The sequence below is a fragment of the Theropithecus gelada genome, chromosome 4 (genome assembly GCF_003255815.1).
Source record: "Theropithecus gelada isolate Dixy chromosome 4, Tgel_1.0, whole genome shotgun sequence".
In the NCBI taxonomy this organism is placed as follows: domain Eukaryota; kingdom Metazoa; phylum Chordata; class Mammalia; order Primates; family Cercopithecidae; genus Theropithecus; species Theropithecus gelada.
This window is the reverse complement of record NC_037671.1, coordinates 52,057,541-52,201,719: the sequence shown is the minus strand read 5'-3', so window position 1 is coordinate 52,201,719 and position 144,179 is coordinate 52,057,541. Positions and strand designations below refer to the sequence as shown.

General features: G+C 36.1%; 2 protein-coding genes across 3 annotated transcripts; both read left to right on the top strand.

Annotated features, from left to right (window-relative positions):
• The first annotated feature begins 47,710 nt into the window (after window positions 1-47,710).
• CRISP1 (cysteine rich secretory protein 1) lies at window positions 47,711-94,255 on the top strand. 2 transcript variants are annotated; one of them, XM_025383695.1, is made up of 8 exons: window positions 47,711-47,817; window positions 65,184-65,254; window positions 70,468-70,596; window positions 74,100-74,190; window positions 81,939-82,087; window positions 87,594-87,691; window positions 90,083-90,171; window positions 93,172-94,014. In XM_025383695.1, exons 2-8 carry the CDS (start codon window positions 65,186-65,188, stop codon window positions 93,297-93,299), a joined length of 753 nt encoding a protein of 250 aa, XP_025239480.1. In that variant the 5' UTR covers window positions 47,711-47,817; window positions 65,184-65,185; the 3' UTR covers window positions 93,300-94,014. The 2 variants fall into 2 exon arrangements, with proteins under 2 accessions (XP_025239480.1, XP_025239481.1); XM_025383696.1 differs by lacking the exon at window positions 90,083-90,171 and having other exon boundaries at window positions 93,172-94,255.
• Window positions 94,256-133,638: 39,383 nt separating this feature from the next.
• Window positions 133,639-135,323, top strand: PGK2 (phosphoglycerate kinase 2). Its single transcript, XM_025383072.1, has one exon. It carries the CDS (start codon window positions 133,787-133,789, stop codon window positions 135,038-135,040), a length of 1,254 nt encoding a protein of 417 aa, XP_025238857.1. The 5' UTR covers window positions 133,639-133,786; the 3' UTR covers window positions 135,041-135,323.
• Window positions 135,324-144,179: the final 8,856 nt, after the last annotated feature.

Here is a 144,179-nt window from a genome sequence, read left to right as displayed (position 1 = left end):
TTTTCTTTTCTTTTCTTTTCCTTTCTTTCTCTCTCTCTCCTTCCTTCCTTTCTTCTTTCCTTTCATCCTTTCTTTTCTAATAAATATTCCTTTGTAAACACAGGATAAATGAAAAAAAAGCAACAGGTATTATTACTCAGAGCTGTCAGAAGCCCAGGTTTCAGTATAATCAATTTTTCTCAATTATGAATTTCATACTGAATATTTTAAAAACATAAATTTAACGTGGAAATAAGATGAGGGAAAGACATTATAGTAAATCTCGAAGTGAATGTGCCAAATTGTTTAATTTGGAGATTTTTAAAATAAGTTTGTCCCCTGTGTTGTTAAAAGTTATATATACAACTTGTTTAGGCAAGGAGCCTTCATATCTCTATGGCATCTTCTATGTGTTGCTTAAAAAATAGGTATGACATTTTCCTCTATAGTCCCCCAGTCAATTACACTGTGACTGACAGTTACATTTAAAGACGGTCACATATTTCTTTCTTGAGAGTCTTGTTTCAAGGAACCACCACATAATTTTAATACAATTTAATCAGAAAGGGGCTATCTGGGTTGACTTCATTATGCATTCACACATTCAATCACACCAACATCACTTTTCAAATACCATCTCTTACAAATGGATGCTGTTAACTTTCTCAACAGTAAAGGCAGGCATGTGATTTCTACCCATCGGTGGTGACTTAATAAATCACCCAACATATTACAGTTTCACGCCAAGTTAGCACCTTCATCAGGGAATGAAATTAGCAGAGCAAATCCTGGCTAATTGTGAAAGATGCTAATTACCCACTCGCCCTGTAAAATAAGGCATGAGTGATGTGTGGTGAGCCCTACACAAAGTCATGAACACTTGGAAAAGCAACACTTAAATAAACCTTAAAACTGCTTATGCAGAGAGAAATGAAGACCAGACAGAGAGCAAAAATATACAGCCAGTAAAGGGGGGAATAAAAGTGCAGGAATTTTTTTTTAATCTCATTTTAGAACTGTAGCAAGACTAGTGAAGGCATGGATGACTCCAGGGATTCATTATGGAGACTTTACTTCTGGGTCTCCAATGCAAAGCCCCATCTGATCATTACTGGGAACAAGTTCTCACTGGGTAATAGCTCTTCACAGCTGGACACGGGATAGCTATAAAAGAAGTGACCTCCATTCAGTTAATCCTAGGGTCCACCTCACAGACTGGCAGTAATTAGCTCCCCTGCTGGTGGTCTCTGCTAAGACTCTAGGAGCCAAACAGGTCACAGAGTGAATCCTGAGCAGGCATTTCAGAGGCTGCCAGTTCCCTTCTGATCTTGCCTGGGATGAGCTGGTGGAAGTGTGATGGGATTTAGCCCTGTCACTGTCATTCTGGTACCCAGTCTTTGGATTGGACACTGTTCTCCCTGAACTTGTCAATTTGTCACCTTTCAGCAGCATGATGCTCGTGTTAAGAGGGGAGGCATGTCCTTTTCTAATAATGTTGCTTAGGTGTGTGTTTAAAAACAAAAAAAATGAAAACTGTACTACAACATGTACTATCTTCCTCTGTTTCTAACTCCTCTGAAGATCTGAGCAATCGCTTAAGACTTCAGTACTACCCAAATCCAACCAAGTAAGCAAAACCTACACTCCTGTCAGTCTCTTAAGACTCACACGGTAAATTTGCTTATGAAAGGAAATTATCACTTTACATTCAATTAAAATGTCCCTGATTAATGGCTTGTGAAAGCCACTAATGAAATTATACCATTTACAATTGCAAAGGTAACCCTGAGAGACTTAGTGTGTGGTTAATTTGTGTAATGATGCAAAGGTGATAAATAATTAAATCCCTAGAGAAGCAATATGGGGATTCCTCAGAAGATGAATTCAGTGACATAGTTTGTATCAATATCAACAGGAAAGGAAAGGAAAGGAGAGGAGAGGAGAGGATAGAATAGGAGAGGAGATGGGAGGGGAGGGGAGGGGGAGAGGGTGGGGGGAGGAGGAGGGAGGGAAAGGGGAAGGGGAAGGGAAAAGGAAAGGAGGAGAAAGGGAAGGGGAAGGGAAAAGGGAAGGGGAAGGGAAAGGGAAAGGGAAGGTAAGGGATAGAGAGAGAAAGGAAAAAGGAAAAGAGGGAAAGAAAGGAAGGAGAAAAAGGAAAAAAGAAAGGACAAATTGAATATTCAACAACTTTGGAATAATCTCTCTTAACAGAAAACAATAATTTTAATAATGAAAATGTGTTTGTACCATCACTTATAGAAATTCTGTATAATCTGCTTAACCACAGAAAAAATAAAGTAGAAAACTTGTTTTTAGGTGTTTGTAAAAATTTTCTTAATAATAAATAACAATAAATTAATGAAAAGTTAAAGGTGTCTGCTCACTTCATTTCATGACTATTGTTCCCTGAATGGTTTAAATGTTGTCATTTATTCTTTACTGAGGTCAGTTGCTTCAACACAAATTTCAAGCCTCAACATCTCGCCATCAGAGAAGGAACACCATGCAGAAACTCCAACAAAAAAATGTTTCACATAGACAATAACCTCATCCATTGTTTGTATAAAAATTAACCATTTGAGCCACTTAACACACAAATAGGCTGGGAGCGATGACTCATGCCTGTAATCCCAGCACTTTGGGCGGCCGACTCGGGCAGATCACGAGGTCAAGAGATCGGTACCATCCTGGTCAACATGGTGAAACCCCGTCTCTACTAAAAAGTACAAAACTTAGCCAGGCATGGTGGCACATGCCTGTAGTCCCAGACATTCAGGAGGCAGAGGCAGGAGAATAGCTTGAAACTGGGAGGCAGAGGTTGCAGTGAGCCAAGATCGTGCCACTGCACTCCAGCCTGGTGACAGAGTGAGACACCATCTAAAAAAATAAACATAAGTAAAAATAAACACACAAATAAACGTTACGACTCACTCTATGTTTGGTCTTTATTAACAACCTGTACCTTTGAAAATAAATAATAATAATAAGCTAAAAGCTTTTAAATGGTAACCCTTTTCAAAAAAAGAAAAAAGTTTTCTCTACGTATCTCAACATTCAAGACATACTCAACACAAAGTGAACATTCCAGGAAAAATGAACTTTCTCTCTATAATGTCCTGCATTTTACAAACTGTGTCATGCCGTCAATACTTCCCTGTGCTACAAGCATCATCTCCCCACATTTTCCACTTGTTAAAATTCTCCTACTCCTTGAAACCTATACTATGAAGTAGATTCTGATTTTCCACCAGCCCCTATCACTCTTGATGAAGTAACCTAGATTTACTCTGAACTTCAAGAGAATTAGCCACTTTTATATTTTAACCAAATTTTCATTGTTTCTCTGTTTCTTCACCTCCTTCTAAAGATTCTTACCGTGGAAGTTTAAACTCTGTCAACACTCCTGCAACACTTCACAAATAGTGGGTACTAAAAATTGTAGAATAAACATATGCCTATGCCCTGTGAATTTCTTCAGAGTAAGCTTATGCCAAAAAATCATTCAAATATTTAAACAGACATTATTACCTGTTGAATGTAGAAAGAAACCCAGTTGGAACAATAGAACTTGGAGAGTCAGGATTATGGAATCATGGACACTGGGACAAGATGGCAGTTTGTTCGTCAATTACAGTAACTTCATTTTGTAAATGGAAAAAGGAGGTTCAGAGAAAGGTGAAACAAACAAAATTATACAGATGGGCAAATGGCAAACCAAGGACTTGAACCCGAGTGTTTACATTTAATTCAAAATCCTTTGGCTGCCTCAAATGAAAAAGTATTTATACGCCATGAGATACATACTTAGATTTGCAGGAAAGGTGAAAATCTATATTACTAAAAATCAAGCACTGACTAAACAAACATAGGGACATTAAGACTTAATGTGACACAGAGATAGGAATTAAGAATATACATAAATAATGCGAGAGGAAGTAGGCTGTGGTCCAAATGAGTTGATATTTGGAAAGTCCTGAAAGAGTTCTTGGAAGAAAGCATCAACAATTTTGTTTTGATTCCTTACATCAGAGAGAAATTGTGTTGAATCATGGATGGGCAGTCACTAGAAAAGAAGATATGTAGGTAGGTAAGGGTGAGGGTGCCAAAAATCATGAATTCCAAGAGTTAAATAATAAAACCATTGGCACCCAAAGTGTGTTTCCATGAAAAATCTGTTGATCAAGCTGGATTGTAAAATTCCTGGTAATGGGGATATTTGCTTTATATTCTTCAAATGCCTCCAGAACACAGTAAGTTTTTAGGAAATTATTATTAATATGTGATTAAACCCATCAGAAGGGTAAGGATTAAAAATATTTTATCCAGAAAATCCTTTTTTTAAAAAAATCAACAGTTTTAATATGTCTTAAAGTTTTAAAACAATGTAAAAAAAAAAAAACCCACACAACCTTTTCAAATGGTGGAGGGTGTGCTGAACTGTGGGTGTGCCACATTGCCAATTATTCCCCTCAGTATGCCAAATAGTATCCTCAGTAACCCAGAGGGCTGGTATGTGCATGAATTTATACTTTCACAGCATGTAGACCTGTCATTTTTCCCAGATTGAAAAAAAAAAAATCTGCCTGGGTCATGTTAGGGGGTCTCACAGGTATTGCAACAGCATTAAAGTTGCTTTGATGTTTTAAAAAAATATATTTTCAGAACCTTATTTAATGTCATGATTTGTTTGCCTTCTAAAATATGTTGTTATGAACATGCAAGCAAACAGTAGCAAATATTATCTAAACTACAAACTTCATAAGAAAGCCAAATTGCAAAATATATCCATGCAGTGCCATACAAAAGATATCATATAAAGATTAAGGATGTCAGTTATAATTGGTGATAATGTTGTAATTGATTGATTACTGATTAATTATTTATAATGTTCTTGTTGCTGAAATACCTGCCTTGACAGAATATTATACATGTTAACAAAACAGATTGTGCCAGATTTGGTTCTTGCCTTACGAATTCTTACATGTTTGTTTGTTTGTTTGTTTTTAATTTACTGTAAAAACTGAATACTTACATAATTTCCAAAGTTATCTGACTTTATATTTTCTTTGGGTAGCTCTAGAAAAAAGCTTAGTGGTAGAATTGAAAATATAATTTGGGGAATTAGGTAGAAGGGTGAATCTGTTCTCAACTTCTCATTAACCATAATTATTATTAGACATAAATATAGCTGTAGAAAGAAAGCATTTAGTCTGCCATTCATAGCTGTAACCTTCGGCCTGCCTCTGATCTCCGTCTATCTTACACAAACTGGGAATGCTTTGTATTTGGTTCTCAGAAGATAATAAAATGGCTATTTGTAGATCTACTTGTGATTTCCTGTTCTGACAAGAACCAGAGCAGCAGCAGTGGTGTCCTTCTCACCGTCAGTATCCCTGTCAGGGAAAGAAGGGTGCCAGCAGGGAGCAGTCTGCTCAGGCCTCTCTTGGCACCAGCAATCCTGGTGCTGACAGCTTCTTGGCTCACTGAACATTTTCAACACTCACCACACAGTCCAGACCCTGAGGGCCTAAATGGGCTGCACCTACATTTTTCTTCTGATTTAGCATTAAGTAATGTGTGCATAAAATAATTTAACAAATGTTCTATAACCATTTAAGCTACTACAATAAATATACTCTGATATAAAAATAACGTTTCGACAGTTATCTGACAGATAACTTTTTTCCCCAGAAATACAGCCTAGGTGGAGGAGCAGTGGCGCGGTAGATATGGCAAATCCTGCAGGTAACTTTAAATGATCACACTTAGGCAGATCATGTCTTAGATTAAAATTCATGTCTATTTCAAGCACATGGATACTCAAGTCTTAGTTATTAGACACATAGGTACATGGAAAATGTACTTGACTTTGAAATGAATACTTGAGAAATAGGCTACTGTTTTTCCTCTCAGCTTTGGTCTTCACAAGGCAGCTTATAACAATGAAGGCCCTTAAAAGCATTCATAGGTTAAGGGCTATTAGTCTGGGTCAGAAAAAAGGTTGTTTAACTCAGTAAGCCTGGACACATAATCTTAATGCTTTGCTTTTTCTGCCAGGAAGATTCAGGGCTTTATTGAGGGAGATTCAAATACCGAGTTGTTTAGTGGATAAATAACCTTGTGAAATCTCAGGCTCCTAACACAATGCAATCACCATCGTCCATTCAGTCTTGAAGGAGCTAATGACTCCTTCTTCATGTGAGGACTAATGCTCTTGGGTGACTATATACATTTTGTTCCAAGATCAATAATGTGCTGGTTCTCTGTATCTAACAGTTATTGATACATATCCAACTGATTCTGTTTCATAGCCTTCTATTTATTTTGGAATGCTAGTTGTATTTTTGAGAACTTTATTCAGTCTTATTTTAATTCCTTTTTAGCATATTCTTTTATTTATGTTATGTCAAGAGCGATCTCTTGTTGGGATGTTTCCATGAAATTAATGTTTCTTACTGCAACCATATTTTTTGGAAGAAATTTCTTGGCCAGCTGATTGTTTTCTCTTCATGCTCACTTCTCCATCTTTGTTTGGTCTGTGCTTGCTTTTCTAGGACCCCCAGGTTTCTCAGGTGAGAACCAGTTCTTATATGTCTGGTTCTGTATTGTGCTAAGAAAATATAACCAATACATTTTCAGAGTCAGTGTGTAGCTTGCCCCAGGCTCTGGTTGAGGGGTTGTCATGGCCCTTCCCTGACACTCCTGGGATATTGCTCACTACAGGCAACAGATCCTAGTCAGAGTCAAAGCGGTTTCCACTTTCCATTTGCAAAGAGGTGCTCTGCTTCCTGACAGTGGGTGGGGCACTGTTACAATTGCTTTCTCTGGGAGTGGAGCTTGAAGATGACATTTCCAGGAGTCATTTCCAGGAGTGAAGCCCTATAGACTTGCCTCTTCATGTGGCTACATTGTTTTCATTCCATTTCTTCTCCCCAGATGAATTTAACCTGTTTCTGGGCATAAGCATGTTTGTATAAGTATGTACTAATAATGTTTTGTCTGTCATGCTGTGTAGTTTGAGTATGGGGATACAGTGTGAACTAATTTTAACATATTTACCTTTCAAAAGCATTTTTAAAAACCTATGTTTATGTAATCTTGAACAGCTTCACAATAAGCTATGTCTTATACAAAGTCTAAACAAAAGAAGAAATACAGACTATATTAGCTCCCAACACACACACGCGCACACACACACACTCACACAAAGTATTTATTTGAGCATGAGATTTCTACTTCCAAATGGGAAGAGAATATGAAGTTAATTTTTAAGATCAGTAATAATATTTTAGAATTGAGAGAAAAAGAAAAAGAGCATGCTCACAGTTTAAGGGACTCTGAGACTTTAATATGTAATTCATGGGGGTATAATTTATCAACAAAAATCATGCTCAGACTGCTACCAATTAAGTACAATTAACCTCATCCTGTAAAATATCTTACTCTACAAAATCTATTACTCCATAAAATCACTTGCTCTGTAAAAATATTTTAATGCAATATCAATTAATATTTGACACAAAAGTTAAAATTTTTAAAAAATATAACATTTCATTAAAATATTTTATGGCCCAAATACAAAAATAAGCTTAAATTAGTAACATTAATATTCAGAATAAGCAGTAGTATGTACCATATTACTTGCTGGTTTATTCAGCTTAAAATTCTAGAAGCCAAATGAGGAAATAGACGTGCTATTCAGTAATAGGTAGAATAATTTTGTCCTCCATTGGAAATAATCCATTTCTTTTAATGATTTGCAAGTTAATCTTCTTAATGCTAGTGATATTATGTAAGCCTAAATATCCTTGTGGCCAGATTCTCAGCATTCTCTTCTAGTACTCTCAGCCACCAGATCTTCACCTCTCCCTCTTCTCTCTCTCCTTAAATTTTTGTGTTCTACTCTTAATAACTCTTTGGAAATGTGTGAGTAACTTAAAGATATGCACTTAGGTTTTCTGTTTGTTCATATGACATCTACCTTCATTCCACATGTATAAAGTACTGTCTTGCCAAGACTGACTCTAGCAGAAAATGTCAAAGAGATTTTATGTGTCAATATTTCATCTAGTCTTTTTTTGAGGCCTCCTTTTTCTCCTTTGAGACATTTTCTCAAAGCAGAGTAGTCTTCAATTGCCAAGAAAATGCTACTATTGTTCCCAATTCTTTCCAATTTCCTATTCACTCTCAATTGTCTTTGTCTGGTTATTTAACATTAAAACACATTTTTATAAAGGGGAGTTGTGTCAAGTTTTCCAGTTCTATCTTTCTTAAAAGCACTTTCTTCTTATATAAAATACCAAGACATTAACATATCCACATTTAGTTTAATCTCCTGGCTTTAACTATCCTAAAATTTTGTGTATCAGTAACACTGGTTCCTGCCCCAGGCTGAAGAGTAAAGTTGGGATGCTAAGAATAAAACAGATCTTTGAGTTGACAACAGTAGCATTTTGTTGGCTATTGAAGGCTACTCTACTTTGAGTGGATGTCTCAAAGGAGAAATAAGAGAATCAAAAGTTGAATTAAATTCACTTCCAATTGTATTACAAGATTATATGTTCTTATAATTATTGATCGTTCTCAAACAGCACTTGTAATAAATATTTTCCGTCCCCCAAATCCTTACTAATTCATTATCCTGCCATTTCTCTCCCTTTTAGTTTCTGAAAGAAGTAAGTTAAAATTGCATGCAAATGTGTCACCACAGTAACCAAATTTCAAATACTCTTTTGGGAAATAATGTGACTTGATGAATACACTAATAGTAAAAACCCAAATCAAAGAACAATAAGAGCTTTCTGTAAAATCAAATACACAAAATGATGTAAAATTACGATGTTCATGTAGTCAGTGTGGGCACTCTTAAAACCTGTTGAGAGATTCAATATCTTAAGTATTAAAGTGTTTTATAAACTACACAGCAAAACAGTATATAACAAAAGGGTAAATTTTGTTAGGTGAAACAAATTTAACATGCTTGCAGTAAACACAATTAACCTTCTGATATACTTTGGATGTGTGTCCCTTCCAGATCTCATATTGAAATGTGAGCCCCAGTGTTGAAAGTGAGGTCTAGTGGGAGGTGTTTGAATCATGGAGGTGGGTTCTTCATGAATGGCTTGGTGACCTCCCCACGGTAATGAGTGAGTTCCAGCTCTATTTGTTCTCCTGAGCTGGCTGTTTAAAGAAGCCTGGTACCTCCTTCTCTCTCTTCTCACTCTCTCCCCATGTGACTTGCCTGCTCTCCCTTAGCCTTCCACCATGAGTAAAAGTTTCCTGAGGCCTCACCAGAAATGAGCAGATTGGTACCATGGTTGTACAGCCTGCACAACCTAATAATTTATTAAATTACCCAGACTCAGGTATTCCTTTACAGCAATGCAAAACAGAATAATACACCATGCATCTCCAATGTTATGTATTTTAATTTATGTGTTTTATTCAGTCCCTTACTTATTAACTGAAATAAGTAATTTGATGTCTATCAAAATACTGGTGTCTAGACTGAAAAATGTTTAGTATTGAGGAAAAAAAGTCCACAAGATTACTGTTATGCAGTAGAAAGATCGTGAGCAGAGAATTAAAAAAAAAAAAAAAAAAAAACAACACTGGGTTTGAATCCTACCTCAAGAATTTCGTGACTATGTGGTCTTGGGTAAGTATTTAAACTTTTTTTCCTTGCGAAATGAACTCACTGCAGAGTTGTTTTAAGAGTAAAGTCAAAGTTACCAGTTGAGTATTTGGCATCAGAAGATACACAATGATAGATCATATCATATTCCTTATTATTGCCATATAAATTATTTCAAGAGTGTATGCTATTTCTCTATTCCTTTAATCAAAGCTCACATACTGAAATATTCTGAATATATACTTTGCTCGCGAAACATTTTGCAAAGCTGTTACATATTCAAGACAAGAGAGTAAAGCCTTTAAACTGTAGGAATATTTATAAAGGCAGTCTTTAACCTAAATGTAAACTAGTGAGTCTCCACTTTACCACCTAAGTTCAGAAATGATACACATATTTTTAGAATCACCTAAAATAAAGAGTAAAATGCATATTAGAAAGTTAGTAACTAGGAAAATCTCTCTGAACATACAGAGAAAAGCTTAGTTGATGAAGCAAAAAATGAAAAGTCATATAATTTTTTGTTACAGCTTTATTAAAAATAGATATGCAATATCATTAGAGGACTGACTCCTTATTAAATAGGAGTTGATAAGTTTCAATCCTTTTACAATTTTGAAGCCACTATCTATGAGGAGCAAAAATTTGATGTTTTAAAATGGTAAATTAATTCATTTTGCATACATAAAAAATCGTATTTAAGGAAAAGTATTTTAGAATTAGTTTCTCTAAAATAGGTGGGCTTCCTATAACAAACCCTACTTATATGTCTATAAGTAGAAAATAATTAGAAACAAATTCTGGGTTAACGGTCATGATAATAGCATAGATCTCCACAGGCATAAAAGAACCATGACAAATCACAAGTTTAATATCCTTCTGTCTAGAATAAACTTCACCTTCTCTAAGTTCTATAGCTCCTCTTTGACTATAAATCCTCTGAAGAGGCAGTTTACACATAACACAGGTGTTAAATACAGTCTAGTCCTTTGGGTATTTACCTTTAGCATTAGATATGCTCATTAGCCTAAGAAGAGAACAGAAGCTTTGGCTGCATATGTGTTAGTGAGAAGAAAGGATTTTCAGGAGGGTATTCTAGCCAGAGTCAAGGTTTATATGCCTTGGCTTCTATTACTCTAAGGACTGCCAAATCTAGTGGGGAATATGACCTGCCACCGTGTCATCACCTCACATCTGCTAGATGCTGACAATAACCCATTTTGGGGCTAAGTATCCTGACAAATAGCACTTTCTCATGATTTATTTTTGGCATATCTTCAAGTATTCATGAACACTGCCAGGAAAATATCAGTTGTTCCTATAGGAATTCTTAGAATGGAAATTAATTATTTCCTTACTTACGGTTGTTATGTACTGACAGAAGGTAATGAAGCAGAAAAATTCACAGGCAAAATAAGCTCTTACTGATGGAATATTTGTAAAATGTTAATCATGACTTCATAGTGTACTGTTAGACAAGAAACAATCAGAAGAATTACAACCTAAATAAGAGGCAACAGAAAAAAAGTTCTTGCATAAACTTTGTGTTATATAGAAAGATTATAATTAACATTAATAAAAAGTGACTGCTTTGTTATTCTTTATTTAGACTTGGTATAAAAAAGTAAAATCTGTTGGCATTTTGCTAATCATGAATTGTCATGTGCCTAAAACTTAGATCTCAAGAGAAAAAGAGGCAGACACTTCTAACTTTAATTTGGCCAGTTCAGTTGTTCAAATTTTTAAATCAGAAATATAATATTTCACTGCATTATGTGAAAAATAGAGTAATTTATAGTAAGCTATACAAATTAAAACATTTAAATTTGAGAATTCCTTTTTTACAAAAATATGTGATTTGAGGACCATTTAGAAAGATAGATTTTTTGTAAAAACCTTAAGTAGACTTTGAAAGTTTGAATTACATAGCTAAAGTATCTAAAAAGTTAGGTGGAATTTCCTTCCTCAACTTAAAACCTCAATAATTATACTTTGATTTGAGGCACAGTTAGGATTTACATTATGACAATTCTTTTTGGAAATCAAACATCATAATTTTGTGGCTATATATTGTTGAGTGACAGTAGAGCTCACTAAATATTCCATCTGCATTCCCATACCTTGCAACTCACTTCCCTGTCATTAATGGAACCACTGAACATCTCCAACCATAAAACTATGAGCAAGTATGATATGACTTACTTCCGGGTCTACAAATAAAAATAAACTGGTAAGCAACAATATAGCAGTTTCTCCCAAAGCCATAGTGATTTAAGAGCCCGCATATTCCAAGTGATGAATCTAAATTATTGCCTTAGTCACTTTATGTGTATATGTTTCATTTAACACTCACAGCTATCCTGTGAGGTAATGTTATAATATGTATTTTGTCAGGTAGAAAACTAAGGATGAAGTTGGTTAAGTCACTTGCATGATGGACATAGTGGTTAAGGAGTTATATATATATATCTCCAGAGATCAGAGAGAAAACCATTCAAGTCTTATCTCTACTACCACTTATTCTTATGTGATCTTGGTCTGGTTATTTAATTTCCTAAAGTCTCAAACCCTTCAACAGAAAAATGAGAAGTGTTATAGTACTTCCTAGTAGAATTATAGTGAAAATTAAGTGATAAAACACATGTTGAGCTCTTTGCATATGTTGAATACTCAATACTGGAAAGCTGTTGTTCTTCTATCATCATAAACCCTTAATCTTTAACATTTTTTAATGATTAGGTCAGGAGATATGGAACATCAGTTTTAAGATGGGATATTTTCACATTACAGAGAATCAGGTGCAAACAAGCTGGTCTGCATGTTGTAAAGATACTAGTTTCTTACATGAATAGCATTATTTCCTCTATGGTTCATTTTTTAAAATGTGGCCAATATATATTACCACTCTTATACTAAAATTAAAGCATCACAGAACTAGAAGTTTTGAGTTTCATGGTAAATTATTTAGAAAATGTTTAATTTCTATCCACTTGTCAGTTTTAAGCTGAACACATTTTAAGGCAGGGAGATAGAGGCGTGAAAGGAGTTCCAATGTTAAGATTCCTTAAATTTCAAGGTGTCTTTGAACAATATTTGTCCCTAAGAATTAAAGGAATGATAAAGATAATCTTTCAAAAATGATTATCTAAAACTGCAATTGCCTGAGTAAATCTTTCAATGTTGTTTTAAAAATCTCCTCAAAAATAAGGTTCAGATTCTTTAGCATATGAACATTTTGATTTGCTCTCTCTTTTTAGGCCCACCCCATCCTGTTCTAGTTTGAGTTCCGTTAAACTATATTCAGTTTCCCAAACTATCCATATTCACTTTTTCCCTGGTCATTACACTTGCTGGCCTATGATAAAAATGTCCCATTGCATACCTGGGAATTACTGTTTCCCAAGACAGGAATACATTCCGATTAAGAACAGTCATTTTCAGGGACAAGGAGAGGAATCGTTTGGAAGATGAACCTTCCTACTCTGTAGAAAGAGGCCCAGCAGAGACAAGCAGATCTGAGAGACTGAGAATGAGAAAGAGCAATAACATTTGAGCATCTGCATCTAGTCACATACGAAGTCAAAATAATCTCATATGACTTCCTATACACATAAGTTTAAAAAAATGATTTATTTTGACTTATTTTCATTTGTAGCTATACTTATCCATACAGATTTTACATTTTTGTCAACATTTCCCTAAATATCCTTAAGGTGGAAACTAAATTTAGTGTGCATAAAATTCCCTGAAGAGGCTTGTTAATGATAGATTTATGGCTTTATTCCTAGAATTTCTGATTTAACAGTTTTGAGAAAGAACTCAGGAATTTTTAATTTTCAGCCAATACCCTTTTGTCTCTTATGCATCTGAAGGCTTTTATGCCATAAGAAAAATCAGTTAGAAGGATTAAGAAATGATATATGTTGGTAGTGCTTAAAAATCATCAACAATAATGCCTTATGCAAATATTAGGGCTCCTTCTTATACCTGCAAGTATACACACAATAAATAACATTTTCTTTGCTTAGTCAGATTACTGAAAAGATGAAATCAATGACTGTATTCTTATAGAAGTATCAGCCTACTCAATAATCACTGGAGTCTTTCCTCAACACTTGATACCAGTGCATGCTAACAAATGATCATTGAAATTAAGGGCCTCATATTGTACGAGGTTCAGGACAGCTGTTCCAGAATCTTCTAACATGAACTTATAATACTTCTCGCTGCTGATGGCTGCCGTGGCCTATGCCATTGCACCATCTGCTCAGCTCTCACTCACCAGCAGCTGCTATTCTTGCTTTGGCACCATCTGCCTGGCTATCTCTTCATCCCATCTGTACTACTCATTGGCACTGCTAAAATTACAACACATTTCACCCTCTATTCCTAAACAGAGGAATTCCTGAGTCATTTCTCCTTTTAGATTTAGGGAAGCCCTTTGTGGAAAATCTATAGGACTCACTTAAAAAAATCTCTTTTCTCTCACTATTAAAAATTTCACACTATTAATGATTTTTTTTAATCTATGGGGAACTCTTGTCTTGATTGACATAATAGAACTACAGAGCTTCATAAATGCAATTATAATGATACTTGGTGTTTTGATAATGTATCTCCTTTAAAAAATTTTTAGTATATATTTTAAAATAGGACAAACTTTTAGAGATTTTAGCAATTTACATGTATAAACCAATCTGGTGACTGTAAGTTTGTCACATATTTGATCAACAAACAAGTATGAGGAAAATATTCATACTATCAATGAAAAATACATTTGAAAGATGTAAATTTATAACCCAGCTTGGGAAATAGAAATGAATATGAGTGATGGAAATATAAGACCTAGAATGACTGATCAAAAGTCTTTATTTAGAAGAGTTAAACCTTCTCCCCACTACCCTTCTTCGGTGACTTCCTTTACTTACACAGGCAGAAGACTCCTCCTCTGAAGAACTTAGGAAAGTTATAAGTTGAAGAAACTAAACAAGAAGAGCTTTGAAACTGGAAACCAAAAACGAAGCAGAGGGCAATGAAAATTTGCAAGGAACAAATGATAGCTTATTACATGCGGAATCAGAATTTTCAGTTCTAACCTTCCACTCTGCTCCTATAATACCAGTAGCCAGGTCTTTAACTCTTTGCTAATTTAAATTAAAGAATTTTTTCCTGGTTGGGGGTAAGGGGCTCCAAATTTTGACATTTGAAGTGCTCAAAAATTTTTTCAAAAAAAAAAAAACAGAAAAACATGATTTTTATATAAATATAACGTGAACTTGTCAAAAGTGTCAAATGAAAAACAAATCCAGGTTTAGTATAGACATTTATTTGAAAGGAGTATTGCATAGGAAGGAAAGGGGCTATTGCAATCAGAGAGAGAGAGATACCAGAACTAAGTCTGAACTAAATTATGCAGGAGAAGGAGGCTGAAGGTTTTTAAAGACTGGGGTGAGCTGGTGGAAAAATATTAAAAACTTTTAGAGTGCAGTCATAGGGCATCTGTGTTTGCTAATTGGCTTTATCCAAAGGAAAAATAAATTTCTCATATCTTTATGACAGGAGGCAGTTTTACAACTTGGAGCAAGGTACCTACCAGAGTTAAATTCCAACCCTTCACAGAAACTGCAAGATAGGGTTACCATCTCCTTTGAAATAATTAAAAACAATTCTGGTAAGACAGGGAATTTTTTTCAATGTAGGAAAATTTCATAGAAAGTTAAGAATAATATTTCATATTGAAAGAGAAGAAATCAGTCAATAAAACAAAGGCATAAGCCCATCAGAAATGAGCAAACTTTGTAAAAATGTTAACATGTGTTATGCTTCTATTCAGACTCAGCTAAGATAGAATTGTCTTTCTTTATATGTTCATTGCTATATTTGTTTTCATATTCTAGAAGAAGCTGATATGTTGAGATAAAATTATTCTATATCTCTTTGGGAAGAAAGGGCACACACACATATTTCTGTCACTATTGCTCATCATATCGACTGCACTAGCAATATTAACTATTAGCTTTTAAAGAGAATGATCTACCTTACATAGTACATAAAAAACATGGCAGGTAGAAAATGAGAATTGATTCATACAAATATTTTAAAATATTAACTATGTGCATGTAATTGTCAATGTTGAATTTTATCTGAGTCCTATGTTCCTAGAAAGCAGCAAAAACAAAGAAGTTCCCCACCCTTGTGATAATATGTTTCATTGCAAAGAACTGTTATACTGTCACGTATTTCGAAGTAAAATACTTCTGCCTCCTTGTTCATGACGTTCATACACTTGTGGATTACCCCCTTGTTTGCCAGCTTCTATTAAACCGCAGATTCTTCTTTTTCTCTGGGATATTTCTCATTAGTTAGCATCCCTATGACAGTAAAGTAAATAAGATCATCTCCCGAATTGTCCAGTGCATTTTGCCTTTTAAATAGCACAACTTTCTGCAGGCATGCATATTCTTTTATAATAACGTATTAATAAATTATGGAGGTGAGAAAACATATTATAGTCATAGGTAAATGTCAAAGCTTTCTTGTTTATAAACTCATAGACAAACAAGTACATAGAGAGCTTGTATTATACCTTCAGCTCTACAACTTCAACTACAGATTACAAATAAATACACGCAAAAAATTCACACATTTCTTCCCAGAGGCATGAAATTATTAATATATTTGAGTTCAAAAATAGACAAATATATGAAAAATATTAACAAACTAAATTCTTCATCATCTCTCATGGGTGACAGAACACATTTCTGTCATCCATCAGCCATAGTCATGAAATGATCAGATGATAAAGCCAAAGTCTTCCTAGTTACTGTTACTAATGGAGAATAATTTAGTGGTTGTTAATGGACAAAAACAAAAACACAAAATCAAAAAAGAAGATGAAAAATTTTAGAATAAAAGAGAGTCACCTAAGCTAAATTTCTGTTGTCACTTGGAATCTCATTGGGAACCAAAAAAAGACATCCCTGGGTTTAGGGAACCTCATTGGGAACCAAAAAAAGACATCCCTGGGTAAAGCATCATGTTAGATACCTTCTTTATCAATACGATTTACCTGTTAGAGCCAGGTAAACTGTATTGATGTACAGCTTATACAAAATGTAAGTTACATTGATGTTTGATTAATCTACAGTGAACTTTACTGGTTTATAAGATCTGTCCTCATGTGCTTCCAATGAATGTCTATAGTGCCTCACTCCTAAAAATGAGCTGATAGCCGAGGATCCGCAAATATTTTAGCATCAAGACAAAAGGTACCAAAGTCAGCGAACAGGTAGAAGTATTGTACAATAAGCAGAGGTAGCTCAATTTACATCATTTTAAGAGAGAAAAACGACTACATGTTGTTAGTTAAATATGCTCATTATATTATCACTCCTGTCAGAAATAGCTATTACATGATTTACTCAGCAAACACACATGCTGATGTTCCAAATAAGGTTTAAGAGGTAAAAAGGCAAATGAATACAAAAAAGATAGGCAGAAGCATATTCTGAGGAAAATTATCTGCTAACCGATAACATGAAATATATATAAAAACTATGAAGAACCACTGGAGGATTCTATGTAGGAGAAAATAACGTATAAAGTGCTTTCACAAATATTGGCATTGCTGAAACATAACATCATAGATTTACTTGAGGATTTTCTAATGTTCATCCTAACTTTTTAAAAAACAAAATGCTTAAAATAAGCTACATATGATTTACTTCTAGTTCCTTCTTTTTTAGAAGTTAAAGTTCTTTATACTACATCCTAGAATTTCGAGGTCTAAATTACTGATTCTATGTAATCCATATTGGGGAAGTAGAAAAGAATATGCCTATGATAGCCCCAGTCTGGTGGTTATCCTATCTGACTGTACATCTACAGGAAAAGAATCATTTTCCCACCGACTGTTCAGAAGTTATCCGTTCATCCACTTGTTTTGTGCAATAGGAATGTACAAAGTTCATGCATTACTTGGCAGAGGCTTAGGAAATTTTGTTTATTTTCACATTTTTAAAATTAGCACTTTCAAATTTATCTGTTTGTTATTTTTTCTAATTCTCTAAGTGACCTGTGTCTTCCTCTTGTCATCTTTCCTTTCAATGTTTCCTCCATTTGTTATCCATTACTCCTTGAAAATAGATTCTGGATCCCTTGTCTTTCTTGTTTATTTTGTTCCAGCCTCCTCTGTTTGTGAAGTAGAAAGGATGACTTTCTCTACCCAAAATGTTGCTGTCTCTGAAGTGAGGAGGACTGAACTTGGCTCCCATAGAAAATGGTGCCATTTTAAAATTTAAATGAGCCCATTGTTGTGTGGGGAGAGTTACATTCTTGAGTTCACTTTAGTCTCATTTCTCTTTTGTCTCTTGAAAATAGATGTGTCATAACATCTGACCTAAAGTACGAAAAATAATGAGGAACTGAAAAGGTAAAGAGACAGTAAGGGAGTAGTATAAAAGAAAACTTATACATAATACTTGTTAAAAAATGACAAGGAAAACTTTGTTCAATACTATCATAGTAAGGGTTAAGATTATATTGCAATAGGAAAGACAGATTGACTCAAGTCCATTGAAACAAAAGCCTGGAGGATTTTAAAACACTGGAGCCAGTTATTGGAAAAGTACTGGAGGACATTGAGGGTGCTTGGTCCATGTGATTAGCTTATTTCTGTTTACTGATTGTTAGGTGAAGTGAAGCTTCTACTCTCCCACAGAGTTTAAAAGACAGTCTCCAGGTTCTATATGATTACGATTCAAAGCAATAGTTCCAAAGTTCTTGAGAAAGATGTTCCTGGGTTATATAAGGTTTACATCTCAAAGAGCCACAGAAAAAATTTACAAGTGCCAGTTTCCCAAGTAAATGCTCTAAGAAGAGGTAAGTCAGAAGCCTATAGTCAGAAAGAATCCTGTCTAAAGTGCAGGCAAACTGAGGGAAATACTAAGGCAGTCAATAGCATTCAAAGAAATGAATACTTAAAATCTTGTGCCCCAATGTGCTGTAATAATAAAAGAAGTGGTCTCCATTTTTGCATCCTCACTTTTCATTTCCTTTTCCCTTCCTTTAACATATCTTTACTGTACAACTTTTGTTTGTTAAGTACTTTGTTTGAGAACCACGAAGTACACTCATATTAAAAAGGAACGCAAACTTTCAATAGCAGTGGGAATTAAGCAATAGAAATTAAGACTTTTGGTCAGATCTATCAAATGCCAGGATGAATTTTTGCTAAACAATATTCAAGTGAAAAATTGATCCAGAATGGTACATACATGGGCAGAAATAGGGTTATTGGAGAAACTAGCAATAATTTCTCCCGTGTAATCATATTCCTTTTACTAAAAAATTGTAAGAAAGGGGGTACCTTTTCTTACATTTATGCACCAATTCTTGTGCATAAATGCGGTTTTCTAGGATGAGCAAACCATAGTGGGCCCTTGAACAATAACGGGAATTGGAGGCACCAACCCCTTGTGCAATAAAAAATCCATGCATAAGTTTAGCTCCCTCAAAACTGAACTTCTTATAACCTATAATTGACTGAAAGTCATACCAATAACATTAACAGTCAACTAAATGTTTTATATTATATGTATTTTTCATTGTATTCTTACACTAAAGTAAGCTAGGAGAAAGAAAATTTTATTTTTAAAAATCATAAGAAAGAAAATGTATTTGCTATTCATTAAGTGGGAGTGGATCATCCTAAAAGCCTTCATCCTGTTTGTCTTCACTTTGAATGGCCTGAGAAGGAGGAGTAACAGGATGTGTTGGTATTTCGGTCTCAACAATGTCAGAGGCAAAAGAAAATTCACATGTAAGTGAACCCACACAGTTAAAATCTATGTTCTTCAAGGGTCAACTGTAATAACCCTTCATTAGTATCTCATTTTTTAAATTAATGGTAGGACCTCCATTACTTTGTTTTAATTGGGAGCCCCTATATTTAGGGTTTATTACTTGAAGAACAAAAAAAAAATGGCAAGCTATTAGTATTTTTTGCTTTGTTTTCTGTTATTCACAATAAACTAATCAGGCTATTTGATATTTTTAGATATTTGATCTGTCAAGAACAGTAGAGTCCTTAGAGTATCCAAATTCCATTTAATAAAGGAATAACAAGCACACACATAATAATTAGATATTATTCATATTATTCTGCCATTTAGTTGCTTTCACAAGCATGATAATTTTTAACTCCAACCATGTTGACTCCATATTGAGGGCTGGTCTCACTATATAATAAAAAAGCTAAATAAAAACGTAAAAACAACAATCCAAAAAACCTGCTAAAACAAAATCTAATTTGGATAAGGCAGGAGGGAGTCATGGAATAGTTCACCTTCGAGACTGGATCTTGGGGGACTGGAGATGAAAGCAGACCATGGGGCAAATGTGAAAAATGAGATTTGGATCCTAAGGAATATCTCTGAGAATGGTGTTGGAGCAGGTTAAGCAACCAGTGGACACTGCAAGGGTTTATTTATCAATAGTGTAATTAGATCACTTCAGGCAGTCATACCAAATAAATACATCTCTTCACAATAAAGGAAAAGCACCCTACTGTAACAATCTATAATGAAGATTTTTCCTTTTAGTCCAAGCAGATTGTCTGATAGTAGGTAGGTAGAAAATGGGAAGGGAGGAATTACGTTAGTATAGATAGGACAGTTGGCGCTAGGGGGAATTACGGAAGCAGGAACTAAACTAAATTTGAATGTGACCCAGCAATATAATTTCTATACTCAGAAGAAAAATATGCACATGTGTCCCAAAGAAGTATCTAAGAATTTGTAATGCAATTACTAAAAAGTATAGAATTACACAAAATTACCAAAAGCTAATAAAAATGTCCATTGCCAGTTAGTCAAATAAAGTGTGATGCATTTGTAAAATGAAATTATTATTCTAAAATGAAAATATAAATGGCATCAGTGACACTACTAAATTTCACAAATGTAATATTGAGCAAAAGAAACTAGCCATAAAAAATACTGTATGACTTCATTCATATGTAATTCCAAAGCATTCACAAATTATCTGTGCTATTAGGAAGAAGAATGTGGTTGGAATAAGAGGGGATTCTTAAGTGTTATTAACAGTCTACTTCTTGACCTTTGTGGCTATGTCTTATATTGATATATTAAGACTGCTGTAACAAATCATCCCAAACTAGGTTGATTACAACAACCATTTTGGTTTTTTCTTCACAGGTCTGGAGGCCAGAAGTCTGAAGCCAAGGTGTCAATGGGGCTATGCTCCCTCTGAAGGCTCTGGAGAAGAATCCTATTTTGCCTCTTCCACCTGGTTTCTGTTGTTTCTTGGCTTGTGGTTGCACAATTCCAAGACAGTCTCTGTGTCTCTGTCTAACCCTTTTCCATCCTTTATAAAGACTTACTATGAATTTAAGGCCCACCATCCAGATATACAGGATGATAACATCTCAAAATCTTTTGCTTAATTACATTTGCAAGAACCCTTTTCCAAATAAGGTCACATTCATAGTTTCTGGGTATTAGAATGTGGGCTTTCCTCTTTGAAGCCACCACTCAACCTACTACATGTGAGCATGTTCATTTTGTAAATAGTCACTGAACTGTATACCTGTGATTGTGTACTTTCCTCCTTACGGATTTTACTTCTTAAGAAATGTTTAATGTATTAATGCCTCATATTTTATAAGCTTTCCTGTTGATTACGCAAATATTGTTTGATTTGGCATATATTGGACATTGTAATGAGGAGAGAATATTGGTTTCCTCATGACTCCAAATTTTTTAGTCACAGACTACACAATAAATCCACAAGCAGATTTATAATATAAAACATATATATACATTGTGTTTAATAGAGATATTTTAGTTTCTGACATTTACTTTTTAAAAATTTTATTTACTTTTTTCCACAAGTTATTGGGGTACAGGTGGTATTTGGTTACATGAGTAAGTTCTTTAGTGGTGAGTTCTGAGATTTTGCTGCACCCTTCACCCGAGCAGTATACATATCACCATATTTGTAGTCTTTTGTCCCTCACTCCCCTCCCACTCTTACCCCCAAGTCCCCAAAGTCCATAGCATCATTCTTATGCCTTTGCATACTCATAGCTTAGCTCCCACATATCAGTGAGAACATACGATCTTTGGTTTTCCATTCCTGAGTTACTTCACTTGGAATAATAGTCTCCAATCTCATCCAGATCACTGCAAATGCTGTTAATTAATTCTTTTTTTTTTTTTTTTTTGGCTGCATAGTATGCCATCGTATATATATACTACAATTTCTTTATCCATTTGTGGATTGATGGGTACCTGAGTTGGTTCCGTGATTTTGCAATTATGAATTGCAAATAAACATGGGTGTGCAAGTATCTTTTTCAATGACTTCTTTACCTCTGGGTAGATACCCAGTAGTAGGATTGCTGGATCAAATGGTGGTTCTACTTTTAGTTCCTTAAGGAATCTCCACACTGTTTTCCATAGTGGTTGTACTAGTTCACATTCCCACGAGCAGTGTAGAAATGTTCCCTGTTCAACACATCCATGACAACATCTACTGCTTTTTGATTTTTTGATTATCACCATTCTTGCAAGAGTAAGATGATATCGCATTGTGGTTTTGATTTTCATTACCCTGATCATTAGTGATGTTGAGCATTTTTTCATATGTTGCTTGGCCATTTGTATATCTTGTTCTGAGAATTATCTATTCACGTCCTTAGCCCACTTTTTGACGGGATTATTTGTTTTATTCTTACTGGTTTGTTTGAGCTCATTGCAGATTCTGGATGTAAGTCCTTTGTCAGATGGATAGATTTTGAAGAATTTTCTCCCACTCTGTGGGTTGCCTTTTTACTCTGCTGACTGTTTCTTTTGCCGTGCAAAAGCTCTTTCATTTAATTAGGTCCCAGCTATTTATCTTTGTTTTTATTGCATTGCTTTTGAGTTCTTGGTCATGAAATTCTTGCCTAAGCCAATGTCTAGAAGGGTTTTTCCAATGTTATCTTCTATGATTTTTATAGTTTCAGATCTTAGGTTTGAATCCTTAATCCATCTTGAGTTGATTTTTTATAAGGTGAGAGATGAGGATACAGTTTCATTCTCCTACACGTGGCTACCTAGCACTATTTGTTGGGTGTCCTTTCCCCACTTCATGTTTTTGTTTGCTTTGTCGAAAGTCAGTTGACTGTATTTGGGTTTATTTCTGGGTTCTCTATTCTGTGGTTTCCATTGGTCTATGTGTCTATTTTTACACCAGTACCACTCTATTTTGGGGACTATGGCCTTATAGTTTGAAATCAGGTAGTGTGATGCCTCCAGATTTTTTCTTTTTGCTTAGTCTTGCTTTGAATATGTGGACTCTTTTTTGGTTCCATATTAATTTTAGAATTGTTTTTTCTAATTCTGTGAAGAATGATGGTGGCATTTTGATGGGAATTTCATGGATTTGTAGATTGCTTTTGGCACTACGGTCATTTTCACAATATTGATTCTACCCACATATGACAGTAGGATGTGTTTCTATTTGTTCATGTCATCTATGATTTATTTCAGCAGTGTTTTGTAGTTTTCCTTGTAGAGGTCTTTTGACTCCTTGGTTAGGTATATTCCTAAGTATTTTATTTTATTTTATCTATTTATTTTTGCAGCTGTTGTAAAAGGGGTTGAGTTACTGATTTGATTCTCTGGTTGGTCACTGTTGGTGTATAGAAGAACTACTGATTTGTAGCTCTTTGTGTACATTAATCTTCAATCTGCAAACTTTGCTGAATTCTTTAATCAGTTCTAGGAGCTTTCTGGAGGAGTCCTTAGGGTTTTCAAGGTAAGCAATCATATCATCAGCAAACAGTGACAGTTTGACTTCCTCCTTACTGATTTGGATGCCATGTATTTCTTTCTCTCTTCTGAATGCTCTGGCTAGGGCTTCCAGTACTGTGTTGAAGAGGAGTGGTGAGAGTGGGCATCCTTGGCTTGTTCCAGTTAACAGAGAGAATGCTTTCAAATTTTCCCCATTCAGTATGATGTTGGCTGTGGATTTGTGGCTTTTATTACATTAAGGTATGTCCTTTGTATGCCAATTTTGCTGAGAGTTTTAATCATAAAGTGATGCTGGATTTTGTCAAATGCTTTTTCTGCATCTGTTGAGATAATCACCTGATTGTTGTTTTTAATTCTGTTTATGTGGTGTATCACATTTGTTGACTTGATGTTAAACCATCCCTGCATCCCAGATATGAAACCCATTTGATCATGGTGGATTATCTTTTTGATATATTGTTGGATTTGGTTAGCTACTATTTTGTTAAATAGTACCTATGCTCATCAAGGATATCAGCCTGCAGTTTTCTTTTTTGGTTATGTCTTTTCCTAGTTTTGGTATTAAGGTGATTCTGGCTTCATACAATGAATTAGAGAGGGTTCCTTCTTTCCATATCTTGTGGAGTAATGTCAAAAGGATTGATACCAATTCTTCTTCGAATTTCTGGCAGAAGTCTGCTGTGAATCCATCTGGTCCTGGAATTTTTTTGTTGGTAGTTTTTTATTCATTCTTTTCATTTTATTCATTTCATTCTTTCTGCTTGTTATTGGTCTGTTTGGGGTATCTAATTCTTCCTGATTTATGCTAGGAGAGTTGTATTTTTTCAGGAGTTTATCCATCTCTTCTAAGTTTCATAGTTTATGTGAGTAAAGGTGATTGCAACCTTGAATTATCTTTTGTATTTCAGTAGTGTCAGTTGCAATGTCTCCTGTTTCATTTCTCAGTGAGATTATTTGGATTTTCTCTCTTCTTTTCTTGGTTAATCTTGCTAATGGTCTGTCAATTTTATTTATCTTTTCAAAGAACCAGCTTTTTGTTTCATTTATCTTTCATATGTTTTTTCTTTGTTTGTTTCAATTTCATTTAATTCTGCTCTGATCTTGGTTATTTCTTCTGATGAGTTTGAATTTGGTTTGTTCTTTAGTTCCTTGAGGTGTGACCTTAGAATGTCAGTTTGTATTCTTTCAGTCTTTTTCATGTAGGCATTTATGGCTATCAGCTTTCCTCTTGGCACCACCTTTGCTGTATCTCAGAGTTTTTGTTAGGTTGTGTCATTATTGTTGTTCAGTTAGAAATTTTTTTTTAATTTACACCTTGATTTCCTTTTTGACCTAGTGCTCATTCAGGAGCAGGTTATTTAATTTCCATGTATTTGCATGGTTTTGAAAGTTCCTTTTGGAGTTGATTTCCAGTTTTATTCCACTGTGGTCTGAGAGAGTGCTTAATATAATTTCAATTTTTTAAAATTTTATGAGGCTCACTTTATGGCCTATCATATGGTCTATCTTGGAGACAGTTCCATGCACTGTTGAATAGAATGTGTATTCTGGGGTTGTGGGATGAAATCTTCTGTATATGTCTGTTAAGTCCATTTGTAACAAGGTATAGTTTAAATACCTTGTTTCTTTGTTGACTTTATGACTTAATTACTGTCTAGTGCTGTCAGTGGAGTATTGAAGTCCCCACTATTATTGTGTTTCTATGTATCTCATTTCATAGGTCTATTAGTAATTGTTTTATAAATTTGGGAGCTCAAGTGTTAGGTGCATATATATTTAGGATTGTGATATTTTCCTGTTGGACAAGGCCTTTTACTATTATATAATGTCCCTCTCTGTATCTTTTAACTCCTGTAGCTTTAAAGTTTGTTTTATCTGGTATAAGAATAGCTTCCACTGCTTGATTTTGGTGTCCATTTGCATGAAATACCTTTTTCCACCCCTTTACTTTAAGTTTATGTGAGTCCTTACATGTTAGATGAGTCTCCTGAAGGCAGCAGATAGTTGGTTGGTGAGTTCTTATCCATTCTGGAGTTCTGTATCTTTTAGGTGGAGCAAGAGTAGGCCATTTACATTCAATGTTGGTAGTGAAATGTGAGGCATCGTTATAGTCATCATGCTCTTCGTTGCCTGTATACCTTGGCTTTTTGTTTTTTTGTTTTTGCTTTTTAACTTGTATTTTTGTTTTATAGGTCCTGTGTGATTTATGCTTTAAAGAGTTTCTGTTTTGTTGTGTTTTGGGAATTTGTTTCAAGATTTAGAGCTCCTTTTAGCAGGTCCTGTAGTAGTGGCTTGGTAATGGCAAATTCTCTCAGCATTCACCTTTAAAGGTAGAGAAATCACAAAGGGCCCATGAATTAGTTGAGGAGCAATTAAAAGCCAGCCATATGGAGCTATAAAACAGCCTTTGGAATTTGCCCATTTTTGTATTCCCAAAAGATCTGGCAAATGGAGACTTTTGCATGACTTATAGGCTATTAATGCTAATTTGCAACCTATGGGGCCCCTTTAACAGCAGCTCTCTTCCCCTGAGCTGATTCCTCAAGATTGGCCTGTAGTCATTATTGACTTAAAAGACTGTTTTTATACTATTCTTCTTGAAGAACAGGACAGAGAAAAATGTGTGTTTACTATACCAGCTATCAGTAACGAAAGGCCAGCTCATTGATTTCATTGGAAAGTACTTCCTCAAGAAATGCTGAACAGTCCTACCATGTGTCAGCATCATGTAAATCAGACTTTGATCTCCAGTAGAAAAGAATTTCCTAAGTGCAAGATTATTCATTTTATGGATGATGTTTTACTAGCAGGCCCAACAGAGCCAGCACTTTCAAGTTTATATGCCTATGTCCAAAAGAATACACATTTAAGAGGTTTAATCATAGCACCTGAAAAAGTACAGATGTCCTCTCCTTTGAAATATCCTGGATGCATACTAACTTCCCAGTCAGTGAGACTTCAAAAAGTTTATTGAACACTGACAACTTACACACCTTAAATGATTATCAGAAATTACTGAGTGATAGTAATTGACTTTGCCCCACCTTGGACATAACTACTGATAAGTTACAAAACCTGTTTTCTATCCTAAAGCGCAATACAGCCCTAGACTCTTCCAGGTATTTAACCCCGCAGCAAAAAGGGAAATGCAGAAATAGAGCAAGCTCTTTCTCAGAAGCAACTAGATTGCACAGACCACAATATTGAGTCCAATTGTTTGTTCCCACTAAACATTCCCCAACAGGATTAATAGGACAGATGGCCCCAGGGCTGTGCTTTCTAGAATGGATCTTTTGCTCACATACCGGGACTAAAACACTGTCTCCCTATATCCAGCTAGTTAGTAAAGTAATCTATACAGGCCACAGATGATGCAATCTGTTGTTAGATTATGACCCCGATGTTATAAGAATTCCCTTGAGCAAAAACCAGTTAGAAGCAGTCTTGCCCTTATCTCTAGACCTGCAAATAGCACTCTGTGATTATGCAGGCCATATAGAACATGCCCTTCCTGCTGACAAACTACTTCGGTTTTTATCTCGTACTCCTGTAGTTATGCCTACAAAGGTAGTTCACTGCCCCATACCTAACACTTTAATGCTTTTTACTGATAGCTCTGGTAAAAACGGAAAAGCAGTTGTCTGATGGGAACTGCATAACTCCTTCACTTGATCTGGATTTACTAGTACTCAGAGAGCTGAGGTTGGAGCCTTAATATTGGCCTTGGAAACTTTTTCCACTCAGCCCATCAATATTGTTAGTGACTCTGCTTATTCTGTTTACTTATTACCTAACCTTGAGACAGTCCTCATTAAGTCCACTCTCAAGCCCATTCTGTGTGCACTTCTTCAACTTCAGCAATTGCTAGATCAATGTACACATCCTATTTTTATCACACATATTTGAGCCCACAGCTCGCTTCCTGGCCCACTGGCTTATGGCAATAATCAAGCAGACCTGCGGGTTATGATGTCACTGCTTCACCAAGTCACCTAATTGTATCAATTTTTTCACCAAAATTGGAGCAACTTATCTAAACAATTTCAACTTATCCAAAAACTAGCTAAACAAACGCTTTCTGTTGTACATTGCAACTCTCGTAGAATATTGACTTTTCTTATTCTCTCACTCTGGCTGCAACTGATACCTGCTACACTCTATTAGGCCCATCTTCTAAACCCGCCTTTCTTCTGCCCTGTTACCTGGGCAGACACCCCTTCCCAGCTTCTAATAATGTAACTGCTTGGCTGGGAGGGGTTGACATACTCCCAGTGGTGTTCCTTGGTAATGACACACATTAGACTAAGGGGCCAAGTAACACTACATGTCACTCCTTGATTGGAAAAGAATATTACTAATTATACTCATGTTTGTCTCATATTATTTACTAATTCTAGGATGCAAAGCTGGAATACAAGCAGTAGCTGCTACCCCAGACAAACCTGTTGCTGAACTCATCTGTACTCTTCAATCAACAAAGCCTGATGTGAAAAACAGAAAAGGGGGATATGTAAGGGATTGGTCAGGGTGGTGGGAAAAATTATAGGGAAAGACACGAACCTTCTTGGAAGGCAGGGAGGTTTTGCAAAGCTTTGGGAGAGAATAAAAGCTGAAGGCATCTAATTCTCTTACCCTGAAGCAGAGGGTGAAGGGTAGATAACAGGGAATATAAAGGAATTTATCTAGATGAATTCATTTACTTTCATCTCTGGAAACCAACCTTTGATCATTCGTGTGTAGGACTGCTATCTACTTGGGGATCGACAATGTTAATTACTCACAAATTGTGTTTGGTCCATGTCTTTGTCATTAAAACTGTACTGAATAAATACAAGCCTCTTTGGCTTATTGGGGCTGCACTCTCATCAGCAGTGTTAAGCCATGCAGTCCCCTAGCCATGCTCTCAGGCAAAATACCTGTGTCTGCATACTTCTTTCATCCGTTACTCTGCCAGAGGCTGTGGAACGGACTCGGCAATATCTGACACTTTTGAAAACATTTTTACATTTAGACAAAGGCATTTTTTTTTGAAATGGAGTTTAGCTGTTGTCTGCCAGGCTGGGGTGCCATGGCATGATCTCGGCTCACTGCAACCTCCACCTCCTGTCCTGGATTCAAGCAATTCTCCTTCATCAGTCTCCTGAGTAGCTGAGATTACAGGTGCCTGCCACCACGTCCAGATAATTTTTGTATTTTTAGTAGAGACAGGCTTTCACCATATTGGCCAAGCTGGTCTTGAATTCCTAACCTCAGGTGATCCACCTGCCTCAGCCTCCCAAAGTGCTAGGATTACAGGTGTGAGCCACCTGTAATGCTCAGACAAGGGCATTTTAATGTCCTTAGGTTTAAATAGCTTCATCAACCCCCTTCCCCAACACATGCAATTCAAAACACTTGCAGTGGAAAGGCTACAGTGAAATGCCTTGCTTTGTGTTAAATATAAGCACAATTATGAGAATATATAAAGGGATATTCAGTCAATAACTAGACAGACAGGAGACTTCCTGAAGAAAAGGGCTTTAATCATTAACCTAATTCAAGTATGCATCACCAAATGTAAGTTGTTCATTATGTTTTTCTGACCGTAAAATGTACTAAACATCTTTGTATCTCATTTTGTTGTTTTGTTGTATTCAGGTTGAGCATCCCTAATCTGAAGATCTGAAATCTGAAATGCTCCAAAATATGAAACTTTTTGAGTGCCATGATACCAAAAGTGGAAAAGTCCACATCTGATTTCATGTGACCGGTTGCACAAAACACAGTTTATTCTTCATCCCCAAGGGAAAAAAGACTCAACTGGCCCCTTCAGCTCCAATATTTTTTTCTGCACATGCCCAGATTCATCCACACCAGTACACACGCAAAGGGTAATAAAATGACATGCTTGCAGGTTGGATGCACTAACAATAGGTTCCACACAGTGCTTTAAATGGGTCTGAGACCTATGTGTATTACTTACTATAATATTTTTTTTCTTATTTTCTGCTCTGTGGTGTATAGATGTTGTTGAAAATGTCAAAAAACCTTCAGGTTACCCTAGAGATAACAGTAATAAGAAAAAGGGAAGGCATTTCTGTTTATCTATAGCATAAAAAGTTAGCTTTTGGGTAAACTGAACAGTGGTGTAAGTGTTAAATATCTTACAGAAGACTATGGTGTTGAAATGACTACCATGTATAACCTGAAGAAACAGAAGGATAAACTATTGGAGTTTTATGCTGAAAGCAATGAAGATAAGTTAATAGAAAATAGAAAAACACTGCATGAAGCTCAAAGTGAAGATCTTGATCATGTGTTGAAAGACTGGATTCATCAGCATCACAATGAACACATGCCACTAACGGCATGCTGACCATGAAACAAGAAAAAAATATATTTCGGTGAACTAAACAGTGAAGAGAACTGTGAATATTTAACAGGCAGGTGTTAGACATTTTTTAAAAGACAAGACATTACATTTTTAATGACTTGTGGTAATTAAGCATTTGTTGATCTTAAAGCAGTGGAGAAATTATTTGATGAATTTTCCAAGGTCATGGCTGATGAAAATCTGATGGAAGAACAAGTCTAGAATGCCGATGAAACATCACTGTTTTGGTGGTGTTGCCCAAGAAAGACATTCACTGCAGCTAATGAGGAAGCCCCTACAGGAATTAAGGATGCCAAGACAGAATAACTTTGCTGGGATGTGCTAATGCAGTAGGTACACATAAATGTAAACTTGCCATAATAAGCAAAGGATTGCATCCTCACTATTTTCAAAGAGTGAGTTTTTTACCAGTCCATTTTTATGCTAACAAAAAAGCATGAATCATTAGGAATATCTTTTCTGATTGGTTTCAAAAACATTTTGTATGAGTGGCTCATACTCACTGCAGGGAATTTGGACTAGATGAAAACTACAAGATTTTGTTATTTATTGACAATTGTTTTGCTCATCCTCCAGCAGAAACTCATCAAAAATGTTGTTTATGCCACATGCTTTCCCCAAATGTGACTTTATGAATTCAGTCATGTGACCAGGGTATCCTTAGATCAATAAAGAGTAAATATAAGAACACTTTCTGAATCGAGGCATGGGTGTGGGAGTTTTCAAAAGGAGTTTAGCATGAAGGATGTTGTATATGCTGATACCAATGCGTGGAACACAGTGACTAAATACATAGTTGTGCATGACTGGCACAATCTCTGACCTGCAACTATGTTCCCTGATTATCATGAGCAAGATGATGACTTCGAAGGATTCTGTATGTGAAGTGAGAATAAAAACAATGTCTGACCTGGTTACATATACAAAAACTATGCCTTGAGACTATGTCAGTAAATTGGAAAAAGTGAGTATCAAAGAAGGCTTTAACATTGATAATGAAGCACCAGTTGTTCATTCATTGACCAATGGTAAAATAGCCAAAGTTGTTCTGAATACAAGTGATCATAATAGTGATGATGAAGATGACAATGTTAACACTGCAGAAAAATATGTATAGACAACATAGTGAAAATGTGTGATTGTTTTATTAAAGTACTAGAGAACCATGCATTTATAACAGAAGAAATCATTTTCAGTTTATAAAATCAAAGAGAGACTTCAAAGAGAAAAACCATCGTTAATGAGGCAGATGACTCTAGAGAAGACATTTTAAAAAACCATCACACAAAGTTTCTTCTTACCCATGGAGGACCAACTTTTTTGTCCCTCCAACTGCTTCTGATCTTTTATGTGTGTGTGTGTGTGTGTGTGTGTGTGTGTGTGTATGCTGATCTTAAAGCAGTGGAGAAATTATTTGATGAATTTTCCAAGGTCATGGCCAATGAAAATCTGATGCATATATATATACACACACACACACATATATATACACATACATATAATCATATATAATAACATGCAATCTGTATTATACATATACTATATATACATATATATAACATGCAAACTGTACTATACATATACTATATATAATATATATAACACACACACACACACACACACACACACACACACACACAGAGTACAGATTGAGGAAGCAGAGCAAAATTGCCGAATAGAACTCTCCAGTAATTGTCCCTTCTGTGGAAACAACAAATTCAACAACTATTCATACAAAAAAAGCACCTTTTTTTTATAAGCTCCAAAAAATCAGGTGAGCAATTATAGTACCTGGTTTTAATTTCATATCACTAAAAGAGGCACTGAAAAGGACAGAAAATGAAATCCTGAATTGCTGACACCATCCTGTCCCATCCCCCAGCAGTGACTGTGTGGTGCAGAGATAATCTGTGTGCTTTTGGGAGAGAGAAAGCATTGATCACGGGAATTTGAATTAGAACTCAGTGCTGCCCTGGCACAACAGAAAGCAAAACCCGGATGAACTCAGTCAGTGCCTACAGAGGAAAATTCTGGAAAGCTCTGCCACCATGGGCTAAAGGACTCTGGGGTTCTAAATAAACTTGAAAAGAAGTCTAGGCCACAAGGACTGCAAATCCTGGGCAAACTGTGGTGCTGTGCTGAACTTGGAGCCAGTGGACTTGGTGTACATGTGACATAGCGAGACACCAGCCAGGGTAGCCAAGGGAGGAAAGGAGAGGAAAGAGTAAAAGGGACTTTCTCTTACATCTTGGGCCACAGTTGGGTAGAGCAACAAGCAGGCTCCTGATATTCCTGATTCCAGGCCTTGGCTGCTGGTCCTGGACCAGAATGGAGTCACTTGCCCTGAAGGAAGAGACCCCAGTCTGGAAACATTCACCACAAGCTGACTGAAGAGCCCATGGGCGCTAAATGAACATTGGCAGTAGCCAGGCAACACTTGCTGTGGGCCTGGGGCACTAGTGGACACAGGGAGAAACTCCTCTGCTTTAGGGAAGGGAAAGAAAGCATGGGGAAGACTTTGTCTTGCAGCTTGGGTGCCAGCCCAGCCACAATAGAATGGAGCACCAGGTAGATTCTTAAGTTTCCCTCCTCTAGGCCCTGGCTCCCAGACAGTATCTTTCAGGGCTAAGAGAGCTCATCACCCTTAAGAGAAGAAAGCAAGCCTAGTTGGATTATCATCTGCTGATTGTAGAGCCCCTTGGGCCTTGAGTGAACATAGGTGGTAGCTAGGCAGTGGTCACTGAGGGCCTTGGGTGTGACCCAATGTTGTGCTGTGCCAATAATAATAGGTCTTACCCAGCACAGTCCCAGTGGTAGTGGGCACAAGTATAATTGTGTCATCCCTCCCCAGCTCCCAGGAGCTCAACCCAGAGACAGACTCTGTTTGTTTGGGGAAAAGTAAAGGAAGAGAACAAGAGTCTCTGCCTTGCAATTCAGGGAATTCTCCCAGATCTAACTCAAGACCTCCATGACACCAAAGACTTAGATCACGATACCCATGTCTCTTTGAATACCTGGAAACCCTTCCAAAGAAGAATGGATACAAATAAGCCCAGATTGTGAAGATTACAATAAATACCTAATTTTTCATTGCCCAGACAATGGTGAACATCCACGAGCATCAAGACCATCCAGAAAAACATGATCTCACCAAACAAGTGAAATAAATGAAATAAGGTACCAGTGACCCATTCTGGAGAGACAGAGACATGTGACTTTTCAGACAGATAATTCAAAATAGCTATTTTGAGGAAGCTCAATAAAATGTAAGATAACATAGAGGAGAAATTAAGAATTCTACTAGATAAGTTCAACAAAGAGATTGAAATAATTAAAAAAGAATTAAGCAGAAACTCTGGAGCTGAAAAATGCAATTGATATACTGGAGAATGTATTAGAGTCTCTTAACAGCAGAATTAATCAAGTAGAAGAAATAATTAGTGAGATTAAAGTCAGGCTATTTGAAAATACACAGGCAGAGGAGACCAAAAATAAAAATAAAAATAAAACAGTGAAGCATGCCTACAAGATCTAGAAAATAGCCTCAAAGGGGCAAATTTAAGATTTATGAGCCTTAAAGAGGAGGTACAAAGAGAGACTGGGGTAAGAAAATCTATTCAAAGGGATAATAACAGAGAACTTCCTAAACCTTGAGAAAGATACCAGCGTTTAAGAACAAGAAGATTATAGAACACCAAGCAGATATAACCCAAATATACCTACACCAAGGCATTTAACAATCAGACTCTCAAAGGCCAAGGATAAAGAAAGAATCCTAAAAGCAGCAAGAGAAAACAAACAAATAATATACAAAGGAGCTTCAATATATCTGGCATTAGCCTTCTCAGTGGAAACCTCAGAGGAGACTTCTCTTCTCCTTACAGGCCAAGAGAGAATTGCATGATATGTTTAAAGTACTGAAGAAAAACAACTCTTTTCCTAGAATAGCATATCAAGGAAAAATATCCTTTAAACATGAAGAAGAAATAAAGACTTTTCAGACTAACAAAAAGTGAAGTATTTCATCAACACAAGACTAGTACAAGAAATTCTAAGGGGACTTTGGGAGGATGAGGTGGGTGGATCATGAGGTCAGGAGATTGAGACCATCCTGGCTAACACGGTGAAACCCTGTCTCTACTAAAAATAACAAAAAATTAGCTAGGTGTGGTGGCAGGCACCTGTAGTCTCAGCTACTTGGGAGGCTGAGGCAGAAGAATGGCGTGAACCTCGGGGGCAGAGTTTGCAGTGAGCCGAGATCGCACCACTGTACTCTAGCCTGGGCAACAGAGCAAGCCTCTGTCAAAAAAAAAAAAAAAAAAAAGAAAGAAAAACAAAAAGAAATGCTAAGGGGAGTTCTTCAATCTGGATTAAAAGGAGGTTAATGGTAAATATAAATTATCTGAAGGAACAAACCTCATTTATAACAGTACACAGAAAAATACACAATATTATAACACTGTAGTTGTGGTATGTAAACTACTCATAACTTGGATAGAAAGACTAAAAGATGAACTCATCAAAAATAAAAACTATAACAAATTTTCAAGACATAGACATCTTATTATACATTATATAATGAGATATAATTAGAAACAATAAGAAGCTAAAAATGGGGGAATGAAGTTAAAGTGTATAGTTTTTATTAGTTTTCTCTTTGGGTGTTTATTTCTGCAATCAGTGCTAAGTTGTCATCAGTTTAAATTAATAGATTATAAGGTATTATTTGCAAGCCTTATAGTAACCTCAAATCAAACAATCTGTAACAGGTACAAAGAAAAAGCAAAAAAGTAAAACTTATCACCAGCAAAAGTCACCTTCAACAAAAGGAAGACCAGAGGGAGGGAAAGAGGAAAGAGAAGACAACAAAACAACCACAAAACAAGTAACAATATGGCAGGATTAAGTTCTTACTTACCATTAGTAACATTAATATACATAAATTAAACTCTCCAATCAAAAGATGTATAGTGGCTGAATAGACAAAAAATAAAAAGAAAAAAACGCAACCAATGATTTGTTGCCTACAAGAAACATACTTCACCGATATAGACACACACACAGACTAAAAATGAAGGGGTAGAAAAGTATATGTAATGGAAATGGAAACCCAAAAAAAAGCAGGGGTAGCTATACTTACATCAAATAAAATAGATTTCAAGACAAAAACTATAAAGAGAGACAAGAAGTTCTTATGTAATGACAAAGGGTAAATAGAGCAAGAGGATACAATTGTAAATATATATGCACTCAACACTGGAGGACACAGATATATAAAGCAAATATTATTAGAGATAAAGAGAGAATAGGCACCAATATAATAATAGCTGGAGACTTCAACACTCTACTTTCAGCATACGATATCATCCAAACAGAAAATCAACAAAGAAACATTGACCTTAATCTGCACTATAGACCAAATGGACTTAATAGATGTTAAGATAACATTTCATCATATGGCTACAGAATAGGCATTCTCCTCCTCAGTGAATGGGTCATTCTCAAGCATAAACTATACATCAACTCACAAAACAAGCCAAAAATTTAACAAAATCTAAAATAATATCAGGTATCTAATTTGACCACAATGGAATAAAACTAGAAAGAAAATGTGGTACATATACACCACAGAATACCATGCAGCCATAAAAAAGAAAAATATCATATTCTTTACAGGGACATGGATGGCACTTAAAGACCATTGTCCTTAGCAAACTAACACAGGAACAACAACAACAAAAAAACAAATATTGCATGTTCTCACTTATAAGTAGGAGCTAAATAATGAGAACATATGGACACATAGAGGGGAACAACAGACACGGAGGCCGACTGGTTGGTGGAAGGTGGGAGGAGGAAGAGGATCAGTAAAAATGACTATTGGGTACTGGGCTTGATACCTGAGTGATGAAATAATCAGTTCAACAAACCTCTGTAACACAAGCTTACCAATATAACAAACTTGCACATGTGCCCCGGACTTAAAGTAAAAGTTAAAAAATAAAGAAATCAATAACCACAGGAATTATGGAAACTTTACAAACACATAGAGATTAAGCAATATGCTCTTGAATGGCCAGTGGGTCAATGAAGAAATTAAGAAAAAAATTCTGAAATTTTTAGAAACAAAATAAAGTGAAAACACAATATATCAAAACATACGGGATACAGTGAAAACAGTACTAAAAGGAAAATTTATAGCCGTAAGTGCCTACATCACAAAAGTAGAAAAACTTCAAATAAGCATCCTAACAATGCATCTTAAAGAACTAGAAAAGAAAAAGCAAACCAAACTCAAAATTAGTAGAAGAAAAGAAATATTATCAGAGAAGAAATAAATGAAATTAAAACAAAGAAAACAATATAAAAGATGAATGAAATAAAAAGCTTGTTTTTAGAAAAGGTAAACAAAATTGGCAAACCTCTAGCCTGACTATAAAAAAGGGAATACTCAAATAAACTCAGAGATGAAAAAGATATTACAGCCAATACCACAGAGATTCAAAGGATCATTGGTGGCTAGTCTGAGCAACTATATGCCAATAAATTGGAAAACCTAGAAGAAATGAATAAATTCCTAGACACACACAACCTAGCAGGATAGAACCATAAAAAAACGGAAAACCTGACCAGTAACAGGTACGCCCAGGACCCAATGTCCACTGCTGAATTTTACCAAACATTTAAAGAACTAATGTTACTCAAACTATTACAAAAAATAAGGGAAGAATGAATACATCCAAGCTCATTCCCCGAGGCCAGAATTAACCTGATATCAAAACCAAAAAAAGACACATCAAAAAAAGAAAACTACAGGCCAATATCCTTGATAAACATTAATGCAAAAATCCTCAACAAACTATTAGCAAAATGAATCCAACAAAACATTAAAAATACTATTCATCATGACCAAGTGGGATTTATTGCAGGATATAAGGATGGCTCAACCTAAGCAAATCAATGTGATACATTGTAACAACAGAATGAAAGACAAAACTATATGATCATTTCAATTGATGCTGAAAAAGCATTCAATAAAATTCAACATCTCTTCGTAATAAAAGCCCTAAAAAAAACTAGTAATAGAAGAAATATACCTCAATACAATAAAAGCCATATATAACACACACACAGCTAATATCATACTGAATGGGGAAAAATTGAAAGCCTTTCCTCTAAGATCCAGATAATAACAAGAATGCCAGCTTTTACCACTGCTATTTAACATAATGCTGGCAGTTCTAGATAGAGAAATCAGACAAGAGAAAGAAATTAGAAAGGAAGAGTCGAATTATCCTTATTTGCAGATAATATGATCTTATATTTGGAAAAACCTAAGGACTCTACACACACACACAGAAAAAAACTATTAGAACTGATAAAAAAAAATCAGTAAAGTTACAGGATACAAAATCAATATACAAAATTAGTAGCATTTCTACATGCCAACAGTGAACAATGTGAAAAAGAAATTTAAATAGTAATCCCATTTACAATAGCCACACATAAAATTTAACTTAACCAGAAAAAGTGAAAGATTTTTATAATGAAAACCATAAAACACTGAGGAAGGAAACTGAAGAGAACACACACACACATACACACACACAAAAATGGAAAAAAAATCCATAGTTCATGGATTGGAAGAATCAATAGTATTAAAATGTACATACTTCCCAAAGGAATCTACAGATTTAATGCAATCACCATCAAAATATCAATGACATTCTTCACATAAACAGAAAAAATAGTCCTGAAATTTATATGAAACCACAAAATACCTAGAATAGCAAAAACTATTCTGAGCAAAAAGAATAAAACTGGAGTAATCACATTACCTGACTTCAAATTATACTACAGAGCTATAGTAACCGAAACTGCCTGGTACTAGCATAAAAACAGACTCATAGACCAATGGAACAGAATGCAGAACCTAGCAACAAATGGATACATCTACAGTGAATTTATTTACAACAGAGGCATCAATAACATACATTGAGGAAAGGACATTCTCTTCAATAAATGATGCTGGGAAAACTGGATATCTATATTCAGAAGAATGAAACTAGACCCTATGTCTTGCCATATACAAAAATCGAATCAAAATGGATTGAAGACTTAAATCAAAGACCTCCAACTATGAAAATACTGCCAGAAAACATTGGGGAAATTCTCCAGGACATTGGACTGGCCAAAGATTTTTTGAATAGTACCCCACAAGTACAGGAAACCAAAGCAAAAATTGACAACTAGGATCATATCAAGTTAAAAGCTTCTGCACCATAAAGGAAACAATCAATGAAGTGACAACATAAACTAAATAATAGGAGAAAAGATTTGCAAACTATCTTTCTGACAGAAGTTTAATAACCAGAATATGTAAGTAGGTGAAACAACTGTAAAGAAAAAATTCTAATAATCTGATTTTTAAGTAGGCAAAAATCTGAATACACATTTCTCAATAGAAGACAAACAAATGGCAAGTGAGTATACCAAAAGGTGCTCAACACCATTGACCAGAGAAGTGCAAATCAAAACTACAATGACATATTATCTTAGCCCAGTTAAAATGGCTTTTACCAGAAGACAGGCAATAATAAATGCTGGCGAGAATGTGAAGAAAAGAGAACCCTTATACACTGTTAGTGGGAATGTAAATTAGTACAACCACTATGGAAAACAGTTTGGAGGTTTCTCAAAAAACTAAAAATAGAACTATTATATGATCCTAGCAATTCCATTGCTAAGTATATAGCCAAAATAAAGGAAATCAGCATATCAAAGAAATACCTCCACTCTCATGTTTATTGCAGCACTATTCATGGTAGCCATGATTTGGAAGCAACCTAAGTGCCTATCAATAGACAAATAAATAAAGAAACTGTGGTATATACTCCATATGTATACAATGCAGTCCTATGCAGCCATAAAAAAGAATGAGATACTGTCATTTGCAACAAGATGGATGGAACTGTAGGACACTTTGTTAAGTGAAATAAGCCAGGCACAGAAAGACAAACTTTGCGTATTCTCATTCATTTGTGGAATCTGAAAATTAGAATAAATGAACCCATGGAGATAGAGAGTAGAATGATGGTTACCAAAGGCTGGAAAAGGTTGTTGGGTGGGGCAGGTTGGGAAGTGGGGTTGGTTAAGGGATAGAGAAAATATACTTAGATAGAATAAATAAGATCTAGTATTTGATAGCACAACAGGGTGATCATAGTCAACATTATTTTATCACATGTTTAAAAATTACTAAAATAAAAGAATTAGATTTTTTAACACAAACAAATGATAAATAATTGGGCTAATGGATACTTCATTTGCCCTGATGTGATTATTATGCACTGTATGCCTGTATCAAAATATCTCATGTACCCCATAAATATATACGCTCACTCTGTACCAAAAAAACACAAAACTAAAAGTAAAGAAAAGGATAAAAAACATGGGAGGAAGAAAACACAGAAGAAGTTACAAAAATACAGTGTGTAGTAAACTTTTAATCAAAACACCACATTATAAGTGGAGACTAAAAACTTGCTGTTGTTTGTTGTTGCTGTTTAACAGCAGATACAGGTATTCTGGTGATGCTACCCTATTGCTTAGTTAGCCTAAAAACACATGATTTTTCACTATATTAATGGTATATCATAATTGTTTGCTGTTAAGTACTTATGTGTGAATAAGTGTAAGAAAATGATTGTTTATAGATTGCATATGTATTTAGAGTCAGGAATAATGGCAATGCCAAGCAACCACAGATTGTCTAAGTGAGTGGCTGAGATAGTAACACCTTTGCTTTCTGATGGTTCAATGTACACAAACCTTGGTTCATGCACAAAATTATTTTAAAATATTGTATAAAATTACCTTCAGGCTATGTGTAAAGTATATATGAAATGTGAATAAGTTTGTGTTTAGACTTGGGTCCCATCCCCAGGATATCTCATTATGTATATGCAAATATTTTAAAAAATTGAAATCCCAAACGTTTCTGGTCCCAAGCATTTTGGATAAGAGATACTCAACCTATATTTCATTAACATATCCACATCAAACACATTGAACACTGAATTGTGTTCAGATTATTTCATCTGAGTTTTCACCACAAAATTATATCTCTGTGCAAATTGTCTTCCTAGTTTGCTGAAGATTGATCCCATTGTTTGTTCTTGGTGACCAATTTATGAATTAGTAGAAATATCACCCTCATTAAAACTATGCAAGAGAGAAAGGGCATTTTTAATTTTGTTTCATTTAACTTATCTGTTTTAAAATGATGTGAAGCAGAAGAGAGTATTATTTAAAAATCTAGACTCAAAGCTATAGGGCCTGGATTCTCATAGTTCTGAGATTTTAAGTTGCTTCTCAGAACCATACTCCATTCATACATAAGACAGCGATGATAATATTACACAAGAATATTGTCATTTTCCTAACTGCATTAAGGAAGAATTGTAAATGGACTAAGAAAATTCTTCCTCTTCTTGTATTAGTGGAGAAAAACATCCCCTTAGCAGATAAAGTGAGAGGTAAAGGAGCAGAACATAGAACAGGTACAATTAAACATATGCCTTTGTGAGAGGCTGAGGTAGCATCCTTGTTTTTGCTTGTTTTTGAAAAATACTTGGATAATATACAGCATACTCTGGTAGATGGTTATATGTATCATTTTATTTATTTGTGCAATGTGATTACTAGATCAGAGATTTTTGACTATTGGTTTGACTGTTGAGGTTTTCCCCAGGTCATGCTGATGGAAGTGATTTTAAAGTAATATCACATGAAACATTGTCTTTCCACTGGTGGTCTGAATTTTAAAAAATGGCTCCCAAATTTATATAAGGCCATGACTTTTCATCTATATTGTCAATAAACATTCCATTCTAATAGAAAGAGTACTTTGTGAGAGTAATTTGTGGTACTACTATAAATCCAATGTCATGATTCACTCCTACCCATTTGCTCCCTCTCTTTCTAACCTGCTTGAAATTTCTGGACCAGAAAGAATCATTGAACATATTGCCTGTAGTAGGTTATCATGTTCATACCATGAGAGTAGGACTATATTAACTTTATCTTAAATCTGTGAAAGCCTAAAGGCAAGAGCTAAGCTTTAAATGGCTCAAATTTCCTTAAAGTACAAAAAAAATTAATTGGAAAATTATACTCTGTGTGTGTGTGTGTGTGTGTGTGTGTGTGTGAGCTTTATGCATTCATAGTGCAGTTTCTTTGCAGCCACCTGGACAGAGCTTGGTGAGATAATACTTTTTTTCTTCAACTTCTAATTTCAGTGGTACATGTGCAGATTAGTTACATAGGTGAATATGTGCCATGGTGGTTTGCAGCACAGATCATTGCATAACCTAGGTATTAAGCCCAGCATCCATTAGCTATTCTTACTGATACTCTCCCTCCCCGTATCTTCCCTTCTGACAGGCCCTAGTGGGTGTTGTTCCCCATCATGTGTCCATGTGTTCTCATCATTCAGCACCCACTTATAAGTGAGACTATATAGTGTTTGGTTTTCTGTTCCTGTTAGTATGTTAAGGATAATGGTTTCCAACCCCTTCCACGTCACTGCAAAGGACATAACTGTGTTCCTTTTTATGGCTGCATAGTGTTCCATGGTGTATACATATCACATTTTCTTTATCCAGCCTATAATTCATGGGCATTTAGGTTGATTTTATGTCTTTGCTTTTAAGAATAGTGCTGCAGTGAACACACATGTGCATGTATCTTTATAATAGAATATTTATATTCCTTTGAGTATATACCCAGTAATGAAATTATTGGATCAAGTAGTATTTCTGCCTTTAGGTCTTTTGAGGAATTTTCACACTGTCTTCCACAATGGTTGAACTAATTTACACTCCCACCAACAGTGTAAAAGCATTCCTTTTTCTCTGCAATCTCATCAGCATCTGTTCCTTTTGACTTTTAGTAGTAACCATTCTGACTGGAGTGAGATAGTGTCTCATTGTGGTTTTGATTTGCATTTCTCTAATGATCAGTGATGTTCAGCTTCTTTTCATATGTTGTTGGCTGCATGAATGTCTTCTTTTGAGAAGTATTTGTTCATGTCCTTTGCCCACCTTTTAATGGTGTTGTTTGTTTTTTTCTTGTGAATTTGTTTAAGTTCCTTGTACTCTCTGGATATTAGCCCTTTGTCAGGTGAATGACTGCAAAAATTGTCTCCCATTCTGTAGGTTCTCTGTTCACTCTGATGATAGTTTCTTTTGCTGTGCAGAAGCTCTTTAATTAGATCCCATTGTCAATTTTTGCTTTGTTGAAATTGCTTTTGGCATTTTCATCTTGACTTCTCTGCCCATGCCTATGTCTAGAATGGTATTGCCTAGATTTTTTAAGGGTTTTTGTAGTTTGGGGTTTTACATTTAAGTCTTTAATCTATCTTGAGTTAATTTTTGTATAAGGTGTAAGAAAAAGATTCAGTTTATTTTCCTGTGTATGGCTAGCCAGCTCTCCCAGCACCATTTATTCAATAGGAATCCTTACCCATTGCTTGTTTTTGTCAGGCTTGTCGAAGATCAGATGGTTGTAGGTGGGCAGTCTTATTTCTGAGTGTTCTATTCTGTTCCACTGCTCTATGTGTCTTTTCCTATACCAGTACCATGCTGTTTTGATAACTGTAGCCTTGTAGTATAGTTTGAAGTTTGGTAGAGTGATGCCTCCAGCTTTGTTCTTTATGCTTAGAATTTTCTTGGTTATTTGGGGTCTTCTTTGGTTCTACATAAATTTTAAAATAAAATTTTCTAATTCTGTGAAGAATGCCAGTGATAGTTTAATGGGAATAGCATTGAATCTATAAATTACTTTGGGCAGTATGGCCATTTTCACGATATTGATTCTTCCAATCCATGAGCATGGAATATTTTTCCATTTGTTTGTGTCCTCTTTGATTTGTTTGAGCAGTAGTTTGTAGCCCTCCTAGATGAAGTCCTTCACTTCCCTTATTAGCTGTACTCATAGGAAGCAATTGTGAACCTAATTAGGAGTTCACTCATGATTTGGCCTTCTGCTTGCCTCTTGTTGGTGCATAGGAATGTTATTGATTTTTGCACACTGATTTTGTATTCTGAGACTTTGCTGAAGTTGAAGTTGTTTATTAGCTTAAGAAGCTTCTGGGCTGAGACAATGGGGTTTTCTGTATGTAGGATCATGTCATCTACAAACAAAGAGAGTTTGACTTCCTCTCTTCCTATTTGAATACCCTTTATTTTCTTCTCTTGCCTGATTGCCCAGGCCATAATTTCCAATAATATGTTGAATAGGAGTGTTGAGAAAGGGCATCCTCGTCTTGTGTTGGTTTTCAAGGAAAATGCTTCCAGCTTTTGCCCATTTGGTATTATGTTTGCTGTGGGTTTGTTATACATGGCTCTTACTATTTTGAGTTATGTTTCTTCAATACCTAGTTTATTGAGAGCTTTTAACATGAATGGGATGTGGTTTTTTAACAAAGGCCTTTCCTGCATTCTATTGAGATAGTCATGTGGTTTTTGTTTTTAGTTCTGCTTATGTGATGAATCACATTTATTGATTTGTGTATGTTGGACCAACCTTGCATCCTGGAGATGAAGGCAACTTGATCATGGTGGATAAGTTTTTTGCTGCACTGCTGGATTTGGTTTGCCAGTATTTTATTAAGGATTTTTGAATCAATGTTCATCAAGGATATTGGCCTGAAGTTGTTGTTGTTGTTGTTGTTGTTGTATCTCTACCAAGTTTTGGTATCAGGATGATGCTGGCCTCATAAAATAATATCCTGAAGGCAGGCTGAAAGGGCTGAGTCGACCAACCCTTAAAAATGGTGGTTTTCCCTACCCCAAGAAGAAAGTTATTTCTAACATTTACATTCAAAATCAAATGTCATTACTCTTTGCACATTATCAGTTATGATTTGAACTACCCTGGAAGAACATGAAGGGAAAACATCACGATTTTTCTGAGTGTTTTTAGTTATCTGAAATCAATTGGATCTATTTTTCTAAATGTTTTATAGCATTAGGTGTCAGTACTTGCCTTAAGAAACTATATAACTGTTTTAGTTCTAATATTATTCAGAATTACCATGTTTATTATTCAATAACTACTGAAGGATGATCTATCATTAATAGTAATAACTACATTAGGTTTCTGGCTTGCTAAGGTCCTGTTATTGACTGAAAATGTCTCCCTCCTCATTTGTTTATTTATTTTTTCTAACTTTGGAACAACAGAGAAAACTAAAGTTCAACATGGTATATTAATTCAGGAGGAATACTTGGAGAGCATATATCCTAATTTCTATATTTTAAAATAAGAAAATTGAAATATCTGTGGTTTGAAGAATGTATTTAAACCAATCAACTAATTAGGAATTTTCAGTTATACACAGATATTTGCTTGTGTCTATCAGTTTAACGCTCCTTAAAATATATTAGTAGCTCACCTTTATGGTTCTGATTCACTGAAATGAAACTAGGAAATAAAATCTGGGGGTCAAGTGGGTTGTCAAGTTTATATTTTGTTAAGTGTAGGTACTGAGCTTTAAAAACAACTTTAAATATTTTATCTCCTACTGCTAATAATTTCACTAAAGGTAGAACTGTTGCCACCAGTAATATAAGCAATACATAATCTTGAAAGAAATAACATTCTTTCACATTTAATATGACCAGTTCTATAAAGAACTCTGTTCCTTTGGCTCCATTTTGTTGATGAATAATGAAAACTTCATTCTTAATTATCAAAATTAAGTTTGAGTGTGCATAGTGAGAAACGATTTCAAGTGTTATATTCTCTAGGTAGGAAAAATAGCCTGACATGACGACACATAAGGTAATTTTAGGCTGGTTGCTTTATGTCAGGGACTGACTGCCAAAGTGTAAACTAAAAATCTATGAAGACTAAATATTGATTCATAGTATTTGATCATTAATCAAATTAAATTGCATTTGTTTTTAAAAATTAAGCAATATATCCTGAGATCTGCTTATGCTTCAAAGTCCTCTATGTTGCAAGGGCTCAATGACTCTGCAATTTATAGCTTTCATAATCAGAATGAAAGTCAATATACATTTATCTTTCTATTCAACTTTGTTTTACCTATCTACTTCTCATAATAAATAATCCCAAGGCTCAATGATTTAAAGTAACAAATGTTGTCTCTTGGACTGGGAACCAGTAATTCAAGGATGGCTTGACTGAAAACATTTAGTTTATGGTGCCTCATTGATTGCAATCAGTTGTCAGTTGAGACTGCAGACATTTATGTCTCTGATAACTTTCCTGCTTCCAAATTGATTTACTTATATGACTCGCAAGTTGGTACTGTTGGTTGGTGGGAGGCCCTAGTTGCTCTCCAGATTGGCCTTTCCACAGGGCTTCTGATTATCTTTATAACTTGGCAGTTATCTACTCCTGAGCAAATGATACAAGAACACAGGAGAGGCTGCAAATTGTAGAATAAGAGGAGGAAATTTTCAAAGGGCCACTAATCTCCCAGGGTTCTTAAAATTCAAATTCAAAAACTGACTTTGGCTTTATTTTATGTGCAATGTAAGTTTGAATTTGTTAAAGTCTAGAGTACTTTTTGGCCTGAGATTCTGAGCAAGTCTGGAGTCATTGAGCCCTTGCAACATAGAGGACTTTGAAGCATAAGCACAATTTTACTGAGTGGCGTGAAGAAGCAATCAGACGCAAATGAGATTGTTGTAGGTAAGAGTTCAGTCATGGAGAAAGTGAAGGGAGAGGATGTCTGTGTCCAGTGGATAATTAGAATAAAGCCATAGCTAGAATATATGCAACAATTATTTTACAAATACGATTTTAAAATCACATTTAACACATGAATGCTTCCTTCAATATGTATTATTTATATGTGGTTTCTAAAATTTTTGTTAGCCAATCTCTGAATAAATGATTGATGTAAAGGTTCTTTTTAAAATGGATATATTCAGACAAACAAGATGTGATTGTAAGCAAATTAGCCTTTATCTCTCAAGAGTGTTCTGGGATAATTCAAGTAGAAATATTCTATCATGTTGTTATATGCTAGATAAATGTGTCAAATTTTTGTTTTAGGGGGAAAAAAGTTACTGTAGATAATTTCCTACTATGCTAAAAAGCTTAAACAGAAAGAGAACAATCTATGAAAATAGGAAATTTATTAAGAGAAACAGCCAACTGGCACCCATGTTTGGGACTCACATGCAAATCAAGTTATTCTTTGCTTTCCAACACTTCCCAAATTCTTTTAAAACCATATTTGAAGCTGGATAACAACTCTATATGAAGACATCAGTGCTATAAATACAGACAGCATTGTGTTGGGTAGAGCAATGCCAGGAATTGACAGGACCAACAGATAAAACCAAAGCAATTAAGTTTCCATAAACACTTCACTTGGTGTTGAATCAACACTCTCCTTTATAAACAGCAGTTTAGCAAGAAATAAATGACAATTATACATTTCCAGTATATAAACCATGCTGGTGTGGTGAAGTAACAGCATTCTTTTCCAGCTTTCTTTTTACAATGTAGTTTGTTGGAGAAAGTTGCTCAATAATTTGTAAGTGTTAATTTCAAGATCATGTAAAATTATTTAAAGTCAATTAAAGTTAACCTAAAGATAATTCATCTTATCTATGAAAGACTTTACAGATAAGCTTTGGTATGTTTTTAAATTAACACCATCTGCCTCAACCAAAAAAAAAAAATTCTTCTGGCTGTAGGTGAGTAATTTTTAGTGATGTTTAGTTCTCCTTTCCTGCAGATAGTTTTCTGGACATTCATTATATACTTTAGCAAGACCAGAAAGTTCTATCTTAAGAGCCTCCGATCTTTCTTTTAATTTTTATTTCCTAACCATCACCCCAGAACTAACACAAAATAACTTATGACTACACACTTCTTTCCTTATTTTTACTCTTTCCTTTTAGATATTTGATTGCCCTTTCTTAAGCAAGACATAAGAAAAATTTTTTTATTAAATTATAATATATTCTTTCTTACAAAGAACAAAAACTTAATTCATAATTTTAAAAAGATGCCAGCAAGCTATGTAGAGACTTCAATATAAATGGCCATGCACTCACATATACAAATATTTCCCAAGTTTTCAGAATAATAAGACAATTCAACAACATCTGATTACACCTAGTTTCAGAGTAAATTTTCTATTCTCATATGTGATTTCTGTGTGATATTTCTTTCTTTGTTCTAAATGTCCTGTTTATTTCTCATCATGTGACTCAAACGATATCTGGAATTTTTAGTGTTTTACAATTTAGTGTTCAGTATTTCTATACCTTTCAACGTAGTTAGTTGCTTCCACATTGTTTCTGGACAAATCTCTATTAGAATTCTCCCAAACTGCAGGTAGTTTTCCTTTTAACCAGGAAGTTCTTAGGAAAATTGAGTATCTTTTCATTCCCAGAATCTCTCCAAGTATGTGACACATTATAGAACAGTTACCAAACTCCATAAGATTGTGTAGTTTATATGTTTGTTTATTCTACGTATCTTCAGCATCTAGAAGAGAGCATAAATCATCTTAAGACCTCAAAAAATAATTACTGAATGAATTTAATAAAGCTGAGAAGTTGTTACCCTTTTCTGGACCAGCAAGTCATTTTCCCTTACAGTGACCTTTGTTATCTGATTGTGACTCTGCCGAATCATGCAACTAATCTCTGCAGTTTGTTCCCAAGGTAAAAGTTTAAAATTGGTGAGGTTCATTGATGATGTTGCCTGGGTTACAAACTAGAAATGTCCTCACAATCATGATTTGTAATCTTCACAGACTCTAGATTTGTTCTGATTATCATGTATTCATGTCCAGTGTCCACTGTAAATCCCTTGATCTGTTAGAGGCACGTAACTTGTACTGACTGCCTCATTGAACAAATCTCCCCCATGTACTGTCATTTAAAAGCCCGAGTACCCCACATAGTGAAAGGCTGGGTTCTTATTAGGACACAAATTTACAAGCTGTGTGGACTTGGGTAAGTTATATTATATCTTTGTCAGTTTCTTTATTTGAAAATAAGATTCATAAGTGACTACCAAATAGCACTGTGATAATGTTAAATGAGATTACATGCAATGTTTTATTCTAATACTATTGTGATCTAAAAGTAAATGTTTAGTTATCTCCATGCTTTTAATAAAGGAGTTTACAAGCTAAAATATACTATATAAATACAAAGTAATATTACATGTTGAGTTCATTCTCATGAACTTCTTGGGGAGGACTTAGAAGAAACATTTTTTCATGTAGGGACAATTACCATGTGGTTATATAGATCTGAAAATGACAAGGTAGGCATATTTTGTTTCATGAAATATTGAAAATGCTGCCAAAAGAGTTAGCCAGTATTAAGGGGCCATAGTCAAACAACTAGTGTTCCTCTGTTTCTTTTATAACTTGACATTTTATTTTGGAGAGTTGCTAGACATTTAGTGGATAATGGCGATAAAAGATTTGTTTTACAAAGACTGTAAGGCAGCCTCTATCAGAACCAAGACAGCATGAAGGAGAAATTGAGAATTCAGTGGTGGGCCTCAGCGGGCAGGATTTTAAGCTGTCCAAACTCCTTTCTGCAGTCTTTCCATCTGCCAGTCTCCACTCTTGCTTCAAGTCTCCAGGTCTTCATGCTAGGTCTTGGATTCATAAATTACACAACTTTTGTGCCCCACCTGACCTCGGCCTTTCTCGACAACTTCCCTTTGTGCCCTTCCTGCTCCCTCACTCCCTTTCCAGTTTCTATCTCAATCCCATTAATGCTTCGTACTCTCTGAATTATTCTCCCCAAAACCGCTTATGGAAATCTTATGTTTAGTAATATATTCCAAAGCCTCCACTAAGTGCCTTCCTTTTGTTTTCACGAAGACCTTTTACATATAATGCAATGGATCAAATTGACTATAATGAGAGAAAATCACTAGACAAGAGAATTTGGAAGAAATGTGACTGCACACTTCAAATAATATCAGATAATTATCAAATAGCTGGAATTTATGTCTTACAGATATGATAGTTTGCACATTTAGATTTGTAAAAATAAGATGGTATTCACATTTAAATCTATAACTCAAGGGAAAATAATTTTTGTTTTTAGTGGAAGGTGGTGATCAGAATACTTATCTTTTCTCTATTAGATATTCCATTGACCTCCTGTCTTTTATAAAAATGATCAACCTTTCCCCATTCAATTGCATTTGAGACTGTCATAAATCAAGTGACTATATATGTGAACTTGTTTCTGAATTACATAATATGCCATTGGTCCATGGATCTGTACTCGTGTTACTAGTACTCTGTCTTAATGACTTCAGCATTATAGTGAGTTTTAATACTTGGTACTGTAAATCCTACAGCTTTGTTCTCCAATATTTTTCAATGCTAAATGTCTTTATGACTCATTAACTTTGGGCCAAAATTTCTTAAATAGAACACACACATGCCAACACATGCATAAGCACTAACATAAGAAAATAAAGATTAGTTAGATTTATTTGAATTAGAAACTTTTGTTTAACAAAAGCTACAACTAAAATAGTTCAAATCATAAGCCACAGACTAAGGGAAGATATTTGTAAAGCATTTGACAATTGCCTTATCAAGAAGATGTAGAGAATTCATATAAGCGAAAAAGGAAAAAAACAGTCAACCTAATTACAACAATGGAAAAAACATTCGATGGAGATTATGCAAAAGATGGGATCAAAGTGGCTGATAAACACGTGCAAATAAGCTCAATATCTTGTTATTAAACAAATATAAATTAAAAACTGCAATGAAATAGCATTACACAAACATAATAGATAAAATTGAAAAAAAATTGAGAATACAAATAATAGGTGAGGATATGAAGCTGACGGGAGTATGATTTGATAAAACTCATTTGGAAAAATATTGGACAATATCTACTAAAGGAAAACATGCGTGTACCATACAGCCCAATAATCCCACTCTGGGGTATGTATCCAAACACACACACATACATACACACACACAGAGTGAATAACAACAGTGTTTACTAAAAGAGGTACAGAGAAAATGTTCATAGTTTTACTTATAATGGTTCCAAACTGAAAATAATCAAAATTCTTATAATTAATAGAATGATTAAATTAATTGTACTGTGTGTATACAGTAGAATACTCTGCAGTTATTAACAAATACAAACTTCTTCACATGCAACATGGATGAATCTCATAAGCATAATAATGAGTGGTGAAAGAGGTTAGACATTGAAAATATATGTTTCACTTATTCAAAGTTTAAAAACTGATGAAACTAATCCTAGTTATATCAAGATAGGTTTTACTTTCGGGGTCTTCAGACTGAAAGGGGTGTACGGGACCTTCTTGGGTATTGGAAATCATCTATATATTGATTTTGGTCATAGTTACACTAGTATATACATAGTTGTAAATGAATCAAACTATACACTTAAGACTTGCATGCTATGTTATATGTAAGTTACACCTCAGTAACTTTTTTAAACAAATAACAGATTCACTGAGGTGGGGAAGATTAAAAAGAAGATGTATTTTCTTTGGTTAAGGCAAGGAAGGGACTGTTCTTCATGTAAGTGCTGAGAAGGTCATGGTCTAACAATTGAATCTATGAGAGTGCATTCCCCAGGGCATGCCACAGGGCAGTACCCAGCTGTCCTCAGTCTTTTCTCTCATCTTTGATCTTTCCTCTCACAAAATATTAACTTTCAGTTGTTTATGATCTACAAATTTGTCAACAAGAAACACAACCTGAAACTAAAGGGTAAAGAAATACATTTAAATAATGTATCAAGTTGCTGGTATTATTATCTAAAAATTTTTTAAGAGTATTGGCTTAAGATTGCCATTTGTGTATAAAATAATTGTCTTAAGAAGGAATTATGCTAAAGCCAATGAAGTAATGCTTCTTCTTCTGTAATACTTCTGTTCAGAAGAGCTACCTTTACCTGAGTTGAAGCAGCTATGTAATTCCTTGGCTGAAATGACCTACTTAGTTCCTAGATTTGCAATCCTCCAGGCAGTAGAGAATCATTTATTCCATTGGAACACTGAGATAAGATAAGTCCCAGAGGTTGGACTAGGGCTTAGTATCTCAGTCTGGATCTACAGGGTCTTTTATCCTGGACCCATTTATATTTCCACCCTCACAACCTCTGTTCCAGCTCTGAGCTATGCTCTACAATTCTAATCTTTATGTCTACATCTTTCTTACATCAGCAAGATTTGCTATTTGCCAAATGCTCTATTTCCTGCAGTTTTCCATCCCTTCAGCCCTACCCAATTTCGACCCATACCTCTAGGAATTATCCCAGGGCCCAAAATCTGCACTATTATAATTCTGGGGCAACAGAGATACCTTCATAATTTCCTGTATTCAATCCTCGTTCTAAAATGCTTAATTTACTGCTGATGTTGAATTATTAACTTTTACCTTCATATTGTGACTCAGTCACCCACTATTTAGACCTCAAGCAAACAAAAATAATGGCCCTCCTGTTTTTTTGTTTGTTTGTTTGTTTGCAGCTTCTTTTCTCTGACAAGGTGTAACTTCGAGTATATGCGTTTTACCTATTCATTGACCTCAAGCCAAAACATGGGCTGAAAAATCTAAGGTCCTTTCTTAGCAGTTTCCCTTAGCATAGTTGCCCTAAACTTTGATCAATCAGAATTCATTGGATATGCCAACATGCAAAGTAACCATAATCCCAGGTGACACCGATTATCCCATTATCATTCTCAAGAGATTATACTGAGTTTTCTTCTGGATGCTTTTAGTACTTGCACAGAAAATAAGTTCTGGGATTAATTTACCTAGATTTAGTGTTATATCAAAATCACAGGTAAATTACAAATTAATCATATTTTCAAAATAAAATGGAAATTCTGAGAAAAGCAAGATAATATTTTACATAAATTATGTTTTTACGTGTAAATTCTACTAAGTACTGGATTTGTATATAAGAAAAAAGAAGACTTAAAAGACAAAATCTAAATTATCAGTACCAATTTTTATCTGGTGGAAAACAAATAAATTTGGGAGGGTAGTTCTTGAGCTTTTCATAACAGCTTTTTTGAGGTACAGTTAAGGTACATGTAAGTGTACAATCATGAAAGCATCATAACAATCAAGATAATAAGCACACATCACCCCAAAAAAGTGTCCCTCAGAAAATGTAAAAACAGCAGTATAGATAGCCTCATAATGAGGACTAATATGAATAATAAAATGTCAGAGTATAGGTATATATATATATTTTCTGTATATATATGTGTTTACACATGTATGCAATATATATAATGTAGAGATAAATATGTAAAGTATATATATACTTGTGTGTGTATAGTATATATATAAATGTGTGACTATACGTTAATCTACTTTGTGTCAGAACCTCCTTTTCTATTGAAACTTAGTATGTGTATGTATTAATGCGGCACATGTGATATTTTGTTACATCCAAAGACTGTGTAATATTCAAGCCTGAATATTTGGGTCATCCCTCACCTGGAGTATCATTTCCATGTTTTGAGAACATTTCAAGTCCTCTCTGCTAACTATTTGGAAATATACAATAAGTTGTTGTTAACTATAGTCAACCTACTGTGCTATTAAGCATTGGAGTTTATTCCTTCTATCTAGCTGTATGTTTGCACCCATTAACCAACCTCTCTTTATCCACTCCCACGTGCCTCAACCTACACACTCACCCTTCCCAGTATTCGATATCTATCATTCTACTCTCTGTCTCCATGAGATCAACTTTTTTTCAGCTTCTGTATATGAGTGACAACATACAATATTTGTCTTCCTGTGCCTAGCATATTCACCTAATCTAAGGACCTCCAGTTCTGTCCATGTTGCTGCAAATGCATAATTTCATTACTCTTTATGGCTGATAGCATTCTGTTGTGTATATATGCCACATTTTCTTAATCCACTCATCCATTAATGAGCACTTAGATTGATTCCTTATCTTGATTATTGCAAATAGTGCTGAAATAAACATGGGAGTATGGGTATTCCTCTGATATACTCATTTATTTTCTTTTGGATAAATACTCAGTAGAATTACTAGATTGCATGGTACTTCTACTTACATGTTTTCAATCTCCATAATGTTTTCAATACTAATTTATACTCTCACCAACAGCATATAAGAGCTCTTTTTTCACTAGCATCCATAACTAGCATCTGTAATTGTTTGTCTTTTAATAATAGTCATTCTAACTGGAGCAAGATAATATCTCATTGTTGTTTTAATTTGCATTTCCCTGATGATTAGTGATGTTGAATATTTTTTCATATATTCTTTGGCCATTCTTATGTCCCCTTTTGTGAAATATCTATTCATCAAAAGTCCTTTCACACTTTTTAATAGGATTATTTGTTTTTTCACTGTTGAGTTGTTTGAGTTTCTTACATATTCTGGATATTAGTCAAGAATATTTGGAAATATTTACTTCCATTAAACACATTGCCATTCACTCTGTTGATTGTTTTCTTTGCTGTGAAGAAGTTTTTAGTTTAACAGTCCCATTTGCCTATTCTTGTTCTTGTCTGTGCTTTTGAGGTCTCAATAATAAAAGCTTTGTCTAGATCAATGTCCTGAAGTTTTCCTATGATTTTTTCTAATAATCTTATAGTTCCAAGATTTGTGTTTAAGTCTTTAATCTATTTTAAGTTTATTTTCACATTTGGTGAAAAATAAGGGTTCACTTTCATTCTTATGCATATGAGCATCCAATTTTTTAGCACCATTAATGAAGAGGATATCCTTTTTCTTTTTTTTTTCTTTTTTCTTTTTTTTTTTTTAATTTATTTATTATTATTATACTTTAAGTTGTAGGGTACATGTGCATAACGTGCAGGTTTGTTACATATGTATACTTGTGCCATGTTGGTCTGCTGCACCCATCAACTCGTCATTTACATCAGGTATAACGCCCAATGCAATCCCTCCCCCCTCCCCCCTGCCCCCTCCCCATGATAGGCCCCGGTGTGTGATGTTCCCCTTCCTGAGTCCAAGTGATCTCATTGTTCAGTTCCCACCTATGAGTGAGAACATGCGGTGTTTGGTTTTCTGTTCTTGTGATAGTTTGCTAAGAATGATGGTTTCCAGCTGCATCCATGTCCCTACAAAGGATGCAAACTCATCCTTTTTTATGGCTGCATAGTATTCCATGGTGTATATGTGCCACATTTTCTTAATCCAATCTGTCACTGATGGACATTTGGGTTGATTCCAAGTCTTTGCTATTGTGAATAGTGCTGCAATAAACATACGTGTGCATGTGTCTTTATAGCAGCATAATTTATAATCCTTTGGGTATATCCCCAGTAATGGGATGGCTGGGTCATATGGTACATCTAGTTCTAGATCCTTGAGGAATCGCCATACTGTTTTCCATAATGGTTGAACTAGTTTACAATCCCACCAACAGTGTAAAAGTGTTCCTATTTCTCCACATCCCCTCCAGCACCTGTTGTTTCCTGACTTTTTAATGATCGCCATTCTAACTGGTGTGAGATGGTATCTCACTGTGGTTTTGATTTGTATTTCTCTGATGGCCAGTGATGATGAGCATTTTTTCATATGTCTGTTGGCTGTATGAATGTCTTCTTTTGAGAAATGTCTGTTCATATCCTTTGCCCACTTTTTGATGGGGTTGTTTGTTTTTTTCTTGTAAATTTGTTTGAGTTCTTTGTAGGTTCTGGATATTAGCCCTTTGTCAGATGAGGAGATTGCAAAAATTTTCTCCCATTCTGTAGGTTGCCTGTTCACTCTGATGGTAGTTTCTTTTGCTGTGCAGAAGCTCTTTAGTTTAATTAGATCCCATTTGTCAATTTTAGCTTTTGCTGCCGTTGCTTTTGGTGTTTTAGACATGAAGTCTTTGCCCATGCCTATGTCCTGAATGGTACTACCTAGGTTTTCCTCTAGGATTTTTATGGTATTAGGTCTAACATTTAAGTCTCTAATCCATCTTGAATTAATTTTCGTATAAGGAGTAAGGAAAGGATCCAGTTTCAGCTTTCTACTTATGGCTAGCCAATTTTCCCAGCACCATTTATTAAATAGGGAATCCTTTCCCCATTTCTTGTTTCTCTCAGGTTTGTCAAAGATCAGATGGCTGTAGATGTGTGGTATTATTTCTGAGGACTCTGTTCTGTTCCATTGGTCTATATCTCTGTTTTGGTACCAGTACCATGCTGTTTTGGTTACTGTAGCCTTGTAGTATAGTTTGAAGTCAGGTAGCGTGATGCCTCCAGCTTTGTTCTTTTGACTTAGGATTGTCTTGGAGATGCGGGCTCTTTTTTGGTTCCATATGAACTTTAAAGCAGTTTTTTCCAGTTCTGTGAAGAAACTCATTGGTAGCTTGATGGGGATGGCATTGAATCTATAAATTACCTTGGGCAGTATGGCCATTTTCACGATATTGATTCTTCCTATCCATGAGCATGGTATGTTCTTCCATTTGTTTGTGTCCTCTTTTATTTCACTGAGCAGTGGTTTGTAGTTCTCCTTGAAGAGGTCCTTTACATCCCTTGTAAGTTGGATTCCTAGGTATTTGATTCTCTTTGAAGCAATTGTGAATGGAAGTTCATTCATGATTTGGCTCTGTGTTTGTCTGTTATTGGTGTATAAGAATGCTTGTGATTTTTTGCACATTAATTTTGTATCCTGAGACTTTGCTGAAGTTGCTTATCAGCTTAAGGAGATTTTGGGCCGAGACAATGGGGTTTTCTAAATATACAATCATGTCATCTGCAAACAGGGACAATTTGACTTCTTCTTTTCCTAACTCAATACCCCTGATTTCTTTCTCTTGCCTAATTGCCCTAGCCAGAACTTCCAACACTATGTTGAATAGGAGTGGTGAGAGAGGGCATCCCTGTCTTGTGCCAGTTTTCAAAGGGAATTTTTCCAGTTTTTGCCCATTCAGTATGATATTGGCTGTGGGTTTGTCATAAATAGCTCTTATTATTTTGAGGTACGTTCCATCAATACCGAATTTATTGAGCGTTTTTAGCATGAAGGGCTGTTGAATTTTGTCAAAAGCCTTTTCTGCATCTATTGAGATAATCATGTGGTTCTTGTCTTTGGTTCTGTTTATATGCTGGATTATGTTTATTGATTTGCGAATGTTGAACCAGCCTTGCATGCCAGGGATGAAGCCCACTTGATCATGGTGGATAAGCTTTTTGATGTGTTGCTGAATCCGGTTTGCCAGTATTTTATTGAGGATTTTTGCATCGATGTTCATCAGGGATATTGGTCTAAAATTCTCTTTTTTTGTTGTGTCTCTGCCAGGCTTTGGTATCAGGATGATGTTGGCCTCATAAAATGAGTTAGGGAGGATTCCCTCTTTTTCTATTGATTGGAATAGTTTCAGAAGGAATGGTACCAACTCCTCCTTATACCTCTGGTAGAATTCAGCTGTGAATCCATCTGGTCCTGGACTTTTTATGGTTGGTAGGCTATTAATTATTGCCTCAATTTCAGAGCCTGCTATTGGTCTATTCAGGGATTCAACTTCTTCCTGGTTTAGTCTTGGAAGAGTGTAAGTGTCCAGGAAATTATCCATTTCTTCTAGGTTTTCCAGTTTATTTGCATAGAGGTGTTTATAGTATTCTCTGATGGTAATTTGTATTTCTGTGGGGTCAGTGGTGATATCCCCTTTATCATTTTTAATTGTGTTGATTTGATTCTTCTCTCTTTTCTTCTTTATTAGTCTTGCTAGTGGTCTGTCAATTTTGTTGATCTTTTCAAAAAACCAACTCCTGGATTCATTGATTTTTTGGAGGGTTTTTTGTGTCTCTATCTCCTTCAGTTCTGCTCTGATCTTAGTTATTTCTTGCCTTCTGCTAGCTTTGGAATGTGTTTGCTCTTGCTTCTCTAGTTCTTTTAATTGCGATGTTAGAGTGTCAATTTTTGATCTTTCCTGCTTTCTCTTGTGGGCATTTAGTGCTATCAATTTCCCTCTACACACTGCTTTAAATGTGTCCCAGAGATTCTGGTATGTTGTATCTTTGTTCTCATTGGTTTCAAAGAACATCTTTATTTCTGCCTTCATTTGGTTATGTACCCAGTAGTCATTCAGGAGCAGGTTGTTCAGTTTCCATGTAGTTGAGCGGTTTTGATTGAGTTTCTTAGTCCTGAGTTCTAGTTTGATTGCACTGTGGTCTGAGAGACAGTTTGTTATAATTTCTGTTCTTGTACATTTGCTGAGGAGTGCTTTACTTCCAATTACGTGGTCAATTTTGGAATAAGTACGATGTGGTGCTGAGAAGAATGTATATTCTGTTGATTTGGGGTGGAGAGTTCTATAGATGTCTATTAGGTCTGCTTGCTGCAGAGATGAGTTCAATTCCTGGATATCCTTGTTTACTTTCTGTCTTGTTGCTCTGTCTAATGTTGACAGTGGAGTGTTGAAGTCTCCCATTATTATTGTATGGGAGTCTAAGTCTCTTTGTAAGTCTCTAAGGACTTGCTTTATGAATCTGGGTGCTCCTGTATTGGGTGCATATATATTTAGGATAGTTAGCTCTTCCTGTTGAATTGATCCCTTTACCATTATGTAATGGCCTTCTTTGTCTCTTTTGATCTTTGATGGTTTAAAGTCTGTTTTATCAGAGACTAGTATTGCAACCCCTGCTTTTTTTGGTTCTCCATTTGCTTGGTAAATCTTCCTCCATCCCTTTATTTTGAGCCTATATATGTCTCTGCGTGTGAGATGGGTCTCCTGAATACAGCAGACTGATGGGTCTTGACTGTTTATCCAGTTTGCCAGTCTGTGTCTTTTCATTGGAGCATTTAGTCCATTTACATTTAAGGTTAAGATTGTTATGTGTGAACTTGATCCTGCCATTATGATATTAACTGGTTATTTTGCTCGTTAGTTGATGCAGTTTCTTCCTAGCCTCGATGGTCTTTACATTTTGGCATGTTTTTGCAATGGCTGGTACCCGTTGTTCCTTTCCATGTTGAGTGCTTCCTTCAGGGTCTCTTGTAAGGCAGGCCTGGTGGTGACAAAATCTCTAAGCATTTGCTTATCTGTAAAGGATTTTATTTCTCCTTCACTTATGAAACTTAGTTTGGCTGGATATGAAATTCTGGGTTTAAAATTCTTTTCTTTAAGAATGTTGAATATTGGCCCCCACTCTCTTCTGGCTTGTAGAGTTTCTGCCGAGAGATCTGCTGTGAGTCTGATGGGCTTCCCTTTGTGGGTAACCCGACCTTTCTCTCTGGCTGCCCTTAAGATTTTTTCCTTCATTTCAACTTTGGTGAATCTGGCAATTATGTGTCTTGGAGTTGCTCTTCTCGAGGAGTATCTTTGTGGTGTTCTCTGTATTTCTTGGATTTGAATGTTGGCCTGCCCTACTAGGTTGGGGAAGTTCTCCTGGATGATATCCTGAAGAGTGTTTTCCAACTTGGTTCCATTTTCCCCCTCACTTTCAGGCACCCCAATCAGACGTAGATTTGGTCTTTTTACATAATCCCATACTTCTTGCAGGCTTTGTTCATTTCTTTTTCTTCTTTTTTCTTTTGGTTTCTCTTCTCGCTTCATTTCATTCATTTGATCCTCAATCGCTGATACTCTTTCTTCCAGTTGATCGAGTCGGTTACTGAAGCTTGTGCATTTGTCACGTATTTCTCGTGTCATGGTTTTCATCTCTTTCATTTCGTTTATGACCTTCTCTGCATTAATTACTCTAGCCGTCAATTCTTCCACTTTTTTTTCAAGATTTTTAGTTTCTTTGCGCTGGGTACGTAGTTCCTCCTTTAGCTCTGAGAAATTTGATGGACTGAAGCCTTCTTCTCTCATCTCGTCAAAGTCATTCTCCGTCCAGCTTTGATCCGTTGCTGGTGATGAGCTGCGCTCCTTTGCCGGGGGAGATGTGCTCTTATTTTTTGAATTTCCAGCTTTTCTGCCCTGCTTTTTCCCCATCTTTGTGGTTTTATCTGCCTCTGGTCTTTGATGATGGTGATGTACTGATGGGGTTTTGGTGTGGGTGTCCTTCCTGTTTGATAGTTTTCCTTCTAACAGTCAGGACCCTCAGCTGTAGGTCTGTTGGAGATTGCTTGAGGTCCACTCCAGACCCTGTTTGCCTGGGTATCAGCAGCAGAGGCTGCAGAAGATAGAATATTGCTGAACAGCGAGTGTACCTGTCTGATTCTTGCTTTGGAAGCTTCCTCTCAGGGGTGTACTCCACCCTGTGAGGTGTGGGGTGTCAGACTGCCCCTAGTGGGGGATGTCTCCCAGTTAGGCTACTCAGGGGTCAGGGACCCACTTGAGCAGGCAGTCTGTCCCTTCTCAGATCTCAACCTCCGTGTTGGGAGATCCACTGCTCTCTTCAAAGCTGTCAGACAGAGTCGTTTGCGTCTGCAGAGGTTTCTGCTGCTTTTTTTTGTTGTTGTTGTTGTTGTTGTTGTGTAGCTGTGCCCTGTCCCCAGAGGTGGGGTCTACAGAGACAGGCAGGTTTCCTTGAGCTTCTGTGAGCTCCACCCAGTTGGAGCTTCCCAGCAGCTTTGTTTACCTACTTAAGCCTCAGCAATGGCAGGCGCCCCTCCCCCAGCCTCGCTGCTGCCTTGCCGGTAGATCACAGACTGCTGTGCTAGCAATGAGGGAGGCTCCGTGGGCGTGGGACCCTTCCGGCCAGGTGTGGGATATGATCTCCTGGTGTGCCTGTTTGCTTAAAGCGCAATATTGGGGTGGGAGTTACCCGATTTTCCAGGTGTTGTGTGTCTCAGTTCCCCTGGCTAGGAAAAGGGATTCCCTTCCCCCTTGCGCTTCCCAGGTGAGGCGATGCCTCGCCCTGCTTCAGCTCTCGCTGGTAGGGCTGCAGCAGCTGACCAGCACCGATCGTCCGGCACTCCCAAGTGAGATGAACCCAGTACCTCAGTTGAAAATGCAGAAATCACCGGTCTTCTGTGTCGCTCGCGCTGGGAGTTGGAGACTGGAGCTGTTCCTATTCGGCCATCTTGCTCCCTAGTCGAGGATATCCTTTTTCTAATGAATGCTCTTGGTGTCTTTGTCAAAAGTCAGTTGGCTGTATGTATGTGGGTTTATTTCTTGGTTCTCTCTTCCATTTTATTGGTTCTCTCTTCTATGTATCTATTTTTATAGGAATACCTCGATTTTTATTTACTAGAGACTTGTAATATACTTTGAACTCAGGTAGTATCATGAATCTGGTTTTATTCTATTTGCTCAGAATGGCTTTGGCTATTTAAGCTATATTTGGTTCCATTTAATTGTAGGACTTTTTTTCTATTTCTATAGAAAATGACACTGGTATTTTGATGAGAATTGTGTGAATCTGTAGATCGCTTTAGACATTATGGTTATATTAACAAAATTAATTTTTCTAATTCATGAGCATGGGATAACTTTTAGTTATTTGTGTCCTTTTCAATTTCTTTCATAAGACTTTTGCAATTTTCCTTGTAGAATTTTTTCACCTCTTTGGTAAAATTTATCTTTAGGTATTTTATTTGAAACACTACTGATTTTTGCATGTTGATTTTGTATCTTGCAAAGTTATTTAACTTACTTATCAGATCTAAGAATTTGGTGGAGTCTTTAGGTTTTCTAGATATAAGATCATATCATCTGCAAAGAGTGACAATCTGACTTTCTCTTTCCAAATTTGAACACCTTTTATTTCTTTCTCTTGCATGATTTCTCTTGCTAGAACTTCCCAGCACTATATTAAATAAGAGTGCTGAACATGGGCAATGTTGTCTTGTTTTGGGTCTTAGAGGAAAGACATTCAGCTTTTGCCCATTTAGTGTGATGTTAGATGTGGATTTGTCATATATGGCCTTTATTATGTTGCATTATGTTGTTTTTTTTTTGTTTTTTTTTTTTTTTTTATGGAGTCTTTCTCTGTCGCCCAGGCTGGAGTGCAATGGCATGATCTTGGCTAACTGCAACCTCCACCTCCTAGGTTCAACTAATTCTCCCACCTCAGCCTCCTGAGTAGCTAGGACTACAGGTACGTGCCACCACGCCTTGCTAATATTTTGTATTTTTAGTAGAGATGAGGTGTCACCGTGTTGCCCAGGCTAGTCTTAAACTCATGACCTCAAGTGATCTGCCCACCTCGGCCTCCCAAAGTGCTGGAATTACAGGTGTGAGCTACTGTGCCTGGCCAAGTTAGATTCTTTCAATGCTTAGTTTGTTGAGAGTTTTTTGTTAGGAAGAGATGTTAAATTTTATCAAACGCTTTTAAGGAGTCTATTGAGATTACCATATGGTTCTTTTCCTTTATTTTGTTAATGTGATATGTCACATTTATTGATTTGCATATGTCAAACCATCCTTGCATCCCTGCTATAAATCCCACTTGATCATTGTCCATTACATTTTACATGTGCTGTTGGATTTGGTTTGTTAGTATTTTGTTAAGGAACTTTGAATCTATGTTCATCAGGGATATTGGCCTATAGATTTCTTCTTTGTTGCATCCTTGTCTGGTTTTGGTATCAGAGTAATGCCAGCCTCTTAGAATGAATTAGGGCAACTTTACTTTTCTTGAAATATTTTGGAATAGTTTGAGAAGAATAGGTGTTAGTTCATCTTTGAAAACTCGGTAGAATTCAGCAGTGAAATCATCTGATCCTGGACTTTTCTTATTGGTAGAGTTTTTATTACAATTCAATGTCATTACTCATTATTGGTCAGCTCTGGTTTCTATTTCTTTCTGGTTCAATCTTGGTAGGTTGTATGTCTCCAGGAGTTCATTTATTTTCTCTAAAATTTTCAGTTGTTAGTATACAGTTATCCATGATTGTCTTGTGGTCTTCTGTATTTCTCTAGTGACAATTGTAATATCTTCTTTTTTTCTGATTTTATTTATTTGGGTCTCCTCTTTTTTATCTTAGTTACTTGGCCTACTGGTTTATCAGTCTTGTTTATATTTTCAAAAGTTCAACTTTTTTAATCCTTTGTATTATTTTTTAAAGTCTCTATTTTGTCCAGTTCTGCTCTGAACTTTGTGATTTCTTCTACCAGTTTTGGGTTTGATTTGTCCTTATTTTTTTTTTCATTCTTGAGGTGCATTGTTAGACTGTTTATTTAAAATCTTTCTTTTGTTTGAGGTAGTTGTTTATCACTATAAATTTGCCTTTTAGCACTGCTTTTGCTGTATCCCCATAGGTTTTGGTATGCTGTATTTCCATTTTTATTTGTTTAAAAAAATGTTTGATTTACTCCTTAATTCCTTCCTTGACCCAATGGTCATTCAGGAGTCTGCTGTTTAATTTCCACATTTTTTACAGTTTCCAAAGTTCCTCTTGTTATTGATTTCTAGTTTTATTTCATTGTAGTAAGAGAAGATACTTGACATCATTTCAATGTTTAAAAATTCATTGAGACTTGTTTTGTTTTCTAACATATGGTCCATCCTAGTGAATGTTTCATGTGCTGATGAGAGGAATGTGTATTTTGTAGCTGTTGGATAAAATGTTATATAAATGTCTGTTAGGTTCCTTTGGTTTAATGTACAATTTAAATCCAATGTTTATTTGTTAATTTCTATCTATATGAGCTGTCTAATGCTGAGGGTAGGGTGTTGGAGTCCCCACTATTATCGTATTGGAGTTTATCTCTCCCTTTAGATATAATAATATTTGCTTTATATATCTGGGTGCTCCATTGTTAGGTGTATACATTTAGAATTGTTACTTTCTCTTGCTGAATTGATTCCTTTTTTCATTAAGTAATGACATTCTTTGTCTGCTTTTGCTATTTTGAACTTAAAGTCTGTTTTATCTTATATAACTGTAGCTATTTCTGCTTGGTTTTGGTTTCCATTTGCATGGAATATCTTTTGATATCCCTTTACTTTCATCTATATCTGTCTTTATAGGTGAGATGAGTTTCTTAAAGATAGAATATAGTTGGGTTATATTTTAATCCACTTAGCCACTCTATATTTTTTAAGTGTAAAATTTAATCCATTTATGTTCAATGTTATCATTGATATGTCATTTTGTTAGTTAATTTCTGGTTGTTTTGTATATTTTTTGTTTCCTTTTTCTCTTATTGTTTATCATTGTGGTCAGCTGGTTTTACATAGTGATAACATTTGAGTTTTCTCTCTTCCTTATTTGTGTTTGCTCTACCAGTGGGTTTAATACTTTTGTGTGTTTTCATGATGGTAGATATCTTTTCACTTCCATGTGTAGGACTCCTTTAAGCATTACCAGTAGGGCCAGTCTAATGGTAGCAAATTCTCTTAGCTTTTGCTTGTCTGGAATATACGTTTTTTTAATCTTTCATTTATGAAGGATAACTTTCTTGGTTACAGTATCCATAGGTGAAAGTTTCTTTTTTTTTTTTCTTTCAGCACTTGTTAAATATATCGTCTCTGGCAGCAGCAGCTGGGTGCAGCAGACACTTCAGGTGGGAAATGTCAATGTGGCTCCAGAGATGTGGATATGCAAGGGCTGTTGGGACCCTGTGCAGAATGCAGCCTGGTTGGGAATACGATCTCAATAAAGGACCCTTCTGTAGCTGCCTAGCACTCAAGGGTGTGTGAAACCCATGGGCCCCACCGTGAACTCTCCTCTGGAACTGTGCCTTTGGGCAGTCTCCAGGCAACTCTTTGGTAGCCTCGGGGCAGGGGGGGTGGTCTGTGAGGGTCTAGAGGCATCCCAATGGCTAGGATGCAGAAGTCCATGATGAAAATGTGCATTAGTGGGAGTCACTCTCTTACCCTTTCCATACATTAAGGAGTCTTTCCAGGCTCCCAGCCAATCCCAACTGAACAGACTGCCTTGTTTTTCTCTCCTTCCTTGCTTTAGGTCACTTATCTGTTGAATACTAGATGGTCTATTTGGAGTTTAATTATCTACTCCTTATTTTGGTTCTTCTTTGCGGAGAAGGCAAGTGCCAGATGCTTAGTCAGTTATCTCTCCTGAAGCCCCTCCCCTCAGAATCTCCCTTTTATTTTACTTTTTTTTCAGTTACCTCAGGGTTAATATTGTCTGCTTTACTAGATTTTTTGAGGATTAGTAAGAAAAAGGAATATTTCGTCATCTGTGTCACCATATTACAATAAATCTTGAAATGTGAGGCTATGTGAACATTTGGAGGGAGAGAGAAAGGCAAGGAAATAGATAAAAAAGAATGATAAAGGTGAGATTGTTTACATGTGTATGTTCTCTGAAAGAATGATTTAGAGAGTTCTCTCTCATATTGAGCATGTATGGCAGTCAGCATGGGAAGCGTGAGAGCAGTGGTAAACTACATCATTGGGGGGAAAAGCACGAGTAATTGTCTGCCCTGTATTATTCTGCACAAATCTGGTAACTTGTTCTTTAAGAGTGCTTGCTTTTGTATAATGAGAACCAAACTGTTAGCCTTTTTTGCTTCTCACACAGCAGGATTAATTCAGAAATAAACTTCGCAGATGGTGAAAAGAAGGTGCCAACCAAATTCAATAATCTATACTTATTAATATCCTAGAGTTAACTAGCTATATTAACTAAAAAGAAAGGAGAGGGTACATTAGCTCTGATTTGTTAGACTCATAATGACAACCATGCTTAGCAAGGTGATCAGATATTATGGAATATCTCTAAGTCACTTACATAAATTAGTAGTACCAAATTACTCCTCTTCTTTGTAGCTGATGGAGAGTTTAAATATAATCTTTCCGTTTCTTATATTAGTTTCCTCTTGCTACTATAACAAGTTATCATAAATTGAATGTTCTAAAATAAATATACGTTTATTATCCTACTGTTCTGGAGATCAGAAATTCAGATAGGTTTTCCTGGGCTAAAATCAGGATGTCAACAGGGAAACTCTATGGGGAGAATCTGTTTCCTTACCTTTTCCTACTTCCAGAGGCTATCCATATTCTTTAGCTTGCAGTATCTTCCTCTGTCTTCAAATTCAGCATGACTGGTCAAGTCTGCCTCATGCTCATCACTGACATTGACTCTTTTGACTTCCTCTTCAACATTAAATACCCTTGTGATTACATTAGGTCCACCCAGATATTCCAGGAAAATCTCCCTATTTTAATGTTAGCTATTTAGCAGTTTGAATTCCATCTGCCACCTTAATTCCCTTATGTCACACAATATAACATATTCGAAGGTCCAGGGATTAAAACAATTTATACTTTTGAGAATCTACTATCCTTCAAACAACAATCCTGCCTTCCTATCTGGGTCCTAATGACTAACACATTAAACCTTGTTTGGATCCTAAAGGTTTCTTTTAGGGAAAATATTGCAAACACATGTAAAAGTGGTTTAAATAAAGTTTATTACAAGATGTTATCCTATGAATTGAGAATAATTTAAAATTATGTTATTTTTCTTTTCAGGGATGGAAATTAAACACCTCTTGTTTTTGGTGGTTGCTGCTGCTTGCTTACTGCCTATGTTGTCCATGAAAGTATGTGAGGGTTGGGTTTCATAATTACTTTCTAAATAAAGATAAGAGCTAACACTTTAATAGAATTCATGTCAGAGGCACTGTTGTGAGACTGCTACACCCATTACTCACTTTGTTTTCACAATAGCCCTGTTAGGCAAGTACTCATCTTAATACTATTTTATAAAGGAGAGAACCAAAGAATAGGAAAGTTAAGTCATATGGCCAATATCTGAGGAATAAGACATGGCAGGGCCTGAAATTATACTTAATCAGTTAGCTCCATGGGTCCATATTTATTTCATTGTGGCCTCTCTGGATAATACAGGAAAAAAGCTGAGAATGCAGATGAGCTATATAATTTTTTACTATAACAATAATTTAAAGCATCAAAATTAAATATAAAATGGAAAGGTGCCAACAGCACAAAGAGCGACATGAGGAGCTGATTAGCAGTTTGAATTCCATAGGCTACCTTAATCTCACTAATAATTAAAAACAATAACTTCAACAGTCACAAAACAGAAGTAGAACACACAATGACATAATATTCTATGATCAGCCAACAATATTCACTTTTAAATAACTTCAATGATATAAAGAAAATAATATATATTTTAATTTACCCAAAATTTTATGACAAACTGAAGTAAATAACCTTGGTATAGAAAATGAGTGATATAGAAAAAACCATGGTATAGAAAACCTTGGTATAGAAAATATTTTCATAGGCCAGGTAGAGAAGTAAGAAATAAAAGGCACTTAGTTTTATTGTGGAAAGAAAATCCATATGCAGTAGGCTATTAGGGTGTTCGTTTGGTATTTGAATCCTATTACTCACTCCTCTTCCCCAAAGAGAGACTAGGTGGAGCTCCTGTTTAATGCCCAGTAATCCTCCAGTAAGTTGGAATTAGTGTCCTGAATTAGAGTCCTAAATAAGACTTCTTCCTTCCCTCTGATTCTCTGACCATTTTACTTCCCCAGTGTGGACGGGTGATCTTCATGCTTCATAATAAGGAAAAAGCTAATCTGAAGTGTAGCCACCATTCCAGAGGAACGGGAAAAGGGCAAACAGTCAGAAACCTATGTTTGCCATTAAGACCTAGTACTAGGCTGTCTAGACCACTTAGGCCAAATTCTGGGAAACAGCCTAACTCAGATTGTCATGTGAAAGATGAAATTAGCATCGCTAGTTAAAAGTCCAGAGCAAAGAGTAGATAAGTAGAACTCCACCCATCCAAGGGAAACCATACCCAATCCGCTTTTGACCAAGAATATAAAAGAAAAAGTAGAAGGCATTGATAAAACAATATGTTTATGCTTTATAACAGAGATCTATTAGAATATTTTCATACAATTTTGTAGACAGTTTGGTCATAAAATAAAGGCTTAAGAATTTTAAATTTAAACAAGAAGATAAATTAAGCCCCCAACACAAATTTATTACATAAACTTTAAACATGAGTCTCAGTTAAAGTAAATAATGTGCTCCAATTTGCCAACAAAAATAGTATTATGCTTTATTTTTTTCAGATTCCAGGTAGAAATCAAATGGACTAACCATCAGACCTGAATTGTATTTTACACTTCCACAAGTGGCAGTGTTTGCTGGGATATTAAGCATCTAATTTAACAGAAATTGTTTTTACTTTTTATATAGGTAGTTTTCCACGACAATCTGGTAGATGTTACACAAATCGTTTTCTTAAGGAAAACTATAGAGAGTTATGATCAGATAACAGGCAGGCTGAATCTTCTCTGAGTTAATTAGAGACTTCTCTGAGCACATGGTATACCTGGGATCTGAAGAATAAGTTGGCCTTGCAAACTAACAAGATGTACTATCAAAGATACAGGCATGGGCAAATATTCTATGGCAGGAAGGAAACTGGCACATTCAGATAACTAAAAAAAAAAAAAATTAATGTGACTACAGCAGAGATAAGGGCACATATCCTAGATAGAGGCTGAGAATAAACAGAATATTCAAAGGCCTTGTTAAAGATTTTAGTTTCTCTTTCTATGAATGGTAAACTGTTGAAGACTTTTAACAGTAAAGTAACTCCATTGTGTCTATGTTTTAAAATTTTTGCTCTCAATGATGACTGGAGACTGGATTATGGAAGAATGGATCAAGGAGTGGGACAGAGAATGTAGATGTAGTAAAGCATTAGTGGATTCAGGAAGGCCAGTGGAAAGCTAGACAGTAGCCACAATCAGTCCAGGTGAAAGAAACAGAGAAGTCTGAAAGGAAAGAGAAAAATAAAGAGAGTGTTTTGTTCCTCACACCAAAAGAAAGACTATTTCTACACTGAAAGCTTAGTGAGAGGAGTCAGCTGCCAATAAACGAAGCAGAATAAAGTCATTAAAACAATATTGCATATGCAAATTGAGCTTGTCAGAGACCTTAATAGGAATATTTTTAATGGAGGCAGTTCCCAACTTAAACCTCATTGCCATTTTGTATGAGATAATTATTTGTTTCAGGGAGGGCTGTCCTGGGCCTTGCAGGAATTTAGCAGCAGCATCCTTGCTCTCTATTCTAAGATGGCAATCTTATCTCCCCCTATCATGCCCATCATGACAACTTCAAATTTCTCCAGACATTGCCTAATGCCTAAGCAGCAGGGGAGGTGGATCGCCTAGGATAGAGAACATATTATTGAAAAAACGGGGGGAGGTAAATGCAAGGCTCTATTACTTGGGCAATTGTACACAGCCAGAGTTGGCAATATTTTCCAGAATATAAATAGGGAAAGAGAGCAGAGACAGAGAACAATAGTTGAATGGGAAAGTGAGGTAAACGAAGAGGTGTTTGCTTGTTTATTTGTTTTAAGATATAAGCAGCATGCAGCTAGGCATGGTGGTGCATGCCTATAATCCTAGCTACTTGGGAGGTTGAGGCAGGAGAATCATTTGAGCCTGGGAGGTAGAGGCTGCAGTGAAGGCGATGCTACTGCACTCCACTCCAAGCAACAGAGCAGGACTTCTTCTCAAAAAAAGATATAAGCTGCATAATCATAAGTAAACAGGTCTGGGAAGGGGGAAAAAAAAAAAGAGTGGCTGACAGCAGATGAAATGAAAAATAATGTAAGATTTGGGGAAAAGGTAGAAGAGAATGGACTAAATAACACTGTGGGAGAGTTGAGCCTTAGAAAGATTAGAAAGAATGACCCATTCACTTGTACCACAGAAGAAGAGGAAAGAAAGCGGACAGATACAGGTAGATTGACAGACTGGGTAAGACAGTTGAAGCAGCTGCCCTCTGATTGCTTCTCTTTACTGAGGGAAGAAGGATGTTTCACAATCTGTTGAGAGAAGGTAGTTGTGAATAGAGGAGAGTGCAAAAGTTCTACAGTAATGTGGAGGGTGACAGAGTGAGTTAACCAAACAATTCATTAGAATTGATTAGCAGAATTAAGGAACTATTTGAGGTCAATCTTACTGATTTGGGGTCATGCAGATATGTGTTGTGTTGTTTTTTGAGACATTTTTTCTGGCAATGCTCAGCTGATAGAACAGGCAGGAGAATTGTCAGTCTCATCCAAAGTTGGGGTGTTTTAGTTAGGCATTTCTAGATGATGGTGTGCAGACAAAAGATTAAATATTGCAAAATGAGAGTTGTGAAATTAGAGAACACAGATAGAGATGAAAGGAAAGACAAGAGAGGGCTAGTAGAGAAAAGGAAGAATGAGTTAGCAGGCTCAATTATATTGAAGAACAGTCAGAATGTCTGATCATGGCAACTTGGAAGAACAGGAGATTCTGATCAGGCAGGGAAGTGCTTGACCAGGTGATTTGAGAGGTATGATGTTTTGGGATGTAGTGAGATACAGTTGGTGACCATTAAAGTGAGGATAAAGATGATTGAAGGAGAAGTCTAGAGGAGGAAGATTTTGAGGGCCTGAGACATCAAAGGGTTGGATTCATCCATGTGGATATTAAAGTCCTTTGAGTTGACTTCAGAAATCTGAGTGGAAAAGATGAATTCGTTTCAGGAAACACAATTTCCAGGAAAGAGAGGAAGTAGGAAAAAAAAACCATGATAAGATGTTAAATAAATGTTCAAGAATGAGGTGTGAGAGGCAAATGTCATGAGTTTCCATACGGCAAAGGTTTTCAGAGGAGCAAGGAGAGTTGTAATCTGGAAATGGTATGTGGAATCATGTAGGTCCTCAGCCTTTCCTCTAGTCCAAATCAGAGTGACTTGCAATGTGAGAAAAAAATAACACCATGTGAATATGTCCATAGAGACAGTCTCTAGAGAAGTCTTCTGAATTCCATATTTAAGTTTTCTCCCCATACCCTGAACTGTTGATATAAATGACAGTGAATACTTCTTTATTTGTGTAAGTTATGGTGCTAGATCTTATGCATTCATAAATTGTGCTGATGGTCATGTGGTATTAAGGAAGCAACAGACACCCCTCACATTATAGTACATTAGTTCTGCTACATTTTTTAAAAAGGTATGAAGTACATGTGATATCACACACACACACACACACACACACAAAATAATGCTCTTTATAGCGATTAATGCTAAACTAAATACTTTGGTCATGTATTTTTCTTCTTAGTGAGTTTCAGAATAAAAAATAAATAAATGAAAAGAACAGTCACGAATTCAAGATTGTAGGCTGAATTTGAATTCTATGTTATACTCTCTCACACATACACTTGAGAGTATTGATGTTTTCTCATACGAACAGGAAGAAGACACAGAATTTGTGTTGATAGCATTTGCGGCTTTGTCCTCAGTAATGAATTTCTTAGTTTGGGTTCTCCCAGACACACACCACTAGACAAGGGTTCAAGTGGAAGTAGTTTATTTGGGAAGCAGAGAGTACAGTTGTTGCAGGGTGGGAGGTGTGTAGAGAATAAGCCAGAGAAGTAAGTAACAGGCGTGCTTTGAAGATATCTTCCTTTGTGGATCTTATTGCCCAATAAAAAGTGCTTCATCATGGTCCAAAGTATGAACCTGGAAAAATCCTAATCACAGGATAACCAGTGCATTATTCCGAAGACTAATGTAATGTCATCCTGATGTTCAGAAATTCTCAAAACTAGTACTGGAGAAACGGAATCCAATATAATGAGACACTATAAATTTGAAAATGCTACAAATCACTGTTTAATATAAACTTAATTTGCATTGCCTATAGGTCTGCAAAATATATGTGACAAATTCCACTTAAAAGAAGTAACACTAATTAATATTTTTCTGGTAACAGAGGAAATCAGCTAAAAAACAATTTAATAAGCTCGTCACTGACTTGCCAAATGTACAACAAGAGATCGTTAATATACACAACACTCTCAGAAGAGGAGTAGTTCCACCAGCCAGCAACATGCTGAAGATGGTAAGATCGAACAATAGCAACAACCATGATGGCAATAATAGTAGTGGTGTTTACTGAGTTTTTATTAAGTTCTACGCACTTTCAAAGTGCTAAAAGTTTTATCTTCACAACAAATATTTTACGTAGCAGAAGAAAGAGAGACCCAGAGAAGGTAAGTAACTTTCTGATGATTGTATGGTTAGTCAAGGACAGAGCTCAGCCAGCCTAGCTTCCTTCCTCAATACTCTAAGACAGTGCTTCTCAGCCTTTCATGTACTCAAGAATTACCTGAAGAACTTAGTAAAGCACACTTTCTTGGTGTCTGATATCCTGATTCAGGAGGTCTGACCTGGAGACCGCCACAAGCTCCCAGCTGATGCTGATGCTGCCAGTATATATGACAAATATTGATCAACAAGTTATCCATGCATTTCATAGCTGTTTTCATTGGGCAGTAGTCCAGAGGCTAAGACACTCTTCCTAGAGTTAAAATGTCTAGATATCTAGTTAGTTGATGTGGCCAGGTAAATAAATATTGGCAAATTTATCCCCCAGTTTCATTGCACCCATAAATTTATCCTCCAGTTTCATTGCAACATTGCATACCAATGTTGGTATCTCATCAACATTGCATCCCATAAAGAGGAAGAGAAATTCTTTCATTATAAACCTGCTATGCTCTCCTACAAGAAAAATTTAGGGAAGTCTCAGGTGTTTAGGTGATTACTCTCACATTTGTTATCCAGTAGCATCACTCAGTTTCATGAGCACCCTCAGCCTGCTTCCTTGAACTCTGGACCAGCCTATAGCAACAAGGGTTAGAAATAGTGCAGGCTGTGGAGGGTGATTCTAAGGAACACCTTTCTCTTACAAATGATGAAGAGGATGAAACAAGGAAATAGATAAATGATTTTGAGATTTATCTCTTAATCGTTTTTTAATCCAAAGAGGTATTTGAACTAAAGATAAAAATCAATAGCTTTCATAGGCATTCCTGCATGGTGTTGTAGCAAACATACATGTTGTGTTTATTATTTACAGGCATTTTTCAAATACCTTGTTACATTAGCTCATTGCATTCTTCCAATACAATTTTCTTCATTTTACATATTATGACACTGAACCTAAGGAAAATTGAGGAGCTTATTCAAAATCTTAAGAACTGGGGCCCAGATTAAAATGCAAGTGGGCCAAATCCAAGGACCTGGAGAAGTAGAGTCCAAATTCCTTGGTTGCCAGATGAGCAAATAAGTTTACCTAGGAGGTACAAACAAGGTTAAAGAAACGTGAAAAAATATAGCCTCTGATTTGAGATTGGAGATGAAAGGCAAATACAGAAGAAAAACTGGAAACAATATAAGAATGCACATATTCAAGCGCTAAGGTACAAAGGTATGAAATGTCAACAAGATGATAAAAGTAAGTGTACCAGTAAAACTGAGAAATATTTCAAAAGAAATAGGAGGGTTCAGCTGCTCCACAAACAATGCATAGGACATATATAGGATTAGAAGTAGCAACAGCAAATTTAAGGAACAATAGGACTGAAGAGTTAACCGCAATTACCAGGCAGAGATTTTGTTTAAAAAAATAGTTTCTGAACACAATATTAGAACCAAAGCAGAGTCACTTGTTAAAGCTGAAATTCCGAGCTTTGGTATGATCATAGTACAAACTTCAATTTTAATTGTGAATATGTCTCAAAAAAGGAGTATCTCACCAACATTAATCAGAGGTAATGTCCTATACAGCTTCTTCAAAGTGCAAACGTCCTGCTATATTTTAACCAGATAAGTTCCGGTTCCCGTAGGTTTTCTTTGCTAGTGAATGCCATGGTATTCCCCCAGCCCAGAGAGCCTATACACTGGTAGATGTGTTGTGTCATTTCTGCTCAAAAGTTAGACATAGCCATAACTAAAATAAATTTTTTTTTCTTGAAACGATCAAAACCTGCAAAACCGTGGTTTTACCCAGTGCTAAGCTAATGAGTTATTTAATTCGTCTCATTCAACCCCAAGGGTAATTCAAAAAGTTGACCACAAGATGGCAGCAAATACATATAATAATTAAACTTTACATGCTCAGGACGATACTGAAAATGAATGTCCTCCAAACAGTCTAAAGAGTAGCTGAATGATTTACATAAAAACTTACAGTAAAAACAAACTCTACACCTTCTGTTGGCAATGTGTTATATGCACATATAAGGATATTCTTTTAAATGGATGTATATGCTGCTGAACACCAGGCGTTCAGCCAAGGTATAGTTGCTTGCAGCACAGAAAGCCAGTCACTAGATGAGTATTGTCCATTGCCTGAGAAGAAAGACTTTGTTGTGGGTGATGTCAGCCTGTCAAATCCTTCCCTCTCCCTAACCAACCAAAGTTACAGGTTTATATAGGAGGGATGGAAAACAGGAGGGACAAGAAAGAGGAGCTGGTCGACAGGTAGTAGCTGTGTCTCCTTGCCTAGGTGTGGTGATCAGGAAAGCCTCAGTTCCCTGCTACCACCTGAGGGGCCTGATGGTGGGTTTCCTGACAAAGGAACTCAGATAAGACAAATGTTCATAGGCTCAGTTCTTTGTAAAAATTGGGCAGTTTCATATACACCACAATGATAGAAGAACGTTAGGGAGATCGTTTACCACGGAGTGTCATACTTACAGATGCAGAATTTCTCCCTTTCTGCATTGGGAGAATAGCTCTTACTTACTCATACCTGACCAAATGCTTCAACTCAGCATAGTTGATGCACGCAGAGATTCAAGAACACATACTCTAAAGCCATCCTAAGTGGATTCAAATTCTTATTTTGTCAATTATTTGTAGTGTGACTCCCTAAAAGTTACTTAACATCTCTGTGCCTTAGTTACCTTATTTACAAATGGATATAATATTATCTCTTTTGTAGAGTTGCTATGAGGTTAAAGTGAAAGAAGATACACACAAAATTGGTGACAGATTCTGCCATGTGGAGTTAGCTTCCATTTTTTTAATTCATAATTTTAGATATAAATGTGACTGTGTCCTTGCTTCTGATCACAGCCATCATTTATTCAATACATAAGATTTATCACATCTTAGTTGTATTCCTTGGATTATCACATTTGAACAAACCTTTGGGCATAAATTACAGCTAACAGTTTCCAGACGGATAAACTGAGCTTCAAAGAGATAAAATAACATGTCTGAGTTTAAACTACAAATAAATTACTAGGTAACTCTGGTCTGTTTCCCTGGAAGCATTTACTTAAATTCTCTACTACATCTGTGAGAGAATCTATCTCTGAATGTAATTACCAAATTTTGAATTTGTGAATTCAAGGGCCAACATAATAAATTGAAATTGTTGTCTTTCTCTTTCTACTAGAACGTTTAATAGTAATCTCGTTATTTATATTTCTAGTTGATACAATGGAAGATATTATATCTCATGGATTATTAGAAACAATAAATTAGAATCTTATGAAAATATTAATTGGACCATGTGCTTGTTTTTTTTTTTTTTTTTTTTTTCCACTACAGAGTTGGAGTGAAGAGGCTGCACAAAATGCCAGAACTTTTTCACGCTATTGTGATATGACAGAGAGCAACCCCCTTGAGAGGAGACTTCCAAGTAAGTGTGTGTCTCTATGACCCGCCTTTGGACTAAAAAGAAAAAAAAAACAATAGTAAAACAGGGATTGTTATGTACCCTGATGAAAGTAAATTAAGTCATCTAGATTTCCTTGTTTGCACTGGGTCATACATGGCAGTGAGTTGTGGACTATTACACTGTTTTTAACTCATTAATTTTTAAGGTTTATATCTTTAAGTTTTCAGATTCCAAGTTCTGAAGTTTTCAGATTCCAAGCTCTGACCATCAGGAGAAATGAATCAAAACTCTCAGTATTGCAGAAGAGTGGAGTGAGCAGCTAGAGACCTAGGTCTCCATTCTGTGTAGTTACTTTAGCTACTGAACAATAACACCAGGGGATCTTCTTAGCTTTGGAACGGTAATGCAGTTGAGAAATAAGTTATATGCAGCCCTGCGCAGCTGCCCATAAGATAATTTTAGGTGCTCAAAAGTGAGCTCATCTTTTTTTTTTTTTTTTAATACTTTAAGTTCTAGGGTACATGCGCACAACGTGCAGGTTTATAACATATGTATCCTTGTGCCATGTTGGTGTGCTGCACCCATCAACTTGTCAGCACCAATCAACTCACCATTTACAGCAGGTATAACTCCCAATGCCATCCCTCCCCCCTCCCCCCTCCCCAGAATAGGTCCCAGTGTGTGATGTTCCCCTTCCCGAGTCCAAGTGATCTCATTGTTCAATTCCCACCTATGAGTGAGAACATGCAGTGTTTGGTTTTCTGTTCTTGCAATAGTTTGCTGAGAATGATGGTTTCCAGCTGCATCTATGTCCCTACAAAGGACACAAACTCGTCCTTTTTTATGGCTGCAGAGTATTCCATGGTGTATATGTGCCACATTTTCTTAATCCAGTCTGTCACTGATGGACATTTGGGTTGATTCCAAGTCTTTGCTATTGTGAATAGTGCTGCAATAAACATACGTGTGCATGTGTCTTTATAGCAGCATGATTTATAATCCTTTGGGTATATACCCAGTAATGGGATGGCTGGGTCATATGGTATTTCTGGTTCTCGGTCCTTGAGGAATCGCCATACTGTTTTCCACAATGGTTGAACTAGTTTACAATCCCACCAACAGTGTAAAAGTGTTCCTATTTCTCCACATCCTCTCCAGCATCTGTTGTTTCCTGATTTTTGAATGATTGCCATTCTAACTGGTATGAGATGGTATCTCATTGTTGTTTTGATTTGCATTTCTCTGATGGCCAGTGATGATGAGCATTTTTTCATGTGTCTGTTGGCTGTATGAATGTCTTCTTTTGAGGAATATCTGTTCATATCCTTTGCCCACTTTTTGATGGGGTTGTTTGTTTTTTTCTTGTAAATTTGTTTGAGTTCTTTGTAGGTTCTGGATATTAGCCCTTTGTCTGATGAGTAGATTGCAAAAATTTTCTCCCATTCTGTAGGTTGCCTGTTCACTCTGATGGTAGTTTCTTTTGCTGTGCAAAAGCTCTTTAGTTTAATTAGATCCCATTTGTCAATTTTGGCTTCTGTTGCCGTTGCTTTTGGTGTTTTAGACATGAAGTCCTTGCCCATGCCTATGTACTGAATGGTATTACCTAAGTTTTCTTCTAGAGTTTTTATGGTTTTAGGTCTAACATTTAAGTCTCTAATCCATCTTGAATTAATTTTCGTATAAGGAGTAAGGAAAGGATCCAATTTCAGCTTTCTACTTATGGCTAGCCAATTTTCCCAGCACCATTTATTAAATAGGAAATCCTTTCCCCATTTCTTGTTTCTCTCAGGTTTGTCAAAGATCAGATGGTTGTAGATGTGTGGTGTTATTTCTGAGGGTTCTGTTCTGTTCCATTGGTCTATATCTCTGTTTTGGTACCAGTACCATGCTGTTTTGGTTACTGTAGCCTTGTAGTATAGTTTGAAGTCAGGTAGCGTGATGCCTCCAGCTTTGTTCTTTTCGCTTAGGATTGTCTTGGCAATGTGGGCTCTGTTTTGGTTCCATACGAACTTTAAAGCAGTTTTTTCCAATTCTGTGAAGAAACTCATTGGTAGTTTGATGAGTATGGCATTGAATCTATAAATAACCTTGGGCAGTATGGCCATTTTCACGATATTGATTCTTCCTATCTATAAGCATGGTATGTTCTTCTATTTGTTTGTGTCCTCTTTTATTTCACTGAGCAGTGGTTTGTAGTTCTCCTTGAAGAGGTCCTTTACATCCCTTGTAAGTTGGATTCCTAGGTATTTTATTCTCTTTGAAGCAATTATGAATGGAAGTTCATTCATGATTTGACTCTCTGTTTGTCTGTTACTGCTGTATAAGATTGCTTGTGATTTTTGCACATTAATTTTGTATCCTGAGACTTTGCTGAAGTTGCTTATCAGCTGAAGGAGATTTTGGGCCGAGACAATGGGGTTTTCTAAATATACAATCATGTCATCTGCAAACAGGGACAATTTGACTTCTTCTTTTCCTAACTGAATACCCTTGATTTCTTTCTCTTGCCTATTGCCCTAGCCAGAACTTCCAACACTATGTGGAATAGGAGTGGTAAGAGAGGGCATCCCTGTCTTGTGCCAGTTTTCAAAGGGAATGTTTCCAGTTTTTGCCCATTCAGTATGATATTGGCTGTGGGTCTGTCATAAATAGCTCTTATTATTTTGAGATACGTTCCATCAATACCAAATTTATTGAGAGTTTTTAGTATGAAGGGCTGTTGAATGTTGTCAAAGGCCTTTTCTGCATCTATTGAGATAATCATGTGGTTTTTGTCTTTGCTTCTGTTTATGTGATGGGTTACGTTTATTGATTTGTGTATGTTGAACCAGCCTTGCATCTCAGGGATGAAGCCCACTTGATCATGGTGGATAAGCTTTTTGATGTGCTGCTGGATTTGGTTTGCCAGTATTTTATTGAGGATTTTTGCATCGATGTTCATCAGGGATATTGGTCTAAAATTCCCTTTTTTGTTGTGTCTCTGCAAGGCTTTGGTATCAGGATGATGTTGGCCTCATAAAATGAGTTAGGGAGGATTCCCTCTTTTTCTATTGATTGGAATAGTTTCAGAAGGAATGGTACCAGCTCCTCCTTGTACCTGTGGCCGAATTCGGCTGTGAATCCATCTGGTCCTGGACTTTTTTTGGTTGGTAGGCTATTAATTATTGCCTCAATTTCAGAGCCTGCTATTGGTCTATTCAGGGATTCAACTTCTTCCTGGTTTAGTCTTGGGAGAGTGTAAGTGTCCAGGAAATTATCCATTTCTTCTAGGTTTTCTAGTTTATTTGCGTAGAGGTGTTTATAGTATTCTCTGATGGTAGTTTGTATTTCTGTGGGGTCGGTGGTGATATCTCCTTTATCATTTTTTATTGCGTCTATTTGATTCTTCTCTCTTTTCTTTATTAGTCTTGCTAGCGGTCTGTCAATTTTGTCGATCTTTTCAAAAAACCAACTCCTGGATTCATTGATTTTTTTGGAGGGTTTTTTGTGTCTCTATCTCCTTCAGTTCTGCTCTGATCTTAGTTATTTCTTGTTATTTCTTCCATTCTGCTAGCTTTCGAATGTGTTTGCTCTTGCTTCTCTAGTTCTTTTAATTGTGATGTTAGAGTGTGAATTTTAGATCTTTCCAGCTTTCTCTTGTGGGCATTTAGTGCTATCAATTTCCCTCTACACACTGCTTCAAATGTGTCCCAGAGATTCTGGTATGTTGTATCTTTGTTCTCATTGGTTTCAAAGAACATCTTTATTTCTGCCTTCATTTCGTTATGTACCCAGTAGTCATTCAGGAGCAGGTTGTTCAGTTTCCATGTAGTTGAGTGGTTTTGGCTGAGTTTCTTAATCCTGAGTTCTAGTTTGATTGCACTGTGGTCTGAGAGACAATTTGTTATGATTTCTGTTCTTTTACATTTGCTGAGGAGTGCTTTACTTCCAACTATGTGGTCAATTTTGGAATAAGTGTGATGTGGTGCTGAGACGAATGTATACTCTGTTGATTTGGGGTGGAGAGTTCTGCTGATGTCTATTAGGTCCACTTGGTGCAGAGATGAGTTCAATTCCTGGATATCCTTGTTTACTTTCTGTCTCATTGATCTGTCTAATGTTGACAGTGGGGTGTTGAAGTCTCCCATTATTATTGTATGGGAATCTAAGTCTCTTTGTAAGTCTCTAAGGACTTGCTTTATGAATCTGGGTGCTCCTGTATTGGGTGCATATATAGTTAGGATAGTTAGCTCTTCCTGTTGAATTGATCCCTTTACCATTATGTAATGGCCTTCTTTGTCTCTTTTGATCTTTTTTGGTTTAAAGTCTGTTTTATCAGAGACTAGTATTGCAACCCCTGCTTTTTTTGGTTCTCCATTTGCTTGGTAGATGTTCCTCCATCCCTTTTTTTGGAGCCTATGTGTGTCTCTGCATGTGAGATGCATCTCCTGAATGCAGCAAACTGATGGGTCTTGACTCTTTATCCAATTTTCCAGTCTGTGTCTTTTTTTGGACCATTTAGCCCATTTACATTTAAGGTTAATATTGTTATGTGTGAATTTGATCCTGTCATTATGACGTTAGCTGGTTATTTTGCTCGTTAGTTGATGCAGTTTCTTCCTAGCCTCAATGGTCTTTACATTTTGGCATGTTTTTGCAATGGCTGGTACTGGTTGCTCCTTTCCATGTTTAGTGCTTCCTTCAGGATCTCTTGTAGGGTAGGCCTGGTGGTGACAAAATCTCTAAGCATTTGCTTGTCTGTAAAGGATTTTATTTCTCCTTCACTTATGAAAATTAGTTTGGCTGAATATGAAATTCTGGGTTGAAAATTCTTTTCTTTAAGAATGTTGAATATTGGCCTCCACTCTCTTCTGGCTTGGAGAGTTTCTGCTGAGAGATCTGCTGTTAGTTTGATGGGCTTCCCTTTGTGGGTAACCCGACCTTTCTCTCTGGCTGTCCTTAACATTTTTTCCTTCATTTCAACTTTGGTGAATCTGACAATTATGTGTCTTGGAGTTGCTCTTCTCGAGGGGTATCTTTGTGGTGTTCTCCATAGTTCCTGAATTTGAATGTTGGCCTGCCTTACTAGGTTGGGGAAGTTCTCCTGGATGATATCCTGAAGAGTGTTTTCCAACTTGGTTCCATTTTCCCCCTTACTTTCAGGCACCCCAATCAGATGCAGATTTGGTATTTTCACATAATTCCATACTTCTTGAAGGCTTTGTTCATTTCTTTTTCCTCTTTTTTCTCTGGACTTCTTTTCTCAGTTCATTTCATTCATTTGATCTTCAATCGTTGATACACTTTCTTCCAGTTGATCAAGTCAGTTACTGAAGCTTGTGCATTTGTCACGTATTTCTCATGTCATGGTTTTTATCTCTGTCAGTTCGTTTATGGCCTTCCCTGCATTGATTATTCTAGTTATCCATTCTTCCATTATTTTTTCAAGATTTTTAGTTTCTTTGCACTGGTTACGTAGTTCCTCCTTTAGCTCTGAGAAGTTTGTCGACTGAAGCCTTCTTCTCTCAACTTGACAAAGTCATTCTCCACCCAGCTTTGATCCGTTGCTGGCGATGAACTGCATTCCTTTGGAGAGGGAGATGCACTCTTATTTTTTGAATTTCCAGCTTTTCTGCCCTGCTTTTTCCCCATATTTGTGGTTTTATCTGCCTTTGGTCTTTGATGTTGGTGACGTGCTGATGGGGTTTTGGTGTGGGTGTCCTTTCTGTTTGTTAGTTTTCCTCCTAACAGTCAGGACCCTCAGCTGTAGGTCTGTTGGAGATTGCTTGAGGTCCACTCCAGACCCTGTTTGCCTGGGTGTCAGCAGCGGAGGCTGCAGAAGATAGAATGTTGCTGAACAGCGAGTGTTCCTGTCTGATTCTTGCTCTGGAAGCTTCATCTCAGGGGTGTACCCCGTCGTGTGAGGTGCGAGGTGTCGGTCTGCACCTCGTGGGGGATGTCTCCCAGTTAGGCTACTCAGGGGTCAGGGACCCACTTGAGCAGGCAGTCTGTCCTTTCTCAGATCTCAACCACCGTGTTGTGAGATCCACTGCTCTCTTCAAAGCTGTCAGACAGGATCATTTACATCTGCACAGGTTTCTGCTTCTTTTTTTCAGCTGTGCCCTGTCCCCAGAGGTGGAGTCTACAGAGACAGGCAGGACTCCTTGAGCTGCTGTGGGCTCCACCCAGTTCGAGCTTGCCAGCGGCTTCGGCTTCATTTACCTACTTAAGCCTCAGCAATGGCGGGCGACCCTCCCCCAGTCTCGCTGCTGCCATGCAGTTAGATCTCAGACTGCTGTGCTAGCAATGAGGGAGGCTCCCTGGGCATGGGACCCTCCCAGCCAGGTGTGGGATAAAATCTCCTGGTGTGCCGTTTGCTAAGACCCTTGGTAAAGCACAGTATTAGGGTGGGAGTTACCCTATTTTCCAGGTGTTGTGTGTCTCAGTTTCCCTTGGCTAGGAAAAGGGATTTCCTTCCCCCTTGCACTTCCCAGGTGAGGTGATGCCTCGTCCTGCTTCAGCTCTGGCTGGTCGGTCTGCTCCAGCTGACCAGCACTGATTGTCTGGCACTCCCCAGTGAGATGAACCTGGTACCTCAGTTGAAAATGCAGAAATCACCCATCTTCTGTGTCGCTCACACTGGGAGCTGAAGACTGGAGCTGTTCCTATTCGGCCATCTTGCTCCGCCCTCCCGAGCCCATCTTAAAGCATATAGATTAGGTAACTTACTGCTAGTTTCCACGAAATAAATTTTAAAAAAAATTATTACTTATGTGTTACACTATTTTTGTGTTGCTATAAAGAAATACCTGAGCCTGAGTAATTTATTAAAAAGAGATTTAATTAGCTCATAACTCTGTGGGCTGTACAGGAAGCATGGCACCCACATCTACCTGGCTTTTGGTGAGACCTTAGGAAGCTTACAATCATGGCAGAAGGTGAAGGGCGAGCAAGTGTCTTACATGGTGAGAGAGGGAGCAAGAGAGAGAGAGTTGGGGGGTGCCACGCACTTTTAAACAACCAGATCTCTTGAGAACCCGCTCACCATTATGAAGACAGCACTGAGTTATTTGAGGAATCCGCTACCATGAGGTAAACATCTCCACCCAGGCCCCACCTTCAGCACTGAGATTACATCTCAACATGAGATTTGGAGGGGACATCCAAACTATATCACCTTCACTCAGGAATACATATTATATTTTAACATGAGAATCTTTTCAAAATTAAGATGTTTTAAAAATGCTAACTCACATTTATATCTACAGAATATTTGGAATCTTAGTTCAATGCTTTTGAGTAGTGAAACAGCAAAGTGGTTCCTGCCTGCCTTAAGAAAAGGCAGATACTCCTGACTACCATGTTCAACCAGAAGCCCACACCATACATGAATGGCTAAATAAACAAATGATTATTCAACATCTTTGTATTGTGAACACCTGTGTGTAGCTTCTTTTAAGCCATAGACCCTGTTAAAACTCTTAGGCTTCTCTGATTTGGTTTCACCTATCTAAAGCAACTTGGAAGCAGCAGAGACTGAAATGTTGATTGATTTGATTTCAAAATGTGTTCATCACCTACTATCAACTTTTCACTAAATTTGAGTACCATATGCTCATTCATCAATGAGAAAGAAGGCTTTCAGCAGGGATACAACAGATTTTACTTCCTCTCAGAAGATGTTGTCAAGATGATTAGTGAACCATTCACAAAATAAAAATGAGGAAAGTCTCCTTGTATACTATTTCCCATTTGTTCAGAGTATGACCCAGCCCGTTTTCTCATTTTAGATACCTTTTGTGGAGAAAATATGAATATGACATCTTATCCTGTATCATGGTCCAGTATAATTGGAGTCTGGTACAGTGAGTCTAAATATTTCAAATATGGACTATGGCCATCAACGGATGATGACATAAGTACTGACCGGTACACTCAGGTAACCTGTGTGCTGGCAAACATGCACATTGTTTAAGAGATAAGTATGTGTGTGGAAACGTAGGTGAGAAACAACCGAAAATAATTCTACCTTCTTATGGCAATCTTTACTGAATTTACTGAGTCCCTCTTATAATTTGGAATAGAAGGAATTGTTCTGTTCAAAATATGGCTTAGAGAAGATGCCTAACTTCTCAGTTTCCTTCTTTACTCACTAGATTTTCCAGAAACTCACAAAATCATAAGATGTCAATCTAATTTGATATTGGTAGTATTTGTAAAAGTGAAAATAATGGTACCTTAAAATACAGGGAAACCCCTGATTTCTAACTTTAGTTTTATTGTGGTAAAAAATACATTTTAAAAATTACCATTTTAACCATTTTAAATGGTTTCATGTTCAGCATTAATGTGGCATGAATGTTCAGGGGCAATAAGTCCACTCAGATGGTTGTGCAACCCCATCATTAGAATATTGTCATTTTCCCAAACCGAAACTCTGTACTCATTAAACAATACCTTCCATTCCTCCCCCAAACCTCTGGCAACCACCACTCTACTTTCTGTCTCTGTGAACAATTTCACTACTCAAAGTACCTCATAACTTTGGAATTATATGATATTTGTCCTTTTGTGTCTGCTTTATTTCACTTAGCATAATATATTAAATCTATGCTCATCCATGTTGTAGCGTGTGTCAGAATTGTATTCTTTTTTAAAGGCTAAATAGTATTTCACTGTATGTGTATATCACCTTTTGCTTGTCTGTTCTTATGGGCATTTGAGTTGTTTCCATTTTTTTGGCTATTGTGAATAATACTGCTTTAAACATTGGTGTGAAAATATCTGTTTGAGTGCTTGCTTTCAATTGTTTTGGGCATATGCCAAGGAGAGGAATTACTGGATCATATGTGAATATTATGTTTATTATTTGAAAAACTGGAGTACTATTATATTTTCTGTTGCAGCTGCACCATTTTATATTCCCACCAGCAATTTACAAAATTTGCAATTTCTTCACATCTTTGCTCTATCAGTCTGCTTAGGATGCCATAACAAAATACCACAGCTAGGTGGATAAAACAACAGAAATTTATTTTCCCACATTCTGGATCCTAGAAGTCTATGATCTTAATAGAGCATAGTCAGTTTCTAGTGAAAGCTTTCTGCCTGACACCTTGTCATAATGTCCTAACACGGCTTTTTCCCAGTGCAAAAGTGGAGCCAGAGAGAATCAAGGATAGAGACAGAGACAAGAGAGACCATAAGAGCAAGCTGTCTAGCATCTGTTCGTATAAGGACACATCCTACTGGAACAGGGCCCAAGTCATATGACTTTATTTAATCTTAATTATTTCCTTAGAATCTCTATTTTCAAATACAGCTACACTGGATGGAAGTTAGGGGTACAGAATATGAATTTTGGGGGACCAATTCAGCTCATAACATTGTACCATTGCCCCTCCCCAACAAATTTATTTTCTCCTCACATGCAAAATAGATTCATTCTATCCCAAGAGCCCTCAAATTTTTAATTTATTCCAGCATCAACTCTAAAGTCTAAGGCCCAAAGTCTCATCTAAATATTATCTGAATATTATCTAAATGCATGAGATTCAAGGTGTGATTCATCAAGAGGTAACATTTCTCGCCAGCAGTGAACCCATGAAACAAGAAAAGTTATATGCTTCCATAGTACAATAGACACACAGGCATAAGATAGATATTCTCATTTCAAAAAAGAAATAGAAAAGGAAGCAGTAATGGGTCCCAGGCAAATCCAAAACCTTGCAAAAGAAATTTCATGTGATAGTAAGGCTTGAGAATAATTCTCTTTGGTTTGATGCTCTGCACTCTTGGCCAACTTGGAGGCAGCATCACCTATGGCTCTGTGGGCAGCCTTTTCCCTTTAGCTCAGTGAGGCAGCCTCATCAAATGACTCTCCGAAGAGGCCCTGCTAACATGGCTGCTTTCAGAGATCATCTGAAGGGACAATACTCTTCGAAGCTAAGCAGGAAGCAGCCTTGCACCCTGGACCTGTAATGGGAATGGCAGCCATCATGATCTCTGAAACATTTGGGGAGTCATTCTTCCCTTTTCTTGAAGGATAATGCATGTTTACAATGAAATATCTCCATCATGTCTTTCTGAAGAGTCTAAGAAGTCTGACAGCCTTCCGTCACTTGGGTCTGTTTTCTCTGTCCACTTTAGTTCAAACTGGCAGTACCTCCACTGTATAATCACACGTCTATTTCTGCTGAGATGTATGATTGAATCCATAAATCATATCCATGGTATCTTTATCTAATGGTTGTTCAGTGACATTAGGGTTCTCTTTGGAAAATACTTTCTCATTTTCTGTAATATAGATGGGCTAATGATTGTGTAAATCTTCAAGTTCTGGTTTGTCCTTGCATAAATATTTCTTCAATTTCTTTCTCTCCTCTTGTAGTTTACTGTAAGTGGTGAGGAGAAACCAAACCACTCCTTCAACCCTTTGCTCTGAAATCTCCTCAGCTAAATTTCCACGTTTGTTGTTCACAACTTTTGCCTTCCACAAACACTAGAAGACAAGGCAGCAGCCATTTTGTTTGCTACTTTATAATAAAGATTACCTTTCTTCCAATTTCCAAGAACATGTCCCTTATTTATATCTGAGACCACAACAAAATATACTTTAATGCTCTTATTTCTATCACCAGTCCCTTCCAAGCAATCTACACTTTTTATAGCATGCACTTAAAACTTCCAGTCTCTACCCATCACCCAATTCCAAGGCTGCTTCCACATTTTTAGGTATTTGTTGAAGCAGCATCTCAGTTCTTGACACCAAAATCTGTTTTAGTGTTCTCAGCCTACCGTAACAAAACATCACATTGCTGAATGACTTAAACAACAGAAATTTATTTTCTTGAATTCACAAAGCCTGAAAGTCCAAGATCAGAGTGCCAGCATGGTTAGTTTCTTGAGAGGATTCTCCTTCTGGCTTAAAGATTGCTTCCTTTCACTATATTCTCACATGTGCCCATTAGTAAGTTTCATAAAATAAAATCCACTTGAAATAAAGCCTACTTAAATTTGATGTTAAAAGTCAATGAAGATAAAGCATATTTAAAAAGAAGCATAATCACAGAAATTAATGCAGAAATCCTAAATAAAACACTAGTAAATAGCATTTTCTTTTAAGATTGATACACTTAGATACAAAGGGTATGTGGCAGGAATCTGGGAGTATCTTAACATTAAACTACTTAATCATATAATTTACCTTATCAAAAGATTAGAGGATAAAAATACAATGAACATCTAGAAAGCTAAAAATCTAACAAATTTGTGGCCTTGATTCAAATCTTCTATTTCCTATATAAGTCAACTAACACACTAATTTTATCGCAAAAGCATTATCTCATCGTTGTGGTATATTAACTGAATTCCATCACCTTCAGATAATCTTGATTTGTCTCCTTCAAAGTGAATCATTGTCACTTTCAAAATAGAACACGTTTTATCAAAATGATTTCTCTCATTTCCTGTTGCCAAGGAATGAAGACAATGAAATCAAAGAAATTTGCTTTCATTTGCTTAAAATTTAATACAGTAGAATATAGAAACATTTTACATTCCACCAGTTATGGATTTTTTTCATGGCTAGCAAATGGAGGAGTGAGGACTAGAACCCAGATCTGAATCCTAGTCCAGTGGTCTTTACACAGCTCTTAATCTTTCGTATGCACTGGAGAAATGGGAACTTCATTTCACCTAATGTTCTAAAAATCAGAAGCAGCTGAGGGCAGGGAAGGGCAAGGAGCAGAATATAGGGTTCCAAGCAGAATCAACTGAACAACAAGAATGTTAATGTGAAGGTGAGTAAGCCCACGACAGCAGGCCCAGTGGGGGAATATACCACAAGTCTTTTCCAGACATTTTCTGACATTTTCTGTAACCTTGTATAAATACATTATTATGTTCATGAAAAATTTTGTAAAATAAAAGCTCTTTTTCTAAAGTCATTTGTGTCTGAAGACCTAATGAAAAAAGTTTCATTTTCAATTTTTCTTTGCTATGAGTTAAAGGAATAAATGAATAAATTAAGTTCAATAATCTTATTACCAATTAACATATAAAGGGAACATAGCAAAATAGATGTTCAGCTGCATTTTTATTAAAATCATGTTTAAGGTTATGTGCTCCATTAGAGTCTGAATTCAACAGGGTCTCTTATGGAAAATACTGATTGGTAGAAAATGTTAGCAAGAACCTGCAAACAAAGAATCTACATTATAAAAATTTTTATGCCCAGGTAGAGCAATAGGTTTAGTAAAAGCCTAGGTTAGCAGCAGAAAATTAAAAGCCATATGGTGTGGAGAGATTGACACTCATGCATGACTCTCTTTGTAAAGAGAAAACAATATTTTATCTAAAAGAGTCATAGCAGACATGTTCTGTAATCAAGAACATGAACAGAAATGTGAGGAAAGTCTCTAGGACTGTAAGAAAGCTACCCAGGCTCATGTGGGGCAGTGGCAAGTGGGAACAATCGCACTTACTGAAAACATCTCCTTTTGAACCACTTAAATATTCTTAAATATTTGAATGTTTAATCCTACCTTTCACTGATGGTGTAGAGGACAACATTGTTGTATCCCATTTTACAGCTGAGAAAATGAAACTCAGAGGCATAAAACAAACTTCTAAGTACAACCTACCCAAGAAGTAAATGATGGAATTTAAACCTGGCTCACTATTCCTCAAAAACAAACTCAGTACTCTACAGTATGCCTGTTCACTGACCGATAAGAAAAGTTTCTTCCAAGCTTTGATTTTTATATAATCACCAAGCAGCCTTCATTATGTAAACTGATAAGTTATCTCATCCACATAAGTTTGATGAGAAGGGGAGAATGAGCCAGCATTGAAGACAGCCTCTCATGTTTCGTTCCAATAAGAATGAGTCATGGAGAGTTGACACAGAGTTTTGATCAGCCGTGAGTACACTGGATACGATCAGAGAAATTAGTCCTATGCACAGCCATGTACAGCCCATGTCCAGAAAGGCAACACTCAAGTCTCCTTTGAACATCAGCCTGTTCATAACAAAATGATCAACACTACCTTATGTACCTTTACCTTCTCTCTACCCATCTCTCCTATCTCAGAGAAAATGAACATTGGGATTCTTTAAAATTAGAAATTACATCTAGAAGTCCTACTTATTTTCAGAAAGAAAAACTGACAATAAATAGAGACAATGCCAACCATCAAGTCACCCTCCCCCGTCAGTTGATTTTCTCCACCTGGTTTGCATTGTGTGCAGCTATGTGTGTGTACATGCATGTATGGTATCTAGACATGTAGGAGTCCTTTTGTTTCTATGACTTCTTGTTAAGCCATACCCAAAGTAAACCTAAAAGCAACATGTTAACTTTTAATCATGGATGACTATATTGATATTATAGTCATTTAGTAAAATATCTAATCTGCAGTAAAACAACTCTTTATCATTGCAGATTGTTTGGGCCACATCTTACCTGATTGGCTGTGCCATTACACCATGCCGCCACAAAGGATCACCTCGATATTTCTACGTTTGTCACTATTGTCATGAGTATGTATTATTAGTTTTTAAAATATATAACCCCCTAAGGTAACCTAATCTAGTTTTTTGAACTTTGTTTTTTGTGTGTGCACAAATGTTTATAGCAACTGTATTCATAATAGACAAGAGCTGGAAATAACCAAGGCGTCCTTCAAAGATGAATGGTTATACAATCTGTAGTTTGAGTCTTGGCTACTTCCTATTTATGTGAAAACACATATTTAGTTACATATTATTTTATTCCTTTGACTGTATTTTCTCTTATTTAAAAAAAAAAAAAACTCCAATATATTTTCATAGCAATTTACCAGCAGTCTTCCTATGTGTCATTGATTCTTCAGGTAATTATTATATAAGAGAAACAGATTTGGTTAAGCAAAGAAATGAGGGCATTTACTTCAACGAAACAAGAGTATTGTTAGACCAAAAGGACAGGCGTGCAGTGGTGTCTTAACAAGGAAACAAATGGAAAGAACCAAGTATCTTTCTCTGTACTTAGCTATCTAGTCAAAAAGTTGATGTATGTCTTCTCTTTAAAAATGAAATTCACATGTTATAGTTTCTATCACAGATACTAGTCGCAATTCCTAGAAAACTTAATCCGATTGTTTCAGTAAGGGTCTGCTGCACCTTCTTCTCCTATGAACTGTGATTATGACACAAGATCAAGTAAGGCAAAGATGACTGCAGGCCCCATCTGTGTGGCTCCAGTGATGGTTATCAGAAAAGAGAAGATTGTTCAGAGTTGAATAGAACTGCCTGATATTTGACTACAAATGCCAGTTCAATATCACTTCTGCTGATAAAAGTCAGTGACGCCATTATGCATCTCCTTCAGCTACATGTATTTCTCAGATTAACACATAAGCCTTTCCTCCATAATGTTAGCTCAATGCATTGTGCTCAACCACTGTCTCCCATGTATGTAGCACAATACTAGATGTTCAATATGAATCACTGAACATGACTGATTTGAAAATACACTGCCGTACTTCACATTTGCAGTGATGCCTCCACTATCACTATTGATTCAGAGTGTAATATCATCATATAATAACTCTATCTGAGTTATATATAAATTGTGCTGAAGACAATAAAATCTCTTTGCTCCTACAACACATGGTTTGCAATACGTATTTTCAAGGGTTGGTGGTCTGCAGTGAACTTCAACTGCTCCGAAAAAGAAAAGTATAAAACATGGAGAGCTATGATAGGGGAATTTTCTTGGTTGAAGATTAGTCCAAGTCTCTGACTAAATCTCTTACTGAATTTAGTAATAATCTTCTTTTCAAAGTGAAATTTTAGCAGCTCAGATAAACGAATACCAGATTTAAAAAGGTTTTTAAAAACCAGAACATTTACTTTTTTAAGTTGTATTACTTTAGAAACAGATATTATCTATGTTTTTAGACACTATGTATGTTTTTAGACACTATGTATGTTTTTAGACATACACAGGTAAGAATTGTCTTTTCTTTTTTGTTTTTCCTTTTGAGATAGGGCCTTGTTCTGTCACCCAGGTTGGAGTACAGAGGTGTCAATATAGCTCAGTGCAGCATTGACCTTCTGGGCTCCAGCTATCCTCCCACCTCAGTCTTCCAAGTACCTGAAACTACAGGCATGCGCCACCAGGCCTGACTAATTTTTTTTTTTTTTTTTTTTTTTTTTGCCCCGCTTATCTCGAACTTTTGGGCTCAAGTAATCCTTCCACCTTGCCCTCCCAAAGTGCTGGGATTACAGAGATAAGTCATTGAGCCCTGCCTGTCTTTTCAAAAGTTTCAAGTTAGTCCAGAACTAGAACTTCTTATCTACTTTCTTTCCCACACCCCAACACTTTAGTTTTATCCATGCTGATGTACTTTCATCTTTTATATATACCATCTGTTTCAACAAAAGACATTAACATGTAAAAAATTTCTTATAACATAGTGCAAGATGGAGTTAGAACCTCTCTAACTTGCCTCACTTGAGACTTTCTTCTTAACATTGGTAAGAATCATGCCCTTTTAAATGATGGTTTACCAAGTCCTTATAGGTATTAATGAAGAATAGTGTTCTGTTGTAATTGGCTCTAAAGCCCTCTTGCTTATGAGTGCTCTTGCTTGTACTCGAGGGTACCCAAAGTTCCCAAGTACTGTTAGGACTTGACTGTCCAACGAGATGTGCACATTGCCTGAAAAATATTTTCATGTCACTCACATTTATTGGTTCTATGTGCAAAAAAAAAAAAAAAAATTATAGCTATAAGACTGGAAATCTTATACCCATTTTAAAAATTATCACTCTTCTTTACAAGAATATTTGCACAATTTGTTTTTAAAGTTGGCTGTACACTGTGAGTAAGATTTTATATGCATTTTTCAAAGATGAGTTTTATGAAATCACTTTTTTTTATTCAAGGGGAAATGATCCTGAAACAAAGCATGAACCTTATAAGAAGGGTGTCCCATGTGAAGCCTGCCCAAATAACTGTGAAGATAAACTTTGCAGTAAGTTTTCTACATTATGTTTGTTTACAGTTAACCCATTGGTCTGGGAATGATACATCTTTAAATTAAGCATTAAAAATCATTGCACTTTTGAACAGCTTTCATCTCATCCATACCAAAGAAAATACACAAATTATTTCTGCTTACCCCTCCCCAATTGCCAGAGTGACTGAAGACTGTTGATTTAACCTATGGCAAAGGAAATTACATAGTCTAGGTCTGACAACTCGAGTTCCCACCCTATAGATTAAAATACTTAAGGTCAACCTAGATAAAATATTGAGGTAAGTGTAGATTTTTCTCTGCTCTCTAAAAAGTTCTTGGGCCCTCTTATTGCAGCCCATAATTTAGGCTCATTGCTTTCAGTTTACCGATGTTCTCCAATTGCTTGCCACTCCATGACTACTCAGGTTGCCTGACCACTTATTACAGCATGAAATTTTTACTGAGTGATCCTTATTCTTCTTTTGTTCCTGTGAACCACCTGAAAAGTTAGCTGATGCTCATATTATTTCTTACATTCCTTACAGCCTCTTTTTTTTTCAATTTCTTGAAAAATCTTACCTAAGGTGAAGTTGTAGCCAAATGGGTGCCATTTCTGTTTATTTACTTAGATAGCCAAATTTCACTTTTTAAAGCCTACCTGCAACCATAATTTCTTAATTCCTAGGAATAATATTGATTAAGATAAATTATATTAGTAATAAGTCTGTGGAGGAAAAAATAAACCTAAGAAAAATATCCTGTGACCTCCAACTTGAAAGGTCACTTATTTTTCTTCACCTAATCAGGTTACTCTATTTGCTTTTAAAGTAAGAAAGAAAATGGATTCTTCTTCCTCCTTTTACCTTTCTCTCATTTCTCTTCTCTTTTACTCTTAATTTATTTACTTCTCTGTCTGTCTCCCTCTCTCTTTCTCTGTATCCACTTCACTTTTTATACCCCGTTTCTGGAAAAAAAATGTAGTTGGAGAGAGTTTCCTCCCCATCAAAAAAATAAATAAATAAATAAAAATCAACCAATTTTCTATGCCTTAGGGGGAGAAAGGATGGCAGTTTAGTAGATTTTTAGAATCTAGGTGAGAAAAACAATGTCTGTAGTGGTATAATAATTTAATAGAAGTAAAAGAAGAGTAGGAAAGAGAAATGTTACTCAAGAAGATTGATTCTATTACATAGACGATGTATATCATAAGCCCTTTCTTTACCTGTAAGTGTTTGAGGAAGTGAGAGCTATTAAAGAAATATATGAACTTAAGAATTGAATATATTGGGCACAAACAGTGCTAAAAATGTAAGACCTAGATATGCAGATATAAATCATTTAATGCAATTCGAATGAAATGTATAAAAATAATAATTCTTACTTATAATATTAGGAAAGTATATAAATTAATAACAACAGATAAAAGAAAACAATGTATTACAACACTTTATAGATTCAAAGAAAAAATATGTTACCTCTAAAGAAAAAAAATCCATTGATAATTTTACAGATTCAAAGAAAAAAATGTTACCTCTAAAGAAAACAAATCCATTGATAATCATATTTCACCAGAATACTACATAAGAGAATAAAGTAGGATAATGATAGGTAATTGATTTTTTTCAAAAAGGAGTAATGACTTTGGCAAATTGCTGATTATAGGAAAAAGAAGCAGAGATACACCATCAAATATACAATTGCTCAGGAGTAATATAACATCCACATTTCATCTCCTTGTTGCACCTTGATAAATCTACTGTAGTTATTCTCCAAGTTCCTGAAAGGTGAATCAGTTTAATAATTTAGGAAGGGAAAATGTATACAGCGTAGAAAGATATTGACTAAAATAATAAACAGTAAGACATAAATGTAAATTTAAAATTTATAAGATTGTTATAAATTTCATGCAATGATCGAACTTTATAATTGAAAGAGAAGAAATATAATGGAAAAATTTAAATTGACCACCAAATTATCAAGATTCAAATTCAGGACTGCATGATAAGGTCAGAAAATCTTAAAAGAGAGAGGGAATTAAATTCTTGTTATTCTTGCCTTTATAGAGAGACAAATAGATCCATTTGTTATTTGTGATAGAGAATTCAGGTTAAAAACTATTTTAGTAAACTTTTTGATGCTATTGCCACAAATTTAAAATGTTGGGTATCTTCATTGTGATTGGAGAATTTTGTGTGCATTTCTGCCTCTGTATGTACCAGAATATAGGTGCGTGCACATCCATGGGATAGAGCAAGGTGAGAAAAATCACTAGAATGTTAATCGAGATAACCTCTGGGTGGGTGGGTGCCATCCTATATGTGGTTTTTAATTCCATTTTCCATTGGCTATACATCACTTTTAATAATCCAAAGCAAACCTTTAACCAATAAACAATGCAGCAGTAGATAATTAGACAAAATAGTGTGACTATTTTATATTGCAATGGCATAGTTAATACTTTCAAAATGACAATGTAATTTAAAAAATAATTCCTCTCCAATCTGTTTATATTGGATTTTAAAAATTGTGATAAAAAACCTGTTTTACAAACCTGGGAGTTTCCATCTTCAGGTGCTGTCAGTTCTACCTCCAAAATTTGTCTTTTCCACTTGTCTCCATTCCAACATGTTCCAAACCACCATATTTTCTGAAAAATAGATGCGTTCATCACAGTGATCTGTCTGCTTCAGCCTTGTCCTTGACCAACCCAGACGTCTCCTACAAGTGTCCTCCCATTGCATTTCAAATTAAATAAAAACTCCTTATTCCAACTAAAAAAAAAAAAAACAAAAAAAAAACCTGTTTTATACAAAGACAAAAATTTTACCTTTTTCTTTCAAACATGATCTTATCACCTGTTTTGCATTCGGATTAGCATAAGTTAGCTTATGCTAATCAAATTGAGTTAGCTATTGTTAATAAAAATTTCTTTGTGTCTTTAATAAGATGGTCTCTTTCCTCAGCAAATGTGATTTTTAAAAGGTTGTGTTGTAAAACCATACTATTTTCTTTCAGCTAACCCCTGTATCTACTATGATGAATACACCGACTGTAGCTTAGAAGTCCGTTTTCTTGGATGCAACCACTCGACACCTCGCATGTTCTGTAAAGCCACTTGTCTGTGTGACACTGAGATAAAATAGGTCTTTGTTATTTTCATCAGTTCTGTGCTGTGACGATGAGGAGGAGGTGTCTGTTGGATCATGTCTTTTGCTATAGTTCAGTAGCTTCTGCTAAATTTTATTTGATTTTAATCATGCTAGAGATCTTAACTCCTGTCCTGATACATCCTGAAGTAACACTGTTTTCAATTTTCTTATTACTGGAGTAAAAGGCCAAGCCCAACACCTGCCTTAAATTTAAATCATGCAATTTATAGTTCTTAAGTTGGCATAATTCAACTTACGGTATAACTGAGTGCCTCAACAGTAACCTGGGCTAAAGTAGGTCTTACGTGGTTGAACTCCGACCCCTGCTTTCCCCATATTTTCAGCCACTCTTATTATCTTCCCTGCACAACTAACATCCAGTAATAATTCTTCACTTTTAAAATTTTACTTCTACTTTAAATCAATAATTAAAGGAATCCACAAAGCAAACAGAGTTCAGTCTCATCTTGCAAGGTAAATATCACTTAATTGGAAGTAGTTTAAATGTCTCATTGTTTTATTGTCACATTTATATATACATTTGTGAAGCAAGAAACAATAAAAAAAGCTTCGTGTGCCATTAATTTAACAAAATATGTATTCAGTACTGATTGCATGCAAGATGCATGTTTATATATACAGAAAGAATACAGTTTCATTTCATTTCAAAGGCAGTATAAAAGAAATATAAAAATAGCATAATATGAGAAATAAATAAGTCCCAAAAGACATACGGGTCACATATTATTATTGCCAGATGAGCATAAATAGCTTTTGTTTGGAGATTCAGGAAAGCCTTAAGGGTGGAATGACACATCTTCTGAGTAAACAGGATTGCAAAGGTTATGATTATTTCAACACAATGGAACAGCACAGTTAAGGCCAACAAACGTAAAATGCACTGAAGCATTAGGGAATATTGAAGGGCTTGACATGAGAAAAGGGAAGGCTAGAAATATTTGGTCAAATTTTAACATTATACCAAAGTTATACCCTACTTGTATATTTCTTTGCTCATTTTAATAAAAAGTAGCTCTACCTACTTGTATATTTCTTTACTCATTTTAATAAAAAGTAGCTCTACCTACTTGTATATTTCTTTACTCATTTTAATAAAGTACTTGGAGAAAAAAAAGGCATCACCCACTTTCCAAAAGTAAAAAAACCATGCCTTAAACCCATTCTGCATCATACAGAGGTTCTTGTCACAGATACAAAAATTCTGTGTGGCTCCAAGAAAAGAGGACAATTTGAGAATGATGCCCTCTTGACATGACCCATGTCTTTCCATCTAGATCCATGGGCATTTCTCCCATGTAAATCCTTCAGACCCTCTCTCACTTTTTATTTAAACTACATTCGTTAGATCTACCCACTTGATTGTATCTATCTTTTGAGTAATTGTCATTAGCATAATCATGGACATATTAGCATCAGGAGAACAGTAACTTATCCTGTGACACTGTAAGTAGGATGGTACTTTATAGCTGAAATACTTAATACATTACAAAAATCAAAGTAATAATAATTTACCTAAGAAAATTAAATGCATGTGCTGTAGAAAATCTTTACTTATTTTTTCATTATCAGGTATTATGATTTCTCTTACCTCACCAAGGTAGCATTAGATTTTAGAGTGATCAAATTAGAGCCCTGAGTTCTGAATTTTGCATGCTAGGTAACCAACTAATCCTGCAGTCTACTATAGGCAGTGTTACCGTGTTCTTACACTACAATATGCTCTCTCTAGAAGTTAACATGATACTTCTCAAAATTTGCATTCCAACTACATATCTTCCCACTTTGCATAAGAGTAAGCATATTCAAATATTTCTCAAGGGTTGGGGAAGGAGGAGGAAGGGTAAGTCTATGTCTTAGGAAAATCAAATATGCAAGTAACAAAACTTTGACTTTGTCTACATTACCCAAGTTTAAATAATATACTGGCTTACTTCGCAATAAATTATATTTGTTAAATATGAAAAGTATTTCCCCCCAAAATATCTCAGAGCACATTGACTATGTGAAAAGTACCCCGTAATGAAGAAGATTGGGGGTGGGGGATGACCTCATGTACACCATTCTTCTATTATCTCAGAAGCTTTCAGAATCACACATATTGTTTGGAAAATCATTTTAAAAATCTATTTTTAGATGACAGTGGAAAGAATTCTTATTTACTATGCAACAGCTTTCTAAAAAACAGAAAGTCTTATACCTCTTTCCAAACGTTACTGAATATAGAATAAATATAACAAATAATTTTGAAGCAGAAGCAATATCCAGTGGCAGTCTGTACTTTCACAGTATTTAAAAAAAAAAAAAAAAGGTCTAGGTGTATAATACAAAGATTAAGAGCATGAGCAGAGATGTCACCCAGCTGGTTTGAATTCAGGGCACAACATGTGCTTGCTCTGTGACTTTGAAAAAGATTATTTTTCTTTGTCCTCATCCATAAGTTATAGTAAGAGACAGAACCTACTTCATAAGTTCGTTTTAAGGATTGAATGAGTTCATATGTAAAATCCTTAGAAAGGTATCTGGTGCTTAAAGTGTGCTCGATGACTATTAGCTGGCATTAGTATTCATTCTCTTCAAACTGCAGTCCCTGAGCTCTGCCCTTCAGACATAGTTGACGGCACTCTCTGGACTCTTCCTTTTGTGAACTCAGCAGTGAACACGTGTTATGGTAATAAATGAACAATCTCTTCCCCAACCCAAATAACACAACAAGTATGGAGTAATTTATTAATACAACAAAGGGATTTTCAAGAAATCTATAGTATAAAACTACCTTTAATTAAACAAAACATTCAATTTAGCAGAAATATCTGATTTCACTACATTATTTAGTAATACCGTACAATCATAATGGAAATAGCAAGAAGAGCTTTTATAGAGTTTATCCTAAATTCATTCAGAAAATAATTATTCGATAGAGATCATCAAAATTAAAATTAAATTAAAAGATGTATGTTTTGATAAAGATATTTACATATGAGAAAGATAACGTTTGGAAAACAGTATTAAAATACTAGGGCAGGAAATTTGAACAAAATCATGACATGAAATCTTGAAAGTGTTTATTTGAAGACAGTAATTTCACTGGAAAACTTTTTAAAAAATGAGCAAGTGAAAGGTTAAGATTAATTTTTAAATCTTTTAGTTTAAAAGGTCAATACATAGTTGATTTGTGTGGCTTATGTATGTTTACATAAATATAAAAAATGAATCTATAGATCGGTAATAATGAAAAATGTTACATTAGAAAAAAAGAGGAGAGAAAAACCACTAAATAGATACAGAAATACACATACCATTAAACAGAAAAGTTATCTCTTTCATAATACAAAAATGTATTTCAAATATAGGTAGGATTATCTTTCTGTCCAGCTAAGAATAAATTAATTATATGCTAAAATCTACCCATCAGAGAAGTGGAAGAGGCAACCATGTCTATACATTATTAGTAGGAACTAAGTTTGTAGAAAGACCCCTATTTAAAGATACCAAGTGAATTTAAAAAACATGCTTTTTTTTGGTCAGTTTCTCGTGAAGGAATGTATTATACTGAAATGCTCACATGCAAAAATATGTCTCCATAAAAAGATTTTTACTTAAGCATTATTTATAATTAAGGAAAACCAAATGCTATAAAAATACACCTAGGTGCAGAAATAAAAAGCTAAGTAAATTAGGAATGATCCATGATACGAAATACTAGGCAGGTGGTTAGAAAAACGATTAAAGTTTTTATATTCTTGTGAGGAGAGATGCAGTTTTCTAAAAGTCAAAATTATAGAATCTACATACATATGACATGATCTAGTATTTCCCTCCCCCATCCACTTCTCTGTTGCTCTCATTCCTCCTTTCACTCAAACATTTTGATTTTTTACATTTCTAACATCATGACTGGAAACACTTTATACCGCTGTGAGTTATTTGAAATATCTAATCCTTTGATTTCATTTTATTAAATTACACAATTTGAAAAAATGCAGATAACTTTTTTAGACACACGTTTTAAGTAAGTAGAGGAATGAAAGTGAAAACAAAATATTAAACAATGAGCCCTTAGTGTTGTAAAATATTAACATATTCAGTGATCAAGAAGCACAAATCTTTGCCTGTTTCAAATGAGGACATAAACATTAGTAAATTTGAACACTAAAGAAATATGGCCAATAGTGTAGCTACAAGCAAAGCCCAATACCTGGTATTTGTTTTTAGTTTCAGTGTGTTTTATTTTCCCAAAAATCCGCTGTTTTCTCCTGAAAATTGATACAAAAGAAAGTTCCCTGGGTATCCACCATGTGTCACATCACTTGGAAGAGGGAGTAGAAACCATGCTTACTTATAAGAAGAATATTGGCTAAGTGACTTAAATAGCTTCATAGGCTATCTCCAAGAAAACGTGTGGCAAACAACGGTGTAATTTTTCAGAATGGTCTTCAACATCACCCTCATGCCCATAGCTTATCAACAGGGTCTATGGACAGAGTAGCACACTTACTCATAGTATGAAAACTCATGATATATTTCAAGGTCACTGTCGGGGGCGGAGTGTCACAGACTCAGGAGCCCAAAACAGGTATGTGTTTCTCTCTCTCTCTGAATCTCTCTCTCTCTGTCTCTCTCTCTCTCTCTCTCTCTGGGTGTGTGGGGGTGTGTGTGTGTGTGTGTGTGTGTGTGTGTTTACATGTATGAATGAAAGTCAAGATGATCTGTGAAGCAAAGGTAGACAAGGTCAACATTCCGAATAAAAATCTGATTAGGTTGTCAGGTAGCAGTGGAGGGCAGGGTGGCAAAAAATAGATTTAGATTACTGGGTAACTTGAAAAGAAAGCCTAAATGATGCCTCAAACAAAGATAGCACGTTCTTGACTCTTCATTATAAGAATGCTACAATATATACTATATTCTGTATAGATGTGTATGGAGACAAAAATAAAATCTTTCAAAGTGTCCAGACTGATAATTGCCATGCAAGGTAATAGTGGACTTTCGAAATGTGCTCAAAGCCTAAATAGTTGGGACATCATGGTAAACACTATGTTTTCCTTAACAAGGAAGGGCACTGCTATTCCCTCACTGCTAATGGAATGGTGATACCAGAATAGCTCTGGGATTATATACGGCAAACCATTGTATCATAGTAGGGATGTGGTATGTTCCTTATACGTATATTAGCATGTAGTTACTGCATGTTTTTATGGGAAGAAAAATCATGAAGCAATATAGAAAATTTCATATTGTGAAACCAATGGCCTCATGTAAAAATGGAATAGAAATGTTTTTATCCGGCTTCACGGAATGTAAAGTTCAGAATTCACTACCACTTAAATGCAAATCCTTCCAGAAAAGTACTTCCAAAACAAGACCATAAGGTGGTATTTATGGCATTCACAGCAATATACACTGCATTTAGCAACCCTTTTGGAAGGGAACATTTGGGCACAAAAGGACCATAAATACCATGTCCGGTCTTTTACTTGATCTGTACAACACCCTATAACACTTTCGAGGAATTATTTATGTAGATATCTCTAGTGTATGAAAAACTTCACATTTGTTGGTAAAATTTTGTGAATATTGGAGCTTCTTTAGGCAGATAAATGAATCATATTACAAAAACTTGAGAATATTATTTAGTAAAAGACATATCAAACATGTATGTTCTTAAAATAAAGCTAAATTACCTCTGAAGAGGCATGATAATTATTTTGCTTCTGCAAATCTCAACTGCATTTAGGTTTCTGACTTGAGGTTGTAAATGTCAAATCATTTTTTCAAATAGTAACTATATTCAGGTGTTTAGAATTATGCTGAATGTTATTACTACACTGTGTCAGTTATACAGTATCACTTCAACTACATATAGCCTTTTGTGGTGGGATTTATTATTACAATTTTATGTATGTAAACACTAAGGCTCCAAAATTTTACATGACTTCGTTATTAAATAGCTTGAAAGTAATAGAGAGATCCTACACAAAAATAGCTCCTTCTAAAATTTAGATGTCATAAAATAGTATAAAGGAAGTTATTAGAAGACTCTAATGTGGAAAGTATACACATGAAATGTAGGTTTTGAAATTCTTTTCTTTCTCATCCATTCCAACCATTTTATGAACAGAATTTTTAAATACTTGTTAAACTAAGCATTGCGTAGAGCTGTCAAATAATAATTAGAATGTTAGAACCATGATAGAGAATGAGCTTCTAAGTGAGACATGTTTCAATTTAGAGAACAGACCTGGTATGGAGCCCTGATACCTCTCTTTGTGTCTGAAACTATGTGAGAGCTTCGATGGGGTTCTTATCTCATTTTAACCACTCCTTTGGACTGAGTCTAATACCATTCCCACTACATCATCATGCCTCGCAGAGGTATCCAGGAAGACTCAAATACCATTGAAATTTTCCTTGCCCGATGGTCTTGTGATGACTATCACTGAAAATGTATCCACGTACCTATCTAAATATAATGTATTAAATGATGTTGTCATAGCAGAATTCGCACTTTGGTCAAGCTTTGAATTCAATTGTTTACTGAACTATGTCATGATCCCTCTTGATACTCTCTCCACCATTTTCTTTCTTTGTGCTTTTTAAAATTATTAGTATATTTGGGCTTACGTTGGCCTTGCATTATTTATTTTCATTTGTTTCTCTGTTTGTTATTCCTCTGTTTCTCTTTGCTTGCCTTCCTGTGAGTTATTTGAACATTTTTAATATTTTCATCTTAAATTTATACTGTTTTTGAGTATACCACTTTGTATAGCTTCTTCTAGTGGTTACTCTACATATAAAAATATATATATATATCTACTTAAATTATCACAGTCTACTTGTATTGATATTTTGTCACTTAGAGTGAAGGGTAGAAACCTCACTTTTATTTAGGTACTTTTCCCTCCCACTTTAATAATATATTTATGCTAAGTACTAACTTTACATATACTAAACATCGCCATGTGTGGTGTAACAATTTTTGCTTCAACCAACAAATATTTTCAGAAAATCATGAAGAGACAAGTCTCCTGTATTTAACCCTTATTTTTATCCATTCTGACGTTCTTTCTTTGCTGAATTTTTAAAACTTCTCTTATCATTTCTTTTTATTTTTCTTTAGAAAACATCCTTTAGCCATTCTTTAAGGGTAGGCTTACAAATCAATTATCTGACCTTTCTTTATGTGAGAATGCCTTTATGTTCCCTTTATTCCTGAAGTATACCTTCACTGGATATAGGATTCAGGGTTAATCATTATTTTTCAAGTACTTGTAAAGTGTGCCACTCTCTTCTGAACTTTGTGGTTTCAAATGAGAAATCTACTGTCACTAAATCTGCCTATTAAATTTTTTCAGTAGCTCTAATTTTTCAGAAGTTTGTAAGGTGTTATGGCCTTTGTGCTGAGTTCTACTGAAGCCATTCCAAGCATTTTGTGGACAGTTTTTTCATTTTCTGTCTGGAGTCAGACAGTTATTGCCAATTTCTTTTTCCTTCTTTATTATTTCACCCTTCTTAATCCTTTGGCTGAGTTGAGCAGGCTTTCCTTATTCTGTTTTAGTTTGTTTGTTTTAATTTTTGCCTGATCCTGTTACTAGTTCTGGGGTTGAGACTTCTGCAGTGCTCTGTCTAGTATACATGGGAAGCAAAAAGGAAACTCAGAGAAGTCATTTTTATGATGATACTCAAGTCCAAGGTCCTTATGCAGTTTGCTTTCTTAGTTTCACTTGTAGAGTCTTCCTGTACTTGTTTGTTGTGTATGCTCAAGTTTCTCAGTTTTAAGAAGGAGAATCTGAGAGAACGTGGCTCCTCTAACTTGGCCAATACCCTATCACTAAGTGAACTTGCATTTTTTTGCATGAATGAAGATTTTTCCTAAGTTCGCTGTGTAGGGGGTCAATTACCTACAGATGCAAGAAAACAGAGGTTTCCTGACCTGCTATATATATAGTAAGCAATTCTTCTAATTGGTGGGGCTTTAAAATCTGAGTAAGAAGTTCTCCACTGTGGTTCAGGACCATGAAACATATTTGTAAAGTGACAAATCATTATGGCATACGGTACGTGTAAACTCTCTCGACAGAAAAATTTCTGGCAAGAAGTTGCTCTCAACTGAATGATAAAGAGCTAAATGTCTGAGGGATCCTTTTATTAGTATTATCTATTTCTATTTATTATGAATCTTTGTTATTTTCTTTAAAAAATTGTTATTCTGTTAAGCGCATTTGCAAACTACTTAAATGGAATGTTACAGCTCAGCATAGATACTGTATAAAAATTGCAAATATATGAAGAAGAAGCTCCTACAGTATGTGATCATTGGCAAGTCAATCTCCTGCTTTTCAATTGCCTTCAGAAAATTCTAAAACACTGAAGGTAGTGCAATTATTGATGGTACCACTAATATAAATATGGACACAGTCTATTGGAAAAGATAACTTACAAGATGAAAGGATGCCACAAAGAAACAACAAAGGATTTCTCCAGTATAATCTGAACCATGGTAATATTTTCAACAAGCAATATCTAATAACATCTGTTTAATGCACAAACCATATTGTTTTGAACAAATAAAGTAATTTGACTTTTTAAAAAATATGGTCATAAGTTATCCATTTGCTGTTAACTATATATTAATATTCATCTCTCAGGTTTTCACCTCCTTTAGTAGTTTTCATCCATTTGTGAAAAATGTCTTAACTTTTCTTCCATAAACCCCTTTACATGAGTATGTACTCGCAGAAATTCCTGGACCTGCGGTTTTATTTGTTCCTGAATTCTTTCCTAATGTATTTCATGTATTATAATATTTTAAAAAATAATTTAGGTTAGCTGAGGATCTGTTTTTCTATTTTTCCCCTGTCAGTAAGCCAATTTATCAAATATTATTTACCATATAAACTATTTTCTCTCTTCATTTATTTATTTATTTGATTTTTATGTTTTGTGTATACATAGTAGGTGTCTATATTTATGGGGTACACAAGATGTTTTGATACAGGCATGCAATGTGAAATAATCACATCATAGAGAATGGGGTATCTATCTCCTCAAGCATTTATCCTTTGAGTAACAAACAATCCAATTACAGTCTTTTAAATTATTTTAAAATGTACAGTTATTATTGACTGTAGTCACTCTATTGTGCTATCAAATAGTAGCACTTATTCATTCTTTCTAAATATTTTTGTACTCATTAACCACCGCCACCTCCTCCCCAATGCCCCACTACCCTATGCAGCCTCTGATAACCATCCTTCTATTCTCTATGTCCATGGGTTCGATTATGATTCTTAGATCCCACAAATGTGAGAACATGTGATGTTTGTCTTTCTGTGCCTGGGTTATATCACTTAACATAATAATCTCTAGTTCCATTCATGTGTTTGCAAATGACTGAATCTCATTCTTTTTTATGACTGAATAGCTCTCCATTGTATTTATGTACCACATTTTCTCTATCCAATCATCTATAGAACCTAGTGTCTGAATGTACAGGGTCTATTCCTAAATTTTCTCTTTTATCCTATTGATCTATTTAAATCATTCTATGCCTTTTTCTCTGTGATTTCAATGTTTAAGCTTCATATTTGTCTTAATATCTGATAGGGTGAGGGGCTCTATTATTATCTTTCTTAAATTTCCCTATTAAAAAAGTTCTTATTTTCCCATTTAAAACTTATGATATGTTCATCTGTCCACCCTCTAAAAATCCTATGGATTATGATTGTCTTTGTATGAATTTATAGATTGTTTGAGAAAAATTTGCTTCTTTCATTGCCAAATCATCTCACCCATGAACATGTGTGTCAGTTATTTTTCCAGATTTAAAAAAAAAATACGTTTAATAGAGTTTTAACGTGTTCTTCACTCATAGTGGCTAATAAATTTAAATTTGACTAATCTCTTGATATTTCAGAATACATTAAGAATGGAAGTGAAATTATTAAACCTGATAAAAAGAACTGCTAAACTAATATGAAAAGTAAAATATATTATGTATAAAGAAGCTGTTATAATATGCCTGTCATGACTGCAGTTGTTCAAAATATAAAATATAGCTGTAATTACTTGACAAAGTTGTTTAAAATACCCAGGAGTATTTTGAAAACTGGACATCTCTTATATGTGATTTATTTTTCCTTTCTGAAAACTTTAAACAATTTTCTTTTTTTCTTTTATTTATTTATTTATTTTCTTTTTTTATTATTATACTTTAAGTTCTAGGGTACATGTGCGCAACGTGCAGGTTTGTTACATATGTATACATGTGCCATGTTGGTGTGCTGCACCCGTTAACTTGTCGTTTACATTAGGTATATCTCTTGAAATGCTATCCCTCCTTCTTGCTGTGTTGTTTAAATTCATTGTGCTATTTCTACATACGTGTCTTAAATCTTAGCTGTTTTGCATAACGCATGATCCTCTCTCTCTCCCCCTCCCTATTTTTCAGAGGTGAGGGTCTTGCTATGTTACCCAGGCCGGAGCGCAGTGACTACTTACAGACACAATCATAGTGCACTAGAGCCTTGAACTCCTGGGCTCCAGTATTTCTCCTGCCTCAGCCTCCTGAGTAGCTAGGACTACAGGAGTGCGCCACCATTCTTGGCATAATCCTCTTTTTTTGTGAGATCTTATGTTATTTTTCATGATACATAATCATTTTCTCAAATATTTTGTCACATTTATTTATACTTTCTCTCCTTTTATGACTATCACTGGTGGATCGTGATAATTTCTTTAAGTTTTTACATATCTTGACTTTGTTATCATTCTCTTTGGCCCTTTTCAATACATTCTGAAAGCAGTGCACTGCCTTGCTTCAGCTCACTCATTCTTTATCTATTTATATAACTGATGAACTATGCAATCTATCCTTTTGAGTTTTTATTTTAGCTATTTTTATTTAATTTCCAATATCTCTAAGCAGTTATATTTTATAATAGCTTGATCACCATTTAGATTTCCATTATGTTTATTTCTTTGCAACTTTTGTCCTTTTTACAATTTGTATTGATTTTTTTAAGTAGTTTAGTTTCTTTTAGTATATGATGTTCCACTGTTATCTTCCTCTCATAAGATTAAATATTTTTGAATCGATATATTTGTTGGCTTTGTTGGTATATCTGAAGACATCAGGAAAGACTTCTCACTTTATTTATTTTTTTCCTGTGTTAGGTTGAGTTGAAGAAAGTCACAAGACGTGAGATGCTTTGTGTCGCAGTTAATGGTCTCTTCCTCCCTATCCTCTGTTCCCACAAATGGACAATGCCTTCTCACAGGGTAACCTCTCTGCAGCTGTACTCATAATTTCTTCCTTCTCTGCTACACCTGTTTTAACTGTCAAGGGATAGAGGCTGCCAGACTTAAATGTATTTGTCGTTCTAGGTTTTTGGCTTCCCACTTCAGCCTGCCCCCAGCAGTGTTCTAAAATTGCAATGGCCAAAGTGAGAGCAGCAGATGCTCTAAATCTATTTCCACGATACCTGTCTCATGATTAAGATACAAGTTTCTTTTGCCTCCTTTTATTTTTTTTGATGTTTCCTTTTGTTTGACATTGTATTTTTTGAACTTCTTAGACCTAAACTCCAGACATGGCCAGCACTTCTTTCATCAAAGTTCATTCCCCTCCCCACTGCTACCCCAGTTACATCCATCCTAATCTCAATCACTGGCTTGATCTCAACAGGGATGAGTGCAAGATAGATAGTTCAACAAAAATCCTGTACAGCAACCTATCTTTTCCCCGTGAACTTTGGACATCTCCTAATGAGGCTATTTCTTTGTGCCCCTCAAGAAAACAAAAGAATTAACCGTCCTTGGGTACATCAATTTTTATAATTGAGAAAAAGGCTATATTAAAATTCAGGTCTAATTTCTGTTGTCTCTAGGGATAGAGGAAGTTCAGAAAATTAATATGTCTTACTTAAATTTCCACCTTATAAGGAAATTAGTGATGTCTGGCCATTTTTTGGAATATGTATATTCTTAAGGGATATTTCTATTAAGGTTACGAGAATCAATGATCTGTGTCTGCTTACATAGTTCATCTAATCTCTATCTAATTCTCATCAGTTCTATATTCCTTAGTTCTAACTAACTCTCCTCAGTTTCCCTACTTAATGCTGGAACTAAAAACACACATTATATTTCCTTTTCTTTGCTGGAGCTAGACCCTATACAGACTACGAGTCTCTCCTCCCCTGCCTGTATCCTGTATGGCAGTGGAAGATATCACATGATGTATTACAAAGAGTACATTTTAAAGACATTAAAAATCGTTCAATCATGTGCAGTTATTTAATGAGAAAATCTATTTTACATTATGCAGACCTGCAGAGGATATAGCATGACTGTCATTAATGAAAAAAGGTGTGTTTTATGAAAACTCAATTTGTTTTAGTCACATTCTTCTATTTCCTTTTGGAAGGTGTAAATTCTGCAGTGATCAAAATTCATAAAGAAAAAGGAGACTCCCGCATGTGTGTATTAGAAGATAATTATGCAGGCATGTAGAAGTTGTATTCCAGTTTTTATTAACAAATTCATTACTTTATTTAATGATTTTTTAAAAATCTCCCTAAGACTAAAATTAAGAAAATCTTAGTGATGAAGTATTGTTAGAAAATTAACTTTGTTATTGTGGATTTGAAATCTCTATCTCCTAATTGCTATTTTAAAATTCTACTGAAGGATCATTTTTGAAGCACTTTATGAAAAATAAAAAATCTTAGAACATAATTTTTTGTTATGTAAGGTGATTCAGCTACAATTTGAATTCTAAGAGAATATGAAACACAATTGAATTTCAGCAACATATCAGTCCTCTTCTAGGACTAGTTTGAGATAAAGATGATTTGCCTTGTTTACTTTGTAATGATTCTTATTTACTTCAATTTAATAAAACTAAAATTTCCATGTAGGACCTCACATCATGGGTTTGTCCTCTTCTGTGATTACCTGAAATAATAACTAATAACAGAGATGAGGAGGTATTCAGTATGCATAGTACCTACAGAAAATATGTCCTTGTGATTTGAGTGGTTTAGCCATTCTACTTTGTCCCCATGATTATCTAATGCACTTTGCAGTCACTTAGGAAACAATAAATGTCCATATTGGAGAAACAAAAATTAAACAAAATTAAATTATCTTAATATTTATGTAATAGTAATACATTAAAGAGTAGCTAAATAGATATAGAAACCAATAGAATAATAAAGAAGGTATGTTAAAATGTATGCATTACTTATCTTTCCACAATGTGATAGAATAAAAATCTCTTAATTTTAAAAAAAGCTGTTCTGCATTGAATAATGAGTAAATAGAATTGCACTGCCACTTTTTTACCTTTAAAAACAATCCTAAAATTTCACAGAAATTTTTTACAATACAAACTTGGTAGTTCATGGGTAGTTTCAAAATGAAGACCATTGCTTCATAAAATGTATGTATTAATATCAAATGAGTGAATAATTCATCGTTTTGTTCGTGAAACGGGTGATTAAATTTGCTTGGAGAAATATAAATGATTGCATATCTTTGCATCTTGTCTCTGTACAAGCCTAATAAAATGCTTATTTTACATATATTGTCAAGAGAAAGGTGAATTGAATTTCATTAAATTCTCAACATTTTCTTAATAGAATAAATAATAGATTATTACTTGTGTCATATTTCAAAGTTGATTTCAAACTGCTTTGAATTTCTTCTGAATTTAACAGTCTGTATTGATATTTTCTTACCTGTAGTTTAATCATCACACTAGGAAAATTGGCCTAAGCTAGCAGTCATCAAAGGGTTGCTAGAGAATCAATCAGAGGACATCTTCACCAACAAAACCTGGGAAACCTGCCCAAGAGCAACAGCAGGATATAGGAGGCTATAAAATTATCTCTACAGTAAACATAGGCAAAAACTTGCTTCAATAAAACACACATTTCAGGTTGACCTAGTCGTGGGGTCATATGGTGTCATCAAGATTCATACCTGTGAAAGACAAGCTGGGTAAAATTGGTGAAAGTAGCAGGGAAGTCTCCTCAACCTCCATAGACTGGCTAGAATTTTGTCTTATACAAACATTTATCAGTCATAAAACTTGCTTCTAATGATGTAAACATCCTGTTATTTACCATCTATTAACTTACATTTCCAATATTAGAATGAGAAATCACATTTTCTTTTTTTCTTGCGGTTTTTTACACTTTTATTTTTATTTTAAGTTCTGGGGTACATGTGCAAGATGTGCAGATTTGTTACATAGGTAAACATGTGCCATGATGGTTTAAGCCCAGCATGTATTAGCTGCTTTTCCTAATGCTCTCTCTCCCCCTACCCCCAACAGGCCCCAGTGTGTGTTGTTCCTCTCCCTGTGTCCATGTGTTCTCATTGTTTAGCTCCCACTTAGAAGTGAAGACATGGGGTGTTTGGTTTTCCATTTCTTTGTTATTTTGCTTAGGATAATGCCTTCCAGCTCCATCCATGTCCCTGCAAAGGAACATGATCTTGTTCCTTTCTATGGGTGCATGGTATTCCATGGTGTATATGTACCACATATTCTTTATCATTGATAGGCATTTGGCTTGACTCCATGTCTTTGCTATTGTGAATAATGCTGCAATGAACATATGCATGCAAGTATCTTTGTAATAGAATGGTTTATATTTCTTTGGGTGTATACACAGTAATCGGATTGCTGGATCAAATGGTATTTCTGCCTCTAGGTCTTTGAGGAATCACCACACCATCTTCTACAGTGGTTGAATTAATTTATATTCAAAGTTTTCAATGCATTGGCAGATGAAGCATGGTAACCTAGGAATGAATATCAATATATTAAAGTATTTCATCTAATAGAAGATGCCGTTAATTGTAAAACACAAAATTATTCTGTAAATCAACTTGAAAGAAATAAAATACTGTGGAGGTTGAACTACATGTTAAATAAATCAGCCTAAGAGAAATGCCAGCTGATTGCATGAGACTTCATCCTCCTTTGTCTCCCTTTATCTGGATGACTCTAAAAATTTAGCTGAAGTTTGATTATTTAAACTTTTTCAAAAAAAATTCATTGCTTCTAAAAATGGAACAGACTAAGTAATCTGTCTCCTGCTTCTGAGGTTAGATGTAATGAGCACCAACTCTCTGCCCTCTCATTAATTTGCTTTTAAAAACCATATATAAGGAATCTATGCAAAATGTATATGTTTATAACTTAGATAAGGTGCAGCTATGGAAAACTATATACCTGCACATACATTTACAGTATATTTACTACCACGGATTCTAAAATTGTTCAAAGCAATCTCAACTGGTGCCTTGATATGTAGCATTTTTAGTTTTTATCCATTGTTTTTTGCAGTTATATTATTTACCATTTAAATATTTAATAAATGTAGTGAACAATTTTACCACTTGCATAACAAACATTGAATCACCAAATGTACAAGAAGAAATTGTTAATGCATATTATACCCTCAGGAGAGGAGTCATTTCACCAGCCAGCAACATGCTGAAGATGGTAAGACCTAAAAATCAGCTACATCAATATTGGCAATAATAATAATAATGTTTACTGAGTTTTTGTTAAGTTCCATGCACTTGCAATGTACTAAAAGTTTGATCTTCACAACAAACATATGATACAGAAGAAGAAATAGAAGCTCAGAAGAGGTAAGCAACTTTCTCACCATCATACAGTTAGTTAATGACAGAGTTCTGCTAGTCTAGCTACATGCTTATGTATCCTAAGACAGTGCTTCTCAAACTTCGGTGTCTTTAGGAATCTTCTGAAGAACTTAGTAAAGCACACTTGCCTGGGCCCCCTTCTCTGATATTCTGATTCAGGAGGTCTAACATGGAGGTCACCGTAAGCTCCCAACTGATACTGATGCTGCCGGCACATGTGGCAAATATTGATTAACAAGTTATCCATGCATTTCATAGCTTTCCTCATTGGGCAGTAATCCAGAGGCTAAGACACTCATCTGAGATTTAAGATATCCAGATATTTAGCCTGTTGATGTTGTCAGATAAACAAATGTTGGTAAATTTACTCTCTAGTTTCATTGCATTCCATAAATGCTGAGAGAAACTGTCTTTGCACTCTAAACCTACGTTCTTCCACAAGACCAATTTAGGAAAGTCAGGCACATGAGGTAATTAGTTTCACATTCATTGGCCAGCAGTATCACTCAGGTTTATGAGCACTCTCAACCTGCTTCTTGAACCCTGGTCTGGCCTAGAGCAACAAGGGTTAGAAAATAGTGCAGGCCCCGCAGGGTGATTCTAATGAACAACTTCTTCATGCAAATTACATAAGGACAAAATTTTAATCTTGGTCATCTTAGAATTCAAAAAGTCATTTGAACAAAACAATACAAATCAATAGCTATCACAAGCATTCTCCTGTTGGAAGGATTTTAGCTAACATGCATATGGTGCTTATTGACAGGCCATTTTCTAGTACCTTCTTACATTGACTCATTCAATTCTTCCAATAATCCTGTGAGGTAGATAATACCACCGTCTCCATTTTACAGATAATGACACTGACATTCAGAAAAATGAAGCACCTTATCCAAAGTTATAAGCACTGGAGTCCATATTCCAGTGGAAGTGGGCCAGCTCCAGGTATTCTGCTCTTACCACTTTCCTTCCTGAGGACAAAAAGGGTCCAAATTCCTTGGTTGCCAGAAGAGCAAATGAATGATCCTAGTTAGTACTAAAACGATTGAAGAATAAATAAAAAACATAGGCTTACATGAGCTCATTTAAAAGTAAGGTTTCTCTTTTTTTGTCTAAAAATAAGATTTTAGAAACCTTATTACTGGGGAGTTAAGATGAGCACAAAGGAGACATTAGAAAATATTATAAGAATGCATGTATTCAAGTACCAAGGTACAAAATTATGAAATAGTAACAAGATTATAAATTAAGTTTAGCACTAAAACGGATTGACATTTCAAAGAAAATATGAGAATATAGAATAAGCTGTTTTAAAAGCAAGGCATGGGATGTGTGGGGTGAACCTGAAAGAATTACAGTTAGAGTGAAGGGCCAAACATAACTGCCTGCAGAGATTTTCGAAACCAGAAAAAGAAGTCATCACCTAAAGTGACAACCTGATTAAATAAAATCACTTGTTAAAGCTGGAATTCATAGCTTTGGTGCAGCAACCATGAGTACCCATTTGTGACTTTATTCCTGGATGTATCATAAAACAGAAGTATTTTACCAACAGTAGTCAGAGGTAATATCCTAGACAGTTTTCTCAAAGTGGTCTGAAGTACAAACTGGATATAATTAGTGTTACAGGGAGGTTACCCTGGATGTACTAAGCATACTCTGAGATGGAGATTAGCATGCAGAATGTTTACTGGGGGCAATCTACAGATTTATTTTTACAATGTACCTGTCAAGGAGCAAGGTTAAACACAAGAAGAAACTGGTCTGTGATATAGTCACAACACAAGCCTTAGCTAATCCCATGGGAAGCTATAAAACTAGGAAAGCTCTTCTGAGTTGTCCTGAACTGGAGAAAGGTAGCCTGAAACGTATGTCTACCGGCTCTCGAAGTGGGCTTGCCCAGCAAAGGGATTACGGCAATTTTCAGAAAGGGCAGACAGTAGAGCTGCTTTGGGGTAGGACTCCCAGCTGCTGGGCGAATACGCCCTTCAGAATGATGATGCACAGCATCCACAACAAGCAGTCAGTTGGGATTTAACTAGGTAAGCTCCTGTTCTAAGTATATGTATTCAATAATAGGCAAGTTATCTTTATTAGTAAGTGTGATAATATTCCCTCTGCTGGGAGAACTGAATGTGGTGTTGTATCTCTGTTCCTTAGACACAGGCTGTAACAAGTGTGTCTTTTCTTGCATGAAAAAAATAAAAGCTGACAACCATGTTTTTACACAGTGTTAGGCTAATGAATTATTTCACTCATCTTGTAGTTTAGTAAATTCATTAACATGAAATGTAGTCCTAGAAAGTTATCATCAGATGGCAGCACACACATGTAGTTAAGACTTCTTCCACTAAAAGAGAAAATACTGAAACTCTAAGTTAGGTTGTCATTCTAAAATTATTCTAATATGTAACTAAATAACTTACATAAAATCCTATTGAAAAAACAATGTTCACACTGTTTTTGGTAATGTTTTGCATATGAATATAGTGGCAGTCCTTTAAATCGATGTAGAGAATGAGAGGATGAAACAGTCTTAGGGAGATTATTTATCCAATACCTAATGATAAAGAGGTTCTACTTTTCACCTTATTTGTAGAACAACTACTGCTGACAAGTACCCAAGAGCATATCTGTACCTCAGTTTCCTAATTTGTAAGTGGAGATAACAATAGTACCTCCATTTTGGAGTTGCTGTGAGGAAAAAGTAAGAAAAAATATTTGCAGAATTAGAAACAGATTCTAGTGTGTTGTGTTACCTATCAATTTTTATTATTCACAATGTTAAATATAGATGCCCAATACTATATTTCTTTCCAATTATAGTTACCATTTATTAATTCAGCACATGGTACAGGATTTGTCATATAATAATTATATGGCATTGATTATCACATTAAACCTTTTGAACGAATGTTTAAATATGAATTATGAGTCAAAAAACTGAGATATCAATAGATAAAATAACATGTCAGAGGTAAAACTACAAATAAATGATGTGATGGATTTCTATCTTGGTAGATCTACTGAAAACATTTCCTTAAGTCTTTACTACATCAGAAAGAGAGGCTCATCTGAGTGTTATCTGAATGTTATCAACTTTTGAATTTGTGAATTTAAGGAACTGGGTTTTATTTTTTCTACCATAATATTCAAGAGTAATTTCATTATTTAAATTTTTAGCTTATAAGTTGAGGATATTGCTAGATGTGATTGTAAAAAATAATCTAGACTCATCATGGAAATTTTAATAAGATCATGTGTTTGATATTTACTCTTCCTCTATAGCACTGGAGTAAAGATGCTGCACAAAAGGCCAGAATGATGTCAAAGTAGTGTAAACTAATACAGATCAAAGAACAGGAGTGGAAAATTGCAAGTAGGGATATGCAGTGGGTTCATATATGGCCCATCTTTGGGCTCAAAACTCTCTAGGGGTTGTTAATTTCCCGGCAAGAGTAAGTAACATCATGCAGTCTGTATTTACATTTGTACTCATACTTGACAGTGAAATGTGGCCTTATACACAGGGTTTTCAAAATTACCATTATTATTTAATTTGAATATTCACATTTATAGGTTCCAAATTCAGGTCACCAAGGATAAGGGAATCAAAGCTCTAAAAATTATAGAATATTTGAGCAATGCAATAATGACTGGACAGGCAGCTAGATGCTTAGATGGTTTCCACTCAATGCAGTTATGTCAGCTACCCACAGTATATTACCACTAGGATTTCTTTAGCTTTAGGAATTGTCCATATGCAATTCTTCTCATCTACCCATAAGAACATTTTTAAGGGATCAAAGGTGAGCCTATCTCATGGCAATATGACAACCATGTAAATTAGATTCACTGCTAGTTTTCAGAAAAGCCATTAGTATTTTATTATTAGATATTAAAAGTATTGACAAGAATATTTCATTATAAAATAATAAAAAGTACTAATGGAACTTCTATATCTACAGATTATTGGTAATTTTTGAGTAATATCATTGACAAATTAATTTTCAGTAGCATAACTGAATAAAACTAAGCTCTTTTAGCTGTTCTCCAAAACTCTTATGACAAAAGGATTTCACCATACTGTATGCTTTAGCATTTGTAACTCATCAAATTTTTTTTTTTATTTTTCAAGTGTACTACTTGTATATAGACACATATATGACCTTATTTCATCACACATCCACCTTAAAAATACACAGCTAGTAAAAGTAGCTCTTAAAGGAATTTAGAAAGCAACATTGGGTGCAGGAACCAAGAGGACTGGCTGGTGTTTTCATCAGTAATAGGTGGTGGTGGCTAAGCTTTCCGCTGTGGACACAGCTCAACACCGCCCTACCAACCTGACTCAACAGATCACCGAATGGCTACCATTACACTGAAAAGTGTAGGGAAAATATTAATTTGTTTATTTTCTGTGAATTGAGCTAACTTTCCTCGCTAGTCTTTTTGCTAAATAGTGAAGAAAAAACATTTTGAAAAAAATAAAATAAATTTGAATTCAGTGTAGCAAATTTGGTCTAATGCAGTACAATACTTTTTAAAATTTGTTTTTGCAAATTAAAGTAAAATACTGTTCTCTTGGATTTTCTCTACCTCTTGTTTACTCTTGAGCACCCTTAGCAATTTTGTGTGCCATTTCTACGGTAACTGAAAGGTTATTAACCCAAGCCATATTAAAGGACATGGGCTCTAGCAGTTTGATTTATTTACCAAGGACACATTGTAAAACCATTAACTCAAGGCTTCCCTCAAAGTTTGCTTACTCCTTATTCTCTGAGGAAAGCATACAAGTACTCCCAATTTTCTAGCTGCTCCCATACCTATCTAGATATTTCTAAAGCTCACTACCCCATTGAGGATGGGAACTACCAGAGATAGAGGATGAACAGGTAGGGCAGGAAATTAAAGTTCTTTTTTTTTAACTTTCTTTCTCTTCCTTGTCTTCTCTTCACAATCCCTTGTGACAGAATGTTAGGCTTTTGAATTACTTAAATTCATATTCTCCTAAAATGGGACAGAAATCTGAATAGCCTTTTGAAGACTTACATTGCCTATCACAGAGAAGCAACACTATAAGCTGAGTTGGCTACTGTTGGTGGTTGTTGTAAAGACAGGAGATGAATACACCGTCGTGTGTTTTCCTTAGCCGCGTTAATTTCCTTGGTGTAGGTAGCAGGGTGTTTTTTCAGAGAAGAAACTCAAATACTGTGTAGAGAAAGGCAAGTCCATCATTAGGTAGACTTCCTGGATTTAGTTTTCACATACCTTGGGACACTCTGAACTGGAAGACATGGCCACTCTACCAAAAAGTACTTGAGATGTGGGAGGAGGTGGAGTGGTGGGTGAGTGTTGGGCTGAAAAACTGTGGCCCTGGGAAACAGTGTGGGACTGGGTTCAATAAGTTGACAATTTGAATCCTCCCTGGCCCAGAGAAAGGAGGATCATTCCTGAATACCATGCTGGATGAAAAGCCCACACCATAGGTGGTGGATGGTTAAATAGAACAGATGCTTATCTCATGGTCCTTATGTAATGAATACAATGGCTTCAGAGTAGCCATGGACCCTGTTACAATTCTTAAGCTTCTCTGATTTGGTTTCACTTATCTCCATTAGCTTGAAAGAGGCAGAGACTGAAAGGTTAGTTGATCTGATTTCAAAGCTTGTTTATCATCTCCTGCTATCAACTTATCACTGAACCTGGGCACCACATACTCATTTATCAATGAGAAAGAAAGAAGATTGCCAACAGGGATATAACGGAGTTTACCCTCTCTAGATGTTGCCTAGATGATCAGAGAAGCATTTGTAAAATAAAAATGAGAAAAATATTCTTGTAGAGTGTGACCCAGCCCTGTTTCCCTTTTTCAGAGAGTAAATGTCTGTTGAGGAAATATACAATTTTCATCTTATCCTGTCTCATGATCAAATGTATTTGAAGGTTGGTACAATGAGTCTAAAATTTTTCAGAGTGGGGAATGGACATCCTCAGATAAAGATATAGCAGGTAACCTTTATAAAAAGGTAAGTTTGTGTGTTGGCAAATACACGTATTTTTAAGTGACTGTAAGCATGTGTGACCAAAAAAAAAAAAAAAATGAGAAAAAACTGTAATCATTCTATTGGCTTATTACAAACTTACACTTGACCTACTGAATTCCTCTTATAATTCAGATCCCAATGAAGTGTAATTCCCTTCATATATGACTTATAGAAGATGCTTAACCTCTAAAAAAGATTCTCTTTTACCAAACTCTAGCCTGGCTCAGAGGAGCCTATTTCTTAAATATACCTGCCAATTTTGGCCTATAAAGACTTGAAAACACACTTCGATCATTTCAAACAGTTTAAGGCTGCATCCGTAGGATGATATTAGGCTTTCTTAAAGTGCATTCCTGAAAAAACTCAAGATCATCAAAAGTTTGTTTCAGCCAACACCTAAAGATTAGGGCCCCTGTGTCACAGTGTCTGTGGGAAAAGTGTAGCCTAATTCCCACAAGTGCCAGTTAGTGCCAGTTAGCAAACCCAGGTGTGTTTTCCCTGGACAAACTCCCCACTTTTAAATTTGTTTTCTTTCTCTGGCACTATTGAGCTTCCACTCACCCGCTCCCTATTTCCTCATCCTCCCTTTATAATGCCAGTTACTCTGTATGAATCTAAGTTGACTTGAGTTCACACTGGATTCTTTTCCGTACTGCAATAGTCATTACTGACTCAAGTATTTTCTCAACAATTTAACTAATGTTTGGCTGTGTTTATCATTGACATCCCTTAGTTCCATTTTTCTTCATTTGGTTTCTCAAGAAGCCACAAAATCAATCTCATTTTTAAGTTACATTTGTAATGTATGTAAATAATAAAAACAACAGCTTCTGCCTCTTTTCCAATAGCTGAATTCCCATAAAATTTACCATTTATCATTTTTTAATTATGTAGCATTAGTGATCAGGAACATAAAGTACATTGATATTATTTTGCAACCATCTCACTGTCTACAGAGCTTTTTCAGCTTTGTCAACTGAGACTGTGCAAATTAAACAATAACTGTTCATTTTCCCTTTCCTCAGCTCCTGGAGACCACATTTCGCTTTTTGTTTCTATCAATTTGATACTCTAGGTACCTCATATAAGTGTACTCATATAGTGTTTGTCCTTTTGTAACGGGCTTATTTCCCTCAACATAATATCTTCAATCTGTGTTCATCCATGTTGTAATGTGTTGGAACGTCATTTATTTTGAAGGATGAATAATATTCCACTGTGTGTATATAGCACGTTTGGTTTATACATTCGGCTGTCAATGAACATTTGGGTTGTTTTCACCTTTGGCTATTGCAAATTATGCTGCTATGAGCATAAGTGTACAAATACAAGCATACCTTGTTTACTGCACTTCACTTTATTGTGTTGTACAGATTTTTTTTTTTTTTTTACAAATTAAAGATTTTGGCAGCCCTGCATCAAATAAGTCTCTAAGGACCATTTCCCAATAGTATGTGCTCCCTTCACATCTCTGTGCCACATTCTCACAATACTGTAATTCTCAAAATATTTTCAACTTTTTCATTATTATTATACTTGTTACAGTGACCAGTGATCCCTGATGTCACTATTGTAATAGTTTTGGGGTGCCATGGACCACACCCATATAAGATGGCAAATTTAATTAATATATGTTGTGTGTGTTCTGACTGCTCCAACAATAGGCAGTTGCTATATGTCGTCCTCTCCTTGGACCTCCCTATTTCCACAGAACAATATTAAAATTAGGCCAAGTCATAACCCTCCAATGTTCTCTAAGTATTCAAATGTGAGGAAGAGTTGCAAGTCTCTCACTTTATATCAAAAGGCTAAACTGAGTAAGCTTAGTGAGGAAGGCAGGTTGACAGCTAAGACAGGTCAAAAGTTAAACCTCTTGTGCTGGTTATCAAGTTGTGAATGCAAATAAAAGTTACTGAAGAAAATTAAAAGTGCTACTCTAATGAACACATGAATAATATAAAAGCAAAACATGGAAAAAGTTTTAGTAGTCTGGACAGATCAAACCAGCCACATTTCCTTAAGCAAAGCCTAATACAGAGCAAGGCCCTAACCCTCTTCGATTTTATGAAGACTGAGAGAGGGGAGGAAGTTGCAGAAGAAAAGTTTGAAGCTAGCAGAAGTTACTCCAGGAGGTTTAAGGAAAGAAGCCATCTTCATAAAGCAAAAGTACAAAGTGAAAGAGCAAATGTTGATGGAGAAGCTGCAGCAAGTTATCCAGATCTAAGATAATTAATGCTGGCAGGCCGTGGTGGCTCACACCTATAATCCCAGTACTTTTGGAGGCTGGGGTGGGCAGATTGCTTGAGGCAAGGAGTTCAAGACCAATCTGGACAACATGGTGAAACCCCATCTCTATAGAAAATACAAAAATTATCCAGGTATGGTGGTACACACTTGTAATCTCAGCTTCTTGGGAGGCTGAGACATGAGAACTGCTTGTACTTCAGTGTGTTTTTGTGGTGGATGGTAACAGTTTTTCCTTTCCATATTTAGTGATTCCTTCAAGAGCTCTTAAAAGGCAGGCCTGATGGTGATGAATTTCCTCAGCATTTGCTTGTCTGAAGACGATCTTATTTCTCCTTCACCTATGAAGCTTAGTTTGGCCAGATACGAAATTCTGGATTGGACATTCTTTTATTTAAGAATGTTGAATATTGGCCCCCAATCTCTTCTGGCTTACAGAGTTTCTGCTGAGAGGTCCGCTGTTAGTCTGATGGGTTTCCATTTGTAGGTGACCTAGCCTTTCTTTTTGTCTGCCTTAACATTTTTTCTTTCATTTCAACCTTGGAGAATCTGAGAATTAGATGTCTTGGGGTTGATCTCGTGGAGTATCTTAATGGACTTCTCTGGATTTCCTGAATTTGAATGTTAGCCTGTCTTGCTAGGTTGAAGTCCTCCCGGATGACATCCTGAAGTATGTTTTCCAACTTGGTTCTGCTCTCCCGTCTCTTTCAGTTACCCCAATCAGTCATAGGTTTGTTTGTTTGTTTGTTCATTTGTTTTCCACATAATCGCATATTTCTGAGAGGTTTTGTTCATATCTTTTCATTCTTTTTTCTCTATTCTTTTCTGCTTGTCTTATTTCAGAAAGATAGTCTTCAAGCACTGAGGTTCTTTCCTCCACCTGGCATATTTGGCTGTTGATACTTGTGATTTCACTGTGAAGTTTTCTTGTTGTGTTTTTCAGCTCCAACAGGTCATTTATATTCCTCTCTAAACTGGCTATTTTGGTTATCATCTCCTGTAATGTTTTATCATGATTATTAGCTTCTTTCCATTGGGTTAGAACATGCTCCTTTAGCTCAGTGAAGTTCATTATTACCCACTTTCTGAAGCCTACTCCTGTCAATTCAGCCATCTCAGTCTCAGCCTAGTTTTGTGCCCTTGAAGAAGAGGTGTCGTGATCATTTGGAGGAGAAGAGGGGCTCTGGCTTTTTGAATTTTCAGCATTTTTATATTGATTCTTTCTCATCTTTGTGATCTTATCTGTCTTTGATCTTTAAGGTTGCTGACCTTTGAATGGGGTTTTTGTGGGGTCTTTTTTGTCGATGCTGCTATTGTTGTTGATTTCTATTTGTTTGTTTTTCTTTCAGCAGTCAGACCCCTCTTCTGTAGGGCTGCTGTGGTTGGCTGGGGGTCCACTCCAGACTTTAATCACCTAGGTACCCCCTGCACTTGGAGGTATTACCAGTGAAGCTGCAAAATAGTAGAGATGGCAGCCTGCTCCTTCCTCTTAGAGCTCCATCTCAAAGGGCACCGACCTGATGCTGCCCCCAAATGCTATTACAGGAAGTGCCTGGAGATCCCTATTGGGAGGTCTCAGTCAGTCAGGAGGAATGGGATCAGGGACCCACTTAAAGAAGCAGTCTGGCTGCCCGTTGGTGGAGTAGGTATGCTGCACTGGGGGGAAAGGCCCCTCCTCCAGACCTCCTGAACTCTCCAGATCCAGCAGGCAGGAAAGCATAAGTCACTGAACTGCAAAGATGATGGCCACCCCTCCCCTGAGGGACTCCACCCAGAAAGACCAGAGTTCTGTCCATGAAACCTTGGTGAGAGTCACTAAAGTTCTTGAAGGGAGGCCCCGCGCATTGAGGAGGGATGGATTGGGGTCTCACTTAAAGAAGCAGTCTGGGCCAGATGCTGTGGCTCATGCCTGTAATCCCAGCACTTTGGGAGCCTGAGGTGGGCGGATCACAAGGTCAGGAGTTCAAGACCGGCCTGGCCAATATGGTGAAACCCCATCTCTATTAAAAATACAAAAATTAGCTGGGTGTGGTGGAGGACACCTTTAGTCCCAGTTACTCAGGAGGCTGAAGCAGAAGAATTGCTTGAACCTGGGAGGCAGAAGTTGCAGTGAGCCAAGATAGTGCCACTCTGCACTCCAGCCTGGGCAACAGAGTGAGACTCCATTAAAAAAAAAAAAAAAAAAAAAAAAAAGCAGTCTGGCCATGATCTGCCACAGAAGCTGTCCTCTGCTCTGGGGAATTGCTCCTGGTCTGGACCACCCGGACTCCCTGGAGCCGGCAGACTAAAACAGCAAACTCAGGTTGCAGAGATAGCAGCCGACCCTCCTCCAGGGAACTTGAACATCTCATAGAGTATCCAGCCTGCTGCTTCTGGCCAGCTGGAATTCCAAGCCAGTGGGTCTTAACTTGGGAGCAAGGCCTGCTGAACAATGCCACTTGGCTCCCAGACTTCAGCCCCTTTCCTAGGAGAATGGACAGATCTGCCTCACCAGAATTCCCAGGGCCCGAGTATGCAAAAATTCCTGGGTCTCTGTGTGTGCCTGAGCGACCTCCAAGAGTCTGCACAGCTCTGTGCTTTGAACCTAATGCCCTGGTGGTATTGACTCACAACGGGATCTCTTCATCTGCGGGCTGCAAGATCCATGAGAAACATGTGGTTTCCTGGCCCAGGTCACACAATCACTCACCACCTCCCTTAGCTGGGGGTAGGGGTCTCCCTGATTCCACAGCACTCCTGGGTGGGCCATCACCCCACCTGCCTTCCCTCACTCTCTGTGGGTCATGCGGACCACCTAGACAGTCCCAAAGTGAGAACCTGGTTAACCTGGTTACCTCAGTTGAAGGTATAGAATTCACTCGCCATTTTCATTCTTCTCCATGAGAGCTGCAGACCACAGCTGCTTCTAATCAGCTATCTTCCCGAACTTTTTTTTTTTTTTTGAGACACCGTTTTGCTCTGTCGCTCAGGCTGGAGTGCAGTGGCATGATCTCAGCTCACTGCAACTTCCACTTCCTGGGTTCTAACAATTCTCCTGCCTCAGCCTTCTGAGTAGCTGGGATTACAAGCACATGTCACCATGCCTGGCTAATTTTTGTATTTTTAGTAGAGACAGGGTTTCACCATGTTGGCCAGGCTGGTCTGGAACTCCTGACCTCATGATTTACCTGTCTTGGCCTCCCAAAGTGCTGGGATTACAGGCATGAACCATCGCACCCAGCCCAGAACATTTTTTTACAGCATGTTTTTCTGAATATTTTATGCCCACTGTTGAGATTAAATGCTGACAAAATAATATTGCTTTCAAAATGTTACTGGTCATTGACAATGCAACTGGTCACCCAAGAGCTGTGATGTAGTTGTCCAAGGAGATTAACACTATTTTCATGCCTGCTAACACAATATCAATTCTGCAACCCATGGATCAAGGAGTAATTTTAATTTTCAAGTCTTATTATTTAAGAAATACATTTTGTAAAGCTATAACTGCCATAGACAGTGATTTCTTTGATAGATCTGGGTACAAATTATATCCCTTATAAGAAAGAGATTCAAGTTGCTTCAAAAATTAAAATAATTTGTGCGAATGTGTATTAGTGTGTTTTCACACTACTAATAAAAACATACCTGAGACTGGGTAACTTACAAAGGAAAGAGGTTTAAGTGGCTCAAAGTTCCACATGGCCAGGGACACCTCACAATCATGGTGGAAGGCAAAGGAGGAGCAAAGTCACCTCTCACATGGCGGCAGGCAAAAAGAGCCTGTGCAGGGGAACTCCCCTTTATGAAACCATCAGATCTCGTGAGACTTGTTCACTGTCATGAGAACAACACAGGAAAGCACCATCCCCATGATTCAGTTACCTCCCACTGGGTCCCTGCCATGACATATGGGAATTATGGGAGCTATAATTCAAGATGAGATTTGGATGGGGACACAGCCAACCCATATCAGAATCCAAATGTGATTAATATGGTACATAGCTCACATATCTCAGAAATGTGAGACAAATTAATACTTCCCACTCCCCTCTTTATGACCACAGCCTTTCAATCATGGAGTGGTTCAGCAGCACAGGAATCTCATGGCATATGCCAGGATCACTGTCAGGGAGAAGAAACAGACTACAACCCTCTCATCTCCAGCCTCTACCTCTTCTCTGTGGCAGTGTTATTTTCAACATATTATTATAGATTAAACCACATGGTAGATTACACTGCAAAACTTTAAAGACATTGAAAATTAATCAATTAAATATAATTATTTAATTATAAAAAATAAAATGTTTATGCATGTAAACATTACAAAATTATTAAAAATTATAAAACATGTTTTTTTATTAGGGAGACCGCTATTGGATATATAACAACTGTATTTAGACATTATCCCTAGACTAATGAAAAGATTTGTTTAATGAAAACTCAGTAATTGGTTGTCCCAGTCATAATCTTCTATGTCCTACTGACAGTTTGTTTTGTTTAGTTTTGTTTGTTTGTTTGTTTGTTTGAGACAGAGTCTTGCTCCATCACCCAGGCTGGAGTGCAGTGGCAAGATCTCGGCTCACTGCAAGCTCTGCCTCCCAGGTTCACGCCATTCTCCTGCCTCAGCCTCCCGAGTAGCGGGGAGTACAGGTGCCCGCCACCTCACCCAGCTACTTTTTTGTATTTTTAGTAGACACGGAGTTTCACCATGTCAGCAGAATGGTCTCAATCTCCTGACCTCGTGATCCACCCACCTGGGATTACAGGTGTGAGCCACTGCACCCAGCTGTCCTACTGAAAGTTTTGAGCTCTGTAAAAATAAAAAGTCAAACAGGAAAATAAGACTCCTGTCTATTGCAAGACAATTATACAGGCATATAGAAAGTTATTTTTCAATTTTTAAGGACCTCTTGTAAGGCAAATATGGTGGTAACAAATTTTCTTAATATTTGCTTGCCTGAAAAGGATCTTATTTCTCCTTTGCTTAAGAAGCTTAGTTTGTCTGGATGTGAAATTCTTGTTTGGAACTTCTTTTTTTAAGAATGCTGACTAGGCATCCAATTTCTTCTGGCTTGTAGGGTTTCTGCTGAAGGTTCTGCTGTTAGTATAAAGTCCCTGTGTAGGTGACCTGCCCCTTCTTTCTAGCTGCCTTTATAGCAACATGGATGGAGCTGGAGGCCATTATTCTAAGCAAACTAAAACAGGAACAGAAAAACAAATACTGCAGGCTCTCACTTAGAAGTGGGATCTAAACATTGAGTACTCATGGAACAAAGAAGGGAACAACAAACACTGGGGCCTACTTAAGGGTGGAGGGTGGGAAGAGGGTGAGGAATGAAAAACCACCTATTGGGCATTATGCTTATTACCTCGGTGATAAAATAATCTGTACAGCAAAACCCCATGACATGCAATTTACCTATATAACAAACCTGCACATGCACTCTTGAACCTAAGATAAAAGCTTAAAAAAAGACAGAACCAAGGAAGAAATGATGCTTTAAAAAGACTAATGAGCTATCAATGGCAATCTAAAATAAATCCTAAGGTACTAAATTAAAAAAAAAAGAAAATTTTTAGAATGCAAAAGTTTTTTAGAACTTTACATTAATAGCTTTAAATGGGATATTAATTGTTTCATAAAAAGTAAGTATTCATATTTACTAAAGTATTAGTCTGTTTTGTCCCTAAAATAATTGATTAAATTTGTTTATATTAATATATATTATTGGTCATTTCAGCACCCAGAATTCTGTACATAGGATAATGAAAGGTATATTTTACATATACTGCCAACAGAAAAGTGATACTAAGACAATTGAACAAAATTTTCTGTCTTCTACTAGAATGAATAGTAGATTCTATTCATATCTGTAACTCACTTCAATGCCAGGAGCATCCTGATTTCAGAGAACTTAAAACTTGGAAAAAACAAAGTGTGTCTGAAATAAGCCTGTATTAGTCCATTTTCATGCTGCTGATAAAGACATACCCAAGACTGGGAAGAAAAAGAGGTTTAATTGGACTTACAGTTCCACATGGCTGGGGAGGCCTCAGAATCACAGTGGGAGGCGAAGGACACATCTTATGTGTCAGCAGCAAGAGAAAATGAGGAAGAAGCAAAAGTGGAAACCCTTGATAAACCCATCAGATCCCATAAGACTTATTTACTATTGTGAGAATAGCACGGGAAAGAACAGTCCCCATGATTCAACTACCTCCCCGTGGGTCCCCCTGACAACAGGTAGGAATTCTGGGAAATACAATTCAAGTTGAGATTTGGTAGAGACACAGCCAAACCATATCACTCCACCCCTGGCCCCTCCAAATCTCATGTCCTCACATTTCAAAACCAACCATGCCTTCCCAATAGTCCCCTAGTCTTTTTTTTTTTTTTTTTTTTTGGAGGCAGAGTCTTGCTCTGTTGCCCAGGCTGGAGTGCAGTGCCATGATCTTGGCTCACTGCAACTCTGCCTCCTGTGTTCAAGCAATTCTCCTGCCTCGGCCTCTCGAGAAGCTGGGACTAAAGGAGCAAGCTGCCACACCTGGCTTTTTTTTTTGTATTTTAGCAGAGATGGAGTTTCACCCTGTTGCCCAGGCTGGTCTTGAACTCCTGAGCTCAGGAAATCCACTCGCCTAGGCCTCCCAAAGTGCTAGGATTACAGGCGTGAGCCACTGCACCCAGTCCACAGTCTTAACTCATTTTAGCATTAATCCACAAGTCCACAGTCCAAAGTCTCAACTGAGACAAGCCAAGTCCCTTCTGCCTAAGAGCCTGTAAAATCAAAAGCAAGCTAGTTCTTTTCTAGATACAAAGGGGGTCCCGGTATTGGGTAAATACAGCTATTCCAAATGGAAGGAACTGACCAAAACAAAGGGATTACAGGGCCCATGCAAGTTCGAAATCCAGCGGGGCAGTCAAACTTTAAAGCTCCAAAATAATCTCCTTTTACTTCAGGTCTCATATCTAGGTTACTCTGATGCAAGAGGTGGGTTCCCATGGTCTTGGGGAGCTCTGCCCTGTGGTTTTGCAGGGTACATACAGCCACCCACCTGGCTGCTTTCACAGGCTGTCATTGAGTGTCTGTGACTTTTCTAAGCACATGGTTCATGCTGTTGGTGGATCTACCATTCTGGGGTCTGGAGGATGATGGCCCTCTTCTCACAGTTCCACTAGGCAGCACGCCACTGGGAACGCTGTGTGGGGGATCTGACCCCACATTTCCCTTCTGCACTGTGCTAGCAGAGGTTCTTCATGAGGGCCCTGCCCCTGCAGCAAACTTTCGTCTAGTCATCCAGGCATTTTCATACATCTTCTGAAATCTAGGTGGAGGTTCCCAAACCTCAATTCTTGATTTCTGTGCACCCGCAGTCTCAACACCACATGCAAGCTGCCAAGGCTTGGGGCTTCCACCCTCTGAAACCACAGCCTGAACTGTATGTTGGCCCCTTCAGCCAAACCTGGAGCAGCTGGGACACAGGGCGCCAAGTCCCTAAGCTGCACACAGCATGGGGATCCTGGGCCTGGACCATGAAACCACTTTTTCCTCCTGGGTCTTTGGGCCTGTAGTGGGGAGTGCTGCTATGAAGCTCTCCGACACGGCCTATTGACATTTTCCCCATGGTCTTGGGGATTAACATTAGTTTCCTTGCTACATATGCAAATTTTTGCAGCTGATTTGAATTTCTCCCCAGAAAATGTTTTTTTCTTTTCTATTGCATTGTCAGGATGGAAATTTCTGAACTTTTTTGGTTCATTTCCCTTTTAAAACTGAATTCCTTCAGCAGTACCCAAGTCACATCTTGAATGCTTTACTGCTTAGAAATTTCTTCTACCAGATATCCTAAATCATCTCTCCTAAGTTCAAAGTTCCACAGACCTCTAGAGCAGCGGCAAAATGCCACTAGTTTCTTTGCTAAAACATAACAAGAGTCACCTTTACTCCAGTTCCAAACTAGTTCCTCATCTCCATCTGAGACCATCTCAGACTGGACCTTATTGTCCATATTGCTATCAGCATTTTGGTCAAAGCCATTCAACAAGTCTCTAAGAAGTCCCAAACTTTCCCACATTTTCCTGTCTTTTCCTGAACTCTCCAAACTGTTCCAACCTTTGCCTGTTACCCAGTTCCAAAGCTGCTTCCACATTTTCAGGTATCTTTTCCGCAATGCCCCACTTCTGGTACCAGTTTATTGTATCAGTCCATTTTCACCCTGCTGATAAAGAATGTACCCAAGACTGGGAATAAAAAGAGGTTTAATTGGACATAAAGTTCCACAGGGCTGGGGAGTCCTCAGAATTATGGTGGGAGGTGAAAGGTGCTTCTTACATCATGGCAGCAACAGAAAATGAAGAAGAAGCAAAAGCGGAAACCCCCGATAAACCCATCAGATCTCATGAGACTTATTCACTATCATGAGAATAGCACAGAAAACACTGGCGCCCATGACTCAATTACCTCCCCCTGGGTCCCTCCCATAACACATGCGAATTCTGGGAGATACAATTCCCAGAATTTGGGAGAGCCAAACCATATCAATGCCTAATATCATTTCAAGTGTTTGAAATATTGTTGATTCCTTGTCCAAAACAATTCAAATTAAGATATATGACAATAAGTATAAAGATAAGAAGGAAAGAGAAATCTAATTATTTTGACATTAAGCAATTACTTAAATCATTTGTACATTCATTATTTCAAGATTTTTCTTAAATTCGTAGGAAACCTCAGCAAGGAAGACATATTTAAGATCAACCTATCAACATAAACAGTGCTTTTATATATTGGCAAAACTATAAGACAATATTATAAAAATCAAATTATGATTTAAAACAACAATGAATACTCTAAAAGCTGTGATGATTACTTATTCGGACAATTAATTCTACTAGAATTTTTAGTCATGCTTCATTTTCCAAACTTATTGATTTGTTCTGCACTTCAATTTCCTCCTATTTGAATAAAGTCACCCAGAGTTGGTCTTTTGTTTTTATTTATTTTTTTAGGAAACTTCTTTTATCTCTCAGTGAGACAAAAATTCTGATATTCTTTATGATTGGAAATACTTTTAATTAACTCTCCCATTTAAATTATACATTATCTAGATATAAAAGTTTAGGTTAAAAATTGTTTTTGCTAATTGTGGAAATTTTTGTATTTAATTTAATTTTTTTAATTTTTAATTTTTGTGAGTACATAGTAAGTGTGTATATTTGTGGGGTACATGAGATGTTTTGAATGCTTTGATACAAGCATGCAATGTGAAATAATCACATCATGGAGAATAGAGTGTCATACTCTCAAGCATTTATCATTTGTGTTATGAACAATACAATCACAGTCTTTTATAATGGTTATTCTAAAATGTAAAATTAAGTTATTGACCATAGTCACCCTGTTGTGGGATCTCAATCTGAATCTTTTCCCTTGCAGTGATCTGCTTTTCTACCCTGGAAACTTAAGAAAAATATGCGTTCTTAGTGTTAATGTTCCTAAAATTCATTGTAGTGTTTCTAGAGTGTGAATTTGTTTCAAATATTGGCTATTCTGCATATCATGTTATGAACACTTTGAACCTGAGATCTGATTTTTTATTCTATTATAGGATGTAATTTGTTAAAACCTTAATCATCTTCATTTTATATTTTTTCTCCTTTTATGACTTCTCTGTGATAGATATTAGTATTGTTACAAATTTTAATTTCCTCACACCTTAACTTTGTCCTCACTCATTTCCTCTTGGCCCTCTTCTGGTGTGTTATGCAAGAATTCCTCCACAAATTATCTGATCACTAATTCATTATTTTAAAGCTTTTATTTTATGATGCAATCTATCCCTTTGAGTTACATATTTCAACATTTTTTGTATCCAATATATTGAAGTGGTTATGCTTTACAATGGCTTCATTGTCCTTCATATTTCCATTGTATTTATTTCTGTAAGACTTTTTCCATTTGTTTAAATCTTGTGTTAAGCTATGAATTTGGCTTCCCTAGATATATTTTGCTATCTGTTAGCTTTCACTCATAATGCTGAAGCTCCTCAGACATGTTGAATTATTCTCCTTATAAATATCTTTATTGTCGTTATTGCCAATCTGCAGGGTGAGCCAAGCCTCAAGTACTAACTTCATTTATGTGTGTGTGTTGAAATTGGAGGAAATATACATTGAAAGAGCCTCCTACAATATAGTGCATGATTTCCTGCTCCTTATTCCCATTTCCAGCATAGATATTGTCTGTCCTCTAGGGAACATTGTAGTACATCTACTTCAATAGCTTATTTCCTAGATTATCAGCCAAGAGCTAGAGCCTACTAGAGCTAAGCATAATTATTGTTCTTGGGGCTTCAGTCCAGCCTGGCTCCAGTATCACCTCTATAGAACTCTACAATCGGAACAATAAAAGAAAGAGATCTTGAAGTGACAAAAAGAGATCGAAATGACATTTCAAGTTTCTTTCTCTTTTCTCTCTTATTTTATTTGTCTTTTCACTTTTTTAGTTTTTCTTTCTTCTCTTTTGTCTTTTCACTTTTTTTCTTTTTTCCTTTTTTCCTTTTTTCTTGACACTTTATTTTACTGAATGATAAAATCAACATTTCAATACTGCCCAGGACTTAGCCCATCACAGTTTACAAGGCATACCCTTTCCAACTGCTGCTCCAGTTAAGTCCATCCTGATCACACTCATGAATAGGCTTGATTTCAACTGCATACAATGGAGGGAGAAACAGTGCAACAAATATCCTCTACAGCAACTCAATCTCTCTTCTTGGTTTTTGGACTTCCACTGAAGGCCACTTTCTCTCTCCCAGGAAATGCAAGAATTCAAAAACCTTAGGGCCTCTCATAGGTTTTGGTTGTTACTAAAAGGAGCTCCATATCATTCCCTGTCTCACACTGGAATTTCCAAAACTATATAAGAGACTGAGAACTAGAATATATTTTACAGGTCTTTATCTTATACAGAAATCAGTGATGTTGGGCCATATTTTTGGAATGTATATAGTCTTCCATATATTTTGATTAAACTAGTTGGTCAATTATTCTTGTCACCTGTAGTGAATTTATCCAATAACTGTCCCAATTCCCCTAGTTAATGTTGGAGATACAAAGACACATTTTCATAATCTGTGTTTCTTTTAGCTTAGAGCTTATGCAAACTACAGCTGTCTCCTTTCCCATCTATGCCCTTTCTCTATTGCAGTGTTATCCTCAATATGCTATCATAGATGAAACTCCAAGAAATAGTATCAGGCAAATATTTTGACTGTATCAAAAGTTGATCAACTAATATAATTGTTTAAATTATAAATATGTTTTGCATAATGCAAGCCACAATTGGATACATCATAATGATGATTAAGTAGTAGCCTTAATAAATAAAGATATATTTTATTAAAATTTAGTGGACCATTTGTTTCTCAGGAGGTATCTCATACTTCTATTTTCTATTGAAACTTTTTAGCTTGGGAGTAATAGAAAAATCATATAGTAATGAGAATGTCCTGAGTTTCAGTATTAGAAGACAAGCTGATACTTACAATTGTTTTCATTTTAATGAATTAATTCATTATTTTATTGTAGAATAATAAAATGTATTTAAAGCTAAATTGATAAAAGTTTTTGGAACGTCTTTAGAAAAATAATCCCAGGTTACTCATCAGTTTAAAATAACTCTAAAATAACTTATTGCTGTGAATTAAACTCTGTAGCTTCCAATCTCTTTTATTAAAATTTTAATTAAAACGTTCCCTCTTGAAACACGCTTTTCAATTATAACTTTAAGAAGACAATTTTCTTATTAAGGATGATTACCTCCACTGATCTAATTTGGACTCCTTAAGGAAAATAAAACCTAATATCAGCAATACATCAATCCTCCCCTAGGATTAGTTTCAACTGGTAATAATTTGTGTTATATACTATAATATTTATAGAACTTATGTCACATTAACTTTATTGCAATAACATTAAAATTCTTAGTCTTCACATTGAGTTTGTCCTATTCGGTTCCTACATCAATTAATAATCAATAACAGAGATCTGTAGGAATTTAATACACAAAAGTCCTAAAATTTACCTATTTGTGACTGGGTAACTTAGCTATTTAATTTTGGCCATATCTCCATATGTCCTTTTATCTTCTAAAAAATTAGATTATAGAAACAAAATATAAAAACAGTAAAATTTACTTAAAATTTATGCAACAGAACTGTTAGAAGAATAGATAAGTAGATGGAGGAACAAATGCAAAAAAGGTATACTTTAAAACAAATGCATCAGCTAATTCATACATAATGTTATCGTGTGAATTATTCTGTTGTTTTTAAACTAATTCTGCACTATGTAAGAAGTTATCTATTAGGTTGATACAAGAGTAGCGGTTTTCACCATTGAAAGTGGGAAATAGCACCACACAGACCTTAGCCTACCTTTTACAATGATCCCAAGAACTTATGGAAATATTTTCAAATGCATAAATTGTAATTTGCTGCTATTATTAATACGGACATTTACAAATTCATAAGCAATTTAAAAATTATTTTTAAATTGTTAAAAGAAGGATTGGTGTATTTTGAAATACTAAAAATTAGTGACTAAAATGACATGATATGTACATGAGAATATATGTAACTATAGATTATTGGTCATTTCAGCACCCAGAACTCTGTATAACATAGGGAATATGTAGTTGCATATTTTACAATCATTGTCAACAGAAAGGTGAATTGAAGTTAAACGGCTCCAAATATTTCAAAGGCTTCCTAATAGAAAGAATAATAGAGTATATCCATAACATGTTCCAATTTTCAAAGAAAATTGAAAACCTGTGATGAAATCTTTCCACCATCGATTTTAATCAGTCACCACCATGAGCAAATACTAGTAGCTAAGTAAGCAGGCCTTAAAAGTCCTGGAGAGAAACAGAGGACATTTGCATAAACAAAACCTGGAAAACCTGTCCAAGAACAGCAGGACGTAGAGACACTGATGCTGTGAACATAGATGAAAACTTGATTTAGTCAAGAAGACATTTCAGCCTCTATGTGGGGTGATACGTGGTATCAGGATTTTAATTTTGAAAGACAAGGTCCTCAGAGCTTGATGCTGTTACATGAAGACAGATCTTGGGGAAGTGGTGACAAAATGCCCTTGTGGTTTAGGTCAGTGCAGAACACACTGCAAATCTTCTTTACAGAAAGGTGTCAAAACAAAAGAGCATTTTTCCTTTTGGGTCTTTCAAATCTAATATTTGTAAATCATGGTGAATAATAATTTGAATACTCAGAATCTATTTATCACTACATTCAAACAGTCAATTAAGCTCCACCTCTAGTAGAGGAATGTATCTACACACATTATTTGGAATTCCTCTATAAATTTTGTCCTTCCTCCCACCCCCACTTATTTATTTATAAGTCACTGCTTCTCTGCCTTCTTATGAACAGAGCTTGAAAATATTTGTGTGTATCCAAATCCTGTTTGAGTAGGCAGAATAATGGCCTACCAAAGATGTCCATATCCTATTCCCCAGAACTTGTAAATACTGGTGCTACATGACAAAAGAGACTTTGCAGATATAATTATATCACAGTATTTAATTAGGGAGTTTATCCTGTATTATCTAGTTTGGCCCAACTTAATCAAATGAGTCCTTAACAGCAGAGAATTTTCTCTGGCTGAAAGTGGAAAACAGATGGAGTAGAAATGAAAATCAGAGAGATTCCAATTCTAAGAATTCAATGCATCGTTGCTGGCTCTCAGATATAGGAACCTACAAACCTGAGAGGACCTTCAGGGGTTTATTAACAGCTAGCCAAAAGCAGGTAGATCAGTCCTATAATTGCAAGGAACTGAATCCTGCCAAAAGCCTAAATGAGATTAGAAGTAAATTCTTCCTAGAGCCTTGTAATGAAAACCCAGCCAAAAAAACTTTATAAAATCCAGAGCAAGAAACCAGGAGAGACAACCTGAATTTCTGACGTACAGGATTGTTTTTGAACACAAAATTGTGTTATTTCAAGTAGCTAAATTTGTGACAAGTTGCTACAGTAGCAATAGAAAATGAACACATATTATATACATATCTGTAATTATATCCATATCAACCTATGTGTATATTGAACTTAATATGAGTTCATATTGATATCTCAGACTCTTAGTCTAGCACCACAGAGTTCATTCTGCTCTTGCTTATTTGTAACTTATTTTCCTGACAGTGAGAAACTTTTTATTATGTTCCATTATTTGCTTATCTCTAATAACACACATAGTTTAAGAATTATTCATCTATAAATGTGTGATATTCAAATTTACCAACTAGAGTATTATATTTATGGACAGTTGTTTTCGTCTTTAATTTTACAAACTGAATACCTCTTTTGCAAAGTTACTTAAGTCATCCCCTTTTTTTTCCCACATGACCTGTAGTAAAATTTCCACATCACCTGTAGTAAAATTTCCTATATATTACAATACAGTTAGGCTTATTTGTCAGAGGCTACATTACATAATAAGATTCCCTAACACTCTAGATCATATTTTTTTATTTGCATTCATTAAAGTTCACTCTCTACAATGTACAATTCTATGAATTTTGACAAGTGCATAGAATGTTGTATCCACCACTCCAGTACCTCATAGAAAAGTTTACCACACTAAAAATCCTTCTGCGTATCCCCATTATAGTTGACCATACTGTCTTCTCCTAACATGTAGCAACCACTGATATGTTTTCCATCCCTATAGTCTTGCCTTTTTTCAAATATCATACAAATGGAATTGTACAATCTCTACATAATTATTTTGCCTGGATTTCTTCAGCTAGTAAGACACATTTAAGTTTTATCCAGGGCTTTTGTGTAAGTAAATAGCTTGTTTCTTTTCTTTTTTAAAAGTAATATTCCATCGCATGGATATATCACAGTTTATTTATTTATTACTTGAAGAATATACAATTTTTGGTAATTATTAATAAAACTACTCTAAACATTTGTTTACAGAATTTTGAGAGAATACAGGTTTTTGATGTCCTTGGATGAATATCTAGAAATAGGATTGATGACTTGTATGGTAAGTCTATGCATATTTGTAAGAAACTGCCAAGCTGTTTCCCAAAATGGCTGTAGCATATTTCATTCCTGGGAGCAATAAATGAGAGTTTCTGTTACTATATATTTTTAACACCATTTAAGGTTGCTTTTAAATACTGTTGACTTAATTTTCAACATTGAGGAACTGATATACTGTTTTCTGAAGTGGCTGCACCATTAGACATTCCTATCAGCAACAAATGAGGATTCCAATTTGTCCACGTCTTTCGCAACACTTGTTTTTATTTTTTATTTTAGCTATCTCAGTAGGTGATGCCTCAAATATATTTCTGTCAAAGACTTCATTTTACATATTTAGTTCACTCAGCTTATGGAGTTGAATGAAAAAAATTATAAAGCCAATTTTCATTACTAAATCAACTAGCCACATACATTTGCTTTCTCCAAAAATGGAATATCTCACTCACTTTCAATTCTAATAGATGTTTTCATTCTTATGAAAACCATGCACTTTTCTCAGCTCATTTTCTAAGTTGTATAGGTAGCAAAGCAAACAGAGAGGAGAGAAAAAATAAGGAACCTCATCGTAACATTGTAGTCTGAAAGAAATGTCACCATTACTTTCAGCACTTGTTACTGGTACTCTTTTTGCTATGATCTTATGGGATTCTCCTGCAGAAGTGACCATTCTTTCATGGTAGTCTGAAATTCTTCCATGGTAGTAAAATGGAAGAAGCAAAGTAGTGAAAATATGACAGCATTCCCATCCCATCCTAGAATATATCTAAAGATGAAGGCTAACAACATGCCGCATCCTCAACAGAAATATTTATCAAGACAAGGAAAAAACAGAACTATACTATGCTGACTGGAATAAGCAAGGTTTCATATGAAAATCATTATTTCAAATATTTCTTTTATTTGGCACTACAGAGGTTTTTTATATCAAAATGTTAAGATTTAAAGTGAATGAGGTGTATGTAGGTTTGCGGGTGTGGGGATGGAGTTCTTTTTGTTTTGTTTTTAATAATAAGAGCAACTGTTAACCGAGCTGTGGGGTGGGGGCAAAAAGAGCCAGAAGGAGTCGCAGACCTCAGGACCATTCTTCTTGTTTTTTAGAACCATTCTTATTCTGGGATTTCTTCACCTACCCAAGTCTCGCCCAAAGCCAGGTACCTCTAATCCCCTACCTGGCCCTCTGTCCAGGCAGTTGGAATCTTCACCTAGCAACACATTTCAGATCCAGATTGACAGGACCATGAGCCAATCACAAAGCTAGATTTCCTTTCCAGTCTAACAGTGGCTGTTGTGCTGGAGACAGTGTGGAAAAGAAAGGGGTGGGGCAAGGGGCAAGGACGTTAAAAATCACCACCGACTCAGCCTCCCAACAGCAAGTTGATTCTTCAGCATTAAGATCCAGGTGTCAGCCTATGTCTTTATATTGTCAAGATGTCTCTTTCTAAGAAGTTGACTTTAGACAAACTGGATGTTAGAGGGAAGCGAGTCATCATGAGAGTAGACTTCAATGTTCCCATGAAGAAGAACCAGATTACAAACAACCAGAGGATCAAGGCTTCCATCCCAAGCATCAAGTACTGCCTAGACAATGGAGCCAAGGCAGTAGTTCTTATGAGTCATCTAGGTCGGCCTGATGGTGTTCCCATGCCTGACAAATATTCCTTACAGCCTGTTGCTGCTGAGCTCAAATCCTTGCTGGGCAAGGATATTCTGTTCCTGAAGGACTGTGTAGGTGCAGAAGTGGAGAATGCCTGTGCCAACCCAGCTCCTGGTTCAGTCATCCTGCTGGAGAACTTGCGCTTTCATGTGGAGGAAGAAGGGAAGGGCCAAGATCCTTCTGGAAAGAAGATTAAAGCTGAGCCAGATAAAATAGAAGGCTTCCGAGCATCGCTTTCTAAGCTAGGGGACGTCTATGTCAATGATGCTTTTGGCACTGCGCACCGGGCTCATAGTTCCATGGTGGGAGTGAATCTGCCCCATAAAGCATCTGGATTCTTGATGAAGAAGGAACTAGATTACTTTGCTAAAGCCTTGGAAAACCCAGTGAGACCCTTTCTGGCTATACTTGGTGGAGCCAAAGTGGCAGACAAGATCCAACTTATCAAAAATATGCTGGACAAAGTCAATGAGATGATTATTGGTGGTGGAATGGCTTACACCTTCCTTAAGGTACTCAACAACATGGAGATTGGTGCTTCTCTGTTTGACGAAGAGGGAGCCAAGATTGTCAAAGATATCATGACCAAAGCAAAAAAGAATGGTGTAAGGATTACTTTTCCTGTTGACTTTGTTACTGCTGACAAGTTTGATGAGAATGCTCAGGTTGGAAAAGCCACTGTAGCATCTGGCATACCTCCCGGCTGGATGGGTTTGGACTGTGGTCCTGAGAGCAACAAGAATCATGCTCAAGTTGTGGCTCAAGCAAGGCTAATTGTTTGGAATGGCCCGTTAGGAGTATTTGAATGGGATGCCTTTGCTAAGGGAACCAAAGCCCTCATGGATGAAATTGTGAAAGCCACTTCCAAGGGCTGCATCACTATTATAGGGGGTGGAGACACTGCTACTTGCTGTGCCAAATGGAACACTGAGGATAAAGTCAGCCATGTCAGCACTGGAGGTGGTGCCAGTCTAGAGCTTCTGGAAGGTAAAATCCTTCCTGGCGTAGAGGCCCTCAGCAACATGTAGTTAACATAGTGTTACTTCCTTCTGTTTTCTGTCCACAGCCGTTAAGTCAGCTTAGTGCTTTTACATTTCGATGTGACTTTTGTTAAAATCTACTCCTAGATCAAGACCTATGTAATGGACAAGCAACGGGCCACCAGGAACTCTTAATATCAGCACAGCAGTTCATTTTAGTTTGGTCGTGTATTTGCCTATTCAAGTTCTCATTTGAACTTCACCATTGTGCATTGTAGGGAGGACATATTCTTAAGTTGCCTATTAAAGAAGGTGAGCTGAAGAAGCTGAATCTTTTTATTTTAGTCCAACTTTGCTATTGTTTCACAATTTGAAACCCAAAAGTCAAAACTTAAGTTGTTGGGAAAGGGTGGAATGAAAGTTCACAAACAAACAATAAATATGCTCAAACTGAGAAAAATAATTAAGTGTAAGAACTCATGGGTACCATTAAAGTTCTGCTAAGAGGAAGCGTTATACTAAATAGGAAAAAGAAAGAAAGAGAAATGAAAGATCCTTATTAAACCCAAGGAATTTTTAAAAAGAAAAGAAATTAAACTCAAGGTAAGAATTATGTTTGTGTGCATATCAATGCACGAGTACACACAAATGCCAGCTAGAAAAAGAGCTACAAGTTAAACCCAAGTTGCAAATAAGTAATTGTTTTATTTTTAAGGCAGGCATTCTTTAATAAATAGATAACATAACTGGTACATTATAAAACTTGGTTTTTGAGATAAATAAAATATATATACATAGTTTAATAATGGGAAAATAGAGATAATTCTCTATTAGAAAACAGAAGATAAAATGATAAGAAATGTAGAAAAAACAAAAAAAAAACACTTATTGGAAAATATTTTGCTTTATTCTGTAGACAAAGAGGTAGTTCAGAGCAATGCTATTAATAACAATAGTAATTAAGAGTAAAAATGCAGATTAACCTTTCCCAGCTATAATGTCTCATGTCCCGAAACCCCAGATCAATTGTGTATATTCAATATCCTGAATAATTGAGCTTCAAATATAAATCTTAATACATCTGAAACTTCAACATATTTTAAGCAGAATGTTAATATCATAATAATCCCAGGAAAGATGTAGGAGTTAGGATTACTGGAATCAAAACTTCAGTAGTTGTAGTTGAAACAAGATTAAAACATATCACTCTCTCACCTGAGAACCCAGGGCAAATAACATGGGCTTTCGTTTATGAGGTCATCTAGGGAACCAAACTGGTGAAACAGATCTGTTACTCCCAGTGAGGGGGTTCAGTCTGTGTATGGTATGATGCCATTGTTCAAGTTTGTGCTACTTGATTGCCAACCTGAAGGGGGAAGTTCTTGAAAGGCAATTAGTTTTCTTTTCAATACATGATTCAAAAAGTTTAGAAATTTGTTTTCACTTATCCTACTGGCATTAGTTGTGAGATAAGGCCTATTTTGCAAGGGAGGATTGGGGATGTATTCTCTCTAGCTGCATACCTTGTGCCCAGCTAAAAAGTCAATAGATTCTATTGTTGAAAGGAAGTAAGGAGGGGAAAAACACTTGAGGAAAATTAATGGTTTCTGACAGACTTCCATACTGGCCTCCCAAGTATCCATGTACAAGTATTCATGTTTTGTTTTGTTCTGTTTTGCTTTCCAAAAAGAAAACATCTGTTCTCCAAGAGATACTATACAATCAAATGACTTGTCCAGTTACTGCATCCTACTCAAAATTGAGTATCTCTGAATTACACACAATTCTTTCTGTGTGATCCAGTGGGGGCCCAACAGGGATGAACTCAGAAACACAGTCATTTTTCTCATACCTCCCAGCCCCCCACTCCATACCTAGCCAATATACAATGGTGAAAAAGAAATAGGACAACTGCAACAAAAATACTTACCTAGAAAAAGTCACTGGCTCATTACAATTATGAAATAAATCACTCTGGATCAGAATTTTGAGAACTCCCTGACCTGGCAGCAGCAGAATTTCCTTGGTTACACTGGTTCTGGTCTTTGGGAGGAACTTATCCATTGTTCTTTTCTGGTCGGTCATTTGACCAATTGGGAAATTCTCTTTGTTTCCTTAACTTCCATGGCATATTCTGAAGCAAGTGGTATGCTTCATCAGGCCATATCAGGCCACTGCACAGATTTCCTAGCCTCTTTTTGCTGGTACAGTTTTGTTTGTTTGATTTTTCCGAGACAGAATCTGTCTCTGTCACTCAGGTTGGGGTAAGGTGGCATGATCTTGGCTCACTGCAGCCTCTACCTCCCAGGTTCAAGAGATTCTCATGACTCAGTCTCCTAAGTAGCTGGGATTAAGGCGTGTACCACCACATCTGGTTAATTTTTGTAGTTTTAGTGGAGATGGGGTTTCACCATGTTGACCAGGCTGGTCTTGAACTCCTGGCTTCAAATGATCTTCCTGTCTTAGCCTCCCAAAGTACTGGGATTACAGGTGTGAGCCACCATGACAAGCAGCTGGTTCTGGTTTAATAAACCAAGGATATCTTTTTGTATCACACAATTAAAAGCCTTTCAATGCTGAGCTAGTGGTTTTTCAACTTTCTCAAGAATTAAGGTTTCTGGTCTATTTAGTTTCATTTGGAAGAACTTCACCAAAAATCTCTTCTAGTTACACTTCTTTACTTTCTGATTCTTGTTTTTAATTAATTGGCTTCTTTGCTGGGCCTTTTCTTATTTTTATTTTACTTTATTTTATTTTTTTTGAGACGGAGCCTCACTTTGTTGCCCAGGCTGGTGTGCAGTGGTGCGATCTCTGCTTACTGCAACCTCCGCCTCCCGGGTTCAAGCAATTCCCTTGCCTCAGCCTCCCAAGTAGCTGGAATTATAGGCACATGCCATCACACTTGGTTAAATTTTATACTGTTAGTAGAGATAGGGTTTCACTGTGTTGGCCAGGCTGGTCTCCAACTCCTGACCTCAGGTTATCCACCCTCTCGGCCTCCCAAAGTGCTGGGATTAAAAGGCATAAGCCCGGCCCTGGGCCCACTTTTCTTTATTTTAAAGATGACTAACGTGGTCATATGAAAAAGTTCGTAGTGGTATGAAGGCAGTATTTATAATCTAATCTTTGCGTGTGGCTTTTTCATACTTTTGGCTGAAAAGTCCACATGGGGGGACTCTAAAAAAAGCCATGAGTGACACTCTTTTTCCCATTGTTTGAAGTACTGAGGCAGTTAGTTTTTTCAACTCTGAGAAATCTCACTTTTCTAGTTTATTAGCCAATTTTAGGTTATCGCCCTTAAAAAGTTCTGTCACCTCTATTTCTAATTTCAGCTGTTCATTTTTTCGTAGCTGTGCTCATTTTTTGTTATAATATTTTACTAAAAACTGCGTATAGCAATCAAAATATACTGACGTTCTGCCTTTCTAAGCACTTCTCTAGCAGCTTTAATCTCCACAGGAATACGTTCTGCCTAGTACTTTCCACAGTTAACAGTTTTATCCAATGCTGCAGCAGGTGAATTATCACCACCTTGCAGGCTTCAATGCCTTGTCACTTCTTCTCACCGACTCCTAAGTGAAAGCAAGATTTTATAAGTTTTATTAAGGCAGCATTACTACAGGGAACAATGTCTACATTCGTTAATCTGTAGACTAGTGGTTCTCAAGCAGAAACACAATTATTCCACAGGGGACATTTGCCAAAGTCCAGAGACATTTTTGCTAGTCACGACCAGAAGAATGCCGTAGGCGTCTAGTGGTAGTGGCTAAGGATGTTACTAAACACCCTAAAATACACAGGACAGCTTTTTAGTACAAAAACACATTCAGCCCCAAATGTCAATCATATTAAGTTGAGAAATCTTGATCTAGAAACTACCATAATAACAATACTTAAAAATATAACTTCTCAAACAATATAGCAATTTTACTTTCTTAAGGTAACTTTCCAAGGGGTTACAGCTAAGTAGACACTTCTTGAGCTCATCCAAGGACCTAATAAAGTCTCTGTCATTATCTGTACTTGATTTTCATCTCTAGGAGCACGACGGTTAATTCGGTTGTTGACATTTTCCAACCTACTGTGCAGGGAAAGAGAATTCAGGGAAAACATCCTATTCTTAGGGAAAAGCACTGGAAGTCACACACATCAATTTTGTTTACATCCCCTCAGCCTGCACTTCATAATATGATCACATCTAGGTGACAGGGAACCTGGACAATAATGTTCTTTAACTGAGTCATCATGGGCCCCATTAAAACTGTTACTAAAAGGAAGAATAACAAAGGGTGAATTTAAGACAACATCAAAAAGAAGAACCTATGAAAATTTCACAAGACACTAGTAAGACCCATGGAGAAAATGCTTTCATAGATGATTTACTTTAAGAGAAAGGAGACCATTTAGAGAACAAGCACACTTCATTTAAAAAATTATGAAAGAAGAAAAATGAATATAGAAGATAATCACATGAGATAGAAAATAAACTGACAAGAATTATAAAACTACATGACAAATTCGAGTACTGGCAGTATAAGATATTAAATGGTGTAGAAATAAAAGACTTGAAAGTGTGTAGGGGAGGAAAATCAGTGAATTAGCATATTGGAAAAATAACAATACAATGAAGTTTTAGAAAGAGATGTTTGTGGAGCTACATACAGTCATGTGACCAGTAACAATGTTTCACTCAACAACAGGCTGCGTGTACAACAGTGGACTCATATGATCAGGTTTGAGTTGTAAAATTTCTATTACCTAGTGATGACTCTATGATCCTGACCCTCTGTAGGCCTAGGCTAAGGTGTGTGCATGTGTCTTAGTTTTTAACAAAAAAGTTAAAAAAGTTAAAAATTATTTTAAAAATAGAAAAAGGCTTACAGAATAAGAATATAAAGAAATAAAAAGTTTTGTACAGCTATACAATGTCTTTGTACTTTAAGATAAGTTTTGTTACAAAAGTTTTCAAAAAGTAGGAGAAAAAAATGTTAAAAATGAAAAGTTTATAAAGTAAAAACTTACAGCAAGATAGTCAATTCATTATTAAAGAAAAAAATATTAGTAATAAATTTAGTGTGGCCTACATGTAAAGCGTTTCTAAAGTCTGCACTAGTAGGCCGGGTGTGGTGGCTCACATCTGTAATACTAACACTTTGGGAGGCCAAGGCGGGTGGATCACAAGGTCAGGAGTTTGCGACCAGCCTGCCCAACATGGTGAATCCCCGTCTCTACTAAAAATACAAAAATCAGCTGGGCATGGTGGCGCATGCCTGTAATTCCAGCTACTTAGGAGGCTGAGGCAGGAGAATTGCTTGAACTCATGGGGTGGAGAATACAGTGAGCTGAGATTGCGCCATGGCACTCCAGCCTGGGCAACAGAGCGAGACTCTGTCTCAAGATATAAATAAATAAATAAATAAATAAATAAATAAATAAATAAAGTCTGCAGTAGTACACAGTAATGTTCCAGGCCTTCATATTCACCCTCTACTCACTCACCCAGAGTAATTCTCAGTCAGTCCTACAAGCTCCATTCATGATAAGTGCCCTACATAGGTTTACCATTTTTGCCTTTTATACAGTGTTTTTACTGTACCTTTTCTATGTTTATATATATTTAAATATACAAATACTTGCCATTGCATTATAACTGCCTACGTTATTCAGTACAGTAACATGCCATATGAGTTTGTAACCTAGGAGCAATAGGCTACTCCGTATAGCTCAGGTGTGTAGTAGGCTATATCATCTAGATTTGAGTAAGTACACATATCCCAGTTGTTAAACAATGTGTGTATGACTGTATATAAATACATACACATACATCTATCATATATGTGCATATATGATATATGTATATATTTAATATAATATTTGGTATAGTTATAAGAATTTTATAGTTATATATTATAATTGTATACATTAAAAATACTTTGCTATGTATTAATATCAAAGTTTTAAAAACCTTAAAATGTTACCATAAGATGGTGGTATTGCCAAGGTTTCAGTTTGAGTTATTTAATTCACATGCTTGGATATTAGTATTCATTTATTTTCTGTGCATTTTTAATAATATCTGTAAATTGATATAGCTTATTTCAAGGAACATTAGTTAGTAAAGCTGTGATAAACTAAATGCTAGAAAATAAAAGTAGGTGCATTTTTATGTCCTTATGCTTTAAACTTTACCTTAATTTCAAATCTTATTTATTTATTAGAAGTCTCCTAGATGTTGTGACTCAGTTACCATTCTCTAAAGCAAAGTGTATTAATGATAAACCTAGAAAGATGAGGAGCTCTCATAAAAAGTAAGAGAGAAAAATTTGGAAAATGACAAATCAGAGGGCATATGAACTTACGTATTAAAAAAGCAATGTTTTAGTTGGCATCTCCTCACCTCAGAGCCCAACAGACTGTACTTCAAGTTCTCCTGCCTTCTCTTTCACCTGGGAATTTTTTTAGTAGAGTACTTCTCATTTGTATCATTTACCATGTTTCATTTACCAAAAGGTACAAATACATGAAACTCTTTTTTTTTCTTCATAGTTTCTGTTCTGAATCCCCAGCTTCTTTCTCTGCAGATGAATTGAGCTTTGCATTCTGGAAGGAAACATGAAGGTAGAGTCAGCTTTAAGGAGGAGCACTGGAAGTCACACACATCAATTTTGTTTACATCCCCTCAGCCTGAACTTAGTAATATGATCACATCTAGGTGATAGGGAACCTGGGCAATAATATTTTTGACTGTGTCATCATGGGCCCCATTAAAACTGCTGCTAAAAGGAAGAATAACAAAGGGTGAATTTAAGACAACATTAAAAAAAATACTATGAAAATTTCACAATACACAAATAGATCCATGGAGACATTGGAGGTACAGTCAGCTTCGTGAGCCTGTGGCCTGCACAGGCACACGGGGCCCTGCTCTCAGAAGAGCCCTACATTTGATTTAATGCTCTACAGTTGCCATCTTGAAATTGTTAAGAATTTTTAACATGAAGTCAAGCCATGCTTTGTACTGGACATCCTCCCCCTACAATTATGTAGCTAATCCTGCTGAAGGTTTCTCAACTAAGCCCAGAGTTAAGGAGACTAACACGGGTCTTTAGTTTCACTCTTTGGATTACCACAGGTTTCTCTAACTCTTTAGAATCATAAAGAAGACCTAAGACTCTCTGAAAAATTAAGGCTCATAAAATTCTTCAAAAGATATGACCTCCCATCCTTCTCCAAAAGAATGTCATTGAGAAACAATCACTACCCAAATATGTCCTCCACATGTGTGTATGTTTAGATATTCAAGAAAAAAATCAATTTTAGCTTTCTTAATGCCTCCATGCTTGCCCTGAAAAATGTTCATATGTTCATATGGCTTTTTTATTTTTTACCAAAAAAAAAAAAAAGAAGAAAGGAGAGATTAATGAGAACATGATGTCAATCATTGTCCCCATGGTAGGGTACTATAGTGTTTCATTATAAACCTTCATTTTCTATGACAGCCTTCATGACTATGCAAAGTGAGAAGAATAGGTAGTTGATTGAGACTATCTCTGTTAAAAATCCTAGCTAAATTCTGTCTATTAAAAGTTAGGATTTTTTTTCCAGAAAATATACATAATTGCTTTAATAGAAAGCAATGAGCATACAAATTAAACGTGTATAGCTGACCTAGTAGAAAATTATACTTTCAGAGAAGCAAAAATAGTCTAGTGATATTAAAAATATCTTTTAATATGGCAGTTATATTTGCTCAATGCATTTGTTTTCTTAATATATTTATAAAACTTTGGAATTATTTAGACACTGTGATTTATTTGAAAGAAGAATGATTTTTGTCAGTGTGTGTCTGTGGAGCAAAGAAAAGCAAAAGTATAATCATTGCAGTTTAATGATATATTTCTGACATGACCACATGAGCTCAGGTAGTGAATGGGGAGGGAAAGGAAGATGGAGACAGAGAGGTAAAGGGTTAGCTGGGGATTACAAGTTTGTGACAGAATAATTTACAGTCATTGTTGACTAATTTGACAAGATGGGTAAATATTGGATAGGTAAATTCACGACGTGTAAATCAATAATCATGAATGTTGATGAAGGTAGTTTCGATTAATGAAAAAGGTGTAAGTCATACAATAAAAATGTTATTTCATATTTTAAGAAGCATGCATACATTAACTGGCTTTAAATTAAATAAATAATTATGAAGAGAAAATCTTCAGGTTCTAGATCAAACCTTTAAGGGTACTACAGAGAGATGAAGTGTCTTATTAGGAAGGAAAAGGAAATATTCACTTTAGAGTCAGAACTTCTTTCTACTAAGTTATTACAGGCTTGGGTTTAAGAATACTTACATAAGGCCTCAAGATGCATGCTGTAGAGCAGGTTTCTCCATGTATTCTTACTAAGGCAGCAGCAGCAGCCAGCAACTTGTCAGAAATGCAGATTACTGGGCCTCCATTATACCTAACGAATTACAACCTCTGGTGATGAGATCCAGTAATATGTACTGTAATCAGCTCTCCAGTGTTTCTATTTCGGCTTTTGTATTAGGGTAAAGACCAGTTTAAAAGGAAACAGGAGGGGCGGAGCAAGATGGCCGAATAGGAGCAGCTCCAGTCTTCAACTCCCAGCGCCAGCGACACAGAAGACCGGTGATTTCGGCATTTTCAACTGAGGTACTGGGTTCATCTCACTGGGGAGTGCCGGACGATCGGTACTGGTCAGCTGCTGCAGCCCGACCAGCGAGAGCTGAAGCAGGGCGAGGCATTGCCTCACCTGAGAAGCGCAAGGGGGAAGGGAATCCCTTTTCCTAGCCAGGGGAACTGAGACACACAACACCTGGAGAATCGGGTAACTCCCACCCCAATACTGCGCTTTGAGCAAACAGGCACACCAGGAGATCATATCCCACACCTGGCCGGGAGGGTCCCACACCCACGGAGCCTCCCTCATTGCTATTACAGCAGTCTGTGATCTACCGGCAAGGCAGCAGCGAGGCTGGGGGAGGGGCGCCCGCCATTGCTGAGGCTTAAGTAGGTAAACAAAGCTGCTGGGAAGCTCGAACTGGGTGGAGCTCACAGCAGCTCAAGGAAACCTGCCTGTCTCTGTAGACTCCACCTCTGGGGGCAGGGCACAGAAAACAATAACAAAGCAGCAGAAAGCTCTGCAGACGCAAACGACTCTGTCT

Coding starts and splice junctions, on each gene's coding strand:
- CRISP1 (XM_025383695.1), top strand. CDS start 65,186: ATGGAAATTAAACACCTCTTGTTTTTGGTGGTTGCTGCTGCTTGCTTA. Junction 70,597..74,099: donor CCAGCAACATGCTGAAGATG/GTAAGATCGAAC, acceptor TTTCCACTACAG/AGTTGGAGTGAAGAGGCTGC. Junction 90,172..93,171: donor CTGTGAAGATAAACTTTGCA/GTAAGTTTTCTA, acceptor ATTTTCTTTCAG/CTAACCCCTGTATCTACTAT.
- PGK2 (XM_025383072.1), top strand. CDS start 133,787: ATGTCTCTTTCTAAGAAGTTGACTTTAGACAAACTGGATGTTAGAGGG.